Below are 144,179 nucleotides of genomic sequence, written 5' to 3' on the forward strand. Positions count from 1 at the left end.
ACTTAGAACTACTTAAACCTAACTAACCTAGGGACAGCACACAACACCCAGCCATCACGAGGCAGAGAAAATCCCTGACCCCGCCGGGAATCGAACCCGGGAACCCGGGCGTGGGAAGCGAGAACGCTACCGCACGACCACGAGATGCGGGCAACACCGCACGTAATTCCTTCCCAGTCAGATGATGTCTGATTACTTCCTGCTGAAGTATTATGTAGGTAGGTAGGTATCCAAAGTAGTTGGTTGTCGTATCAAGCAGCAGCCAACTGATGATTATGACTCATAATATTCTTCTCATACCTCTCTCACCACAGTTCGTCGTCTGGATCGCCAATGACACGGGTGAGATATGGACGTTGAAGCATACGCTATGCAAGTCAATGAACCTCCATCCACGCCCAGATCGCGTCCGGTGTCATGTAAGAAACAACAACAACAACAACCACAACCACCTGCAGTGTGCTGCTCACCGTTGGGTGTGTGGCGAATGCAGACATTTGGCAACTGTGTGTCAAGAAGGCGCATTCAGCCTCGCTTAACAACACACTGGAAACATTAGATCATGGGTATCAGAGGACCGAGCTGCCACAACTCACTAGTCAATGCTATTAATTAGCCCTGGCATAGAGTTGAAACATCATAGATGATATAACTATGTCTGTCACCCAACCTCAGAGAACTCAGTATGGCAGTCCTATGTACTAAATATCACTCCAGTTTGTTTATTTTCTATTTCCTGGTGTTAGAATTTTAATGGTCAGCTGTGCACTTCAGTGCCCCTTACACATGCAGTTCATCTGTAGGCTATACACGTTTGTAGTCAGAGTTAAATCTAGAAGCTGCCTTCTAGGTACACACTAAATTATGTCGTTGGGCAGTGTCTGTATTTTATCGTGTCTGTACAGTTCAATGCATGTCTGAAGGATCAGTCCTAGATGGGTGCTCAGACAGATAAGGCGATACATGTCGTCCAACAGTTTGCCTTTGGCAGTACAGTGGTGCGGACGTGCTGTCTATGTCATCACCGTGGAGTGAGCGCTCGTGATTGTTTACTGTTACTCGGCCGTTTCGTGTGCGCCGGCTTAAGCATAAATATCATTATGGCGAACCAATACAAAAACCCGGCGCTCAAATTTGTGTTCTAAAACGAATTTTCACGATCAAGAAGCACTAGATTCAGAATGATTTTTACGAGAAGAGGTCAAAATCCTAGCTACCAGCCTCATCAGCATACATTTATCTATTGTGTCTATTGTGAACAGTATAGTCTGTGTCAAGGTCATCAACGACGCAACACGTGAATGGATACTTCAGCTGACGAAACAGGGCCTTCACTTCTACCAGACTGATGGCAATGTGGGTATTGTGGACGTCGACTATGCTGGTTTGGGACTTAGCACAGTCAGGATGTTTGAACCTCCATTTGAACTCCCATTGGAATAAGTCGAGTCGGCACTTCATCCCTACAGCCACTAATAGCTCTGTACAAGATTATGGAAATATATCATACAGGTCCGCGCCAAACTATGTTTTAGGGAAGTTGTACAGACTACAACAAAGAACAATGAGAACATGTTTGCTGCAGTGTCATCACCGACGAATGCTCTCATTATAGAAGGAAAAGAAACACTATTCCCCATTCGACGACAGGTACTAGCATAGCAATTCTTACTGAAACGTTTCACATACTCCAGAAACGATACGATTAGGAAAATTCAGCTGTTATATCAGATCATGCAGCACAAAAATAAAAGCCATATTCATAGAATTCATAACAAGCTGCCATCAGCTCAGAACATTTCACTACCCAGACAATGGTGTACTGGAATATAGTTGTCCGTATGGGATAGCTTCATTAGTAATCAAGATATTTTATTCGTATTCGTTGACAAATCTACTCCGACAACTGCAGGACATCGGAAAGAAAAAGATATACTTCTCCCGCCCATTAACAAACACTGCGGGGAGGTATGCTATACCTGATGAAGAGGCCATTTAGACTGCTGAAATGTTCGCAGTTCGCAAAGCGTTTATCTAAAGAATCAGTAACGCATTTCCAAAGATATTAATTTTAACAGAATCTAGAAGTACTCTCCAGAGGATAGTAACGTCATGTCGGAAGGCGAACACCCCTGATTACATGCGACATATACTGAGTATGATTCGTACTGCAAGAAGAGTTGACAGTGACGTAAACTTCATCTGTATAAAAGGGAATTCCGGCATCAATTGGAAACGAAATAGTCGGCAAGTATGCTGAAGAGTTACTCGATGCGTATTCCAAGGAATTGAACTCCCATGTAGTGACGTTAATCGGAAAATAAGCCAAAGAGCACAGGTTGGTTGGTTGGTTGGTTGTTTGGGGAAGTAGACCAGACAGCGTGGTCATCGGTCTCATCGGATTAGGGAAGAATGGGGAAGGAAGTCGGCCGTGCCCTTTCAGAGGAACCATCCCGGCATTTGCCTGGAGTGATTTGGGGAAATCACGGAAAACCTAAATCAGGATGGCCGGACCCGGGATTGAACCGTCGTCCTCCCGAATGCGAGTCCAGTGTCTAACCACTGCGCCACCTCGCTCGGTAAGAGCACAGGAACAACTGGGAAGAGAGTGGACAGTAATCCAAAAAAACAAATGAAGTTTTTATGCAGTATCCAGTGGGAAATGTGGTTTAATAGGGTCAGAATGAGTAAACGGGATCAGACCCCTATAACAGGAATGCTTTTAAGACGTGGATGCTGCCTCACACACATCTATAAAGTTAGTGATGATTCCCCAGTGTGCAGTCATGACAGTGAATAAGAAGCCGATTTAAATCACTTAATATTAACGTGCACTACATACCAAACTCGGTAAATAAAATTATACTGCAAGTTGAACCAGCTGAGGGATCCATTGCCTACATGCGCAACTGTCCAAGGTGCGAATGATCTAAGAATAGATCACTCTGCAGGGATGTACCTGAAAGCCTCACACATCAATATTTAATTTCATTTTGTTTTGAATGTTTACATCTGTATATGATACAATGTGCACAGGGTGTTATAAATTATTTATACAAAGCTTTAAGCTTTAATTACGGTGGTGGTAAGTTCCTATGCCACCAAACTACAGAGGTCATCGGTTCCATAGGCTTTAACCTCCGACGGGGAACAGCCGCGCGAACCGTGGAAAGGCGCCTCATATCGCACGGCTACTCCTCGCGGCTGCTTTAATTGTGAGAAAGATATGTACTTAACAGAAAGGTTAGATACAACACCGAATGCAGTATATCTTCAAGATTTACAGATTTTCAGTGTGGCCATCTTTTGTAACATTACGGATGTCCCAACCGTAGTCCGTTTCCAGTCAAATCCTATGAAGCAAGTCTTGATGCATGAAGGCAACTACTGCGTTATCGGTTGTCGCAGTTAGTCGATGCTTCCCGGAAGCGGAGGAACAAACGATTTGCCTTCGATTTAACCTCCATACACAGGAGTCTATTGTTGTTAAATCTCATGATGGTGGCTAGAACACACATCAAAAAAAGTTTGCATCACCCTGGTTCCCAGAATTCCTGAAGAGACTGTGGATATTGTGTCACACAGACACAGTCCATTTGGCTGTTCAGAGATGTCACTAAACCCTCCCAAAGACGTAAACAACCATGCACGAACAGCGCCTATTAGACGAAGGGGATCCGACAGCCGATCAGTTCCAGTCATTCCACCAGGAAGGAGGTACACGGCTCGTGTTATCTGTAGTTGAACCATGCCTAGCCCATCAACACCGCGGTTCGACAACGTCCGCGTTGTTACTTTGTGCCAGGATGGGCTCTCAACAAGGGAAGTGTCCAATCGTCTCGGAGTGAACAAAAGAGGTGTTTTTCGGACATGGAGGAGATACAGAGAGACAAGAACTGTAAATGACATGCCTTGCTCAGGCCACCCAAGGGCTACTACTGCAGTGGATGACCGCTACATATGGATTATGGCTCGGAGGAACACTGACAGCAACGCCACCATATTGAATAATCCTTTTTGTGCAGCAACAGGATGTAGTATTATGACTCAAACTGCGCACAATAGACTGCATGACGCACAACTTCACTCCCGACGTCGAAGGCGAGGTTCATCTTTGCAACCACGACACCATGCAGCGCAGTACAGATGTGTCCAACAACATGCCGAATGGACCGGTCAGGATTAGCATCACTTTCTCTTCACTGATGTGTCGCATACGCCTTCAACCAGATGATCGTCGGAGACGTGTTTGGAAGCAACACAGTCAAGCTTTTGACACACCGTCCAGCGAGTGCAGCAAGGCGGAGGTTCCCTGCTGTTTTGGGGTGGCATTGTGAGGGGGTGACGTACGCCGGTGGTGGTCATGGAAGGCGCCGTAACGGCTGTACGATACGTGAATGCCACTCTCCGACCGGCAGTGCAACCATATCGGCAGGATACTGGCGAGGCATTCGTCTTCATGGACGACAATTCGCGCCTCCATCGTGCACATCTTGTGAATGATTTCCTTCAGGATAACGACATCGCTCGACTAGAGTGGCCAGCATGTTCTCCAACCTTGAACAATATCGAACATGCCTGGGATAGATTGAAAAGAGCTGTTTATGGACGACGTGACCCACCAACCGCTCTGAAGGATCTACGCCTAATCGTTGTTGAGGAGTGGGACAATGTGGACCAACAGTGTCTTGTGTATAGTACGCCACGACGAATACAGGCATGCATCAATGCAAGAGGACGTGCTACTGGGTATTAGAGGTACCGCTGTGTACAGCAATCTCGACCACAACCTCTGAAGGTCTCGCTGTATGGTGGTACAACATGCAATGTGTTGTTTTCTTGAGCAATAAAAAGGGCGGAAATGTTTATGTTGATCTCTATAGCAATTTTCTGTACTGGTTCCGAAACTCTCGGACCCGATGTGATGCAAAACTTTTTGATGTGTTGTAAGAGGTCCGAGCAGATGTAATTTTATGTAAGAGGACCGAGCAGATGTAATTTCGATGTATTGCTCATGCGCTGCCTGCGATATGCAAGGTATAAGAGAATCGCTGACCAGAGAGCAGTGTTGACTGCAGTAGGAACTGTGTAGCTGTAGCAGTAAGTTGTTGTTAGTCTGCCCTAGTCTGCAGTCTGCTCTGGTCTGGTATAGTGTATCGTGTTGGCTGGGCCGGTCGCGGTGCAGCGATGCCGGAGCCTGAGTATTATTGTATAAGGTAAAAAGCAGCCTCGCGCATATCTAGTAATGTTATCTGAACTCGCATGCAAATGTTTTTAAAAATGTCCTAATAATAATCTTTGTCATATAAAGTAATTTTTTTACAAGCATTCATTTCAATTTAAAGAATTTACTTATGTCTCCAATCCATGATCATTCCGATTGTTGCAAAAGAAAAATCAGTTGCTTCCTTTCATAAATGACAAATCTATCGGGCAGCATTGCACAGAGCTGTGCCGGAAAAATTTATTGTAAGAGCAGATATTTGGCGACTTTATTGAGGTAAGAATTTTTGCTTTTTTATTCAGAATGATCTTACAGGGCCATGACGCAGCACTGCTGTCGTCCAAAATTTACCAGGTTACTGAATTTATTTTTTATTACGAGGTTTAAGAATTTTTCTGTTTCGAGCTTACATTAAATGAGAAAAGAATTTTGTGGGTACATTAAATGTGAATGCATTTCTGTACGGAGATTATAAATGGGAACCAATTTTGTTCTGAGGTTACACTAAAATTAGAATCATATTCATATTATTATTTATACAATTTTGTGGGGAGGTTACAGTGTGTATACTGTTCCTCCACGTCCGACTTGGCACGTCCCTATGTAGATATGCGACAACTTCACAGTGATAATGGGGTAGTGTGCCATCTTGCTCGAAAATAAATTTTGTGCCCATATCCAGTCATAAGTCAGGCATTAGATAACGTTCAAGCATGTCCAGGTACGATAAGCCAATTACTGTTGACTACCTCAACTTGTCGACCCTGAGCCAGCGTCCTACTTCGGTGAAAGATTGTTCCAGTTACTAACAGTTTGTCATTGAGATGGTGGCTTGCGATATTTAGTCCTGACTTGACTTAGAAATGTAGAGGCGGATTTGGATTCATGAAACCATAAATAACACTGTATAGGCTCTCCACCATTATACAGCACCACGATGACGGTTGGCGCATACCATCTAGCGGGAAAGTCGGGAACGAACAGGCCGGCTGCTGTGGCTGAGCGGTTCTAGGCGCTTCAGTCCGGAACCGCGCTGCTGCTACGGTCGCAGGTTCTAGTCCTGCCTGGGGCATGGATGTGTATGATGTCCTTAGGTTAGTTAGGTTTAAGTAGTTCTAAGTCTAGGGGACTGACGACCTCAGATGTTAAGTCACATAGTGCTTAGAGCCATTTGAGCTAAACAGTATTGTTGTTGTTGTTGTTGTTGTTGTTGTTGTTGTTGTTGTGTTCTTCAGTCTTGAGACTGGTTTGATGCAGCTCTCCATGCCACTATACCCTGTGCAAGCTGCTTCATCTCCCAGTACCTACCGCAGCCTACATCCTTCTGAATCTGCTTAGTGTATTCATCTCTTGGTCTCCCTCTACGGTTTTTACTTCACGCTGCCCTCCAATACTAAATTGGTGATCCCTCGATGTCTCAGAATATGTCCTACGAACCGATCCCTTCTTCTAGTCAAGTTGTGCCATTTATTTCTGTTCTCCCCAATTCTATTCAATACCTCCTCATTAGATCTACCCATCTAATCTTCAGCATTCTTCTGTAGCACCACATTTCGAAAGCTTTTATTATCTTTTTGTCTAAACTATTTATTGTCCGCGTTTCACTTCCATACATGGCTACACTCCATACAAATACTTTCAGAAACGACTTCCTTGTCATTGCCAGTCGACATTTTATATCCTCTCTACTTCGACCATCATCAGTTATTTTGCTCCCCAAATAGCAAAACTCCCTTACTACTTTAAGTGTCTCATTTCCTAATCTAATTCCCTGAGCATCACCCTACTTAATTCGACTACATTCCATTATCCTCGTTTTGCTTTTGTTGATGTTCATCTTATATCCTCCTTTCAAGACACTGTCCATTCCGTTCAACTGCTCTTCCAAGTCCTTCGCTGTCTCTGACAGAATTACAATGCCATCGGCGAACCTCAAACTTTTTATTTCTTCTCCATGGATTTAATACCTACTCAGAACTTTTCTTTTGTTTCCTTTACTGCTTGCTCAATATGCAGATTGAATAGCATCGGGGAGAGGCTACAACCCTGTCTCACTTCCTTCCCAACCACTGCTTCCCTTTCCTGCCCCTCGACTCTTATAACTGCCATCTGGTTTCTGTACAAATTGTAAATAGCCTTTCGCTCCCTGTATTTTACCCCTGCCACCTTCTGAATTTGAAAGAGAGTATTCCAATCAAGATTGTCAAAAGCTTCCTCTAAGTCTACAAATGGTAGAAACGTAGGTTTGCCTTTCCTTAATCTTTCTTCTAAGATAAGTCGTAGGGTCAGTATTGCCTCACGTGTTCCAACATTTCTATGGAATCCAAACTGATCTTCCCCGAGGTCGGCTTCTACCAGTTTTTCCATTCGTCTGTAGAGAATACGTAAGGTCAGTATTAGGGGGGAATAAAACCTGAAGACATACAGAATTTGTGATGTATCAAACATTTCAGCCTAAGTTGTGTATCCTTTTCACAATTTAGGGGTACTTTTGTATAATTACTTATAAACACCCCATATATGTTTATCACGTCGTACAAATGCACTGAAAAGACTCAGACAAAAATACTAAATTTCCTCTTGTTTGAATGTTTATATTCGTATATGTAACCATGCATATGTTTAACACATCATAGGAATCCCTCTACAATGGAAATCAATATTGAATTTAATTTTTGGTTTGAATGTTTACATATGTATATATAACCATGTATGTATGTTACTGTAACTAGTAAGTTTTAATAGTGCATATTATGTAGGTGTATAAACAGCTAAAACCAAATAAATAAATACATAAGACTAGAGGCAGTGTTACCCGACGTAGCATGATTTCTGCTGGTGATGACTAATTCTCTGTCCGATTTTTTACCGGGTGAACGTTTGCTTATCTAAAGTCATGCAGAACTGTCCTTATCTCCCGCAGCAGTGTGTTCTTGGTGATGCCATGGTATTGTAGCCACACTCCTATGCCTTCTCGCTGTATATCGGCGGCGTTGTGAAAGTGGTCGGACATAAATGCGATTACTTGTAGCGGGACTACGTGGTACTGGCTTCATTGAGACTCTGCAGGCCGCCGTACTTGATGAAGAGTCGCGCGTTTGGATGCGCTGTAATCACAGAAACATGGAAAATGTTACTTAGAGAACTGCACAGCTTCACAAGAGCCGTTGGTGGTTCCTTTCCAAAGGTGCGACGACACGACCCTCTATGGGTTATGTATTTAATGAAGGACCATAATGGATATATGGATAAAATTCACAATGAATAAAGAATTATTTTCGGTGAAGAATCGTATTACATGTACCATTCTTCGCTCTGCGCACACTGAACGAACCTTACGCAAAAACTAAGTATTAACATTTAAATGATGTATTATTAACCTGTGCTCCATTTTGAAATGAATGTGTCGTCAATGACGCGCTGGCAGCATAAATACATGCGCTGAACTAACACAGTGGATATTCTTTGTTAAATATCCCTAACCAGATAGCTTGGAGAAAATATTTAGTTACGTTTCCATCTCAGTATTTCACGGAAAATTAAATGAGGCGACTAAGTAATCTTGTATACAGCACATTGGACTTAATTCCAGTTTGTCTGCAAATGTAGTCGTCTATTACTTACGAAATTAAGTAATGTCATACGTGACAGAAACGACTGTATACATAAGCTTATGTCATTCTTTGAATCTAACAACATCACAGAATTGCCACACAACCCTACCAAGAGATTTGTATCTAAAATAGAGAAACCCATTAAAAACTGTAACACCATTTTCACTGAACACGAAAAAAGGACATGCACGGTCATGAATCCTACTACACCAAAATTACGAGCCAACCAGACACATAAACCAACAGTTTCGGCTCGGCCCGTAATTAACTGCAAAAATAGCTCATTATACTTGATAAGCAAATATCTAAACACACTAATAACAAAATTTTATACTTTCAACAAAAAGTACACAATCGAAAATTCGTGTACTCTGGCAAGATATATAAAAGATATACAAATATCACATAATGGTAAATTTGATTCATTTGATGTCACACATCTATACACCAATATGCCAGTACAGGAAACAATCCAAATAATAAAATATAATCTGTTACAATATAGGAAAATATCCATGATTGGAACACTTGATACTACAAATCTTTTGGAAACAGCTTTAGCACAAAATTATTTTGAACTTAACAACAAAATTTATACCCAAGTAGATGGAGTAGCTGTGGGTAATAATGTAGCAGGCACATTAGCCGATAGTTTCCTAAATTCTCTGGAAGAGAAATCCTTTAACTCAGACTGGCCTACTCTCAACTGAATTGTATACTATTTTAGATATGTAGATGATACCCTAACGTTGGTGGATGGCAGCCACGCAGGTATCGAAAATAGCCACCAAAAACTCAACCAACTGAACCCTAAAATAAATTAATTATGGAAACTGGGAAAGACAATACCATTAACTATGTAGATCTCACAATTGGCAAAAATAATAATCACCATACATTTGATATCTATAGAAAGATTACCACTTCTGACAATATTATAAATACCAATTCCTGTCACACAATGGCTCATAAACTAGTATTTTTCCATTCAATGATTAATAGATTAAATAATCTCCCATTAGAAAAGCCAGCAAATCAAAAATACTTAACACACTTCGTTATATAGCCTATAAAAATGATTTTGACCCCAACATAATTACAAAATTACAGTATATTACAAATGCAGAACACCAAAGCAGAATACAATACTCGAGAAACATCACCGACACAGAAAATAAGATACGTGCCGGCAGTCTACCTTCGTAGAATCTCCAACACAATAAATGCACTTTTTAAAGCCACAAATATTGAAATAGCCTTTCGAACCCATAACAACCTTTAAATAAAATTACCTTCCGCCAACACGACAACTTCAAAATATGACGACACAGGCATATGTAAAATCACATGCGGCAACTGTAATAGCTTTTATATTGGCCAAACAGGAAGAAATTTTAACGCAAGGTATAACGAATACACTAGAGAGAGCGAATACAATCACTCCATCTTCTTTCTACACTTGGAAAATCAAAATCACACTTCTGATACGATCGAAAATGCACTACATATTCTGCACAGAAGACCAAAAGGTTTTGCAGTGAACATTCTCGAGTAATTATAAATTTATATGTACATGAGAAACTACCCACAAAAAGTATTAAAGGGACATACAGAATTTAGACACAAGTACTACCTTAAAAACTTTATTGAATTTTTAGAACACGAAACTGGATAAGGCGAAAGTAGCATACGCAACAACCAAATACAATCGTAACAAATTTTAATTAATAAAATAAGATCGCTGTTCAACGACGCAATCTTTGGAAACATACAGCGTCGTAAGAGTGGAACTGTCAAATTGCTTTCACATCGTAACTAACATTTAATTTCGACATCTTGACACCATTTTCGATCTTATTAATGCAGTGAACAGTTAGAAAACAGTCCACTAACGACGCAGTGTGGACGTCACATTAATCTAGACGTGCGTAAAAGACAACTACTTTAATATGAGTGGCATTGGCGTTCATACCAGTTCTCAGCAAAAATTGCGATTAAGCCGAAACGGCCTGCCGTAAATAAAGATTACTTACTATAAGCAGCTATTTGATGTATCTACTCTGTCATTTTTAGCTATTAACTCGTTAAGCGAGTGTTAGAAAACAGAACGAAGTATGATAATCTTAACGTGCAAGCTACGTCGGGTCTACACCAAGAGACTGTTATAGCACCGTAACTTTCGCAATAAACGGCCAAGTGGATCTCATCGGAAGCTCCATGAGTCTGTTAGCAGATTAGGCTGTTGTACATAAAGAAGTCGCATCGCCAAAGCATTGTAATGAAATCCAGACAGAACTACAGAAAATCGACGGTTGTTACAGGGCTTAGCAGTTGACTGTCAACGTAAACTAGTAAAACGCCTCACGCATAAATAGTCGCAAGGACTACATATCATTTGATTACATAACTGCTGAACAGCCGCTGGGAAGAGGTACACGACTAGCTTCCCGACACTCTATGTTAGGATTTCAGCAGTATGCTCTTATGACGGCCTGCCCCCTCACGAGTATAATCTTGGCACCACAACACGTGAGTCCAAAAAACACTAAAGATCACCTCGCCGTTTTTTCGGCACTGGTGAATCGACGTGTTTCTACTGCTTGCTTTGTTCCTTTGACGCAGGGTCGTAGTGACACACGGCACTCTTCCATTGTGATAGGTCTGCTAAGAAAGTCATCTGGATTTTTCTGACACAACTGTAACATCTCCACCGCTGCTTCGGGTCGGCGGGCTTTTTCAGTGTGTGTGGAGCTGTAGCCGAACTCAAAACGCTGCGACGTCTCCAACAGTCCGGCGCCTTGGGTTCAGTGTCATTGATCATCGTCCATATAGTCCAGACTTGGCCTCATCCGATTTTCATGTGTTTCCAAAACTTAAACAAAACCTTCGATGACTTCATGTTTATAGTGATGAAGCAGTGCAAAAAAAGAGGTGAGACTGTGTCTTCCTCAACAAAGTCGAACATTCTACAGAGACATAATCAACAAACTGGTCTCTTGCTGGGAGAAAAGCGTTCGTCGCCAGTGTGACAATGCTGAGAAAAAAATATGTAGACATGATTGGATAAAGATATGGAATGTTCATAAATTCTGCTTTATTTAAAAAGTCCTAAGCGTATTCGCATAAATATTCGGAGGCATTACTTTCCAGCACGCCCTCGTAATAATCAATAAATAATTAGAAAGCGTTTTCAAACAGAAACGGTATGTGTCGTGTATGATGGATAGTCATAATGATGATGATGATGTCCCATACTCCGTTGCAGAGCGTAGGGGAACGATGCAAGAGACCCACATCGCCGTACTAGGCAAGGTCCTAGTGGAGGTGGTTTGCCATTGTCTTCCTCCGACCGTAATGGGGATGAATGATGATGATGACGACACCACAACAACACCCAGTCATCTCGAGACAGGGGGAAATCTCTGAACCCGGGATCCCGTGCTTGGGAAGCGAGGACGCTACTGCGAGACCACGAGCTTTGGACGAATAGTCATAAGGTTTTAATTATAATCTCAGAAACGGAAATATGTATAACTATTTTTTACTTGGTATGCTGGTGCATGTCTGCAGTCCAGTCCCCACTCCGCTATAACGTAGCATCGTAGCCAAAACAAAATGGTGCAAACAACTGATAAACTGCGATCTGAAGTTTTCCCAGAGATGGAGGACCGACCCCGACGACGGCGGCAGCAGGGAGACTGCAGACCCCAGTTCAGACCCAGGTGCCGCTTCCCCCACCACCTCCAGTAGCCGTCGCGCCAGCAGTACCAAAGACACCAGGAGAGGAACGGTGGAGGTGGTAACTGCTAGTATATATAGAGCGCCGAGAGGAACAGTACAGCATTCGTCAGGAACCACCTGAAGATTGCAGCGTGTACGTTTGCCGAAATATTGTGGAGAAATTACCGGGTCGGATACCTGAGAACTGTTCAAATTGGAAAACTTCCGATCGCAAACCAGTCCCTTGCTGAATTATCAACACACGTGCAAACGCTAACAGTACAGTTCTCGCAGACCTCTCGCTGTGTTCTGCCCAAAAGTCACCCCTACTTTCTCCAGAGCCTTAAATTTTTTATAGTTATTGCCATTAAAAATTATTACAGCATCAGACACTGCTAACTTCAGAGTCTTGAACCACTAAAAACATTTTAGCCGCTTGGGACCACACAACATTACTAAAGGATTCATTCACATTCTAAGCATTCCCATGCAAACGTTTCTTTAGAGGATTTGGATTAACCAAATTTTTCAGTATAGGTTTTACTGCTACCATGACTGCGAAAGCTTACCAGAAAATGTCACTTGTCTGTACTTACACTTGTGCTAACCAGAAAATGGAGCTTCCTGTACTTACACCAAGCACTAAAGGTCGTGGCCACTTTAGACACATTATTCTCATTAATTACATCTCTTTCACGGTTTTCGCAAGTATTTTATACAACTACAGACGCAAATTTAGATCTTAAATGTCTGTTACCCTCAAATTTGCGTTTCTTAAACATAACGTTGCGCTTAGTCATTTTACATGCGTATAAAAGAGCAATATTTGCAAGTACGCTACAGAGACCTTTGGCTAGCACACCGTTTTCGTACAGACTACTGCCAGAAACAAAAGACTGATTTCTTTATATGTAATGCCAACTTCTGAGACGTAACAGGAGCATCAAAACAAGAAAATCACAGCATTCTAGAATGTATGGTTCCCAAGATATGGCTGTTCAACTCTGTCAGTGTATATGAGAAGCCGAAAATTGTTTGTCGCACTTTAATTAAAAATATTATTTGAATGTCTTAGAATTGTCTGTTTTTAGAGTATGATACACAAAAAATGTTGAGGTAACTACTTTGTGGAACAGAAAACAAAACGTCAGATTTCGATAATTTTAAAGTTTTACGTTTTAACATTATCAGGTGGACGGCGGAAAGTACTTGTGACTGGAGGAATCATCATACGACCAGAAAAAGACACCCAGGTGCAAGATAAGTATCTTATCTTTACCAAGTAACCTGAATTCGTAGATCCATGTAAAAAAATTCTGAAAAGTAGTCGAGAAGATAACATATTGTTGACCGATAAACAAATTACAATTATAGAAAGTATCTGAGACTGTTGGCCGATAATGATGGTAGGCGCACGAAAGGATCATTCGTGGATCTTCGTAAGCAGTATTAACGTGAAAAATTTTCCTGAGTGCTCTCTACAGTGATTTTCACTTTTTTTACTGAATGCCAGTTGTCTTTAAATGAGGGTATAGATAACGTAACCAACAGTGTGAGATAAAAGAAATTATTCAGGTAGTGAAGGGAGACGAAAATTTAATAGTCATGGGTGACTGGAATTCGAGAGTAAGAAAAGGGAGAGAAGGAAACATAGTAGGTGAATATGGACTGGGGCTAAGAAATGAAAGAGGAAGCCGCCTGGTAGAGTTTTGCACAGGGCATAACTTAATCATAGCTAACACTTGGTTCAAGAATCATGAAAGAAGGTTGTATACATGGAAGAATCCTGGAGATTCTAGAAGGTATCAGATAGATTTTGTAATGGTAAGACAGAGATTTAGGAACCAGGTTCTAAATTGTAAGACATTTCCAGGGGCTGATGTGGACTCTGACCACAATATATTGGTTATGAACTGTAGATTAAAACTGAAGAAACTGCAAAAAGGTGGGAATTTAAGGAGATGGGGTCTGGATAAACTGACTAAACCAGAGGTTGTACAGAGTTTCAGGGAGAGCATAAGGGAACAATTGACAGGAATGGGGGAAAGAAGTACAGTAGAAGAAGAATGGGTAGCTCTGAGGGATGAAGCAGTGAAGGCAGCAGAGGATAAAGTAGGTAAAAAGACGAGGGCTAGAAGAAATCCTTGGCTAACAGAAGAAATATTGAATTTAATTGATGAAAGAAGAAAATATAAAAGTGCAGTAAATGAAGCAGGCAAAAAGGAATACAATCGTCTCAAAAATGAGATCGACAGGAAGTGCAAAATGGCTAAGCAGGCATGGCTAGAGGACAAATGTAAGGATGTAGAGGCTTATCTCACTAGGGGTAAGATAGATACTACCTACAGGAAAATTAAATAGACCTTTGGAGAAAAGTGAACCACTTGTACTAATATCAAGAGCTCAGATGGAAACCCAGTTCTAAGCAAGGAAGGGAAAGCAGAAAGGTGGAAGGAGTATATAGAGGGTCTATACAAGGGCGATGTACTTGAGGACAATATTATGGAAATGGAAGAGGATGTAGATGAAGATAAAATGGGAGAAACGATACTGCGTGAAGAGTTTGACAGAGCACTGAAAGACCTGAATCGAAACAAGGCCCCGGGAGTAGACAACATTCCATTAGAACTACTGACGGCCTTGGGAGAGCCAGTCTTGACAAAACTCTACCATCTGGTGAGCAGGATGTATGAGACAGGTGAAATACCCTCAGACTTCAAGAAGAATATAATAATTCCAATCACAAAGAAAGCAGGTGTTGACAGTTGTGAAAATTACCGGACTATCAGTTTAATACGTCACAGCTGCAAAATACTAACACGAATTCTTTACAGACGAATGGAAAAACTAGTAGAAGCCGACCTTGGGGAAGATCAGTTTGGATTCCGTAGCAATATTGGAACACGTGAGGCAATACTGACCTTACGACTTATCTTAGAAGAAAGATTAAGAAAAGGCAAACCTACGTTTCTAGCATTTGTGGACTTAGAGAAAGCTTTTGACAATGTTGCCTGGAATACTCTCTTTCAAATTCTAAAGGTGGCAGGGGTAAAATACAGGGAGCGAAAGGCTATTTATAATTTGTGCAGAAACCAGATGGCAGTTATAAGAGTCGAGGGGCATGAAAGGGACGCAATGGTTGGGAACGGAGTGAGACAGGGTTGTACCCTCTCCCCTATGTTATTCAATCTGTATACTGAGCAAGCAGTAAAGGAAACAAAAGAAAAATTCGAAGTAGGTATTAAAATCCATGGAGAAGAAATAAAAACTTTGAGGTTCGCCGATGACATTGTAATTCTGTCAGAGACAGCAAAGGACTTGGAAGAGCAGTTGAACGGAATGGACAGTGTCTTGAAAGGAGGATATAAGATGAACATCAACGAAAGCAAAACGAGGATAATGGAATGTAGTCGAATTAAATCGGGTGATGCTGAGGGAATTAGATTATGAAATGAGACACTTAAAGTTGTAAAGGAGTTTAGCTATTTGGGGACCAAAATAACTGATGATGGTCGAAGTAGAGAAGATATAAAATGTAAACTGGCAATGGCAAGGAAAGCGTATCTGAAGAAGAGAAATTTGTTAATATCGAGTATAGGTTTAAGTGTCAGGAAGTCGTTTCTGAAAGTATTTGTATGGAGTGTAGCCATGTATGGAAGTGAAAATGGACGACAAATAGTTTGGACAAGAAGAGAATAGAAGCTTTCGAAATGAGTGCTGCAGAAGAATGCTGAAGATTAGATGCGTAGATCGCATAACTAATGATGAAGTATTAAATAGAATTGGGGAGAAGAGGAGTTTGTGGCACAACTTGACAAAAAGAAGGGACCGGTTGGTAGGACATGTTCTGAGGCATCAAGGGATCACAAATTTAGCATTGGAGGCCAGCGTGAGGGTAAAAATCGTAGACGGAGACCAAGAGATGAATACACTAAGCAGATTCATAAGGATATAGGTTGCAGTAAGTACTGGGAGATGAAGAAGCTTGCACAGGATAGGGTAGCATGGAGAGCTGCATCAAACCAGTCTCAGGACTGAACACCACAACAACAACAACCAACAGTGAGGAGAATCCCGATATTTACAGAATTAGCGGTGAACTATTGGAGCTTGTCGCTTCGCCTCAGTAGTTGGGGGTGCGCCTGTGAAACGGCTCAGACTCAGCAAATCTGTAGCAATGTAGAACACTTGGATTTATTTGCAGGGTCCTGAGAAAATACAGCGCATCTGTACATGATGCCGTGTACAAGTCGCTATTACAGTCAATTCAAGTGTACTGAAACGCTGTACCAGTGATTCTAGTACATACGACACTAAACTTCAACTGAAGTGAGAGAAAATTCGTAACGGGCTTTTACAGCTCTTACTAATGAGATTAGAAATTTTTTAAGTAACTTAAATGGGAATTTCTGTAAGGAATTTGAGACTTTCCTCGCGATTTTGAAAAGCAGTGCTTGAGGAAGACCGTGTTATAATTCTGTTGCGTGCATCATATATCTCGCCTAAAGAAAACGACAGTAATATAAAAGAGACAGGGGCCGTACTGAGTGACACAGACAATAAGTTGTCCCTCACTCCCCACGCTAATGGAAAGGGTGAGAAAAGAGCTAATATTAACGTAAAGTAATTTCCTCACTGCTCTCTAAAGTCATTTGAGGGGAATACTTACTAAAGCAAATGTAGAAAGCAAGAAAATGAAACGGGTGGACAGAAAAGAGGATAAAATGCCTTCTAAAAATTGTGTGCCCAAAGTGTACTTAATAGTAAGAAATAAAAATTAATGTCAGCAAGAAAGAAGTTTATAGAAGTTTTCTATCAGAATAATTGTGAAAGTGACGTGCTATGAGTAGTCACAACGCGAGAAGAACGAGAGGCCGTATGTAGTGAGTCTTCGGCGGCTGTGACACCATATGACACTTGGATAGTTCTCCTGTCTAATGGAGGAATACCGGAATGTCATCAATTCATTATTTCTGCTGGAGAGTTGGACAGGCAACATTGTCAAAAGCTTTCTCTAAGTCCACAAATGCTAGAAACGTGGAGCGAGGAAGTCCTGGTTAAGCAGTAGTTTTCTGAAGAAATGACAAATTCCTCTTGCTTCTAAGTCACCTACTGAACGGTCATTTACGCAAGGTAATCTTCTTTAAACCATCCATGCCAACTCAGTTACTTACCATAATAAGTCTCGTCCACTGTGCCGCGCTGTGCCGGCCGGAGTGGCCGAGCGGTTCTAGGCGCTTCAGTCCAGAACCGTGCTGCTGCTTAGTCGTCGTCTGCAGAAATAGAGCATGTAACACGAACGACGAGCGTTCCAGATAGCAAAACTATTCACTTGAGGATACTTTGAGGCTGGTAGATGCTGAAATGAGTGTGTAGCAGAAAACACGAAACCTGCTGCGGTCTCATTCAATGAAAATATTAGTGCAAACTATTTAGCTAATACTTTTAGACAACAGTCTACAGTAAGATTATATTTCAGAAAATGGATTTTAACTTTGCTGTATTGAATTTTACACTTTTATTCCGACCGGTTTCAGTTTTCAGCCATCAGCCTGGGACTACATCAAATAGACAGAAACGAACACTACATCTTACTAACAAAAAATACGCATCTCATAGTCGTTAAGTACTCAACACCATACACAGACGTAATAAAAAGTACTTCAAAACAAAACAAAAAAAATTACGACTTTTACCCTGAATATATATATATATATACTTATATATATATATATATATATATATATATATATATATATATATAATGCTACAAACAAATGCCATGCTACTGGGCATATTATGGTACACGTCGGTAGTTATCAGTAAAATAATGTGAACGTCAGTAGTTATCAGTGAAATAATGTGACTCATTCAATTTAAATACATGATGTTTTTGCATGTTTCCCCCTTGAGTATTCACAACATTTTATCCTTTCTATTATCCTTTCTATTATGACAATATGGGGTTTAGATTTGAACATATTAGAATACCAGAATAATTATACAGTTGATGGTATATTTATGTATGAATGTCTTTCATACGCCAAAAGTCTTTCGAAAGGTTTTGTAGTGGTGATTTACCCAAGCATCCCTGGTTTGTCTATCATGCACTGAAGTACACTTCTTGTTTCTATGTCACTTCATTTATGATGTAATAATTCTCCAACATATCCATATATAGATTTCATGTCGTATGTGATTTTTTTGTACCTTCCATTTTTCAGCAATTTAATTCAAATGACTTTCGAGGATTTCTTTGTTCACTAATTTTAGAATTGATGTACAAGAAAAACAATTTTAGCTTCATATCAAACTGATGTATTTTGTTCTTATGTGTATCTTTTAGTTTTGCACTCAATAAATGCCGACCCCCTCCCCCTGAATCATCGACCTTGCCTCAACGATACCATAGGTGCAACTACAACGGAAGAGTATCTGTTGAGAGGCTAGACAAACGTGTGGTTCCTGAAGAAGGGCAGCAGCCTTTTCAGATGAATGATTGACTGATCTGGCGTAACATCAACCAAAACGGCCTTGCTGTGCTGGGACTGCGAATGGCTGAAAGCAAGGGGAAACTACAGCCGTAATTTTTGCCGAAGGCATCCAGCTCTGCTGTATGGTTAAATGATGATGGCACCCTCTTGGGTAAAATATTTCGCAGGCATAATAGTTCCCCACTCGGATCTCCGGGAGGGGACTACTCAGGAGGATATCGTTATCAGGAGAAACAAAACGCGTTCTACGGATCGGAGCGTGGACTGTCAAATCCCTTAATCGGGCAGGTACGTTAGAAAATTTAAAAAGGGAAATCGATAGGTTAAAGCTAGTATAGTGGGAATTAGTGAATTTCGGTGGCAGGAGGAACAGGACATTTGGTCAGGTAAATGCGGGATTATAAATACAAAATCAAATAGGGGCAATTCAGGACTAGATTTAATAATGAATACATAATAGGAACATGGGTAAGCTACAAGACCAGCATAGAGAAAGCATTATTGTAGCCAAGTTGACACGAAACCCACACCCACCATAGCAGTACAAGTTTATATGCCAACTAGCTCCGCAGAAGACGAAGAGATTGATGAAATGTATGATGAGGTAAAAGAAATTATTCAGATAGTGAAGGGAGGCGAAAATTTAATAGTCATGGCTGACTGGATTCGATAGCAGGAGAAGGAAAAGTAGTAGGTGAATATGGAATGGGGGTAAGAAATGAAAAAGGAAGCCACCTGGTAGAATTTCGCACAGAGCATAACTTAATCATAGCTAACACTTGGTTCAAGAATCATGAAAGAAGATTGTATACATAGAAGAGGCCTGGAGATACAGGAAGATTTCAGGTGGATTATATAATGGTAAGACAGAGATTTCGGAACCAGGTTTTAAATTGTAAAACATTTCCAGGGGCTGATGTGGACACTGACCACAATTTATTAGCTATGAACTGGAGATTGAAAGTGAAGAAACTGCAAAAAGGCACAAATTTAAGGAGATGGGACCTGGACAAACTGAAAGAACCGGAGGTTGTAGAGGGGTTCAGAGGGAGCGTTAGGGAACGACTGACAAGAACAGGGGAAAGGAATACAGTAAAAGAAGAACTGGTAGCTTTGTGATATGAAACAGTGAATGCAGCAGAGGACCAAGTAAGTAAAAAGACGAGGGCTAGCTGAAATACTTGGGTGAAACAAGAGATATTGAATTTAATCGATGAAAAGAGAAAATATAAACATGTAATAATTGAAGTAGGTGAAAGGGAATACAAACGTTTAAAAATGAGATCGATTGAAAGTGCAAAACGGATAAGCTGGAATGGCTCGAGGACAAATGTAAGTATATAGACGGAGACGCATATATCACTAGTGTGGTACAACCTGACTAAAAGAAGGGATCGATTGGTAGGATATATACTGAGGGGTAAGAAGATGTTGCCTACAAGAAAATTGGAGAGACCTTTGGAGAAAAGAGAGCCATCTGTATGAATATTAAGGGCTCGGACGGCAAACCAGTCCTAAGCAAAGAAGGGGAAGCAGAAAGGAGGAAGGAGTATGTAGAGGGACTATGCAAGGGAGATGTACTTCAGGACAACATTAAGGAAATGGAAGAGGACGTAGATAAAGATGGGAAGGGAGATACGATACTGCGAGAAGAATTTGACAGAGCACTGAAAGACCTAAGTCGAAACAAGGCCCCACGAGTAGACAACATTTCGTTAGAGCAACTGATAGTCTTGGGAGGGCCAGCTATGGCAAAACTCTACCATCTGGTGAGCAAGATGTACGAGACAGGTGAAATACCCGCAGACTTGAAGAAGAATATAGTAATTCCAATTTCAAAGAAAGCAGGTGATGGCAGGTCTGAAAATTACCGAAATATCAGTTCATGTCACAGCTGCAAAATATTAGCACGAATCCTTCACTGAAGAACGGAAAAGCTGGCAGACCTCGGGAAAGATCAGTTTCGATTCCGGCGAAATGTAGGTACACACGAGGCAATATTGACCGTACGACAATTCATAGAAAATAGGTTATGGAAAGATAAATCTACGTTTATAGCATTTGTAGACTTAGAGCTGTTGACAATGTTGGCTGAAATCGATTCTAAAGGCGGTAGGAGTAAAATACACGGAGCGGAAGGCTATTTACAATTTGTACAGAAGCCAGATGGCAGTCATAAGAGTCGAGTGACACGAAAGGGAAGCAGTGGTCGAGAAGGGAGTGAGACACGCCTGTAGCCCATACCTGATGTTATACAATCTGCATATTGAGAAACCAGTAAATGAAACAAAAGAAATATTTGGAGTTGGGAGTAAAATCCAGGGAGAAGAAATAAAAACTTTGAGGTTTGCCAAAGACATTGTAATTTTGTCAGAGACTGCAAAGAACTTGGGAGAGCAGTTGAACGGAATCGATAGGATCTTGAAAGGATTATAAAAGATTAACATCAACAAAAGCAAAACGAAGATAATGGAATATAGTCGACTGAAAGTCTGGTGATGCTGAGGAAATCTGATTAGGAAATGAGACACTTAAAGTAGTAAATTTGCTATTTGGGGTAAAACCCGACTAAAATAAGGGGTCGGTTGGTAGGACACATTCTGAGACATCACCAATTTAGTACTGGAGGAAAGCGTGGAGGTTAAAAATCGCGTTTGGAGTCCAAGAGATGAAATCAGTAAGCACATTCAGAAGGATGTAGGTTGCAGTAGTTACTCGGAGATGATAAGTCCTGCACAGGATACGGTAGCATGGAGAGTTAACCAGTCTTTGGACTGAAGACCACAACAACAACAGCACTCAATAAATGAGATACTCTGTACGTATATGCGTAATTCCTAGGCCAGTAGGTGCTTATGTTTACTTGACGCTACTGCTATTGTTTGCCATACTGGTGATATGGAGATGTGAATCTGTGAATATATCCTTTTCGAAATGTTGTATTATCCATTGGATATTTTCGTTGGACTGTAATATCTTTGAAGGATACACTCTTTAGAGTGGCACCATATGTTTACTGTGATTCTAGAAGTATCCTTGACGTTCAGTCCCTGTATGTAAGTTGAACGAGTCACATTATTTTTCTAATAACTGTTGATGTGTATCATGATATGCCCTGTAGCATGGCATTCGTCTGTGGTATGTGTGAGATCTAAAAGTCGTATTGTTTTTTTGCTCTGTATGTACTTTCTTCGACTATCTTTATGTATGATATTCAGTACTTAACGACTATGGTATGCGTACTTTTCGTTAGTAACCTGTCTATTTGGTAGAGTGCCTGGATACTGGTTGAAAAGCGAAGCCGTTCGGAATCAACGTCTAAAATTCCGTACAGCAAAGTTAACACGCATTTTCCGAAACATTTAAACAAGTTTGCAGATTACTTTTATCTATAACAATATAACGATCTACCTTGAAATTAGTTAAGGACCAGTAAGAGATCTTTCTAGATATCTGAATAAATTATGATAAAAAATATGCAACAGTTTAGATTCAGAAACAACTTCACGTATCGACAGAGCAGCTACAACGCATGCGTAATTTCTTTCTTTTTTTGTTTCAAGAAAGAAACATGAAAATATTAAGCCCACAAAAGATGGCAGTGGCTACAGACTGGTGGCGTCCCATACCTGGAATGTAAGTTCCAAGTTGTATGCAATGAAATCCACGATTTCATGAATTTGTCAACAGAGGGATGCCACAGTCTGTTTGATTCAGATGCAAGTTTTCTAGACAAGAAAGTGAATTGTAAGTAGGCACATAATATAGAAGCAACTGTGAAATGCGGTCTGTTTTGCTAATTAGACGGACCTTTCAGCGTCTCCAACAAACAGTGATAACACCAGTACCATGGAGATTTGCTTGACTGACAATTCTGAGAGGTGTTACTGTCTAGCTTGCTGTTGTATTTACCTCTTAGAATGATTAATCACTTACAGCAGCAATGGGTGTTCTACAGAAAGTAACTTTGCTGAATTATTGAACACTACTGTGCATCAACTTTCGCGGTTGTTAGACATACATAAACCCTGTTTCGATGATGGGATCATTATTAACAATTGTATTGAGAGCATACGAAGAGTAAAATCCTAACATTTACAATGAATAACGATAATTTCTTTATAACCGTGGGGTAGAAATGTACTTATGGGACATATCCAAACTAGAGGCTGTTGTTATCGTATCTCACCCTACATATTTGAGGAACAGTAACTATTTCATACATAATTCTGATCTGTGTAATCATCTCTAGCAGCTATGTTTAACATGGGATTGAAGGGGAAGTAGCTGGAGAGGTGAAACATTCGCTGTTTTCTTCCTTTCGCAGAGTGATCTCATCTTAAAGCTGTGAGTTTTGTTTTCAAAACAAAAATACCTGTTCTCAAATGTGAAAGAATTAGCAAAGTTGCAGATGGTGCTGCTTCTGAAGTAGCACGACAAGCACTAGAGAAGCAAGAAAGAACAGTGCTGATTTAAAAAAAGGAAAAAAAAGAGCATAAAGCTCGAAATTAGAATCAGAAAACAAAAATCAAAACAAGTGATTTCAGAATAAAAATACGTTTATCATACATTTATTTATTTTATTTTCATTTAATTACATCAGAGAAAAAATAATTAACGAAACTCTCTCTTGTGCGTGTTGTCCTGTCTCACACACATTCTTTTAAAAACTCTGCTGGTTGTCGCCTTGTTAATATCAGTGAAGTCTCCAATGGAAAAAGAAACTCACCAGAGGCAAAATATCTTAGAGTCAGTAACACTGGTGGAACAGTCATATCTGAAATTAAGAAAAGAATGATATGACACAATCTGTGTGACAATTCAAAAGAAATTTAAAAACATAATTTGATACCCACTCCTTCCACTGTCACGATCATTTAGATTTAATATCTAAGGATTTCTGTTGGCAGAATGACAGATAAATATGTTCTTATAACATAGAGATAACATATCATTATGAGAAATATGGGTATCGTTATGTGGATAATACTAATAACTGAGAAGCAGCACAGCTATATCCCACAGCTTTCTTGGGAAAACTGGTTTTCCTGTAATCTTATTGCATTAAGCTTAGCTTGAGTAAGCACTAATAATTTACATGTTTATGGAAATAGCGCTAGGTGGTGGAAGCATTCACTAAAAGTTGCTATCTCAGTGGGAGATAAGAGTGAACAGTAGTGTCTGCTACATATGTGGTTGAATGAACTCAGAACCTTAGTGTACCATCAAACATTTTTTTTTTTTTTTACATTTAACAGTCATAATAAGGCATCAGTTTCAGAAAAAGCGGTATTTCACACAAGGACAATATAAGATATTTCAATCTGTGTTACCTTCAACTAGCTACAATTTGATACAAAGGAGAAGACTGAAAACAGCTCGATATTGAAGTAAAGTTAAAAATATGGTATTCCAGACACTCCTTCTACAAACTACAACGATTTAGAGTCAAGAAATGGGTATAACTATTATTTTCTGTTAGATATGGGGCTAATAATAATAATTGAGAAACACAAAAGCTGTGTTCTAAACCTGAGGAAGTATCACCTGTTTTAAAGAAAAAATATTAACTTTTCACTTAATTTTAGTGTGTTAAACTTATCCTGAGTAAGCACAAATAGTTCACAGGCTTCAGTAAATAAAGGTAGGGGAGAGACAATGTTATTGCTCTGGAACATTAACGGGCCTGTGATCCCATTATTTTCACTAAAAGGTGGAAAGTTGTTTTGACTCTGCTGTGATATTTACAAAAAGTGTCATTCCCAGTAGAAAACAGAGTGGGACAATACTTATTTCTATTTACGTAATGTGGCAGAGCGAAAGTTGGACACTACTGTTTTATCAAAACGTTCTGCAACATCAAAAAACATTATGTTGAATTCTAAGATTCAAAAAGATTCACGAGGCACTGAAATCAAATGCATATTACTACAAATAAACAGTAACCTATTTTAAAATAAATAGTCTCGCTTGTCCATTAAATGCTTGAATTTCTCATGTACAAGACTAAGAAGACGAAGTGTGGCTTCCTCGGATAAGTGAAATCTGGATATAAATTCGAAATCGTATTCTTGGAAATAATTGGCATGACGTCTCACTTTCTCCACCTTCCTCATTCTCAAGAACAGCATAAATCTCGTCATCGCTGTCTGAATATCACTATTCCTGCCATCCTGAAAACCCGTCCCCCCGTTAAGCTCGTTAAACGGCCAGAAAGCACCAATTGAGTTAACCCGAGTTTAGAGTTTGTTCTCCCGTTAGGCGTTATTTCGGGTTCGTACAACGCATTTCTCGCGCTATCCCGAGAGTAGAGCTTAACCGGCTACTAACCGGAGATAATACAACCGGCCTTGAATACCTCACTGAACTGTCGGTGCACTCGACACCTTACATCATTTAAAAAGAGCCAAAATTGTGTCTTGTCTCATCGTGCATCCAGGCGTGCGACAGGCGTCGCTGTGAAATGACCGTTTGTGAGGTATCCGGCTTCAAGTACCCATAGCATAAGGTTCCCTTAGCCGTTTTGCTTGGAAATGCCCCTGCATTCCTGACGGCAGTAATTCTTATTGAGTCTGAAACGGGTCTGGATTGGCAACACCTGACAGTCGCCTCCAGTCCCCATCGGTTAGCTTATCTTTACTACTACTGGTCGTAAGTCGTGTCACGTGGCTACACCTGTTACTCCACTCATTATAGACAGTCTGCATTGACACGTAGCACCAATCACGGAGTGGTGATGGACATGGCCGTCAAGATAGTTCCCCTCTGCAATTGTGTCACGTGTCACCCATCTTACTACGCTGAATCCATACAACGCTGTTTAAAGTTCTTATTTTTATTCTCTCTATTATTTAATGAGCATTTTATTAATGTGACTGAGTATTATTATTAATTAATTTTTATTTATGGTTTGGTTTAGCGATTCCTTTTTTCTGTTTGCTCCTTCTATCTTACTTGAGTCCTTTTAATTGTGTTTGCGATGGTTATGAAGTCTATATGGTTTACTGTTCTCCGTAAATTAAAGAATACGGTATTACCATATGCGTTTCGCAGCAGTAGATCTCGTTGAGTCTCCTTGCAGGAACTTCTCCACATAAATTCGGTAAAGATAATTTATCGACCTACGGAAATCGATCGGTACAGCCAAATAGTATGCTGTGTCATGTGTATGGAATCTGGCGTCCAACTTCAGTTCGTGAAATTATTTAGGTCTTCGGAGAAATATTCTCGAGGAATCCTAAAACCGTGTAAAACTGCAGGTTCGCACTATAAAAAAAAAATGGCTGTGAGCACTATGGGACTTAACTGCTAAGGTCATCAGTCCCCTAGAACTTAGAACTACTTAAACCTAACTAACCTAAGGACATCACACACATCCATGCCCGAGGCAGGATTCGAACCTGCGACGCGCCTAGAACCGCTCGGCTACTCCGTCCGGCCTCGCACCGTCAAACCAAACACTTCCGAACGACTTGCGTCTTTATAATCACTGAATGTTTCTTTTGAAATGATTAAGGGTTATGAACTCTACACACCTGATACTCCTTTTGTGCTTTTATATGTATTTATTTTCTTCAATACCATAAAACATAAATTACTGCCGTAATGGCGGCTTCCAACAATCTCCTCTCAAACCGACATAGAAATCTCTCTTTCAGTGTCCAACATGGAATAATTATCTCTTTTCTGTAGCTTAATGCAGCCTGTATATCTTTGTTATCGAATTCGGACGGAGATGCTTAAATTCCACAGTATGTATCTCTCGCGCAGGTATTTTACATTTATCCTCATTTTAATCGTTCGTCGCACTGCATGTTTGGAATATTGCATCACTAAACCGCTACACCTGATCTGTCACTGATGAACGATCATATGATAGGTTGATACTAGTTTTACATCACCTAAGCTACCGGCGCGCGACTTTAAATGAGTGACTGTATTTTGGCACGTGAACCTATGAATAGTGAACGCCTCGAGACACGTTCTTCACTGAAAATATACTATAAGACAAAAAGTCCTGGTTGTCGAGCGGTACGGCGGGCGTCAGTGATTGGTATCTCACCGCCGTTTGGGGCACATCCAGATTCATCTTCGCCGGTCATCAGAGATCAGTTAGAAGCGGGATTCATCACTGAAGACAATTCTACTCCAGTCAATGAGATTCCAGGCCGAAGGCGCCCCGGACAGTGCTGGGATACCAAACTTACTGTTGCCCGCCATACGACCTGACAACAAGGAGCGGTGGTCTAGGGTGCCATTTCCTTTCATAACAGAAGTTCTTCGGTTATCATCCGCGACACCGTTACAGGACAGCGGTACGTCGACGATATTCTACGCCCCATTTTGTTGCTGTTATAACCAGGAATAACACAATAATTATATCACCGTTCTACGGTTTATTGGCACAGCACAAACACAGGGTGAGTCAAAAAAATGTATACACACTTTGAAGCGTTATAGAAAATTCATTTCCCGTTGTACAATGTTAAATTTCTGGATATGGAAAGCTTAAAGTCCAATTGTAAAAATAAATGTACTTTGCAAATGTGATTGATGTTCAAACTGGTGGCCTTCAGCATCAATACATTTCTGAATACGAGTCACCACTGATTCCGTACATTGTAGCGAAGTATCCAATGAAATTTCGGCGCACACCGCCTGAATCTCATTCCAAAGTGTGCCCAGGTTACGTGGTTTACGTTTGTACACCTCATCTTTTACTGTGCCCCATAAGAAGAAATCCAGTGGCGTGAGGTCTGGAGAACGTGCAGGAAACTCGATTGGTCCCCTGCGTCCTCTGGCCTGTCACTTTGTGATCCAGGTATGCTCGTAAGTCGGTATGATAGTGTGGCGGGGCGCCATCTTGTTGGAAATAAAACTCATCATTACCGTATAATGCACGAATGGCAGGGAATATGGAATCAGCAAGCATAGTTAGGTACGTTTCTCCAGTAACAGTACCTTCAAAGCGGAAAGGCCCAATGAGTCCCCTTGCAGACAAACCACACCACTTATTTACACCAAGCAAATTCACAGCCTTTTCAACTGTAATGTGAGGGTTATCTTCAGCCCAGTACACACAATTGTGCCTATTGACAGTTCCATTGAGTTTGAATTCGGCTTCATCCGACCAAATTATGCTACCCATAAACCCCGGTTCACGTCTGACCATCTTCTGAACCCATTCACAAAATTCTACCCTTCGATCTGGATCATCGTCACTTAGCTGTTGCACCAGCCCTGGAATGTACACACGAAACTTGCCTTTCTTCAGAATACGTAGCACACTACTAGCACTTACATTACTCTCACGTGCCGCTCGCCTTGAAGATTTTTGAGACGAACGCTGAAACAGTTCCAAGACCGCAGTTGTGGTATCATCACTTGTAGCTGTACAAGGTCGCCCTGATCGACCTTTATGCACATCACACACTGTTCCATGAATTTCAGTTTTGTCCCGTAGACGTGCAATAGTTAACCTTGAATGTGGTTATGTACCGTACCCACTTCTGCACTGTCTTCGAACCGCAGCTACATTCTCAAACTTCCGCGCTTCAAAGCTCAAACGCACGTCCGCCATGTTGCAGTTACTTCGGTGCCACTGCTGCCACCTGTTGAAGAAACATAACATTACTTTCTCACAGATATTTAACCTTGTAGAACTGGAAATAAATTGTCTATGATAGTTCAAAGTGTGTATACATCTTTTTGACGCACCCTGTACAAATAATTCTGTTATCAAGCGACAAATTGTAGATGGAAACTTTATGGAAAATTATATAAATTGGTGGCAGGTATACCAATGTCCAGGAAGTGCAAGTGAAATGCAGAATTCCTGCGGAAATCACAAATCCGTTGACACACTAAGCCGAGTGTTCCAGTGTAGCATTCTGATTCTAAGTCCAGAGCGCAAGCAAATTAACATCGAACAGCTGGTCCACTCCAGCGTAGCACATAGTACGATGAGAACTGACTTGTAGACGACAGTAGCGGCGTTAAATAAGGCTCCATAGTTAATGCAGCCGGCGGCTGGGGTGACCAATCGCTGAGTGTTATGGGTGGCCAATCGCTACGGCCTGCGATGTTTTACGCTAGGCGGAATTTGAGACCGCGCAAATTGCGAGGCGACGTGAAGGTGACGCGACGCGGGCCTGCGCCAAGTCGCGCGACGTTGTGGTTTCAGCAAAGTTCCTCTGCGCGACAAGCGAGCACTGCGGGTGGAATGAGGCGGGCTACAGGAAAGCAGTCTTGCCATATGCTCCCTCAGACAAGCCACATATGGGCAGAGGTAGTGTCAGCCGTCCGAAAAATATTACCTTATTACTGAACTTTATTGTCATTGAGCAGCGTTTCGTTTTTCGCCATTTAAGTTCTCGGTCAAATGGGTCAAATGGCTCTGAGCACTATGGGACTTAACTTCTGTGGTCATCAGTCCTCTAGAACTTAGAACTATTTAAATCTAATTAACCTAAGGACATCACACATATCCATGCCCGAGGCAGGATTCGAACCTGCGACCGTAGCGGTCGCGCGGTTCCGGACTGAGCGCCTTAACCGCGAGGCCACCGCGGCCGGCAAGTTCTCGGTCTTTTATCATCAGTTCACTATACTTTTCAGTTATTTACGTCTATAAAGTTTTGATGTTTCATTTCGTTGTTTTTCTTTGTCAAGAAAAAAGCACCATTCAGTGAGTGGTGAGACATTAGCCACTGGGATTATATCTTCTGCCTCTAAAACATCTTCAAATTCCAAGTAGGGACAAACAATTCATCGCGAGGGTAATGAAATAGGAAGCAATGTTACAAAATCGTGCGATCAGGAAGCAGGGCCGGAAATTTTAAATATCATACAGTGAAAAAACGTTGACTACGTGCTGCCTATGCTGACATTTCTGTACGATCCGTTACAAAAATTCGAAAAGTGGGAATTTCAGTAGATGTATCCACTTTGTGCTCGAGCTGAAAAGCTTCCAAGATCTGCAGTATATGACTCTCACTGTGATTACTTGGCTAGGGATGTAATAAGAGACTTTCTACCACATACATGCATGCAGACATCACATTTTCACTATAAGGTAGACACAATCGAGAAACCTTCCTGAATGACAGTGTTTTAACTGGCGCATACCTTAGAGAAAACGTATTTGAATGTTTGCTTGCACGTTACCATCCTCGATAAACTAATTACATAACACGCTACATGAATGAAGAATGCAGTCGGGATTATTCCGAAAGTGCGAGTGTCCTGGTGATATGATATATTTAGTTTACTGAAATATATTGCTGAAAAGACAGGCCTACATTCTTGACAATGTTTTTTCGAGCGACGTGAACTCTTCCCCACACAAGGCACAACTGGCTAGCTTCCGCATTCCTGTCGCGCGCATTACTCTCAGCTGCTGAAAGTACACTGACCATCTTACTGTGCGATAGATCAATTGTTTACTTTTCTCAATAACAACTGTTCTATTCGCGAATCACACACTGTCAGTTTGGCAAGCCATAAGCGAGCAACAAGCTCCTGAAGGCTACGCTCACCATTATCTTAAAACTGCCCAGATGGAGAGCAGGAATAAAATCCTTTGGTAAGTTTCCATTCCAGCCGTTAAGTGTTAAAAATAAGATGAGTTCTGGGGAATAGACCAAACTTGCAACAGAACTGGTGATTATTTTTTACCTAAATTGTTAACCTCTTCTCATTCGAAGAAGCAGCACCATTTACGAGTAATGGCTACATTTCTCTTGTTGACAGGTTTAATTGTGCATCTTTTGCCAAAACACAATGTAATTTGCAGTACCTATTGTGACAGAATTATAATACAGAGTTGAGCCGTGCATTGGTCGCACTCGTGCCATCTCTTATTTTACATCCTGTTTTTTTCGTGTTGTCGCCTCGTTATGTTAGTATCAATTTCTGTTGTCACTGAGTCGCTGCTTTGTCTGCCCGTCAGCGGCAGCAGCAACGCCTCACGTGTTATCTTCGCTGCACTGCAATTACTTCCCGGTTGTCCTCTGTCATGGGTCTGTTGGAATGTGCCAGGAGGGCAGTTCGGACCTGCCAGTAGTGGAGTTGGAACGCGGCACTAGTTCAGTCGGGTTGGAGCAGCAGTGAGGCCTGGATGTCCATGGCTCGCCCGACCGTTGCCGCCACGCATCACTTGAGCCATGGACGGTCTTCGTGCATCGTCTGTCGATCGTCCTATTGGACGACGTGAATTGGCTCACCAATCGCTTATGGGTTGGCTGTGTGTGTGTGTATCGACTCACGATTTGTCTTCGTGTTTACACAGCCACTGCTGAGTGTCGTTCAAGTCTTTGTGCAAGTGTTTGTCAAACTGTGTGTGTAGTTGGTGTCATTTCCACTGACAAATTGTTTTAAGTGTTGTCGGCGTACTAGCAGGCAGACGGTCGGTTTGAGCGGATCATCAAGCAAGTCTACACGCAGCGCAGTTGGCCGGGCCCACTGACGGTCTGTATGCAGTGTCGGAGCATGCGAGGGCTGTTCCGAGTGCTACGAGGTTCGCGGCTCACCGACCCAGGACATGAAAGTTGAGTGGCGATTTAATTACCGAGGCCACGTATGTTCACGTTGTCCCCTTGGTTGGTGGTTCCTCCTGTTGGCGGTATTCCTGGGAGCAACGGCGAGTGTTCGAGTTGGTGAAGATTTAGACGCCGTGTGGTGGAATTAACTATATTGTCGGTTTGAAATTCAAGTGCACTAGTGGAATTTTCTGTCTTGTGGCCGTTATTGTTCCGGTTACCTGCCCTGGTCGCTGAAGTAAATTCAGGCAGTGTCGTTTCCTCACCTGTTGTCGCTGCCCAACATGGTATGTAGTTTTTGACAGCTTAATGTATTTTTGGTTGTGGGTAGCTATGTCTGTAACGTTTTGGCTTTGGAATTCTCGTATACTGGTCGGTGGTTAGCAAGTCGTCTTGTCAGTGGGTCCCTGACTGTCTCTTGGTTGTGTTGCCGGCGGATCGCGTATAGTTGGGCTGACTTCTTGTCTCCCCTAAGCAAACGTTAACATTTCAAGGGCAGACCGAGCCCCCTGGAAACTTCTGAGCGCCGTTGCCTATACTGACTTTCTTGTTGGCGTTTAATAGTGTGTTTTTAATGGCTCATATCCGATAGTTGGAATTTGTATGCTTGTAATTGTGTTTTGAAAATCAAAGGCCTTCAGCCGTTTTAAAAGTAAGTTTATCTAAATTTGGCAAGTCTTAAAAGTCTTACATTGTCTGTCGAAAAATTATTTTATTGTTTTTAATAGCATCGGCCTTCAGCCGCTTCAAGTTTTAAGGATCCTACTTATCAAGTATTACCTTTCGGAAGATAAAGCTTTGGGCCTCCTGCCTGTTGAAGATTTATCGTAGTTGTATTGTTCTTAAAATGATGGGCCTTCAGCCACTTCAAAATTTTGGATTCTTACTTATCAAGTCTTACATCACTGGGGCTTAAATACTATTTAACGTTAAAAGCTTTGGGCCTTGTGCCTTGGAAAATTGGTTGCAGTTGTTTTTTTTTTTTTTTAACAGAGGCTTTCGGTCATTTTGGAGTAAGGTTTCTTATTGGTCATAAACCTTAGGCCTTTTGCCTATTGACAGGTTTTTGTAGTTATGTTGTTTTAAATTTGTCGGCCTTCAGCCGCTTTTAAAAAACTTAATCTATCTGACTAATCAAGTGTTACATCGCTTGGCCTTTAATACTTTTAAGGTTAGATCCTAGGGCCTCCTGTCCCTCATATTATATATATATATATATATATATATATATATATATATATATATATTGCAGTTGTATTTAATTCATGGGCCTTTAGCCGTTTTAGAATTAAAGACGTTTTCTGTCGATAGTCAAGCTTAGAAGTTGCGCTGTAATGTTTGGACAACTGAGTAAAGTGTTATGTTTGGAGTGTAACTGACAGCCGCTCATTCTGGCCCCCTTCCACAATTCCTACTACTTGTCCTGTCTTGCGGGTTTTGCAGGGCGTCTCAAGAGTGTCTCTTTAAATAAGCATCTGGTGACCAGAGAGATCAGTAGCTTACAGAAAACCTCATTGTGTGGGTTTGCAGTAACACGAGAGGAGAAACTTTATATTTATTTTCATTCTAGGAGATTCTCGTTTCATTGGCTATCGATGACTCTTAAGAAATTACAGTCACTGGAGTGAAAAGAAATAAAGTAAAAACTGCAACATCTGAAATATCGCCACGGACAAGAATGTTCCGTGTGTTAATCATTTGGCAAAATGCTCTCTTCCTTGCATGCTATCATTCGCAAAAAACTTGTTTCGATGTCTCATACGGTTTAGGAGATATGAGCGATGTTATGAATATTTCATTCTCTGGGTCGTGCGACCGGGAGTGGAAGCACTACGTACGATCCTTTTTCTCGAGATCGGAGGCAGATTGAGACCTCCTCCCAAGGTTTAACGTGGTTTGTAGGGTTTCCATTCGCTTCGTGTCATTTGTAACTGAAAACTTACGTTAAGCGAAAATCGGCAATGTGTTTATAAGGGAGAGTTAACCTCTTCTCGCAGTGTTATCATTATATGTTGTCTTGGATCCATTACAGTGCTTTAAATAATTTTCTGATAGCGTCGTTTTAAGAGTGGTCATAGAAAATTTCGTGCTTTTATAGTTTTCATTCATTTCATGTCTGGTACTACCTACGTTCAACGAACTTCGTATTATTCTACGTCTGCCTGGCGCCAGGAGGTTAGCTACACAGCTAACCGAAAGATAAATTGTTCTGCTTAGTAATTTATTACAGTTTAAATGTGTTCTAATGGTTTTTTAGTTTACTGAAAGAGTAGCTTCATGTATGACAAATGTAGATGTTGCCGTAGATTAACTGGTATGGGGAAACTCGTGTCAGGACTGTGGGTTGGTGAGTCACTGGGGAGAATGCAGCAGGGCTTCCGTGGACTTGTAAATTATGTAGTCTAGACAAGAAAATCGTGGAACAGCGGAAAAAATTTGTGCCCTCCGGGCAGAATTAGAACTGGCATGTTCTGAATTAGACGGGTTGAAAGAGGAAAGAGACAATGGGAGCTGGGAAAAGGTGACAAGTAATGGGCAAAAGGAGAAAACCTCAGAAATCACTTTTCAAATTTCGGTTAGTGATCAGCAACTTGTTACATCACCCAGGCGAAGAGCCTCATCCAGGTGTTGAGCTCAATAGGGTACAGCAGACTTTAAGACTAAGCCGGTAGAAAATTCACGTGAAAGAAATGAATCTTGCTACTAGGAAGCATTCAAGGGAGAGGAGTAGGCTAATTGGTACAGGAAAAGATAGACGTAGAATACCACGTCACAATGATCGTAAAACCTAGTGCCAAGGTTATCAAGGTGACAGAGGAAACATGGTCCTTACGTAGAGATTTTGATGGCTAGGATGAGGAACTTTTTATAGGAGGAGCAGAAAACAGCCTGGCTAACAACTTATAATATAGCATTAAAGGAGACCTGGAAAAAAAGAACAGCAACAGCACACCCGCGTGTGGGGTTTGTCGAAATTTGGCAGCGACATGACCAGCCTTGGGTCAACACGGCTATTAGCTATCTGAATAAAGAACTGAGCGAGTTGCTTGTGACTAAACAATGTCTCGTATCTGCGCCGTTCCTGTTGCTGAGATTGGCAGATGGGACTACTGTTATCATGGCCTGCACCTAATTAGGAGGTGGAAGGAAAGATTAACTGAGCATCTTACAGAAACTGTAAGGGGTGGGGGACACAAACACACCTGACAAAATCCCTGTGATCACTGGAATCAAAGGGGTACATCTTTTAGATTAGTTTCAGGTTACTAACAGATAGCATTGAAAGGGAACAGAGCATTGCAAGGCCGTAATACGTGCAACAGTTTGCAGAAAAATTTGTTTCATGAGAACATTAGAGGGTTAAAAAACAAGCCAGATGAGCTTTTTGTACTCCTAGAAGATGTCGAAAATTCTGAAGGGATAGATGTTCTGTGTGTCCCTGAACACAATGTAACCACATGGGTGGAGACGTTAAATGTTAGGGATTACAGACTCGTGTTGAGTTAACGTGAAAAAAGGAGAAATTGCTGCATATGTAAAATTTGAACACAAAGTCAAAAGTATTGCACCATACAGTTTTGTGTTGGTCAGAACATAGAAGCATGTGCTTGTGTGTTGTTACTGTAGAATTTTTGTCTGATAATAGTAACAGTCTACAGATCCCCTCTAGGAAACTTTCAGCCATTTATAAGAAATCTCGATGATTTATTGAGCTACCGAACAGAAACGAATAAACAGTTAGTAGTTTGTGGAGATTTCAATGTAGATTTCTTAAAAGATATGGACAGGAAAAATGAACTAGAATTATTATTTAGGTGTTTCAATCTGATTTCAGTAGTCAATTTTCCAACTCGTGTTCAGTAAAATAGTAGGACTCTGACTGATAACATTTATATAGACAGCTCTCAGGCTGAAACTATTAATGTGTACCCAATTGCTAATGGGCTATCTGCTCATGATGCACAGTTAATGGAAATAAACAGTGTGGCGCCCTAGTACCCAAAGGCAGGTTCTTACAAAGCAATGAGACTTAGTAATGATAAGAAGATACAATGTTTTAAGAGTAAGCTAAACTGAGTGGTATGGGATGAGGTACACGCAGACAGAGATGCTAATATCTATTCAATTTATTCCTCAGTAAATTTGTCCCAATATTTGAAAGTTGCTTCCCTAAAATGTTATCCAAAAGATTTTTTAAAAAAAACTAGTAAGCCATGGAGAACTAAAGCAGCTAAAATGTAATGAAAGAGGAAGAGGGAAATTTATGTAAAGCCTAAAGTAAGTCAATATCTGACATTACTTGCACACTACAAAAAATGCTGTGGTATTTAAAGGAAAGTCATTAAAATGCTTTCTATCCTTACTGGGATATCCATTTTCAGTACTTCCGTTCCTTTAATTATGACTTTCCCTGCTAGCTCCCGTACATTCCATGTTCCCCAAATCACAGTCCTTTTCTTAACCAGTCGATCAGTCCGGCGTTTTTATTTTGTTTGGGAAACTTAGCAAAATCTATTTTTACCAGGCTGGAATCTGGACAAGAGGTAATTGGAGACTATATTCTGTTTTGGAGTGGAGTGGGAAAAACTGAAAGATCAAAGTCAGGAGTAGCGTTTCTTATAAAATGAAACTGGAAACAAGGAATAATCAATTCGAAAGTATTGAATGAATGGATAAAAAGTGTAACAATAAAAAAGCATGGTTCAAATGGCTCTGAGCACTATGGGACTCAACTGCTGAGGTCATTAGTCCCCTAGAACTTAGAACTAGTTAAACCTAACTAACCTAAGGACATCACAAACATCCATGCCCGAGGCAGGATTCGAACCTGCGACCGTAGCGGTCTTGCGGTTCCAGACTGCAGCGCCTTTAACCGCACGGCCACTTCGGCCGGCAAAAAAGCATGGAATAAGATTGGAATTAATTGGCATATTTGGCCCTAAAGAAGATGCGCCTGACCAGAAGAAGACGGATTTCTTCGATGACTTACAAAAAGTGGTTGACGAATATCCAGATGGACGTGAATTGTTAATAATGGTAGACGAACTGGAATAAGATTAAATGATGCGTTGTAGTACCATGGGGAGGGGATGTAGAACATGATAACGGAATGAAGTAGGGTTGAGAAGAGTGCTGCTATGAATGGCCAGTTCCAGCATAAAGAAAGACAGGTACAACCAGCTGCGACATAGTCGCGTATACAAACAGTGATCCAGTACTGTCATATGTTTTTTATTACAGCCTTGATCACAATATCAATTCTTTTGACGATGACCGGTTTCAGAAGAACTGATATTGTGATCAAAGACTGGAATGAAAAACATTTAAAGACAAATACGCCTGGACCACTCCGTCAAGAAACTTAAATCCATCACAGACTACGTAATAGTGCGACGACAGCGGGTAATTAAGATGCAGGATGTAAGGGTAAAAAGAGGTATAAAGTGTGGCTGCGATCATTTTACAGTGACTCCAAACACTGCTTTTTCAAGCAGGACCAAGATGAAACAGGAGGAGAAAGAGGGGGATGATAGAAGTAGAGCCATAGAGGACCCAAATCTACTATAAGAAGGAAGTTTGAAAAGTTTGTATTAGTAAAGATTAAATGTAAGATCGGACGCAGTGGAGAATGACAGTAGTATTAATGAGCTATACAGTTTCCTGAAACAATCAGTGAAGGAAGCAGCGGAAGAGCCTTCAGGAAGGGAAACGGAGAGAAGAGTAAGAACTGAATGGATAACCACGGAGTTGCTGGAGGTGGTTGAGAAAAAGAAGGAACTACAACATATATGTTAAGCGCTGGGAGGGAAGAGGAATATATAAAAAGAGAGCGAAGAAATTAACATCAAAGTGTAACGAAGAGGAATGGGAAAAGTGTGTGGGGAAACAGAGCATTCGCTTGGATGTAGGAGATCGGCAGAAGTATGGAGGATGATACAGAAGATAAAAATGACTAGCAATCCCGCATCGACAATACGGCCTGTAGTTCGCAGCTCGTGGTCTTGCGACAGCGTTCTCGCTTCCCGCGCACGGGTTCGATTCCCGGCGGGGTCAGGGATTTTCTCTACCTCGTGATGACTGGGTGTTGTGTGTTCTTCATCATCATTGACTCGACAGTCGCCGAAGTGGCGTCAACTAAAAAGGACTTGCAATACGGCGGCCGGACTTCCCCGCATGGGGCCTCCCGGTCAAAAATGCCATACGATCATTTCATTTAATTTCAATACGGCCACTTTGAAGAAGTCCTAGTAGAAAAAAGAAGAGACCATTTGATAGAAGTCTACAACAAAAGCAGTACATTAGGTAATATGGAACCTATTCTAGAGGAAAAGGTAAAAAATATGCTGAAAAAGAGAAATAGCAAGGTAAGTAGACTAGGAGCAGTTGTGATGGAATTGTGGAAATACGGCCCCCCTCAAATGGTGAGACTTATACGTAAATTGTTGTCAGATTGTGGAGGGAAAGTGTTATCATACATATCTGCTATCTACAAAAAAGGAATAAGTGGTATGGCTTCTATCGGCAGACGTTTTTGCGCTGTACTGAAAAGCAAGCTGGAGAATGGGATTCAGGAAAAGATGTGAGAGAAAGAGGCATGTTTTACAGTTGGAAGATCCTGGATGGATCATACTTTTAACCTTAGACAAATAAGTGAGAAGCTGTATTCTAAGGGTCAGGAAGTGCACCTAATATTTGTGGATTTAGAAAAAGCGCATGTTCTGTGCACGTCAACGGACTATGGGAAGCGAGGTAGTATATAGGTGTAGAAACACAAAAGATATCCCTAATTTAATGAATACACCACCAATCACACGCAGCAGTTAAAGTTGGGAGAAAGCTGACAGAGACAATCCAAACATCGAAATGACTTAGACAGGGCTGTAGCATGTCGCAGACCCTGTTTAAAATATACATGCAGTACATATTGGACCGCTGGAATCACCCTCATGTAGAGATATGGGATTTTCTTTCCAGCATGGTACTTCATCCCTTATATTCAGTTCTGTACAACAAATAGCCACACCAACAATTGATGTAGTACATCAGCAGGAGTCAATAACTAGGTTAGAATGCTCCAAATTTTTGGGTGTGTATATTGATAAAACCCTGAACTGGAAGGAGCATATTACTGAGTTTCCCAAACAATTAAGTTCATCCACATCTGTTTTTCGTATATTGTCTAACCCTGGAAAGAAATGTATCAATCTCCTGACATATTTTGCATGTTTCCACCCAATAAAGTCGTATGGAATAATTTTCTGGGGTACCTTATCACTTATAAAGTATAAACTGCACAGAAGCGAGCAGTAAGAATAACATGCGGTGTACAAAAAATGGTTCAATTGGCTCTAAGCGCTATGGGACTTAACCTCTGAGGTCATCAGTCCCCTAGTCCGCCACCGGCAGCTGAGTGGTCAGCTCGACACAATGTCAATTCTAAGGGCCCGGGTTAGATTCCCGGCTAGGTCGGAGATTTTTTCCACTCGGGGACTGGTTGTTGTGTTGTCCTGATCATCATCATTTCATCCCCATCGACGAGCAATTCGCCGAAGTGGCGTCAAATCAAAATACTTGTACCCGGCGACCGGTCTAGCCGACGGGAGGCCCTAGTCACACATTTACATTTTTTTATCAGTCCCGTAGACTTAGAACTACTTAAACCTAACTAACCTAAGGACATCACACACATCCATGCCTGAGGCAGGATTGGAACCTGCGACCGTAGCAGCAGCGCGGTTCCGGACGGAAGCGCCTAGAACGGCTCGGCCACAGCGGCCGTCTGTGGTGTACACCCATTGACTCCTCTTCAAGGAGCTAGGCATTGGAACTGCACGTCACAATATACACTTTCGCTAGTGAAATTCGTCATAAATAGTTCCTCACAGTTTGAGAAGAACAGTGATATAGCCTACATACCTGAAACTCTAGAGGGAAAAATGACCTTTATTACCCATTGTCAACGCTGTCAATGATTCAGAGAGGATTTAAGTATGCAACAATAAAAATCTTTGATCATTTGCCCAGTAACATAAAATGTCTGACAGGCAGTGAAGCAAGGTTCAAATCTAATTAAAAAGTTTGAAATCACTTCTCCTGGACAGCTCCTTCTATTCCATAGACGAATTTCTACTTTACACATGAACAGGAATGAAGTAAGGTCTTCATCAATGTTAACTCTAATGACCTATACATATCCTGTTAAATGACTCGTTCCACATCCTTTCGATAACGGAATTGTCTAAACGATATATAGAAAATGTAACAAACTAACTATCTCTTTAAAAGAACCTAACAGAAAAGTGGCGAATCAGCTACCTCAATCCTCATTCCACCTTCCCCACTATAATCTGGGAATGGGAACATATTCGCGATTTTTTAGCACAGAAACTTCTAAATTCTTTTACCCAGTCTCCCTTCATATACAACATCTCCTCACTGCCACTGTATATGTAGCTGTCCTCCCCCATATGTACCCCACTATCACTGTCTCCTCTTTCACCTACACTGTATCCTTTTGTCCACCTTATTTTTTCCTTATACCCACCTGTTTAAAATTTCTATCCAAAATTAGTCCTTTCCTGTACATATGTGGTTACAGTTCGCCGGTCTCGGAGGGTCCATACACTCCCCCCCCCCCCCCCCCTAAGCTCGTGAATGGTCCCCCCCCTCAACTGTATTTTTCATTTCCATTTTTTCCTCTCTCCTTTGATCCCACTGCTCCTATCTCCACCCATCTTTCTCTTTTACTGCCAATCTTCCCGACTGACCATCTACATCTGCTCTCTCTTCGGCCCCAACTATTGTTGTCTTTATCCATCTCTCTCTTTCACTACCATTTTGTTTCTGCCATCGTACTGTCTCCTCTCCCTTTCCCTTCCTCTGGCATTGTTTCTTGATGAGTTTCTAACGAATGTAGAGTTAAAATTCGAGCCAGTTGCTATGGTTAGTTGTTTAGATAACTGCGGCCCGCGGTGTGAAAGCAGCTCTGATCCGATATTTGCGGTTTTTTTGCATAAGTACTATAAACTTGAACCTCTGGATCTCGGTTACATATAATGACATCGAAAAAGTTTTCGAAGTTCCCCGGGAATATCATCTTAACAACATAATGATAAAAATATCGACCATCTGGTATGAATAAGAAAGTAGCCATTCCCATAATTGGCACTTTCCGTACACAGATCGAAGTTTTCTCAGGAACCGCCCATGTAACAAATTTTGGTTTTATAAGCCTTCTAATGTCCGCCGTAGGTCACACCTAACGCAAAAGAACAGCCGATTTGTGCAATCTTCCTGCGATACAGGATGTGAAAGTGTTTAAATTTTGATCCTGTACTATACAATAGCTACAGTATGTCCGTTCTTCCGATACGTATACAAATGGTCATTAGACCAAGAGTTATGACTCTATGAGAAACCGTATTTTCGCGAGCAGCTTTTTGGAGCGTACTGGCACCGCGCACTGTCGTGCATGGACCTATGTACTGTATATTAGCCCAGCGGTTCCCTGAAGTGGTGGTACGCAAGGACATTTCAGGCGGTACGTGTAAAAGTAAATAAAGCACGTACTGATAAAAGTAAAATTATTCTCTCATCTTACTTAAGTTTTAAAGTAAAATAATAGTGAGGAAATTGACCGATAAAAGTACTATCTGTATAATGTTAAAAATGGATTTAATGCAGAATTTTTGTTTCGGACTATAGGCAGAACACAGGAAGGTTGGACTATACTCTCCCCACCTTTTCTTCATTAGCGGTCGCTGCACTTGCCGAAAATGATTCATCTTGTTCTGACGTTAGCGATATTTTCATCTGGTTTGGTCTGTGGTTATTCAAAAGTTTACGTGTCGCTTTGCAGCTACTGCCAACTTTTGTGGTGTTCCAATGTGTGGCGCTGCAGCAGTATTTATGCAGCGAACGGTTTGTTGTCGTTATCACTTTTTTGGGCGTTGCATTACCCGGGATTGGGATACGAAGAAAGCTTGGTCTCTGGAACCGGAGTGTACGTATTACAACGCGCTAATTCTTGACTACTACAATTGTGAAGTGAAATTTGACTTGATTGTGTGACTTATACGTGACCATGTTTTAAGTTAATCATGAAGCCATTTGAAGCCAGGGACCTCATTTCATATCCAAGGATGCAGTTAAATAATTTAAACCGACACCAAACTGCAAGTGTGATGATAGCTACTTACTTGACTGTTTTCAGAATTGCAACGGATGGAAAATCTCACACCGCAGTTTATTGCTACTTACATGTGTGGAAGTGGGATTCTTACAGTTGTTGTACATTAAAAATAAGTACAGAAACAGACTTAGTTTTGAAGAAAACTTCAGGACTAAATTCAGTTAAGCCGAACTTGGAAGCTCTGATTAAAGATAATCAGCTACATGATTTCAACTGAAACATGTAGATCTTCTTTTATCAGGACCAAAATGTAAATTCCGAGTAATTGTTGATTTTGTAGTCTGATTTCCCGTCAGAGTTTGATTTGATTCTGAACTTTTTTTGTTGTTGGAACTCTAATTTACTATACTCTATTTTCAGATTATTACTCTCTTGCACAACTGATTTATACTAAATCAATTTTATCCCTAGTGGATGCTGCTGAACTCCGTGACTGTTCCTTTATAGGTTGTAGAAAAATTCCCGTTACCAGTCACAATAAAAAGTTATTTATTTGTCACATTTGTGTGACAAGTGATTTATACCATTTGTGATGTGCAATTTAATAAATATTTCAAACTCTCATTCCTCTCTTACTCACTGAATATTTGTATCAGAACCGGCTAAATTTAATTTCATTTTGTTTGCTACAAGTAAATACCACTCATGAACATGAACGATTTCATAAAAAAATGCTTCCATGAAACATTATTTGTGACTGTGTCACACTTACACCATACACAGTAGTTTGTCACCAAGACGCAAAAACCACATGTGTGTTGTCAGCGGTGAGCAAGACGACGAAAATTATTGCCCACGTATCGTTCCTAAGCCCCTGCGGCAGTCGTCGATCAACCTTCTGAACCCCCTTCCCCCTCCCACCCAATCACCACCCCAGCGACAGTGAAAAAGTAAACAGGCCATAGTGGTACGACAATATTTCTAAAAGTGTCAGGCGATGCGCAGTGACACCGAAAGTCTGGGAAACCCTGTACTAGCTTTTCCCCATGGCTCCACCAGCATATGCATTCAGCACTTGTATTGCACACATCTCCTCCTTCCTCCACTCCCTCTTCATGTCTTTCTCCCCTTGTCTCCACGTGCAGGAGATGTGAAGTGTTTATTTGTTTCCAATTGTAAATGAAAAAACGTAAACTGTCTTTCCAGTACCACATCGAGTAAATGTCATTCGCATATTTCGAGACCGCAGCATAGAAACTACACTACTGGCCATTAAAATTGCTACACCACGAAGATGACGTGCTACAAACGCGAAGTTTAACCGACAGGAGGAAGATGCTGTGATATGCAAATGATTAGCTTTTCACAGCATTCATACAAGGTTGGCGCTGGTGGCGACACCTACAACGTGCTGACATGAGGAAAGTTTCCAACCGCTTTCTTATACACAAACAGCAGTTGACCGGCGTTGCCTGGTGAAACGCTGTTGTGAAGCCTAGTTTAAGGAGGAGAAATGCGTACCATCACGTTTCCGACGTTGATAAAGGTCGGATTGTAGCCTATCGCGATTTCGGTTTATCGTATCGCGACACTGCTGTTCGTGTTGGTCGAGATCCAATGACTGTTAGCAGAATATGGAATCGGTGGGTTCAGGCGGGTAATACGGAACGCCGTGCTGGATCCCAACGGCCTCGTATCACTAGCAGTCGAGATGACAGGCATCTTATCCGCATGGCTGTAACGGATCGTGCAGCCACGTCTCGATCCCTGAGTCAACAGATGTGAACGTTTCCAAGACAACAACCATCTGCGCGAACAGCTCGACGACGTTTGCAGCAGCGTGGACTATCGGCTCGGACACCATGGCTGCGGTTACCCTTGACGCTGCATCACAGACAGGAGCGCCTGCGATGGTGTACTCAACGACGAACCTGGGTGCACGAATGGCAAAACGTCATTTTTTCGGATGAATCCAGGTTCTGTTTACAGCATCATGATGGTCGCATCCGTGTTTGGCGACACCGCGGTGAACGCACATTGGAAGCGTGTATTCGTCATCGCCATACTGGCGTATCACCCGGCGTGATGTTATGGGGTGCCATTGGTTACGCGTCTCGGTCACCTCTTGTTCGCACTGACGGCACTTTGAACAGTGGACGTTACATTTCAGATTTACGACCCGTGGCTCTACCCTTCATTCGATCCCTGCGAAACTCTACATTTCAGCAGGATAATGCACGACCGCATGTTGCAGGTCCTGTACGAGCGTTTCTGGAAACAGAAAATGTTCGACTGCTGCCCTGGCCAGCACATTCTCCAGATCTCTTACCAATTGAAAATGTCTGGTCAATGGTGGCCGAGCAACTGGCGTGTCACAATACGCCAGCCACTACTCTTGATAAACTGTGGTATCGTGTAGAAGCTGCATGGGCAGCTTTACCTGTACACGCCATTCAAGCTCTGTTTGACTCAATGCTCAGGTGTATCAAGGCCGTTATTACGGCCAGAGTTGGTTGTTCTGGGTACTGATTTCTCAGGATCTATGTACACAAGTTGCTTGTAAATGTAATCACATTTAAGTTCTAGTATAATGTATTTGTCCAACAAATACCCGTTTATCATCTGTATTTCTTCTTGGTGTAGCAATTTTAATGGCCAGTAGTGTACAACTATTCACAGAGAGAATTATACAAATGGAAAATCACCTCAAATCCAGGTACGTCCTCCACATTGCAAAAGCAGTACGCAATGTACACAATTGACTGTAAGATTTATTTAACTGAAGACCTGATTGTACACAATGTGTTTCGTTGCACCTCCAGGCGCTAGAGTGGATAAGTTGTGGGATGAGCCCACCCTCGAGCAGGCGACGTACACATGTCACCGGGGGAATCACGGAGATGAAAAAATAAAACACTCTGCAGTATGTAATACACTGCCCCTGTGGCTTATTTATCGTAATCAAAAATGCAAGTCGCATGGGAAATTGCAGTCTGCGGAAGGTGAAGGAGAAGTCTGTTCGAATAAGCCGTATTTGTGTGATGTACACTGTTCGTCCCTCTCCCTTTGCTGTTAAGACTGCAGCCACAATCGCATTAGCCAGCGTCTTCGCTTTGCACAACGTCTTCGTAACACACAGCCTTGTTCCGTTCCACTTCGCGTAAAAGGCGATGCGGCGGCAGAGAGGCGGGATCAAGCGACTTCAGGAACACCATTGGAAACTGTATGGCATCAGCATCTACCGCAGTATCAACAGACTTGTACTGAGTAACATAGCTAGAACTTTACTTTTTATTTTGTTAACGACGTCATTTCTAGGCGAAACCGGTGCTTAACGTGGAAGTTCTTCTAAATATCTGGGTATACTAAATCTATGAGCAATGGACGACACCAAAGTCCAAAAATCGGATGGCAACTGCATACTGCCAAATGAATCGGCGGGTACCCTACCTTCTCCATTTGTTCATAGTTATGCAGAAAACAGTCCTGGTGGGTCGTTTCTCAGAGGTACTCACATGCTTTGTTTCAACATCCTCCTCACTCTCTCTGTCTTCTCACAACTCCCGCTCCCTTTCTCTATGTCCATGTCCAAGTCCTTCTCCCACCTCTCTGTCTGTTCTCCTTCCCCTTTCTCTCAATCTCCTCCTCACCCCCCCCCCCCCCCCCCCCCTGTCCATCAGCTCGTGTAGCATGCCAATACTACCTGCTTAACACGCCTGTCCTTCAGGGAACGCAAATGTTAGGGACTGAAAGCCCTTTTAGCTGTATCTCTGCTTCTACTGCACCTACGAGGTTCTAACCCCCACAGTGCCAATTCCCAGTTAGTAAGTTGTTGTTGTTGTGGTTTTCAGTCCTGAGACTGATTTGATGCAGCTCTCCATGCTACTATATCCTGTGCAAGCTTCTTCATCTCCCAGTACCTACTGCAGCCTACATTCTTCTGAATCTGCTTAGTGTATTCATCTCTTGGTCTCTCTCTACGATTTTTACCCTCCATGATGCCCTCCAGTACTAAATTGGTGATCCCTTGATGCCTCAGCACATGTCCTACCAACCGATCCCTTCTTCTAGTCAAATTGTGCCACAAACTCCACTTCTCCTTAATTCTATTCAATACTTCCTCATTAGTTATGTGATCTACGCATCTAATCTTCAGCATTCTTCTGTAGCACCACATTTCGAAAGCTTCTATTCTCTTCTTGTCTAAACTATTTATCGTCCATGTTTCACTTCCATACATGGCTACACTCCATACAAATACTTTCAGAAACGACTTCCTTACACTTAAATCTATATATTTTGTAGTGTAACTTAAATCTATATATTTTGTAGAGTAACTTAAATCTATACTCGATGTTAACAAATTCCTCTTCTTCAGAAACGCTTTCCTTCCCATTGCCAGTCTACATTTTATATCATCTCTACTTCGACCATCATCAGTTATTTTGCTCCCCAAATAGCAAAACTCCTTTACTACTTTAAGTGTCTCATTTCCTAATCTAATTCCCTCAGCATCACCCAACTTAATTCGACTGCATTCCATTATCCTCGTTTTGCATTTGTTGACGTTCATCATATATCCTCCTTTCAAGACACTGTCCATTCCGTTCAACTGCTCTTCCAAGTCCATTGCTGTCTCTGACAGAATGACAATGTCATCAACGAACCTCAAACTTTTTATTTCTTCTCCATGGATTTTAATACCTATTCCGAACTTTTCTTTTGTTTCCTTTACTGTTTGCTCAATATACAGATTGAATAGCATCGGGGAGAGGCTACAACCCTGTCTCACTCCCTTCCCAACCACTGCTTCCCTTTCATGTCCCTCGACTCTTATAACTGCCATCTGCTTTCTGTACAAATTGTAAATAACCTTTCGCTACATCTACAAAATTTGCTGGAAATTGTGAAACTGTGCCATTTCCAGGTGTCACACGTCCACAGCAATTTGAAAGCCCACATGAAGAGAACTATGACTGTGCCAGCACTACAGCGCAAGGGCACTGCCATTAGCAGCGCCGATACCCCAAGGCCGTCTGGAGCCAACATGGGGAGCCAGCTGTGACGGAAGAACAGAACGTTCGGTACCACCGAGAAGGCAGACTGTTGTGGAACACTCAAACAGGAAGAAATGGAAGACAAGCTTGGGTAACTGTTGGCTGGTGAATAGCTGACAATATGAATGTGCAATCATTTGGATGCGCGTACGGCACATTCAGAGCAGTTTCAGAAAATCAGTATGTACTGTGAACTTATGCTGGTCTGTGAGCTGTGCATGTATGCATTTTGCATGCTGCTCTCTCCAGGCTCAGGCGTGCATTGTAAATCTGTGTTTCGTATGGACGGTATCTTATTTGCAGGAAGCAGATGGTAGTAGTCTGCTGTGTGTGTATATATGCAATGACTATGTTAATTCGCACTGCTCGCACATGATTTTGCATACAAGCTTAAGTTGAACTGCCAGTTGAAATGGAAGTGAGCATATGGCATCGTTTGCCGGGAGACCCCATCCGCAGAAGTTCGCCCACCAAGTGCAAGTCTTATTTCAGTCAACGCCACAATGGGTGAATTGCAAGCTGGTGATGAGGATGCAACTATGATGAAGACAACACAACACCCAGTCCCTGAGCGGAGAAAAATCTTCAACCCGGCCGGGAATCGAACCCGGGCCCACTTGCATTTCAAGCGAGCGAGCTAGCACCCATCTAAACAGGCGGAGAACTTCCAGTTTGTGTAATGGCCTTCAGTGATCGAATTGCGTTTTTCTAGCTGATGTGTGCGCATCTGCATCATATACTGTTCCACATATTCAGGCATTGTGGTAATTCCAGTTGCTTGGTGTGTGTAACCCAGCAGCATCATGGGCTCCATTTACTCAAGCTGTATAGGATATCTCGTATAGCGTATTTATATTTGGTAACTGCTCTCATCTGCATTGAGTGTAATAGTGTAAATTTATTCTCTGCTTTTAATATTTTTCAATATTATTGCTTTTGTCCCCTGGGGTTTGTTCTGTCGCAACGGGCTTTAATTATGTGCTAGTGACCCTTGCAGTTGGCTTCTATTGAGAAAACTTTATCTTGTTAATAAATCTTTTTTGTTATTTTGGATACCCAGGTGATGGATTTAAATTTATAGCCACCTTTAGTGAAGGTTTTTTAAAACTGGTATTTTATGTGGTTGTTAAATGTTGAAAGTCTATGTTCACTCACAATTCAACCTAGCTCTACCAGTCTTCCTACCATCTGTACACGCTGGTGGTAGATCTTGGTAGTGGGTATGAACAGCTGTGATTGATAGGTTGGGTACCTTATCTTCGCAAGTACTACCGTGTTTGGTGTTGAGTTTCACAATGGCCGGTAGGGAGGTGACGGAGTGAGACCTATGCAAAGACGAGTTGAAATATCAAATGGAAATTCGAAATGCACATACCACGGAATGTGTAGCTGAAATGGCGCAACGAATCTGAGTGTACTCGTCGGAATTCTGTTTCGGTGGGGCCCAGAAAATGGCCTTGGGGGAAGCTATAATTTTGTGGTTGTGTTGTAAGAAAAAGAGAAAACCCGCACATTGCGTTCATCCAGTTTTAACGGATAAATTCTCTACGAGTTTAGTTATTGTATCCGCAACGGAGAGACAGTGGATCTAAATTCTTTCATTACTTCAGAAAATCTATAGAATTATTTGACGCCTTGCTCTTTCTCATCAAAGGTCATATTACAGCAGACCAGAATGCCATCAGATATCGCATTTCAGAAAACAGCTCATAAGTATTTTAAGGCAAGTATATATAGTCATTGCTAACATTTTACAGCTTAACAACTTAATCTGGAAACAATTGGAGTTGTGTGCAACATCGCTGGAGAGAACTGAAGACGGCGTCCTTGTTGCTAAATCCCGCCAACTCGCTGTGTAGCCATAACCAGAAGAATGTTGCTGTATGTGCCAATTGTTTTCGGCTGAACAATCTGATGTTGATGTTGAGGGAGAGATGAAGTCACTGCTCTTGCTCTGATGCTGTGCTATTACATGGTATACGTATGCTTAGTTCTGAGGCAGCTATGTTCAGAGATTTTCTTTATTTCGTCCAGAAAAGACAAGAAAATAATTTATCTTCAACTGTAACATCATCTCCGTTCTCTGTTAACTAAGTGAACTTAGGATACCTAAGTTCTATACTCCTCTCTAAAACTGCAATTTGTCATCGCTATCATTGGGTCTCAATTTCTTCGTCGCCTGAGAAGGTGAAGGTACGAGTGGATCATTATTAGCCGTCGCACTATTTCTTCCTCGTGTCTCAACTTCATCTACGTCACCGTTCAAATTACTATGTCTTTCTTTAGCTTGTACGCAAGACTGTAAAAAGGATGTGACTGTTCTAGCACGCACCAAACACAGATTTTCCCTTCTTTGTCACTAATAAAATTATCAACCAAGTTTTTGTATTTTTCATGTATCAAAGCACCTGTAAAGAACAAAATAATGGTAATTTATATTATCCACTAGAGATATCCTGCAAGCAGATGTTCACTGGAGGAGCTACACCATTCATATAAATTAGCAAATCAAGTACATTTTCGAAAATTCGTTAATTATGCGAAGTTACCGATGAAATTAAAAGAAGTTGTGATGCCAACATCAGATGAAGAAAACTGGACTAAAATATCTCAAGGATTTGCGCAGCAATCCAAGTTTCCTCTATACGTCGGCAGCCTCCAGGGTACAAATATCGGAATAAAAAATTCCGGAACATTCAGGTTCCTTATATTGCACTAATAAACATTTTTACCCTCTGGTACTGTTGCCGCTATTAGGCTCTGAGAATGGATTTATCTTGCTGGACTTAAGCGCTTATAGAAAAGACAGCGACGCAGGTATTTCCAAAAATCCCTTTCTATATGCAAAACTCACTGAAAAATCTTTGGATATACCGAAACCAAGGTCTTTAGCAGAAAACCACGACATGACACTTCCCTGCGTGATTGTATGTGGTGAAGGATTTGTGCTGATGGAAAATTTAATGAAATCCTATGGCGTAAAACAGCTGAAACATGAAACAAAGTATTTAACTATCGCCTGACTTTAGCACGTATCTCTGTTCAGAGTACTATTGGTATAGTGTGTAATCATTGGTAAATACTACGTCGACCATTGGATGTCAGTGTTGATTGTGCAGAACGTAACAACTATGTTCGAATGAAAGCAGGATTTAAACACGAAAACACCTTATAATGAAATACCACAAGTGTAGACGCTACCCGTAGTAGACGACGCTCTCCGTCAGCGGGTCAAGTTCGGGTTAAATTTACCTGCTATTTTGTGAATGAAGATAAATTTGAAGATGCAGATCGCATGATATGAACGAAAGTAAAATTTCTCTTACCTATACTCTTTCTTTTTTTTTTCTCTTGAGTGTCATTCCCCTCACACAAGGTCAAAATGAATTCCTCCCAAGTTCGTCGAATCAAGATCAAAAATACAATTCCGACCCTTTATTCCAAGCTGATGGCCTTTTTTCAACTTCGTTAATTTGTAGCTCTGTGCTAACATTCTCGCTTTCGAAGTATTTTTCGCAACGTCCAACAAACAGAAGTTACAGAAACACACAGAAAATTCTTCTGATCACGACGGAAACGAGCGGATAGCTGACGAGCACATGTGAGCTATGTTTCTTTCCAAACGTGCCTTTTTCTGCGTCTAGAACAGTTGTCAATCTGCGGTTCTCAGCGACAATCGTATTTTATACTCGTAGATATGCATCTCTCAAGTGATATCCGAATCCGAAACCTCAATTAGAACCAAGAGCATCTTAAGAGTGCTTAGTAACAAATAAAGTACTTACAGAGACAGTTTTAAGATGTGTTTGATTTTAATTGACTTTGGTGAATGCGGCCATGCGGTATAAGTAGAGTTGGCCACTTACCTCAACGCCAGAGGGTTAAGTAGCGCGGCCACTGTGGTATTAGAGGATGTGACATAGGCAATGTTCCGTTGCTTGTCTTCCAGTACTGTCAACTGCCGGGCAAGTGTGCCTCGTATCGATCGACTACTGTGGTATAAAGTTCAAATGAAAATAACATAGATTCATGATTATTACGAATGATACCCAGCTACATTGGTCTCTAAATCATTTATATTTTATATCGTTCACGATCAACTATTTCGGCATATTGCCATCATCAGATGCTCTGTAAATACATAAGTAAGCGATGGTCTTAATATAATGGTCTATAACAGAAAAGCAACTAATCAAAAAACCATATACTATTACAGATACGTAGAGGGACCTTAATGCTTATAGAAAGTAACGTTACTGACATAGACGAAATACAAAAAGCACTGGATCAATTAATTCCCAAGCTGAAATTTACCATAGAACACGAAACTGACAAAATAATTAAGTTTGTTGACCTAGCTATTAAGAACACAAACAACAAACATTGCTTCGAAATATACGGAAAGCCTACCACCTTATACTGTGTTATCAGTGCACACTCATGTCATCCAAAAGGCCACAGACTCTTATTCTTCCACACAATGCTTCATAGATTAACAAATTTACCACTAAAAGACGAAGCAATTCAGAACAAAATCTTAGAATACATATCCCCAGCAAAACGACTATGACCCCAAAATTGCAAGACAATTATACTACAATAAAACACAACCAGAAAGGCACAATGTACATAAAGTAATAACATTAAACATACACACAACGAAAAATAAGAAAACAAAATACCTAACCACAACTTATCTAGAAAACATCTCGAACAAAATTAATAAATTATTCCATAAAACTGACAAATTGCATATTAAAACACACACAGCCGATAACACAAAGGCAGCTCGAAAATTCCCATACACAACAACACCGGCATTTGCAAAATTCGTGCAACACATGCCACAACTTCTGCATAGCACAAACCGGTAGAAACTTCAAAATTAGATATAAAGAGCACACCACAGAAAGTTAAAACAACCCATCCATATTTTTTCAACATCTACAAACAGAAAAACAAGATGTAAAACCATAAACGAAGCACTAGGAATCCCCCATATTACACAGAAGGAACATCTTGGGGAAACAGAGATATAATCACATGTATACAGCAACCCTAAAAATTTACTGAACGAGCAAGCAGACCTAAAGTACAAAAAATACCTAGGAAACTTTATTCACACTATAAATCAAGAAAACGGGTAAAGTAATAAATCAGAGACGCTAAATAACACATATCCATAGGTTGCTATAACAACATGAAGATTATAAAACAAAGACATAAACATAAATCATAGACAACAACAAATTTGTTATGAAAAATTTAAAAATGTAAAATAAAAATTTCAAATATAACTAAAACAAATTCCAGACAAAAACATAATTAGAACCAAACCTATAAAAATAATAAAAAAACAACTGAATTTCACACATCACTTATTTATAACGGTAGCTATGTAAACATGTAATATCGCTGATCGACTATCATCCAAGCTGTCAGAGGAGTAGCGTACGTGGAAATCGAAATCTCCAGTGTACACCTAGGAGAAAGTAACAATCCTAAAAACGGCACCTATCGATGTATTATAGCTTTTCTAGTCGTAGTTACATACCATTATATTAAGACCATCGCTTACTTCTGTATTTACAGAGCACTTGATGTGGCAATATGCCGAAATGATCTCATCGTGAATGACATAAAGCGAAAACAATGTACAAAGCAGTGTGGCTGGCTATTATTCTTAATAATCATGTCATTAAAAGAGATATTATGCACTGCCAGCCCAAAAGAAAATAGTATAACATAGACTGGTGAATGCACTTTTATGCGGTACATAACTGTAGCAAGGAATATCGAATTAGATCAAGGCTTTCGTAATACAGTGCATTTAGTACAAGAAGAGTGATACTCATAACATTTAGCAAACATTTTTCATCGTCTGTCATAGTTAAAAACATCATACTATATACAACTTCTGTTATTTATCAGTTAAACATCCGGTAATTCAGACAATACAACATTTCACATTGCGATTACAGACTAGGACTGTTGATAAAATATCGATATATCTATATATACACATATCTTTTCCAAACCGTATCGATATATATCAGCGGTATATTATTCCCAGATAGATCGATATATGGCTATCAATATGGCAATATCGAGTGCCGATATTTTTATTTTATATTATATTTTTTACGCAAGTTTCAGTAAATATCTGCATTTGTCCTTTAGAAATTGTAGTAGAACGTAACTTTACTTTCACTGTGTGACGGAGTCTCACTACTTTTAGAGTTTTCATCACGTCCAGTCTTTCTCTTTGTCTGTGAGAAGCAAGTATAGGTGGCACAAAGATCTCCGATTGCGCTGGGAGGTGGCTATGCGAATGGAATAAAAGATTTCCGATGTGAAGAAATAGCACGAGTCACGTAATTAAAATAAAGAAAAAAAAGATTCTAACTCAACTAGTGTTCTATTTCTTCACATCAGCCGAAAATGATGAACAAAAACCTAAATGACAAGATTGGGCTTTGCGGTGGGCAGAGACGTGTGAGGGGAAATACTGACGTAATCAGCGCTCGGCGCTCGGCACTACTGACAGAAACTGCAACGTTTAGCGTCACCATGCAATTTTGATACTACGACTGCTGGGTCGCTGGTGTTTATCGAAATGAAAAATAAATAAATACATAAATAAAAAACAGGGAAGTCGACACGAAATGCTCCGGACAAATTCGATACGTGACGAAACCGACGCATTTTTTGTGCCACTTACATGCAGTTACCATTGCTAGCAAAGTGGTTGTCGTCAAGCGTGACCGTGCGTTGTTTTCCTTCCAATTTTTGCTCTAAGGGGGATAAGCAGACTGCTAGCTTGTTAATGTGCAGATTATCTAATAATAAAGCAATGCTTAAATATACAGCTCTAAAACTGCCGATATTTTTACCGTACGATACGTCGATAAGATTTTCATCGATATATCGACACATCGATACACATTTTAAGTATATCGAGAGCCGATAATGATATTTTTTTAAACGTCGATTCGTCGGATTCTAGATATTTTTAAAAATATCAGCAGTCGTATTACAGACTACAGTTTTGGATTCGCCGAGGGCGGCAGCAAAATGAAACAGAGCACAGTCGACACGAAGTGTTCCGAATGATGCCGATTTTAAACGATAAGTTCATGGCGGCGATCAGTACTTGTGGACCGGCGGCCAGCTTATTGCTCCCTTACAATAGCTGGTTTACTGGGAGATCACAGCATACGAAACCTATTCGCAAAGTAAGGTACGATAGGCCGCAAAATGGAAACAACTGTGAAATCAAAAGTGTTTCATTTTCAACAGTTACCTATACTTCCAACTACATCTCTACATAGTCGCCGCTTCGATTTAGGCATTTGTCGTAGTGTTATACCACCTTTCCAGTACCCTCGTCATAGAAGCAAGCCGCCTGTGTTTCCTGCCAATTCTCTACGCTGGTCTGCAGCTCGTTGTCTGTTCCAGAACTTTGTCTTCATAACTAGCGGTTCATGTGAGCAGACATGAAACTCAGGGAGACTCAATTACCGGCTCTATTGTGGTTGATCTAACACTTCCCATCGTAAACGCTGCAGGAGCATCTTCATTGCCCCTTCAGAGTGCGACCGAGAATTGTCATGCAGAAGGAAACGTATGACACTTATGTTATGTGGGCTGCCTGACATCAGGTGAAATGTCACGCCAGGCCCTCGTACTTGGTGAGAAACACTATTTTATAGGCATCTTTTCGTGCTCAGAACTGAAAAGAGCGACGTGACGCGATCGACGGGCTTACTAGAGACATTGCCCAACATATCTGTGCAAAGCTTCATCGGATTTTCGCTGTGGTTTCCATTTCGCACCTCGCCAGACCTTACTTTCCGAATAGCCCTCATACTACTTTATGTATATTAGCAAATAATAATAAGATCGGTACACATGCTACCCGACGTGCCTCAGAGCAACGTCAGTATTGGCTCTTGAACAAATAAGTCTGGCGACCACTCGTCTAGAAATTTTTTTCCGAACTCTGCGTTAACGTGTGCTCATGTGATCGGTTGTAAGTTGAATGTTAATTTTCTAAACCCGCGATTCGAAAACGCCGTCAGATTTGCGTTATGTGGACATTGTCTTATGTTGCCATAGATGCCTTGGACTTTAATGTTAATAAAAATAAAATATATAAAATGTTTTCATGTAATAATAACTTGTTTACAACAATGCTTAGTACATCGCCTTAGCATAACTTCTAATAAATTACATTTCAGAGAGATACAACATGTGAAAAGCACTTGTTCGAAAATTTGAGAAGAACGTCAGTCATGCAATTGATTCAAGAAATATAATAGTAACACACTCACACGACTTTGACGTTATAATTTACGTCACATAAAATCAAAGAATTTAGTCGCCAATATAAGTATTGTACTTAGCACTACTATTGGGTAATTTGTGGAGGGGATGGAAGGGAGGAGGAAAACACTATTCCTTTCGGTCGTTTCCGCCTACGTTCTGGAAACAGTGATATCTTTTATCTTTTCTTACAATTAGCAGGCGGTCGTCCCCAATCTATTTCGCCATACGCAAATGCCTGTGTTTTGCCGGTTCTGCCTGTGGATTCACCACGTGCGTCCAATTTGTTGCTGGCAGCAGATATGGACAGTAAATGGGCGTCTATTTCTGGCTGGAACGTCTTCTGCAGCCAACACGAGGCCGCAAGAACTACCACGTGGGCCGGCAACAGAAAAGAATCCTACGTTAAACACGTCACAATAATTTCGCGTGTTTTTAGAGACTTTCAGTTTTCGTGTCTTTTTTTTTTTTTTTTAAATCGGTATATGTAGAAGTATAAACGCTCATTGTAATGTTTTCGTTCGGGAGAGGGGGGGAGGAGGGCCGGGGTTGGATGGAGATCATTGATTCGGCTGAAAATATTGTTTATTGTATTAAGTGATTCATTCGTCTCTTCTTGGAAGAATTATTTATTTATGATTATAAACAAAAAGCACAATATTTTAGATGTTCTATAGTATTAATTTTTTTCGTTAATCGGTTTTCGTCACACAAGGCTAACAACAGACTTCGACGGATAATCACTGTCGAACTGAATATAGGTCTAATATCCTCTCTGATGACGACAGTCGAAGTCTGAAGGCGGCCATTATAAATCAAAAACCGGTTAACTAAATAAATCAATTCCATACAACAACTACAGTACTGTGCTTTTAATTTTAATTCCTTCTAGTGTATAACGTAGATACAGTGTGAAGATATGAACTGTGGTATCGACGAGTACACAGTCGAAGTCTGAAGGCGGCCCTTATAAACCAAAAACCAGTTAACTAAATAAATAAATTCCATACAACAACTACAGTACTGTGCTTTTAATTTTAGTTCCTTATGGTGTATAACCTAGATACAGTGTGAAGATATGAACTGTGGTATGGCCGTGTACACAGTCGAAATCTGAAGGCGGCCCTTATAAACCAAAAACCAGTTAACTAAATAAATAAATTCCATACAACAACTACAGTACTGTGCTTTCAATTTTAATTCCTTATGGTGTATAACCTAGATACAGTGTGAAGATATTAACTGTGGTAGAGACGTGTACACAGTGTATGAAATGTTAAATTTAATATAAACGTTAATAGATAATTAACCATATTACTGATGAAGTTTTCGTGAGGGAACGTGTACAGAACTGGTGCTTTAATGGAAAACTTTTGTTTTCGCTCAACAGACGTCGTGGAGAGCTGAAAATTTTAATAGATAAACCTTAAGTCTTCAACCCTAAGTTGAAAGCTTTCCTTGCAGTATGCCGTTTCTGTTGTATACAGTTTCACACAGCATTTGACAACGTTTCTCTTTACTCTGATATTTAGTGGTATACTCCTATGCAATTCTTTTTTGTTTCATTTATTCTTCAGTTTCTTTTGTTTACAAATTCTCTAATTAGCATTCGAAAATGTTCGTGTCTCGTACCTTCACCAAGCAGCTTTGGCCCGCATAGGCCCACGGAACCAAATAAATAAGGAAATGAGAAGAAAACAATTCTAAATTGCTGCAGATTTCGTGCGACATTGTGAGCATACCGCAATATATTTCACTTACCGTTTCAGTAATATTATTGGTACGGGTGAAGGCGTAGGGCTAATGATTGTTCGATAGTTAGTTGACAACTGGAGCTCAAACTCTAGGATACAAGGTGCGTGAATTATCACACAGTGTGAAAATACATCTGGGGTATGCTGCGTCGCATAATGTATTAGGTGAAGACATTCGCAAGCAAAATAAGTGTCAAGTACGAAGCATCGTGAACAACTCACTTGCAGGTAAAGTAACTATTGCCACTCAAAGAGTAAAGTGATTATTATTTTTAGTAGAGTGAAAAGTGGAAACTGGACTGAAGGTAATAACATTTCAGCAATAACAAGTTTCATGAAAATGAAAGGACTGAGCAGGGAATGACGGCAGTAACTCGACAGACTTGTCGTGTGTAGCGTGAGACGATAAGATAAGGACAGGAGAAAGAACAACAGTTGTTCTAGTTCAAATATCCTGTCAACAATCTTCGTGGTGTATTTAAAGATAACGGAAACCTGGATGTGAAATTGGTTCAAGAAGAAAGTGAGCCTTTGTTTTGAAGTAAGCGAATACGATCACGGAAATTTTAGTCGAGGGGAACCTTGCTCCGATCAAAATGCGGTTTACTCATGTACAGTTTTCAATATGTTTCTATTTTATTCCAGGAGAACTTAATTAGATTTCCTCTGACGAGTCCATGACCCATTTCGTCGTTTTGCTTCTTAAGTATGATTGCACACAGAGTTTTAGACATTAACAAAAAAAAAATATTGTGTCCACAAAGACTCCTGATGACGATGTATGGGGCGGTGCGTTTTACTACTCGCCTTCCTGCAATAGCGTTTTTCCACGCCACAAAAAACCTGGAAATTATTAAATGTGCAATCCCGCTTGTCCACATTTCAGCTCGCCATGGCTAAAAAATATATTTCTGTTCACTACCTTGAGAAAGTGAGAGTGTAACAATGAAAAATTAAAATTTCACTCTTTACAATAACTGTAGATGTTTCAAAAATCTATAATTTTACGCACACAACTTGGTCATAAATCAGACAAATGTTAATAAACTCCTCAACCAATGCACAAAAATGCTACTCACACTTAAGTTCAACTCTTAACAGTTCCAATAAAATTCGATCCTAAAATGTCTCACTATTTCTCAAAACTTATCCGTTCTCAGCCATTATAGGTTTGCGTTCAAGGTTGGTTCCAACAGCAAAACGCTGTCTATCGTGGAACTCTGCAATTAGTTGCTGACCACAGCGACACACTGTTGACAAAAACCAATGAGCGAATGATTCCTCGAGGCATTCCGGCTCTGTCTCGGACCGCTTCTAAATTGCCACTGCAACTACCTCGGTGCTCTGAAAGTGCCCTCTTGGCACAGTAAATTACTAATAACTTTGCCAGTATGGACTGCATTGACTCTCTGATTTTCCGTATCATAGATCCGTGTTTAAGGAACATTTATTTTAAATTTCTTTTTTATGTGTTAATAAATATACTTCGTACTATTTTTAATGGAATTTTAAATGGTCTTTACCCTGTGAACTGTCCTTTTAGTCGTCGTTGTACCCTTTTTAAATTACATCACTGTTTTTGAAGCTTGGTACACCTGCATCATTGTCTAGACGGAATATGATGCTGTAACCTCTATATTCTACCTTATATCTATATGATGAATAACTGTTATGTTTTTCTGACTTCTAGTCCAGAATTTGCATTTATTTTAAAAACTCGAAAATTGTTGAAGGTAAATTTACAGAACATTTCTACGTCATATTTTTACACCAAATTACACAAAATTACTTAAAGACCTAAAATCATTTCCCTTTATCCAAAAGAGGGCCCAATTTTCAGGAACATTTTTTTTTCAATAAACTGCCAGCAACTTGGTTTCAGATAAAGCACAGTTTCAACAGAGTTTGAAAGATTTTTTGTTAGGCTACGCCTTCTACTCTGTAGATAAATATCTGAGTGGCGAAGGCTGTGTTTTACTCAGTTTCTGTGTGTACTTCTGAAAGTGCGGGAGGCCAGTTAGAACCCCCTTACGGAAGGTCACTGCTGCCTCCACTGCAATTTCTTGCGACATCACCTTCGTCTCGCACTGAGAAAAAAGCACCTACTGGCACAGCGTCCCACCGTCCTTCATGGCAATGCACGATGTCAGAGGGAGAACCCCGTGGAGGAGTCTCTACATACGTGGAGTGAGACATACTGGAACATCCACCGTGTTCACTCGATAAGAGTCCATGCGATTTTGACCTGTTGGCCAAAATGAAGTAATCTCTACGTGTCACGCGCTGCAACACAAGAGAAGACATCATCCGAGCCACAGGGCGGACCTTGCGAGACATCGCCATATGGACGTGCTGACGATCTGTGTGGGAGAAGGTGATAGAGATGCGGGGCGATTACATTGAGGCATGTGACACGGTGAACGTCTATCAGTAAAGTCTCGTATGAATTACAATGAAGCTGTCTTTACTTTTTATCCAACTCATGCATTATTTACATAATGAATTACCGCCAACATAATCATCTACACCAACATCTGTATCTGCACTCTGTATATCATTATGAAATTCAAAGTAGAGCGTAGTTATTGTTGTATTAATGTCTGTTTCCCGTTCCATCCACGGATGACGCATGGAAATAGTGACTACTTGCATGGTTGTGAGGAACTAGAATTAGAAGGAAGGTCAGCGTTGGCCGTAATATTGATGGATTATTGATTGCAAAATAAACAAAAGACAACAAATACACCTGAGTATAAACCAACTGTTGGAAAGAACATACCTGTGGTGTACAAATTAAACTCATAGGCACTGGTATCAAGTTATTATCAGTAACCAAAGCTAACAAACGATCACAATAACTGAAGCCGCTGTTTACATTCACCTATACAACAGACCTCGGTGTGGAAGGGTCTTCGAACGCCCTCTATGTGGCGTTTGTCACGTGAAGACTTAACAATACTTTATTTGGCAAGATATTACCACAATATACCAAAGTCCAATTGCAAATCATTAATTGAATATTTCAAATTTAAAATTGTACATTAAAAAACGCATAGCAAAAAAGATAGGGGGAAATGCACATCTTGCCAACATATGCTGGCGTGTTATTTCCAAACAACTTAAAAAAACGTGTAAGAGTAAAATTCAACAGGTAAAATTATGTGGTGCCAGATTACAGGACTAGTATAGAAGAAAAATACACCAATAACATGACATCAAGTATAACAGAATTTGTTACGGCACAGTCCTTAATTTAAGTAAAATTTTACATTGAAACCAAGAAGTCAAATACATAAATAGTGGTAATTATACAACATATGTCACGATATAACAGCTCAAAATGCCATGAAACACATTACGTGTTATAAAAAATTTTTAGGGTGCAGACTAACAATTTCTTATCGTATTTAACGACGTGATGATACACACATCTCATTCGTCCCATTGGGACATGTGAACACTTTATAAATATTTCTGAGGCTTAATTACAAAAATCATCGTAATTATGAAAGCAGAATGTTTTAAAAGCAAATTGTGGATGCAGAGATCGTTTAGCGCACTCGTGAGTGAAAACTGCTGTTACAAATTGCAAAGAATTAATTATATGTTGGCTAGAGACAAGTGTACGAAATCCGCTACCTTAGTAGATACCTCCACTATCACACCTATTATTTATAGAAAAATTTCTCATGACATAAACAGAACTTGGGTATAAGGAAACAGTGTGCTCGTCGTCCCAAAAAAATATATCGCACTCTAGTTATACACTTTTGCACAAAAACTGGGTCAGAACCCATCATACATTTAGAGTTGATACAACAGAAATGAAAACTGTCAAGGAAACGGTTTTGGATACACATACGAAGGAGATAATTTTATTACATGTCTTATAGCAGCAGTGGGACTCCTTATAACATAAAAGCTGATTTTGAAAATACTATATATCCAAAGTACACCATAACAATTAGTCTAAAATGTAAGTTGTGGATAAGTAGTAATATACATCTTACATCCAGAAAGAAACGTCGTAAGGTAGGAAAGGTAACAGTACTTCCCAAAATATGCATCGCACTGTAGGCAAATACTGAATTCAGTGTTCCGAAACTGTTTCACTGCGGAAAATCGTAACACAGTCCCTGACTTCAGCCGTCGCACGGACGCCAAAATGGAAAATATTGAAATAAACGATATCGGAATTGAAGAACAACTGCTATCACTTAGTAGCGGAAAAGCATCCGGACCAGACGAGATACCCTTAAGATTCTACAGTGATTGCGCTAAAGAACTTGCCCCCTTTCTATCAGCAATTTATCGTAGATCGCTGGAAGAACGTAAAGTACCTAGCGACTGGAAGAAAGCGCAGGTCGTTCCCATTTTCAAGAAGGGTCATAAATCAGATGCGAATAATTATAGGCCTATTTCGCTTACGTCAATCTGTTGTAGAATAATGGAACATGTTTTGTGTTCTCGTATTATGACGTTCTTAGATAATACAAATCTCCTTCATCATAACCAACATGGATTCCGCAAACAGAGATCATGTGAAACTTAGCTCGCCCTATTTGCCCAAGAAATTCACAGTGCCGTAGACACTGGCGAGCAGATTGATGCCGTATTCCTGGACTTCAGGAAGGCATTTGATACGGTTCCGCACTTACGTTTAGTGAAAAAAATACGTGCTTACGGAATATCGGACCAGGTTTGTGATTGGATTCAGGATTTCCTAGAAGAAAGAACACATGTCATTCTTAACGGTTCAAAATCTGCAGATGTAGAGGTAATTTCGGGAGTACCGCAGGGAAGCGTGATGGGACCTTTATTGTTTACAATATACATAAATGACTTAGTTGACAACATCGGTAGCTCCGTGAGGCTATTTGCAGATGACACGGTTGTCTACAAGAAAGTAGCAACATCAGAAGACTCGTACGTACTCCAGGAGGACCTGCAGAGGATTAATGCATGGTGCGACAGCTGGCAGCTTTCCCTAAACGTAGATAAATGTAATATAATGCGCTTACATAGGGGCAGAAATCCATTCCAGTACGATTATGCCATAGGTGGTAAATCATTGGAAGCGGTAACGACCGTAAAATACTTAGGAGTTACTATCCGGAGCGATCTGAAGTGGAATGATCACATAAAACAAATAGTGGGAAAAGCAGGCGCCAGGTTGAGATTCATAGGAAGAATTCTAAGAAAATGTGACTCATCGACGAAAGAAGTAGCTTACAAAACGCTTGTTCGTCCGATTCTTGAGTATTGCTCATCAGTATGGGACCCTTACCAGGTTGGATTAATAGAAGAGATAGACATGATCCAGCGAAAAGCAGCGCGATTCGTCATGGGGACATTTAGTCAGCGCGAGAGCGTTACGGAGATGCTGAACAAGCTCCAGTGGTGGACACTTCAAGAAAGGCGTTACGCAATACGGAGAGGTTTATTATCGAAATTACGAGAGAGCACATTCCGGGAAGAGATGGGCAACATATTACTACCGCCCACATATATCTCGCATAATGATCACAACGAAAAGATCCGAGAAATTAGAGCAAATACGGAGACTTACAAGCAGTCGTTCTTCCCACGCACAATTCGTGAATGGAACAGGGAAGGGGGGATCAGATAGTGGTACAATAAGTACCCTCCTCCACACGCCGTAAGGTGGCTCGCGGAGTATAGATGTAGATGTAGATTAGAGCCAGGAACTGTTGCCTAATTTTATCTAAAAAAAAAAATGGCTCTGAGCACTATGGGACTCAACTGCTGTGGTCATAAGTCCCCTAGAACTTAGAACTACTTAAACCCAACTAACCTAAGGACATCACACACATCCATGCCCGAGGCAGGATTCGAACCTGCGACCGTCGCGGTCGTGCGGTTCCAGACTGTAGCGCCTTTAACCGCTCGGCCACTTCGGCCGGCCTAATTTTATCTGTACGTTCTTTGTAGTATAGATATATAGGGGGCTGAAGAGATTTCGTAGTTTCTGTCCTGAGAGATCTCGAAGTATCTGTCATTTAAGATTGTTCAACCTTTTTGTCAAAGTCTCTTGGCAGTCAAACAAGGCTTCTGCTACTCGCAGCGCCCTTCTTCGTACACATTCGATGTCCGCCATTAATCAAACGAGTATGAGAGCCGCAGATCTGTTCTGCCTATCCATGCGGTGAGGAAGATTTCAAAACACATTGGTAGAGGTGTGCACTTGCCCCCTGTTCTTCCCTCACTTTCAGTATTGTGTGAATAGAAGGCCTCTGGTTGTCACTCCGCTGCACAGTACACTGACGTGACAAAAGTCATGGGATAGTGTTATGCTCATATACAAATGTCGGTAGTACACAAGGTGCAAAAGAGCACTACTTGGGCGGAGCTGTCATTTGCACTCAGGTGATTCATGCAATTGGTTCGCGACGTTATTATGGCAGCAAAACAGGAATTAATAGTTTCTGAATGCGGAGTGGTAATTGGAACTAAACACATGGTACTTTTCATCCCTGAAATCGTTATGGAATTCAATATTCCGAGTTCAACGGTGTCTAGAATGTGCCGAGAATACCAGTTTCAGGTGTTACCTCTCACCAAGGACAACGCAGTGGGCGACGACCTTCACTTAACGACCGACAGCAGCGGTATTTGAGTAGAGTTGTCAGTGCTAACCGACAAGCAACACTGCGTAAAGCAAGCGCAGAAATCAGTATGTTGTTGTTGTTGTGGTCTTCAGTCCTGAGACTGGTTTGATGCAGCTCTCCATGCTACTCTATCCTGTGCAAGCTTTTTCATCTTCCAGTACCTACTGCAGCCTACATCCTTCTGAATCTGCTTAGTGTATTCATCTCTTGGTCTCCCCCTACGATTTTTACCCTCCACGCTGCCCTCCAATACTAAATTGGTGATCCCTTGATGCCTCAGAACATGTCCTACCAACCGATCCCTTCTTCTGGTCAACTTGTGCCACAAACTTCTCTTTTCCCCAACCCTATTCAATACTTCCTCATTAGTTATGTGATCTACCCATCTAATCTTCAGCATTCTTCTGTAGCACCACATTTCGAAAGCTTCTATTCTCTTCTTGTCCAAACTATTTATCGTCCATGTTTCACTTCCATACACGGCTACACTCCATACGAATACTTTCAGAAATGACTTCCTGACACTTAAATCCATACTCGATGTTAACAAATTTCTCTTCTTCAGAAACGCTTTCCTTGCCATTGCCAGCCTACATTTTATATCCTCTCTACTTCGACCATCATCAGTTATTTTGCTCCCCAAATAGCAAATCTCCTTTACTACTTTAAGTGCCTCATTTCCTAATCTAATTCCCTCAGCATCACCCGACTTAATTAGACTACATTCCATTATCCTTGTTTTGCTTTTTCTGATGTTCATCTTATATCCTCCTTTCAAGACACTGTCCATTCCATTCAACTGCTCTTCCAAGTCCTTTGCTGTCTCTGAAAGAATTACAAGGTCATCGGCGAACCTCAAAGTTTTTATTTCTTCTCCATGAATTTTAATACCTACTCCGAATTTTTCTTTTGTTTCCTTTACTGCTTGCTCAATATACAGATTGAACAACATCGGGGAGAGGCTACAACCCTGTCTTACTCCCTTCCCAACCACTGCTTCCCTTTCATGTCCCTCGACTCTTATAACTGCCATCCGGTTTCTGTACAAATTGTAAATAGCCTTTCGCTCCCTGTATTTTACCCCTGCCACCTTTAGAATTTGAAAGAGAGTATTCCAGTCAACATTGTCAAACGCTTTCTCTAAGTCTACAAATGCTAGAAACGTAGGTTTGCCTTTCCTTAATCTTTCTTCTAAGATAAGTCGTAAGGTCAGTATTGCCTCACGTGTTCCAGTGTTTCTACGGAATCCAAACTGATCTTCCTCGAGGTTGGCTTCTACTAGTTTTTCCATTCGTCTGTAAAGAATTCGTGTTAGTATTTTGCAGCTGTGACTTATTAAGCTGATAGTTCGGTAATTTTCACATCTGTCAACACCTGCTTTCTTTGGGATTGGAATTATTATATTCTTCTTGAAGTCTGAGGGTATTTCGCCTGTTTCATACATCTTGCTCACCAGATGGTAGAATTTTGTCAGGACTGGCTCTCCCACGGCCGTCAGTAGTTCCAATGGAATGTTGTCTACTCCCGGGGCCTTGTTTCGACTCAGGTCTTTCAGTGCTCTGTCAAACTCTTCACGCAGTATCGTATCTCCCATTTCATCTTCATCTACATCCTCTTCCATTTCCATAATATTGTCCTCAAGTACATCGCCCTTGTATAGACCCTCTATATACTCATTCCACCTTTCTGCTTTCCCTTCTTTGCTTAGAACTGGGTTTCCATCTGAGCTCTTGATATTCATACAAGTCGTTCTCTTATCTCCAAAGGTCTCTTTAATTTTCCTGTAGGCGGTATCTATCTTACCCCTAGTGAGATAGGCCTCTACATCCTTACATTTGTCCTCTAGCCATCCCTGCTTAGCCATTTTGCACTTCCTGTCGATCTCATTTTTGAGACGTTTGTATTCCTTTTTGCCTGTTTCACGTACTGCATTTTTATATTTTCTCCTTTCATCAATTAAATTCAATATTTCGTCTGTTACCCAAGGATTTCTACTAGCCCTAATCAGTATGTAACGTATCTGTTAGGATAGTTCGGTGAAATTTGGCGTTAATGGGCTATGGCAGCAGACGACCGACTAGAGTGCCTTTGCTAACAGCACGAAATCACCTGAAGCGCCTCTCCTGGGCTCGTGACAATGTCGGTTGGAGCCTAGACGACTGGAAAACCGTGACCTGGTCAGATGAGTCCCGATTTCAGAGGGTAAGAGTTGATGGTAAGGTCTGAGCGTGGCGCAGACCCCACGAAGCCATGGACCCCACGAAGCCATGGCACTTTGATAGCTGGTGGTGGTTCCATAATGGTGTGAGATGCGTTTACGGGGAATGGCCTGGGTTCTCTGGTCCAACCGATTATTAACTGGAAACGGCGATGTTCAGCTACTTGGCAACAGTTTCCCGACATTCATGGACTTCATGTTCCCAAACAACTATGTCATGTCAATTGGCCACCGTTGTCGAGGATTGGTATGAAGAACATTTTGGACAATTCGAACGAACGATTTGGTCACCCAGATTGTCCTATATGAATCCCGTCGAACATTTATCGGACGTAATCGAGAAGTCAGTTCGTGCACAACATCCTGCAACGGCAACACTTTCGCAATTATGGGCGGCTATAGAAGCAGCATGGCTCAATATTTTTGCAGGGGACTGCCGACATCTTGTTGAGTCCTTGCCACATCCATTTGCTGCACTATGCCTAGCATAAAGAGGTCCGACACGATGTTACGATCATTTCCATGACTTTTGTCGCTTCAGCGTAGTCTGCGCTTGGCATCAGTCGGCGCACTCGGGCGTGGCGAGTGCCGAAGTGTAAAAGCTGTATTTTCGGAAGATCATAGCTGCGTGCTATGAGAATAAAGACAAATATTTTCGCGCGAGATGGATTGACGGAACTGATATCTTACAGGGCTGCCTCTTCCTGCTTAAAATATGAGGTCGAGTTCGTGATGTTTTCTAGTTAGGTACTCCGAGGAGAATGCAACCCAAGTGAGTGCTTCGTTTTCGGAGGCTGCTGTGCGGGCTGTGTCGACCAAGAAATTTACACAATTGTCTTCACACGGTCAGTGGGGCTGCTAAATGTCTATTACAGCAGTTAGCAAGCACCCATTTCTATCACTTTAAAGGTGACACGTTATTTTCACTAACGAGTTCAGGGCTGGAGTAATGAATTACGGTCGTTATACACTCAAGCGCCAAAGAAACTGATACAGGCATGCGTATTCACATACAGAGATATGAAAACGTGCAGAATACGGCGCTGCAGTCGACAACACCTGTATAAGACAACAATTGACTAGCGCAGTTGCTAGATCTGTCACTGCCGCTAAAATGGCAATTTATCAAGATTTAAGTAAGTCTGAACGTGCTGTTTTAGTCGGCGCACGAGCGATGGAACACAGCATCTACGAGGTAGCGATGAAGTAGGGATTTTCCAGTACGACCATTTGACGACTGTACCTTGAATATCAGGGATCCGGTAAAACATCAAACCTCCGACATCGCTGCGGCCGGGAAAGGATCCTGCAAGAACGGGACTAACGACGAATGCAGACAATCATTCAATGGGCCAGAAGTGCAACCCTTCCGCAGATTGCTGCACATTTCAGTTCTGGGCCATAAATGACAGCGTGCGAACCATTCAACGACACATCATCGATGTGGGCTTTCGGAGCCGGAGACCAACTCGTGTACCCTTGATGACTGCACTACACAAAGCTTTACGCCTCGCCTGGGTGCGTCAACACCGATATTGGACTGTTGATGACTGGAAACATGTTGCTTGTTCGGACGAGTCTCGTTTCAAATTGTATTGAGCAAATGGACGTGTACGCGTATGGAAACAACCTCATGAAACCATGGACTGTTCCAGTTGGTGGAGGCTCTGTAATGGTATGGGGCGCGTCCAGTTGGATTGGTACGGAAACCCTGACAGAAGACACGTACGTAAGCTTCCTGTCTGATCACCTGTATACATTGTCCGCCCCTACAGCTGAATGTTCAGCGTGACGGACTGCCGTCGTAAGGGGCCCGGATTCGATTCCCGACTGGGTCGGGAATTTTCTCCGCTCAGGGACTGGGTGTTGTATTGTTGTCTTCATCATCATTTCACTCCCATCTACCGCGCAGGTCCCCCAATGTGGCGTCGAATGTAATGAGACCTGCCCACTCATTTCCATTTACCTGCATCCACTCATGTCCATTGTGCATTCCAACGGACTTGGGCAATTACAGCAGGTGAGTGCGACACCCCACACGCCCAGAATTGCTACAGAGTGGGACCAGGAACACTCTTCTGAGTTTGAACGCTTCCGCTGGCCACCTAACTCCCCAGACATGAACATTATTGAACATTTCTGGGATGCCTTTGAACATGCTGCTCGGAAGAGATCTCCAGCCCCTAGTACTCTTACGGATTTATGGGTAGCCCTGCAGCATTCATTGTGTCAGTTCCCTCCAGCACTATTCAGACATTAGTCGAGTACATGCCCGTCGTGTTGCAGCACTTCTGCGTGCTCGCGGGGGCCTATTCGATATTAGGCAGGTATACTTGTTTCTTTGGCTCTTCGGTGTAGAAGAATGTGGAGGCCGCCAGGTACCAACGCACGTCCGAGGCATGTAGTCCCACCGAGTTTGCCAGGAGGTGGTTGCCACGTTTTTGGACCAGTATTATGTATGGATGTCGTACATTAAAACGTCTCACACCTCCCCCAGTTATGACAAAGCACAATCCGCTGAGTTTTACTGGTTGAATATACAGTTTGCTTTATTACTCTTTCGTGCTTCTTTTGATATCGATTAGGCTTTCACTTTCCGAAATACACTGACTGAGAAGGAGAGAAGGAAACCAAAAGAATCTTCAGGGTTGAGAGGGCATGTGATGTGATTTCAGCCACTGCAGAATCAAATCAAACTTACAAAGACTTGGTGATTTGAACCCATGTATCCGTATGACGTTGCATCTCCTACGGCCTGGATGTATGAGCTGACTCGATTGGGAAGAGCGTCATAGAGCCGTAGGGTATTCTCCTGAGATGAACTGGACCGAACTGATGCAACTGGTCTTTCATGTACTGGCACAGGGACAGTGCTGAGGTTGGAGCTGATCCCACATGTTTTATCGGGGACTGGTCTGGGGGACCTTACTGGCCACAGGATTACCTCAGGACCACGCAAACATTTCAAAGAGACACGTGCAATGTTTGTACAAGCTTTGTCCTGTTGGGAAATAGCATCACTACACTGTGCGTTAGAAGTAATACTTGAGAACGCAGGGTGTAAGTGACGTATCTGTGCCGTCAGGATTCCCTCAATCAGTACCAGCCACGATCTGATGTCATACCCTGTGGCTCCTCACACCATGAGTCTGGGGATACACCGTTTTATCTGTTCAAAGCATTGGAGGAATGTGATCTCTCCCCAGAACACCGCAGTGTTCGCCATAGAAGGTCATCTGGGGTAACGTTGAACCGCGATTCATTGCTGAAAGCAAAGCGACGCCATTCATCAGTAGTCACAGCATCATTCAAAACCCAGCCATTTTGCGATGTAGTGTTAAATGCAGCCTACGCATGTGACGCTAATTCCCTAGTCCGGCTGTGCGAGTCTTCAGCCAATGCTGCGAGATGACGCAGAGTGTTGCAGGGAGTCAATTACCTGATCTCAAGGCGACAGGCGCAGATGTGAAGCGCTTCGATGTGCTTCGTGCGCAATACGGGTATCTTCTCTTGTGGTGGCCAGAAGTTTTTGATCGGAGCCTTGGTGACGAATATGGCTGCTCTCACTCTCCGATGCAGTCCAACATCGGGCCACTGGCACATCTAATTGAAACAGAAATCTGGATATTGCGCGATTCGAGCAGTCGGCCAAATGGAAACCCACACTACATAGTACTGTCAGGTACTGACATAGCTGATATAGCTCACACGAGAACTCTTCAACCCTGTTAATTCAGAGTTATCACTCAACATCTGGCGCTGTTCATGCCTCTTATATAACCCACCAGGCTAGCAACAACACTGTGCATTGTGGTGGCCGTTCTACCTGCCATAGAGAACTGCAACTGAAATCATTCACATATTCTTTCTTCTGGGTGCTTCACTTTTTTTTCAGGCTGTGTATATATCTGCTGACGACTTTTTTCGTTTACCGCCTACGGAAGGAGGAAGACGAAAAAAGTTATTCAGCGTTATTCTAATTTCAGTGACGTTCAAAGCTGTACACTACCGAACACATTGTTTTCAGTTTGTTGTTGTTTCATTCTTCAGTTGTGTGACCATATTGTCAGTAATTGTTTTACAATTCTTGGCTGTATTTTCGTTCTGTTACAACTTCAAAAAAGGCGTGTTTTTTCCACTAGACGCGTTTCGCATTATCGAGGTAAAACATCATCAGTGATCTGTAACTATTTACATCTTGATTTGCTTTAAAATTGAAAAACAGTTCGTTAGCAATATGTTGATTTTTACTTTCGGTGACTTACGCTTTATTTTTCGCCCACATCGAGAAATGCCGTTTGCTAGCACATCGTTGATCTTTTTCTTCCTTAGACATTGACAGTTGTAGTTGTTGTTTCATTTTTATTCCATACTTTTTTTCGCAGGACTTATTGTTTCATTCAATACTCCCCTTCAATCTGCTCCATACACTTTCGCAGATGTTCAGGTGGGACAAAACGTCTTGTGAGCAACTGATATATGTCTGTGCGTTCACTATTTCAGTCGCAGCGAGGATTCGTCCAATAAGATTCTAAGATATTTCAGGACTAACATACGCCACATTATTCATAGCACTCCAAAGGAAATAGTTAAGACGTGTAAGACCTGGTGGCGATGGTCGGAACGTAACAGGTCAACGTCCACCAATCAGCTGATTGGCTGTGTAACGTCGAAATGACATGGAGCATCAACGTTATCTGAAGCACCTGTATCGGTAGTTCATTCGATACAGTAGGAAGAGCATATCTGAAAGAAAGGTAGCTCAGCCCTTTTAGTCTGTTTAGCGTCAGATATAACCCAATGATCTGATCGTAAGTTATTCAGATCTTTTCATAATTGTGGTTGGAGGGTGCAGTGCTGTAAATACCACTTCAAAAAACTATGCTAGTCGTAGGGAGTCTTCTGTTAGTGCTGCAAGGAGATGGCATGGATGTACCTCTTATTCAGATAAATCCTTAAATGTCAGATGTACCCAATGCTTGCGCCCCTTGGTGCGTGCTGTTGAACTGTTCCTCTTTGAAGAATTCCAAAACACCGTCCTCCGTTACTGAAACCTGATACTAAACAGAAGTGTAAAATCATTTATACAGCAGCGAAACTCCACGTGTGTGTAAGTAAAGTTAACTGTATCAAAACTAATCGTGCTGCAGACACACCCTTAATACCGAATGCCGGAATAAGTGTACTCAACGGAATGCTTAACGCTATGAAAGACCGTAGCCCTAATAGTGAATCATAAGGTGATGAATAGGCATTTTGTCACTGAAAAACATTAAATATGACCAGGGAGACACTATATACTTGAATTAAAAACAAGATTTAAGTTAACTCTTTAGTTTATTACACAAAAGCAGCAGAAAGAAAAAGCATCTTAATAGGCCATGAAATCGTGAAAACTGCAAACGTATAATATTAACTGCTAGATAAGTGAACTATCGGTTGGAAATGTGGTGGGGTGGGAATTAGCTCATCATCATATACCTGTGTTTGTGAAATTTAATCTTACCTGCCCGCGTACCAGTTACGGTGAGTGTTCTTCTGACTGGAGAAACCAAGAAGTTCATGGAACTGAGATGTAATGACGATAATGGGAAACTGAATCCTAACACGATCCTTAATTTCTAGTTCGCGATGATCTTAACATACCGAAGCCGAAAGTTATGCTCACCATTATCGTTGGTGCCACGTTTCTGGATGCCATCAAGTACATCGCTCTTCTGAGAATTTGAACATTGCACCCCACTCTGCTAATGAAGTCTGCTGGTCCAGCAGAGTTCGGAGCCTGCGAAGTACCAATACGTTCAGAGATGAAATCCTTTATTTCTATTCAGTAAAGAATTAACTGCTCACTTACTGTCACCAAGAATCTCGGCAACTAATCTTCTTTAAGTTATACCGGTCCACCAATTGTTTCTTTGCAACAAAATCTCCTGCCAGAAGATGCTGGAGATTTTTTTTTAATAGCCGAGAGATGTTTATCAGCTGAGTGTGCTTTCCTTAGCACAGTCTGGATGCCCACCTTCTGCTCGTTCATCCAAAGTGGACACATGCCTGTACACTGCATAATAGGCTGGTGCCAGTATGATCTATCCAGCAAGACGACTTTCCCCAAGACAACATGAGGGAGCTTCTACCTGTCGATCCCCCCTCACTCCTTCCCCCCCCCCCTTGCATTTTGTGCAGGACGCAGTCTCTTGACCCTCAACGTCCCGATTTTGGGGTGCCACTCTTTAGACTCCCCTGTCCCGTATCTGCAGCACTAAAGCTCACCCAGAAAAGCAACTAAAATTGCCAGCATCAGGTTAAATATATAAGTATTAAAAAGAGAAGATTAAATCAGCACATGCAACCACTGTAATAACATTAACCCATATCAAAATTTACATTATCTAACTCGACTCAAGTAGGGTCTAATCGAATACATTTACTTTTCACAGCAGTCAGAAGGCCTACCATACATGCAGTAAATTTTTCACTGGTTTAGTTTCCTGAACATACAGAAAGATGTAACAAGCACAGAAAATACACTTTGATGTATGCACATTCTACGGTTTCAACAGTACGCAAGTGGAAAATATTGTAGTCTTTACTCACTTACTGTGAACACCAAATGACGTGTAGTATTTCTGTCAGGAAATCATTCCACATACAACACTGGAACAGCTCTTCTGATCCCAACAACTTAGCAGTATACAACCAGCATATTGGACATTTCGATACTTGTGTACTGGTGCATACTGTAATACTGTCACCATCGTTACTGCACTAACACACAACATAAATACTCAATTATGAGAACCTTTGGAAGATGAAGCACATGTACAAGTCTGTTATTAAGCGCAACCTGTGAATTAAACTTACACTGGTGGTTAATAGGTTCTACTACTAATTAGGTTACCAAATACAATCTTATGCATTGATGACAGCATTCTCGAAATTCCGCAGTGCCAAATACGAGGGTTATTCGGAAAGTAAGGAACGATCGGTCGCGAAATGGAAAATACAGCGAAAATCTGATGAAGCTTTAAACAGATGCGTTAGGCCCGTCGATCGCACCAAGTCGCTCTTTTCAGTTCTGAGCTCACAGTGAGAACGTAAAGATGGCTAGAAATTAACGTCTCCCGCCAAGTATGAGCGCCTGACGAAAGGTTTCGCCTGAAGCAATGCAATCCACATAACATAAGTGTCATGCAGTTCTCTCTGCACGACAATTCTCGGCTGCACTCTGCAGGGGCTATGAAGATGCTCCTGCAGCGTTTTCGATGGAAAGTGTTTGATCACCCACAATACAGCCCGTAATTGGTTATCCCTGAGGTTCATCTCTGCTCAAATGAACCGCTGGCTATGGAGACAATATTCTGACACAGACGAGCTGTAGTCAGGAGTAGAAAATTGTCGAAAAGCACTGGCGGCTGTCTTCTGTAACGAGGGAATTGAAAATCTGGTATAACACTGTGACAGATGTCTAAGTCTGAGCGGCGACTGTGTAGGGAAGTAGCTGGAAGGTGTAGCTAACCGTAGCAAATGAAACAGTTTTGATTTTCACTGTGGTTTCCATTTCGCGACCTATCGTTCCTTACTTTCCGAATAGCCATCATATATGCATTTCTGGGCAGGGGTTCCCCATTGTACCATGACCAGTTTCTTTTCCAACACAATGCACTAAATATGTCAGTGTTTTCTTTTAATATACATCCAGTATAGAAAAGTTTCTCTCAAGACACAATAAAGAAGCTTTTCTATCACACATTCTTTAGCTTTTGATACTGTTTGACAATACATTTCTAAAAAAACAACAATTGCAAACGAAAAACATGGATAAAATTTCTCATTTAACTTGCTGTCTCAAATTCGGATGAAATCCCAAGCTTTGGATGACTGCCTCCTTCCTTGTCGTCAGTGACAAAGTCTGGCTGTCGTGGAACTGGCGAGGCTCCCAGTTTTATACCCAGAGTACGGAATCTCATTGTATAGCTTACGTCATGGGCAGGCATTCTAAAGCGGCGTTCTCTGCATCCGTAGGTTACTGATGCAGTCGTTGTCCAGCGTCAGTTTCAGCAACAGCTCCTACAGCAGGCGACAAACTACGAGAAGTCTTCCTCTGTGTTCTTATATTTATCAGCTGCAAGCTTGCATGCATTGCAAAGTCAAGAGCCAGTGTCGTTGTTGAAGTTGTTATCAAATAGTTTGACATCGATGTCACCTTGAATACGGGAATTTTGAAAAGTCAGCAGTGACTTTTTTCTTTATTGTTGTTTCACTCCCTCGCCAAATATGTGGGTGGGGGACCAGTAGTACAGTCAAGCCAACCTCCAGTCATGCTTTATGTAACGAAGACGAAACCAATAAATTAAAAGCTGAGTTATTTACAAATGATTTTAAAATTTGAAAGGATGAATTTAGTGTAAGTTTTATGTCAGAAACTTGATTTACTTCGGTAATTTAAATTAAAACAGGGAAACTGGAAGGAAGAACTAAAATAATAATAATACATTTAAATCATTCAATTTACGATGTGATAACCGTAATTGTAAGCTGAAGCATTGCACAGTCACTAAAAGTTGAAAAACGTGTCCTGGCCTAAATTGTCTGTTGTTGGTGGGGAAAATACTGTCTGTTTAGTAGGTATGCGGCGTGGGCATATGTGTGGACGACAGATGGGTGGTATGGAAGGAGACGGAATGAGTATTGGGCAAATGGGAAGGGAGGTGTATTTGGGGGTGTCGCTAAGGCCTCAATATGAAGGGCAAAATGGGGAATGATGAGGAAGAAAAAGGAAAATGAATAAGGAAAACAGGTAGAGAAAGTAATGGGAACCCTCATGAGGTGAGATGAGTGGGATGGAATCGTAATTGGTAGGAGGGTAAATGTTGGGACGGATTTCATTTTCTGGGACAGAGAGACGGTTGGAATTTCGCCGAAAGAGGATGTGGCACGTGCACATGTAGAGTTTGTGGAATGTGTCAGCATGGGTGTGGCAGCACTCCAAGAATGAAAACTAGATAGGAGACAATAAGATTACTGGCGCTAAATTTGCGGATAGTATAAGATACACAGAAGATTGGGTGTTACTGAGGAGAGATAGGAAGTTGATGAGACGTAAAGGATCCATGTGAGGGAAGTGGAACGAAAGGTGGAGTGAATGATGTTCAAAGATCTGGAGGGACTGGTAGAACTTAGGCAGAAAGTCTATTGATGCAACAAATGCATAGGAGAGAAGGGGTCAGTTCAAGGGCTTGTTGATGTTGAAGGTAGTGCAGAGGTGTAATTCACAAGTTCGCCCAGTTAGTAGTTTTAGTCTGTACTGAACTTTCTGTAGAATGGTTAGCAGGTGAGTTTTCCATGTTAGTTTCCTGTCTAAGGTTAGTCCGAGACATTTTAGTGTATTGGTTGAATGGATAGGATGGTTGCATATGATTACACAGAAGTCACGGATGTGGAAGATGCAGGTGGTTCTTCCTATAAGTATTGTCTAGATTTTGAGGGGGTTGGTCTTGAGGAAATACACTGATTGTGTTGCATTTGTAGGGAGCGTTGGGAGGGCTAGGAAGGCGATGTCATCACCATACTGAAGAAGATGGACTGGTGGAGATGGTTTGGGCATCTTGTCGGTGTGGAGGAGATAAATGAGAGGAGAGAAGAGAGAACCTTGGGATACAACTGCACTCGGATGGAAGATATGGGAAGTGATATTGTTAATAACGACAAAGGATGGGCGATTAGACAGGAATGATGCAAGAAGGCAGACATAGTTAACTGGCAGTACCAAGGTCTGGGATTTGAAAAACAGACCAGAATGTCATACTTGATCATAGGTTTTCTCCAGGTCAAAGGATACAACAACAGTGTTTTGAGGTGGTGGGAGAGAAGATGAGTGAGGTACAGGAGTTAGTCAACAAAGGAGAAGTTGGGATGGAAGTGGCACTGGTGAACAGGAAGAAGATGGTGTCAGTTCAGGTGTTGTCAGATGCTCCAGAAGAAGACGTCGCCAAACAATGAGATGATGCTGAGATGCTGGTTTGAGGAAGTGTCAGTAGTGTGGTTATACAGCTTCAGGAATAATTAGATTTTGGAGGTTTTCCACGATCCTCTGATCGTATTATAAAGGGTGGCAGGTATGACTAAAAATGAGGGGGGGAGGGGGGGAGACGTTCTTTTAGGTGACGATACGTAACGTGGATATGACAGGGAAAGCGTTGTGTTTTTTTTTTTTTTTTAAGTATTTGTCTTACATTTAGTGCTGTGATTGGTGATTTTTTTTTTTTTTTTGTGTGTTGCCCAAGTTGTGGAACCTGAGTGCTTGTGGTGGGACGAAGTATTTGGGCATTCCGGCCACGACTGAATCATGCAACGTATTGAGGTCATTGCACAGGTGCCGTTCGTAGTCATACACAATAGCATAATCTGCAGGCTTGGCTACCATCTGCATTTATGTTCACACGCATTTCCATACTTTTGTCGATCCCCAGTGGGTCAATTTGCACTGCAGATATTTAAAGCCAGTTTCGTAGGTCGTACTTAAAAGAACTCTACAAAGATACATAGAGTAACAGATATAACGTATTTTTACAAGTTTCGTGTCCTCAGGAATCGTGAAGATGTAGGAAAGGTGAAATGCAAAGAGACAGACCTTTTTAGATTGATAGGTAACGGATGGTTGTTTTGAAGGAACCTATAGTTTGTGATGGAATTTCTCTCGATGTATAGATGGAATACTTTCCAATACTTGGAAAAGTTAAAGGCGTGTGTAGCACTTAGTTTGGTTCAGGTCTGGCAGCAATTCCGCCGTTTTTGTCATTTAACAAGTTCGTAATGTGTCTGTGTATTTGCCAGTGGCGTGTGAATGTTTCTCAGTCACGAGTCCAAAAGAAGGACCGATATTAGCGACGGAATCCCCGGAGGAGGTGTAGTGTTTGTATGGCGACGGTGGTGCGATGAGGATATAATATTTTCTTGGTAGGAATATGCGTGGATTTAGCAGCTAACAGTCTGATGCAAGGACATGACACAGGGGTTATCATCAGGTTACTTGGAGAATAGAGTACAGCTTTCATCCTGGGTATCTATGGATTTGAGGCATCCATTCCAGTTGGTGCAGGTGTAGTCTTTGATAATTTTTTGATGGATGTTTGGGTGGGATGCATGGGGATGAGCCAGTTTTTAGGGAATGGTGAGCAAATCAGGTAGATGGTCTCTTCCCTTTCATCGATGACTGCTGCAGTGAGACGTCCAAGGAGGGTGGCGGCTGCTAAGACGACTTCTGGTGTGATGCTATTTTCAAGACGAATGTGCTGTGATATGGGGACAATGCTATGTTGGGAGGAGTTTGTCAACTCACTCCACCGCTGGTGTTCTGCAAGGGATCTGCTGTGGAGGTTAAGATTAGCTCCAATAATATAGGTGAAAAAGTACAGTCTATGTGGGTGTCATAGAAGACGGTGTGATTAGGCCAAATGTATATGGTGGCACAGACAACTGTTAATGTTTTGAAGAAGAAGATAAGGATTCGGTCTTCAGTGGGAGTACTGAACAAGGGTTTTTGATGAAAAAAGGTTTTTTTGGTGGATAATAGCAACCTCTCCTCTGCGCAGGGAAAGGAGATTATCTATGACGTAGGTTTGCATGGGGTAATAGGCTTGGAGGAAGGCCTCATTTAAAATGACAGGGGACAGGTATGCATAAATAGCGGTTTACTCATTGGGAGGGCTCTTATATTATGGAACAGGATATTGTGCTGTCGTGCCATGATAAGGGTTTGTGTGTGTGTGAGGACTAGAGGCAGTTGAGGGCCAGTTAGATATGGTGGTTGGAGTAGGTAGCTTGGGTTTTTAGACAGAATACTAAACAGGCAGCGAAGGAGATTTACTGGAGGGTGTATGTTCGTTGAATTTGATGGATGTTCTAGAGAACATTCGCCATGAATTTTATAATTCCTTCAGCAGTGGGAGATGAGCGGATGAAATTGTTGGGACGAATAGGATTTTCGATAGGGCAGATGGGCACAGTTAATTCAGGCTTGCCAGGTTGTTGCTTGGCTTTGCATTTCGCAGAATAGGAGCAGTGAGAGTCGCTGCAGGTGTTGCAGGTAGGAGTGGAAAACTGGTTAAGGCACTGTTTAAGAAAATGAAAAACATTACAGTATGGACAGATTGGTGGGTTTTTGCAGTCGGCTGTGAGGAGGTCGTTTTAGATTCGACACTTTTCGCACTGGTCGGACTGAAGATGGTATTTTGAAAGTTCAAGTTTGCGACGGCAGTAAGGTGGTATATCTGGGCTCCCTATTTAAGGAGAAGATCCATTGTGAGAGCAAATTCTGTAAGAATACGAAAAAGGTAAGTGGAGATAAGGTCTTTAATAATGCAGAGAGCTTTACGTATTTAAAAATCGGGGCTGGAGTTCAATTAAGATTCCATTTTCGCATTTTTGAGCTTTTTGTCGACTTTGGTGATCACAGCATTGAGGGTGGAAGGACTTCAGGGAGGCTGAGGTTCTTTGGCGTGGAGGGTGGTAGTGAGAGATGCTAGGGTGACTTTAGGACCAAAGGTATTACGGGGGAGTTTGCAGAGAAAGTCGTTATAGAAGTTGGGATTCAGGGACTTTATTGGAAGTCAGTCTTTGCTTGTGGAAAGACTTTATCAGAACTCACTCTTTCCTTTTGGATTTGCTCCTACACTGCCACTTAAGCTTAGCACATTTTGTGGTTTTCACGTCGAATCTTGCTCCTATATGGAGAGGAAACCAATCGGGACCAGATCTACAAGACTACTTTAGAAGACGCGAGATAAGCAAAGCAAAGTCAGTGCTGCTAGGAATCTGAAGAAACAGACTCTCACGAACTATTGCCTTGACAGAAACTGGCATTTCTGCAAAATAGAAAAGGCATTTTATGGAACCCACCGTCGCGCTTGGAAATTGTGTTGTATAGGGCTAAAAAATGGTTCAAATGGCTCTAAGCACTAGGGGACTTAACATCTGAGGTCAGCAGTCCCCTAGACGTAGAACTACTTAAACCTAACTAACCTAAGGACATCACACATAACCATGCCTGAGGCAGGATTCGAACCTGCGAAAGCAGCAGCAGCGCGGTTCAAGACTGAAGCGCCCGGAACCGCTCGGTCACAGTGGCCGGCTATAGGGCTAAAACTTGAGAGTAAAAAACATGAAAAATATAAGGGTCTGTTCAGTAATACACAAAGGATATGAAGTTAGGTGTTGGGGCGGATAGTGGGGAGAAGAAGACGATGAGGAGTCTGGTGGATGGGTAGGGCTATGGGAGAGAGGAGGAGAAGGTATAGGGTGAATATGGGAGGAACGAGACTAGTAGCTCATGCATCTGAGTCTGTGATTGGTAATAACAAGATCACAGAGGAAGATTTCTCACAGTTTACCGCCTAATGCAAATGGTGACGTTGAAATCGATGTTGGATAGCGACTGCAAACGTAATCTATGGACGCAAAGGGCGCTCCTCGGAATGCGCCATCTTCATGACGTAATCTAGGCAATCAGATATCGTCGTCTGGGCGTAGAAGTGGGAAACCCGATGGTCTTACGACGGTAAGGCTTAGGCCATGACGACGACAATGGTAACATCATCGAAAGCTTGGGATCCGGATCTGACGTGGCAAGTAAACATAGAACTCTCTAGAATGAGATTTTCACTCTGCAGCGGAGTGTGCGCTGATATGAAACTTCCTGGCAGATTAAAATTGTGTGAGGGATCGAGACTCGAACTCGGAACCTTTGCCTTTCGCGGGCAAGTGCTCTACCATCTGAGCTACCCAAGCACGACTCACGCCCCGTCCCCACAGTTTCACTTCTGCCACTACCTCGCCTCCTACGTTCCAAACTTTACAGAAGCTCTCCTGCGAACCTTGCTGAACTGGCACTCCTGAAAGTAGGGATATTGCGGAGCCATGGCTTAGCCACAGCCTGGGGGATGTTTCCAGAATGAGATTTTCACTCTGCGGCGGAGTGTGCGCTGATATGAAACTTCCTGGCAGATTGCAAGCAAGGTTCGCAGGAGAGCTTCTGTAAAGTTTGGAAGTTAGGAGACGAGGTACTGGCAGAAGTGAAACTGTGGGGACGGGGCGTGAGTCGTGCTTGGGTAGCTCAGATGGTAGAGCACTTGCCCGCGAAAGGCAAAGGTCCCGAGTTCGAGTCTCGGTCCCTCACACAGTTTTAATCTGCCAGGAAGTTTCAGAGTACTTTCTATTCAACAACTGTATCGCGAAATATTTAGTAGCCAAAAAAATTAAGGTGACCAATAAAGAAATGGTACATTAAGATTCAGTTTCCAAGTTCTCCAGTCACACGATATTCTAAAGCCTTTCTGCGAGTATGGCGAAAGTCGATAAGAGTAAGTCCTGTATGATTTGGGTCACCACTAAGCCACCTCGCTACAGTCACGTCACGGAAAATCTCGCCATCCCCCGTTCTGAATAGCAGCAACTCTTCCTGTTCCGTATCTTATGCGGTTGAGTTTGCGACAGGTGCCTGAAAAATGTGGAAACACGTAGTTTGACACTCAGTTTGTGCTTTGGGAAAAAGCCTCGCTGCCGAGAAGACGACTGCTCAGTTTTCCAGGCTTCCCCTGTACTTAGCGCGCTGGTTGACAGGCCCCTGATGGTTTTCGAAGCTGGCTGGGGAGATTTCAGTCGGATTATAGAACAATGCTCTATTTTGTCGTGTGTATGGAGAGATCGGTTTTTCCAGATTCCTGCTAGTAATTAAGCGAGAGCTTTCAGTCATATTGTGTGAGATGGCTCGACATAGCTTAGAACTTGGTGCTACTAAACAGGCTTAGGCAGAAGTGTACATCATACAACGCGCATATCTTGTCAAGTGAAACATCCACAAGGTATGTTTAAACTGTTGATCCAAGGTGTCACTATTACCAATTTTTCGTTGGCGTCCCACGAACTTCCAGGTAGTCTGCAAAAAAAAATTGGGGTTTTTCACATTTGCAGTCGCTGGTGATGGTAGATAAGTGACGTATCGAAAACAAACCCCAGATATAAGGCGTTACGGAAACGTGTCTTTCATAATTGGCTTTCTGAAGATGGCAAAAAAATGTTTACCGTTATTTCTTGACGTAACTATCTCCAACAATAACGGTAAACTTTTTTGCCATCTTTAGAAAGCCAACTATGGCATATGCAGTTATTAATGCAAAATCTTGCCACCTCTTTTTCTCTTTCTATGATTAACAGATTGCTAAAACCACCACTTACATCTGACCATCAACATAAAGAAATTGAAATGCTGAAGCAAGTTGCTTAAGTGAGGAACTATGACCCCAAAATCGTACATTCCCTTTTTCAGAAAGTAAAATCAAAAACCTATAAATCACCATCGAAACAAATGCTCTCTAAAATGATATATATGGGGAAAGTTTCCGGTAGAATAAAGAGACTTTTCTAGAATACCAACCTCCCTATTGCCTTCTTACTCGCAAACACTCCTTTAAATAAATTAAGACACTCTATTCGAAATGCCAATGAACATTTTTGTGGCTATGGTGTATATAAGCTGACCTGCGAAAATTGCGAAAAAATACGTATACAATGGATAGAGCGGACGTAATTTTAAAAACCGTTTTAAGGAACATACCTAAGGAGTCTCACGAAATAAATCACTGTTTGGACAACACCTTATAAATGAGGAACATACAGAAGGTGAAAGCAGAAGCTGCCTCGAAATATTACACACTTGAAGATCTTGAAATTTTTATTCACCGAAAAAATGACTCTTCTATTCTTTTAAATGAACAATTTGATTTTCACGAAACGACCTTTTCTAATTTATAAGCTTATATGACTTTTTAAAAATATTTCAACGAACCTATCAGATTTCACGTATTTCGTTTTTACCAACTTACTCCGTCATTCTTTTATATTTAATTCCTAAATCTTTTACGAATACTGATACTACATGTTACGAGAAAAACCCTTTAAATACCATTTATCTTATTTTACCACTGACGTATCTAGATAGCTTTTATTAGAAATTTCAATAATTTGTCTAACAATTTTTTTGCCCTCTTGCTACACTGATTTACTCACATATTATAATTATCGAAAATGTCTGATTCACCCAATCTTTTATAAATTCTCTGAGCACAACGTTGAAAATTTCGAGAGAAACGCCAATTCAGTCAAAGTAACGGCAACCTGGACAACGTCTCCATGGGAACAGCGTAATGTACAAACATCTTTGGACGCCAATAGGCACTTAACAACGTTGCCTAGGCAACAGCGTCCTACAGCATCGGTTTTGACAAACAACGGCCAACACATCGCCATTTCCATGGAAACGGCGTCGCCTTGAAGAACCAAAAGGCAACACCAGGTGGCATTCAACGACCCACAACCCTTTGTATTGGTGCACTAGCATTTAAAGTTTATTTAAAGTTAAGCAATTTTATTAATGAGCTCCAGTATTTATTTAAACAGCAGCACTTGCATAATTATATACAAGTAACTCGACTGTTAGTTTTATACTTCGTTTGCACGTCATAAATATTTTTACGTAAAGGAAGAGCCCACTGGCTGCTGCTGACGTAAAGCGCAACAAATTGGCGCGCTATCAAGAACATTTCATGCGTGACAGTACAGCCACTAGCAGCAATTATCGTCTTGACAACGCGCAGCTGTTCAGCACGTCACCAGTTCCAGCAAATGGGTAAAATATCACGCCTTTTTAGTTTAACCTTTGTCCGTTTTATGCAGAACTGATCGCCCTAATTACCATGCTCTTTTATAATCTTTACAGTGCTGCCAAAATGAAGATAGACTACTGAATTTGCCGAAACTGGTCATCTTAAATATATTTTACGACCGTGACTGTTTTCTTCATCAGTAATTATCTAGAATGGTGGGCTTCATGTGGTTCCCAAGTCGTGCAGCGACCGTAAACCATAAAATTACCAAATATGCAGTAACCAGTCGTAAAATCATGATTTATTTATTCACTTTTGCAAATCGATTTCAACTGATTAAAAGCCATCATCGGTGCTTTCAACCAATATGTGCCCTGAGTAGTAATCACTCAGGGCACATATTGGTTGAAAGCACCGATGATTGCTGTTAATCAGTTGAAATCGATTTGCAAAAGTGAATAAATAAAACATGATTTTTGCGACTGGTTGCTGAATATTTGGTAAAATTATCTGTAAGTCATTCCGCAGTTGTGAAGGAGGAGCTTGCTGCTGCTCTCGGCTTAGCTGACAGAACAAGGAATGCATTGAGCAGGTCGATAGCAGGCGTGTTGTCATCTGAAGGAGAATTTGAAGCGGTTAACAGACACCACACTTGGGGCGCTTTTTCCGTTTCGCGAACAGACAACACCTCCGTGTGTCGAGGAAGCAGAATGAATTGCGTCAGGGAAAAGATGCTGGATTTCGGTCTTTACAATCTACGTGATCACTTTTTTTTTTATTCTGGGAGAGTCCAAACTGAACTTCCTGAAGCTGAACAGGAGAATTTGCAATTTCGTTACGAGGAATCTGTGTTTCTCTCATAGAAGCGAATGTACGTTACATGCGCGTCTTGCGTGTAGAGAAATATTTCTACTGACTCATGGTAAGTGGTGTAGTCAACACATAGAAATGCCCTCTGCCTAAGACTTCCGTTGTGTACTGCTCAGCCCTTTCTCAGCTTTTGTTTTCTGACCTTGTTCTTTTATGTAAGCAACGGTACATCAAGCATGGTAGGAAATACGTAATACGTGCCACTTATACCGAGCGAGGTGGCGCAGTGGTTAGCACAATGGCCTAAATTCGGGAGGACTACGGTTCAAATCCGCGTCCGGCCATCCTGATTTAGGTTTTCCGTGATTTCCCTAAATCGCTTCAGGCAAATGCCGGGATGGCTCCTCTGAAGGGCAAGGCCGACTTCCTTCGCCATCCTTCCGTAATCCGATGAGACCAATGAATTCGCTGTTTGGTCTCCTCCACCAAATCAACCAACCAACCAACCACGCACAACTTACACCAATCTCCAGGGACTGATTTGGTGAGAAAGTCTGTTGTCTGTCACCTTTAAATGTATCCTGAATTGGTGGTCAACTTTTCAATAGCTTCTATAAGGTAACATTGTTACAGTGAAACACACAGTACTTCCCAGCAACAAGATTGCTGCGTTCCTCTCTGCTTCACAAGTTTGTGTTCTCTAATCTTGTACATAAAAGTGTCGTGTTGTTGCCAGAATTCAGCCTGGTTGTTTTAAGTATAATGTGCGAATGGTTTAGCGGTGAGGGGGCGGGGAGAGGTGAGCGAGGGCGGGATGTTTGGAGAGAAGAAAGAACAAGAAAAAGAACATTTGAGGGCGTTGGTAAAAGTGAGCAATAAGGGTCATCTACATCTATATCTGCATGGATACTCTGCAAATCACATCTAAGTCGCTGGCAGAGGCTTCATCAAACCACCTTCACATTTCTCTATTATTCCAATCTCGTATTGCGCGCGGGGAGAACGAACACCTATATCTTTCCTACGAGCTCCGATTTCCCTTATTTTATCGTGGTGATCGTTTCTCCCTAAGTAGGTCTGTGTCAACAAAATATTTTCGCATTCGGAGGAGAAAGTTGGTGATTGGAAATTCGTGAGATGATGCTGTCGCAGCGAAAAACGCCTTTGTTTAAATGATGTCCAGCCCAAATCTTGTATCATTTCAGTGACACTCTCTCCCATATTTCGCGATAATACAAAAAGTGCTGCCCTTCTTTGAACTTTTTCGATGTGCTCCGTCAATCTTATATCCCACGCCGCGTAGCAGTATTCCAAAAGAGGACGGACAAGCGTAATGCAGGCAGTCTCCTTAGTACATCTGTTACATTTTCTAAGTGTCCTGCCAATAAAACGCTGTCTGTGGTTAGCCTTCCCCACAACATTTTCTATGCGTTCCATCCAATTTAAGTTGTTCGTAATTGTAATTCCTAGGTATTTAGCTGAATTTACGTTCTTTAGATTTGACTGTTTTATCATGCAACCGAAGTTTATCGGGTTCCTTTTAGCACTCATGTGAATGACCTCAAAGTTTTCGTTATTTAGTGTCAACTGCCAAATTTCGCACCATTCAGATATCTTTTCTAAATCGTTTTACGATTTGTTTTGATCTTCTGATGACTTTATTAGTCGATAATCGACAGCGTCATCTGCAAAAAACCCAAGAAGCCTGCTCAGATTGTCTCCAAAATCGTTAATATATATAAAGAACAGCAAAGGGACTGTATGTAACACTACATAGGGGAACGGCAGAAATCACTTCCGTTTTACTCGATGACTTTCCGTCAATTACTAAGAGCGGTGACCTCTCTGACAGGAAATCACAAATCCAGTCACATAACTGAGACGATATTCCATAAGCACGCAATTTCACTACAAGCCACTTGTGTGGTACAGTGTCAAAAGCCTTCCGGAAATCCAGAAATACGGAATCAATCTGAAACCCCTTGTCAATAGCACTCAACACTTCATGCGGATAAAGAGCTAGTTGTGTTTCACAAGAATAATGTTTCCTAAACCCATGTTGACTGTGGGTCAACAGACCGTTTTCTCCGAGGCAATTCATACTGATGAATTCTTCTCGGGTTATCAGCCGAGTGGTGGCGTCGTATTGTCGCAAAGTTACGATCAGTTTCGTACCCATCATCTTCTGGCGAAGATGCACCAAAACATAATGGGTACGAAACTCATCGAAACGTGGCGACAAGACGACGCCACCACTCGGCTGATAACCCGAGAAGAATTCATCACTGGAATACGGCGAGAAAATCTGCAATCGCATATGTAATTCACACTGTTCGTATACAATTTATGTTCCAAAATCCTGCTGCATATGGACGTTAATGATACGGGCCTGTAATTTAGTGGATTATTCCTATTACCTTTTTTGAATATTGGTGTGACGTGTGCAACTTTCCAGTCTTTGGGTACGGATCTTTCGTCAAGCGAACGGTTGTATACGATTGTTAAGGAACCTGGTTGGTATACAGTCTAGACCAGAAGACTTGCTTTTATTAAGTGATTTAAGTTGCTTCACTACTTATACGTTGCTCATGTTGGCCGCTGTTCTCAGTTCCAATTCTGGAATATTTACTTCGTCTTCTTTTGTGAAGGCATTTCGAAAGGCTGTGTTTAGTAACTCTGTTTGGCAGAACTGTCTTCGATAGTATCTCCATTGCTATAGCACAGAGAAGGCATTGATTGTTTCTTGCGGCTAACATACTTCACATACAACCAGAATTTCTTTCTATTTTCTGCCAGGTTTCTATACAAAGTTTCGTTTTTGAAACTATTATAAGCATCTCGCATTGAAGTCCGCGTTAAATTTCGAGCTTCTTTAAAAGATCGTCCGTCTTGGGGATTTTTCCTCTGTTTAGATTTGGTATGCTTGTTTCGTTGTTTCTGTAGCAGTGTTCTGCTCCGTTTTGCGTATCAAGGAGGATCAGCTCCGTCGTTTGTTAATTTATTTTGTATACATCTCTCAATTGCTACCGCTACTATTTCTTTGAATTCAAGCCACATCCAGTCTACACTTATTAATTTGGAAGGGGTAGAGATTATCTCTCAGAAAGCCGTCAAGTGAATTTTTATCTGCTTTTTTGAATAGGTATATTTTTCGTTTACTTTTGCAGGAGTTGGGGGCTACAATATTCAGTCTCGCTACGACAACTCTGTGTTCACTAATCCCTGTATCCGTTTTTATGCTCATTATTAACTCCGGATTATTTATCGCTAAGAGGTCAAGTGTGTTTTCACAACCGTTTACTACTCACGTGGGCTTATGGTCTATGTTTTTGTTGTTGTTGTTGTGGTCTTCGGTCCTGAGACTGGTTTGATGCAGCTCTCCATGCTACTCTGTCCTGTGCAAGCTTCTTCACCTCCCAGTACTTACTGCAACCTACATCCTTCTGAATCTGCTTAGTGTATTCATCTCTTGGTCTCCCTCTACGATTTTTACCCTCCACGCTGCCCTCCAATACCAAATTGGTGATCCCTTGATGCCTCAGAACATGTCCTACCAACCGATCCATTCTTCTGGTCAAGTTGTGCCACAAACTTCTCTTCTCCCCAATCCTATTCAATACTTCCTCATTAGTTATGTGATCTACCCATCTAATCTTCAGCATTCTTCTGTAGCACCACATTTCTAAAGCTTCTATTCTCTTCTTGTCCAAACTATTTATCGTCCATGTTTCACTTCCATACATGGCTACACTCCATACGAATACTTTCAGAAATGACTTCCTGCCACTTAAATCAATACTGGATGTTAACAAATTTCTCTTCTTCAGAAACGATTTCCTTGCCATTGCCAGCCTACATTTTATATCCTCTCTACTTCGACCATCATCAGTTATTTTGCTCCCCAAATAGCAAATCTCCTTTACTACTTTAAGTGCCTCATTTCCTAATCTAATTCCCTCAGCATCACCCGACTTAATTAGACTACATTCCATTATCCTTGTTTTGCTTTTTTTGATGTTCATCTTATATCCTCCTTTCAAGACACTGTCCATTCCATTCAACTGCTCTTCCAAGTCCTTTGCTGTCTCTGACAGAATTACAATGTCATCGGCGAACCTCAAAGTTTTTATTTCTTCTCCATGAATTTTAATACCTACTCCGAATTTTTCTTTTGTTTCCTTTACTGCTTGCTCAATATACAGATTGAACAACATCGGGGAGAGGCGACAACCCTGTCTTACTCCCTTCCCAACCACTGCTTCCCTTTCATGTCCCTCGACTCTTATAACTGCCATCTGGTTTCTGTACAAATTGTAATTAGCCCTTCGCTCCCTGTATTTTACCCCTGCCACCTTTAGAATTTGAAAGAGAGTATTCCAGTCAACATTGTCAAAAGCTTTCTCTAAGTCTACAAATGCTAGAAACGTAGGTTTGCCTTTCCTTAATCTTTCTTCTAAGATAAGTCGTAAGGTCAGTATTGCCTCACGTGTTCCAGTGTTTCTACGGAATCCAAACTGATCTTCCCCGAGGTGGGCTTCTACTAGTTTTTCCATTCGTCTGTAAAGAATTCGTGTTAGTATTTTGCCGCTGTGACTTATTAAACTGATAGTTCGGTAATTTTCACATCTGTCAACACCTGCTTTCTTTGGGATTGGAATTATTATATTCTTCTTGAAGTCTGAGGGTATTTCGCCTGTTTCATACATCTTGCTCACCAGATGGTAGAGTTTTGTCAGGACTGGCTCTCCCACGGCCGTCAGTAGTTCCAATGGAATATTGTCTACTCTGGGGGCCTTGTTTCGACTCAGGTCTTTCAGTGCTCTGTCAAACTCTTCACGCAGTATCGTATTTCCCATTTCATCTTCATCTACATCCTCTTCCATTTCCATAATATTGTCCTCAAGTACATCGCCCTTGTATAGACCCTCTATATACTCCTTCCACCTTTCTGCTTTCCCTTCTTTGCTTAGAACTAGGTTTCCATCTGAGCTCTTGATATTCATACAAGTCGTTCTCTTATCTCCAAAGGTCTCTTTAATTTTCCTGTAGGCGGTATCTATCTTACCCCTAGTGAGATAGGCCTCTACATCCTCACATTTGTCCTCTAGCCATCCCTGCTTAGCCATTTTGCACTTCCTGTCGATCTCATTTTTGAGACGTTTGTATTCCTTTTTGCCTGTTTCACTTACTGCATTTTTATATTTTCTCCTTTCATCAATTAAATTCAATATTTCTTCTGTTACCCAAGGATTTCTACTAGCCCTAATCAGTATGTAACGTATCTGTTAGGATAGTTCGGTGAAATTTGGCGTTAATGGGCTATGGCAGCAGACGACCGACCCGAGTGCCTTTGCTAACAGCACGAAATCACCTGAAGCGCCTCTCCTGGGCTCGTGACCATGTCGGTTGGACTCTAGAAGACTGGAAAACCGTGGCCTGATCAGATGAGTCCCGATTTCAGAGGGTAAGAGTTGATGGTAAGGTCTGAGTGTGGCGCAGACCCCACGAAGCCATGGACCCCACGAAGCCATGGCACTTTGAAAGCTGGTGGTGGTTCCATAATGGTGTGAGATGCGTTTACGGGGAATGGCCTGGGTTCTCTGGTCTAACCGATTATTAACTGGAAACGGCGATGTTCAGCTACTTGGCAACAGTTTCCCGACATTCATGGACTTCATGTTCCCAAACAACTATGTCATGTCAATTGGCCACCGTTGTCGAGGATTGGTATGAAGAACATTTTGGACAATTCGAGCGAACGATTTGGTCACCCAGATTGCCCTATATGAATCTCATCGAACATTTATCGGACGTAATCGAGAAGTCAGTTCGTGCACAACATCCTGCAACGGCAACACTTTCGCAATTATGGGCGGCTATAGAAGCAGCATGGCTCAATATTTTTGCAGGGGACTGCCGACATCTTGTTGAGTCCTTGCCACATCGATTTGCTGCACTATGCCTGGCATAAAGAGGTCCGACACGATGTTAGGATCATTTCCATGACTTTTGTCGCTTCAGCGTAGTCTGCGCTTGGCATCAGGCGGCGCACTCGGGCGTGGCGAGTGCCGAAGTGTAAAAGCTGTATTTTCAGAAGATCATAGCTGCGTGCTATGAGAATAAAGACAAATATTTTCGCGCGAGATGGATTGACGGAACTGATATCTTACAGGGCTGCCTCTTCCTGCTTAAAATATGAGGTCGAGTTCGTGATGTTTTCTAGTTAGATACTCCGAGGAGAATGCAACCCAAGTGAGTGCTTTGTTTTCGGAGGCTGCTGTGAGGGCTGTGTCGACCAAGAAATTTACACAATTGTCTTCACACGGTCAGTGGGGCTGCTAAATGTCTATTACAGCAGTTAGCAAGCACCCACTTCTATCACTTTAAAGGTGACAGGTTATTTTCACCAACGACTTCAGGGCTGGAGTAATGAATTACGGTCGTTATACACTCAAGCGCCAAAGAAACTGATACAGGCATGCGTATTCACATACAGAGATATGAAAACATGCAGAATACGGCGCTGCAGTCGACAACACCTGTATAAGACAACAATTGATTGGCGCAGTTGCTAGATCGGTCACTGCCGTTAAAATGACAATTTATCAAGATTTAAGTAAGTCTGAACGTGCTGTTTTAGTCGGCGCACGAGCGATGGAACACAGCATCTACGACGTAGCGATGAAGTAGGGATTTTCCCGAACGACCATTTGACGACTGTACCGTGAATATCAGGAATCTGGTAAAACATCAAACCTCCGACATCGCTGCGGCCGGGAAAGGATCCTGCAAGAACGGAACTAACGGCGAATGCAGACAATCGTTCAATGGGCCAGAGGTGCAACCCTTCCGCAGATTGCTGCAGATTTCCGTTCTGGGCCATAAATGACAGCGTGCGAACCATTCAACGACACGTCATCGATGTGGGCTTTCGGAGCCGGAGACCAACTCGTGTACCCTTGATGACTGCGCAACACAAAGCTTTACGCCTCGCCTGGGTGCGTCAACACCGATATTGGACTGTTGATGACTGGAAACATGTTGCTTGTTCGGACGAGTCTCGTTTCAAATTGTATCGAGCGAATGGACGTGTACGGGTATGGAAACAACCTCATGAAACCATGGACTGTTCCAGTTGGTGGAGGCTCTGTAATGGTATGGGGCGCGTCCAGTTGGAGTGATATGGAAACCCTGATACGTCTAGAGACGCCTCTGACGGATGACACGTCCATAAGCTTCCTGTCTGATCACAGGTATACATTGTCCGCCCCGACAGCTGAATGTTCAGCGTGACGGCCTGCCGTCGTATGGGGCCCGGGTTCGATTCCCGACTGGGTCGGGAATTTTCTCCGCTCAGGTACTGGGTGTTGTATTGTTGTCTTCATTCCCATCTGTCACGCAGGTCGCCCAATGTGGCGTCGAATGTAATAATACCTGCCTACTCATTTCCATTTACCTGCATCCACTCATGTCCATTGTGCATTCCAACGGATTTGGGCAAATCCAGCACATGAGTGCGACACCCAACACGTCCAGAATTGCTACAGAGTGGGACCAGGAACACTCTTCTGAGTTTGAACACTTCCGCTGGCCACCTAACTCCCCAGACATGAACATTATTGAACATTTCTGGGATGCCTTTGAACATGCTGCTTGGAAGAGATCTCCAGCCCCTAGTACTCTTACGGATTTATGGGTAGCCCTGCAGCATTCATTGTGTCAGTTCCCTCCAGCACTATTCAGACATTAGTCGAGTACATGCCTCGTCGTGTTGCTCGCGGGGGCCTATTCGATATTAGGCAGGTATACTTGTTTCTTATGATTAAATGATGATGGCGTCCTCTTGGGTAAAATATTCCGGAGGTAAAATAGTCCCCCATTCGGATCTCCGGGCGGGGACTACTCAAGAGGACGTCGTTATCAGGAGAAAGAAAACTGGCATTCTACGGATCGGAGCGTGGAATGTCAGATCCCTTAATCGGGCAGGTCGGTTAGAAAATTTAAAAAGGGAAATGGATAGGTTAAAGTTAGATATAGTGGGAATTAGTGAAGTTCGGTGGCAGGAGGAACAAGACTTTTGGTCAGGTGATTACAGGGTTATAAATACAAAATCAAATAGGGGTAATGCAGGAGTAGGTTTAATAATGAATAAAAAAATAGGAGTGCGGGTTAGCTACTACAAACAGCATAGTGAACGCATTATTGTGGCCAAGATAGACACAAAGCCCATGCCTACTACAGTAGTACAAGTTTATATGCCAACTAGCTCTGCAGATGATGAAGAAATTGATGAAATGTATGACGAGATAAAAGAAATTATTCAGGTAGTGAAGGGAGACGAAAATTTAATAGTCATGGGTGACTGGAATTCGTCAGTAGGAAAAGGGAGAGAAGGAAACATAGTAGGTGAATATGGATTGGGGGGAAGAAATGAAAGAGGAAGCCGCCTTGTAGAATTTTGCACAGAGCATAACTTAATCATAGCTAACACTTGGTTCAAGAATCATAAAAGAAGGTTGTATACCTGGAAGAATCCTGGAGATACTAATAGGTATCAGATAGATTATATAATGGTAAGACAGAGATTTAGGAACCAGGTTTTAAATTGTAAGACATTTCCAGGGGCAGATGTGGATTCTGATCACAATCTATTGGTTATGAACTGCAGATTGAAACTGAAGAAACTGCAAAAAGGTGGGAATTTAAGGAGATGGGACCTGGATAAACTGAAAGAACCAGAGGTTGTAGAGAGTTTCAGGGAGAGCATAAGGGAACAATTGACAGGAATGGGGGAAAGAAATACAGTAGAAGAAGAATGGGTAGCTCTGAGGGATGAAGTAGTGAAGGCAGCAGAGGATCAAGTAGGTAAAAAGACGAGGGCTAATAGAAATCCTTGGTTAACAGAAGAAATATTTAATTTAATTGATGAAAGGAGAAAATATAAAAATGCAGTAAATGAAGCAGGCAAAAGGGAATACAAACGTCTCAAAAATGAGATCGACAGAAAGTGCAAAATGGCTAAGCAGGGATGGCTAGAGGACAAATGTAAGGATGTAGAGGCTTGTCTTACTAGGGGTAAGATAGATATTGCCTACAGGAAAATTAAAGAGACCTTTGGAGAGAAGAGAACCACTTGTATGAATATCAAGAGCTCAGATGGCAACCCAGTTCTAAGCAAAGAAGGGAAGGCAGAAAGGTGGAAGGAGTATATAGAGGGTTTATACAAGGGCGATGTACTTGAGGACAATATTATGGAAATGGAAGAGGATGTAGATGAAGATGAAATGGGAGATACGATACTGCGTGAAGAGTTTGACAGAGCACTGAAAGACCTGAGTCGAAACAAGGCCCCGGGAGTAGACAACATTCCATTAGAACTACTGATGGCCTTGGGAGAGCCAGTCATGACAAAACTCTACCATCTGGTGAGCAAGATGTATGAGACAGGCGAAATACCCACAGACTTCAAGAAGAATATAATAATTCCAATACCAAAGAATGCAGGTGTTGACAGATGTGAAAATTACCGAACTATCAGTTTAATAAGTCACAGCTGCAAAATACTAACGCGAATTCTTTATAGACGAATGGAAAAACTGGTAGAAGCGGACCTCGGGGAAGATCAGTTTGGATTCCGTAGAAATGTTGGAACACGTTAGGCAATACTAACCTTACGACTTATCTTAGAAGAAAGATTAAGAAAAGGCAAACCTACGTTTCTAGCATTTGTAGACTTAGAGAAAGCTTTTGACAACGTTAACTGGAATACTCTCTTTCAAATTCTGAAGGTGACAGGGGTAAAATACAGGGAGCGAAAGGCTATTTACAATTTGTACAGAAACCAGATGGCAGTTATAAGAGTCGAGGGGCATGAAAGGGAAGCAGTGGTTGGGAAAGGAGTGAGACAGGGTTGTAGCCTCTCCCCGATGTTATTCAAATTGTATATTGAGCAAGCAGTAAAGGAAACAAAAGAAAAATTCGGAGTAGGTATTAAAATTCATGGAGAAGAAGTAAAAACTTTGAGGTTCGCCGATGACATTGTAATTCTGTCAGAGACAGCAAAGGACTTGGAAGAGCAGTTGAATGGAATGGACAGTGTCTTGAAAGGAGGATATAAGATGAACATCAACAAAAGCAAAACGAGGATAATGGAATGTAGTCAAATTAAATCGGGTGATGCTGAGGGGATTAGATTAGGAAATGAGACACTGAAAGTAGTAAAGGAGTTTTGCTATTTAGGGAGTAAAATAACTGATGATGGTCGAAGTAGAGAGGATATAAAATGTAGACTGGCAATGGCAAGGAAATCGTTTCTGAAGAAGAGAAATTTGTTAACATCGAGTATAGATTTAAGTGTCAGGAAGTCGTTTCTGAAAGTATTTGTATGGAGTGTAGCCATGTATGGAAGTGAAACATGGACGATAACCAGTTTGGACAAGAAGAAAATAGAAGCTTTCGAAATGTGGTGCTACAGAAGAATGCTGAAGATAAGGTGGGTAGATCACGTAACTAATGAGGAGGTATTGAATAGGATTGGGGAGAAGAGAAGTTTGTGGCACAACTTGACTAGAGGAAGGGATCGGTTGGTAGGACATGTTTTGAGGCATCAAGGGATCACAAATTTAGCATTGGAGGGCAGCGTGGAGGGTAAAAATCGTAGAGGGAGACCAAGAGATCAACACACTAAGCAGATTCAGAAGGATGTAGGTTGCAGTAGGTACTGGGAGATGAAAAAGCTTGCACAGGATAGAGTAGCATGGAGAGCTGCATCAAACCAGTCTCAGGACTGAAGACCACAACAACAACAACAACTTGTTTCTTTGGCTCTTCGGTGGAGAAGAATGTGGAGGCCGCCAGGTACCAACGCACGTCCGAGGCATGTAGTCCCACCGAGTTTGCCAGGAGGTGGTTGCCACGTTTTTGGACCAGTATTATGTATGGATGTCGTACATTAAAACGTCTCACACCTCCCCCAGTTATGACAAAGCACAATCCGCTGAGTTTTACTGGTTCAATATACAGTTTGCTTTATTACTCTTTCGTGCTTCTTTTGATATCGATTAGGCTTTCACTTTCCGAAATACACTGACTGAGAAGGAGAGGAGGAAACCTAAAGAATCTTCAGGGTTGAGAGGGCATGTGATGTGATTTCAGCCACTGCAGAATCAAATCAAACTTACAAAGACTTGGTGATTTGAACCCATGTATCCGTATGACGTTGCATCTCCTACGGCCTGGATGTATGAGCTGACTCGATTGGGAAGAGCGTCATAGAGCCGTAGGGTATTCTCCTGAGATGAACTGGACCGAACTGATGCAACTGGTCTTTCATATACTGGCACAGGGACAGTGCTGAGGTTGGAGCTGATCCCACATGTTTTATCGGGGACTGGTCTGGGGGACCTTACTGGCCACAGGATTACCTCAGGACCACGCAAACATTTCAAAGAGACACGTGCAATGTTTGTACAAGCTTTGTCCTGTTGGGAAATAGCATCACTACACTGTGCGTTAGAAGTAATACTTGAGAACGCAGGGTGTAAGTGACGTATCTGTGCCGTCAGGATTCCCTCAATCAGTACCAGCCACGATCTGATGTCATACCCTATGGCTCCTCACACCATGAGTCTGGGGATACACCGTTTTATCTGTTCAAAGCATTGGAGGAATGTGATCTCTCCCCAGAACACCGCAGTGTTCACCATAGAAGGTCATCTGGGGTAACGTTGAACCGCGATTCATTGCTGAAAGCAAAGCGACGCCATTCATCAGTAGTCACAGCATCATTCAAAACCCAGCCATTTTGCGATGTAGTGTTAAATGCAGCCTACGCATGTGACGCTAATTCCCTAGTCCGGCTGTGCGAGTCTTCAGCCAATGCTGCGAGATGACGCAGAGTGTTGCAGGGAGTCAATTACCTGATCTCAAGGCGACAGGCGCAGATGTGAAGCGCTTCGATGTGCTTCGTGCGCAATACGGGTATCTTCTCTTGTGGTGGCCAGAAGTTTTTGATCGGAGCCTTGGTGACGAATATGGCTGCTCTCACTCTCCGATGCAGTCCAACATCGGGCCACTGGCACATCTAATTGAAACAGAAATCTGGATATTGCGCGATTCGAGCAGTCGGCCAAATGGAAACCCACACTACATAGTACTGTCAGGTACTGACATAGCTGATATAGCTCACACGAGAACTCTTCAACCCTGTTAATTCAGAGTTATCACTCAACATCTGGCGCTGTTCATGCCTCTTATATAACCCACCAGGCTAGCAACAACACTGTGCATTGTGGTGGCCGTTCTACCTGCCATAGAGAACTGCAACTGAAATCATTCACATATTCTTTCTTCTGGGTGCTTCACTTTTTTTTCAGGCTGTGTATATATCTGCTGACGATTTTTTTCGTTTACCGCCTACGGAAGGAGGAAGACGAAAAAAGTTATTCAGCGTTATTCTAATTTCAGTGACGTTCAAAGCTGTACACTACCAAACACATTGTTTTCAGTTTGTTGTTGTTTCATTCTTCAGTTGTGTGACCATATTGTCAGTAACTGTTTTACAATTCTTGGCTGTATTTTCGTTCTGTTACAACTTCAAAAAAGGCATGTTTTTTCCACTAGACGCGTTTCGCATTATCGAGGTAAAACATCATCAGTGATCTGTAACTATTTACATCTTGATTTGCTTTAAAATTGAAAAACAGTTCGTTAGCAATATGTTGATTTTTACTTTCGGTGACTTACGCTTTATTTTTCGCCCACATCGAGAAATGCCGTTTGCTAGCACATCGTTGATCTTTTTCTTCCTTAGACATTGACAGTTGTAGCTGTTGTTTCATTTTTATTCCATACTTTTTTTCGCAGGACTTATTGTTTCATTCAATACTCCCCTTCAATCTGCTCCATACACTTTCGCAGATGTTCAGGTGGGACAAAACGTCTTGTGAGCAACTGATATATGTCTGTGCGTTCACTATTTCAGTCACAGCGAGGATTCGTCCAATAAGATTCTAAGATATTTCAGGACTAACATACGCCACATTATTCATAGCACTCCAAAGGAAATAGTTAAGACGTGTAAGACCTGGTGGCGATGGTCGGAACGTAACAGGTCAACGTCCACCAATCAGCTGATTGGCTGTGTAACGTCGAAATGACATGGAGCATCAACGTTATCTGAAGCACCTGTATCGGTAGTTCATTCGATACAGTAGGAAGAGCATATCTGAAAGAAAGGTAGCTCAGCCCTTTTAGTCTGTTTAGCGTCAGATATAACCCAATGATCTGATCGTAAGTTATTCAGACCTTTTCATAATTGTGGTTGGAGGATGCAGTGCTGTAAATACCACTTCAAAAAATTATGCTAGTCGTAGGGAGTCTTCTGTTAGTGCTGCAAGGAGATGGCATGGATGTACCTCTTATTCAGATAAATCCTTAAATGTCAGATGTACCCAATGCTTGCGCCCCTTGGTGCGTGCTGTTGAACTGTTCCTCTTTGAAGAATTCCAAAACACCGTCCTCCGTTACTGAAACCTGATACTAAACAGAAGTGTAAAATCATTTATACAGCAGCGAAACTCCACGTGTGTGTAAGTAAAGTTAACTGTATCAAAACTAATCGTGCTGCAGACACACCCTTAATACCGAATGCCGGAATAAGTGTACTCAACGGAATGCTTAACGCTATGAAAGACCGTAGCCCTAATAGTGAATCATAAGGTGATGAATAGGCATTTTGTCACTGAAAAACATTAAATATGACCAGGGAGACACTATATACTTGAATTAAAAACAAGATTTAAGTTAACTCTTTAGTTTATTACACAAAAGCAGCAGAAAGAAAAAGCATCTTAATAGGCCATGAAATCGTGAAAACTGCAAACGTATAATATTAACTGCTAGATAAGTGAACTATCGGTTGGAAATGTGGTGGGGTGGGAATTAGCTCATCATCATATACCTGTGTTTGTGAAATTTAATCTTACCTGCCCGCGTACCAGTTACGATGAGTGTTCTTCTGACTGGAGAAACCAAGAAGTTCATGGAACTGAGATGTAATGACGATAATGGGAAACTGAATCCTAACACGATCCTTAATTTCTAGTTCGCGATGATCTTAACATACCGAAGCTGAAAGTTATGCTCACCATTATCGTTGGTGCCACGTTTCTGGATGCCATCAAGTACATCGCTCTTCTGAGAATTTGAACATTGCACCCCACTCTGCTAATGAAGTCTGCTGGTCCAGCAGAGTTCGGAGCCTGCGAAGTACCAATGCGTTCAGACATGAAATCCTTTATTTCTATTCAGTAAAGAACTAACTGCTCACTTACTGTCACCAAGAATCTCGGCAACTAATCTTCTTTAAGTTATACCGGTCCACCAATTGTTTCTTTGCAACAAAATCTCCTGCCAGAAGATGCTGGAGATTTTTTTTTAGTAGCCGAGAGATGTTTATCAGCTGAGTGTGCTTTCCTTAGCACAGTCTGGATGCCCACCTTCTGCTCGTTCATCCAAAGTGGACACATGCCTGTACACTGCATAATAGGCTGGTGCCAGTATGATCTATCCAGCAAGACGACTTTCCCCAAGACAACATGAGGGAGCTTCTACCTGTCGATCCCCCTTCCCTCCTTCCCCCCCCCCCCCTCGCATTTTGTGAAGGACGCAGTCTCTTGACCCTCAACGTCCCGATTTTGGGGTGCCACTCTTTAGACTCTCCTGTCCCGTATCTGCAGCACTAAAGCTCACCCAGAAAAGCAACTAAAATTGCCAGCATCAGGTTAAATATATAAGTATTAAAAAGAGAAGATTAAATCAGCACATGCAACCACTGTAATAACATTAACCCATATCAAAATTTACATTATCTAACTCGACTCAAGTAGGGTCTAATCGAATACATTTACTTTTCACAGCAGTCAGAAGGCCTACCATACATGCACTAAATTTTTCAATGGTTTAGTTTTCTGAACATACAGAAAGATGTAACAAGCACAGAAAATACACTTTGATGTATGCACATTCTACGGTTTCAACAGTACGCAAGTGGAAAATATTGTAGTCTTTACTCACTTACTGTGAACACCAAATGACGTGTAGTATTTCTGTCAGGAAATCATTCCACATACAACACTGGAACAGCTCTTCTGATCCCAACAACTTAGCAGTGTACAACCAGCATATTGGACATTTCGATACTTGTGTACTGGTGCATACTGTAATACTGTCACCATCGTTACTGCACTAACACACAACATAAATACTCAATTATGAGAACCTTTGGAAGATGAAGCACATGTACAAGTCTGTTATTAAGCGCAACCTGTGAATTAAACTTACACTGGTGGTTAATAGGTTCTACTACTAATTAGGTTACCAAATACAATCTTAACATGCATTGATGACAGCATTCTCGAAGTTCCGCAGTGCCAAATACGAGGGTTATTCGGAAAGTAAGGAACGATCGGTCGCGAAATGGAAAATACAGCGAAAATCTGATGAAGCTTTAAACAGATGCGTTAGGCCCGTCGATCGCACCATGTCGCTCTTTTCAGTTCTGAGCTCACAGTGAGAACGTAAAGATGGCTAGAAATTAGCGTCTCCCGCCAAGTATGAGCGCCTGACGAAAGGTTTCGCCTGAAGCAATGCAATCCACATAACATAACTGTCATGCAGTTCTCTCTGCACGACAATTCTCGGCCGCACTCTGCAGGGGCTATGAAGATGCTCCTGCAGCGTTTTCGATGGAAAGTGTTTGATCACCCACAATACAGCCCGTAATTGGTTATCCCTGAGGTTCATCTCTGCTCAAATGAACCGCTGGCTATGGAGACAATATTCTGACACAGACGAGCTGTAGTCAAGAGTAGAAAATTGTCTAAAAGCACTGGCGGCTGTCTTCTGTAACGAGGGAATTGAAAAGCTGGTACAACACTGTGACAGATGTCTAAGTCTGAGCGGCGACTGTGTAGGGAAGTAGCTGGAAGGTGTAGCTAACCGTTGCAAATGAAACAGTTTTGATTTTCACTGTGGTTTCCATTTCGCGACCTGTCGTTCCTTACTTTCCGAATAGCCATCGTATATGCATTTCTGGGCAGGGGTTCCCCATTGTACCATGACCAGTTTCTTTTCCAACACAATGCACTAAATATGTCAGTGTTTTCTTTTAATATACATCCAGTATAGAAAAGTTTCTCTCAAGACACAATAAAGAAGCTTTTCTATCACACATTCTTTAGCTTTTGATACTGTTTGACAATACATTTCTAAAAAAACAACAATTGCAAACGAAAAACATGGATAAAATTTCTCATTTAACTTGCTGTCTCAAATTCGGATGAAATCCCAAGCTTTGGATGACTGCCTCCTTCCTTGTCGTCAGTGACAAAGTCTGGCTGTCGTGGAACTGGCGAGGTTCTCAGTTTTATACCCAGAGTACGGAATCTCATTGTATAGCTTACGTCATGGGCAGGCATTCTAAAGCGGCGTTCTCTGCATCCGTAGGTTACTGATGCAGTCGTTGTCCAGCGTTAGTTTCAGCAACAGCTCCTACAGTAGGCGGCAAACTACGAGAAGTCTTCCTCTGTGTTCTTATATTTATCAGCTGCAAGCTTGCATGCATTGCAAAGTCAAGAGCCAGTGTCGTTGTTGAAGTTGTTATCAAATAGTTTGACATCGATGTCACCTTGAATACGGGAATTTTGAAAAGTCATCAGTGACTTTTTTCTTTATTGTTGTTTCACTCCCTCGCCAAACATGGGGGTGGGGGACCAGTAGTACAGTCAAGCCAACCTCCAGTCATGCTTTATGTAACATAAACGAAGACGAAACCAATAAATTAAAAGCTGAGTTATTTACAAATGATTTTAAAATTTGAAAGGATGAATTTAATGTAAGTTTTATGTCAGAAACTTGATTTACTTCGGTAATTTAAATTAAAACAGGTAAACTGGAAGGAAGAACTAAAATAATAATAATACATTTAAATCATTCAATCTACGATGTGATAACCGTAATTGTAAGCTGAAGCATTGCACAGTCACTAAAAGTTGAAAAACGTGTCCTGGCCTAAATTGTCTGTTGTTGGTGGGGAAAATACTGTCTGTTTAGTAGTTATGCGGCGTGGGTATATGTGTGGATGACAGATGGGTGGTATGGAAGGAGACGGAATGAGTATTGGGCAAATGGGAAGGGAGGTGTATTTGGGGGTGTCGCTAAGGCCTCAATATGAAGGGCAAAATGGGGAATGATGAGGAAGAAAAAGGAAAATGAATAAGGAAAACAGGTAGAGAAAGTAATGGGAACCCTCATGAGGTGAGATGAGTGGGATGGAATCGTAATTGGTAGGAGAGTAAATGTTGGGACGGATTTCATTTTCTGGGACAGAGAGACGGTTGGAATTTTACCGAAAGAGGATGTGGCACGTGCACATGTAGAGTTTGTGGAATGTGTCAGCATGGGTGTGGCAGCACTCCAAGAATGAAAACTAGATAGGAGACAATAAGATTACTGGCGCTAAGTTTGCGGATAGTATAAGATACACAGAAGATTGGGTGTTACTGAGGAGAGATAGGAAGTTGATGAGACGTAAAGGATCCATGTGAGGGAAGTGGAACGAAAGGTGGAGTGAATGATGTTCAAAGATCTGGAGGGACTGGTAGAACTTAGGCAGAAAGTCTATTGATGCAACAATTGCATAGGAGAGAAGGGGTCAGTTCAAGGGCTTGTTGATGTTGAAGGTAGTGCAGAGGTGTAATTCACAAGTTCGCCCAGTTAGTAGTTTTAGTCTGTACTGAACTTTCTGTAGAATGGTTAGCAGGTGAGTTTTCCATGTTAGTTTCCTGTCTAAGGTTAGTCCGAGACATTTTAGTGTATTGGTTGAATGGATAGGATGGTTGCAAATGATTACACAGAAGTCACGGATGTGGAAGATGCAGGTGGTTCTTCCTATAAGTATTATCTAGGTTTTGAGGGGGTTGGTCTTGAGGAAATACACTGATTGTGTTGCATTTGTAGGGAGCGTTGGGAGGGCTAGGAAGGCGATGTCATCACCATACTGAAGAAGATGGACTGGTGGAGATGGTTTGGGCATCTTGTCGGTGTGGAGGAGATAAATGAGAGGAGAGAAGAGAGAACCTTGGGATACAACTGCACTCGGATGGAAGATATGGGAAGTGATATTGTTAATAACGACAAAGGATGGGCGATTAGACAGGAATGATGCAAGAAGGCAGACATAGTTAACTGGCAGTACCAATGTCTGGGATTTGAAAAACAGACCAGAATGTCATACTTGATCATAGGTTTTCTCCAGGTCAAAGGATATAACAACAGTGTTTTGAGGTGGTGGGAGAGAAGATGAGTGAGGTACAGGAGTTAGTCAACAAAGGAGAAGTTGGGATGGAAGTGGCACTGGTGAACAGGAAGAAGATGGTGTCAGTTCAGGTGTTGTCAGATGCTCCAGAAGAAGACGTCGCCAAACAATGAGATGAGGCTGAGATGCTGGTTTGAGGAAGTGTCAGTAGTGTGGTTATACAGCTTCAGGAATAATTAGATTTTGGAGGTTTTCCACGATCCTCTGATCGTGTTATAAAGGGTGGCAGGTATGACTAAAAATGAGGGGGGGGGGGGGGAGACGTTCTTTTAGGTGACGATATGTAACGTGTATATGACAGGGAAAGCGTTGTGTTTTTTTTTTTTTTTTTTTTTTGAAGTATTTGTTTTACATTTAGTGCTGTGATTGGTGATTTTTTTTTTTTTTTTTTTTTTTGTGTGTTGCCCAAGTAGTGGAACCTGAGTGCTTGTGGTGGGACGAAGTATTTGGGCATTCCGGCCACGACTTAATCATGCAACGTATTGAGGTCATTGCACAGGTGCCGTTCGTAGTCATACACAATAGCATAATCTGCAGGCTTGGCTACCATCTGCATTTATGTTCACACGCATTTCCATACTTTTGTCGATCCCCAGTGGGTCAATTTGCACTGCAGTTTCGTAGGTCGTACTTAAAAGAACTCTACAAAGATACATAGAATAACAGATATAACGTATTTTTACAAGTTTCATGTCCTCAGGAATCGTGAAGATGTAGGAAAGGTGAAATGCAAAGAGACAGGCCTTTTTAGATTGATAGGTAACGGATGGTTGTTTTGAAGGAACCTATAGTTTGTGATGGAATTTCTCTCGATGTATAGATGGAATACTTTCCAATACTTGGAAAAGTTAAAGGCGTGTGTAGCACTTAGTTTGGTTCAGGTCTGGCAGCAATTCCGCCGTTTTTGTCATTTAACAAGTTCGTAATGTGTCTGTGTATTTGCCAGTGGCGTGTGAATGTTTCTCAGTAACGAGTCCATAGGAAGGACCGATATTAGCGACGGAATCCCCGGAGGAGGTGTAGTGTTTGTATGGCGACGGTGGTGCGATGAGGATATAATATTTTCTTGGTAGGAATATGCGTGGATTTAGCACCTAACAGTCTGATGCAAGGACATGACACAGGGGTTATCATCAGGTTACTTGGAGAATGGAGTACAGCTTTCATCCTGGGTATCTATGAATTTGAGGCATCCATTCCAGTTGGTGCAGGTGTAGTCTTTGATAATTTTTTGATGGATGTTTGGGTGGGATGCATGGGGATGAGCCAGTTTTTAGGGAATGGTGAGCAAATCAGGTAGATGGTCTCTTCCCTTTCATCGATGACTGCTGCAGTGAGACGTCCAAGGAGGGTGGCGGCTGCTAAGACGACTTCTGGTGTGATGCTATTTTCAAGACGAATGTGCTGTGATATGGGGACAATGCTATGTTGGGAGGAGTTTGTCAACTCACTCCACCGCTGGTGTTCTGCAAGGGATCTGCTGTGGAGGTTAAGATTAGCTCCAATAATATAGGTGAAAAGTACAGTCTATGGGGGTGTCATAGAAGACGGTGTGATTAGGCCAAATGTATGTGGTGGCACAGGCAACTGTTAATGTTTTGAAGAAGAAGGATAAGGATTCAGTCTTCAGTGGGAGTACTGAACAAGGGTTTTTGATGAAAAAAGGTTTCTTTTGATGGATAATAGCAACCCCTCCTCTGCGCAGGGAAAGGAGATTGTCTATGACGTAGGTTTGCATGGGGTAATAGGCTTGGAGGAAGGCCTCATTTAAAATGACAGAGGGCAGGTATGCATAAATAGCGGTTTACTCATTGGAAGGGCTCATATATTATGGAACAGAATATTGTGCTGTCGTGCCATGATAAGGGTTTGTGTGTGTGTGAGGACTAGAGGCAGTTGAGGGCCAGTTAGATATGGTGGTTGGAGTAGGTAGCTTGGGTTTTTAGACAGAATACTAAACAGGCAGCGAAGGAGATTTACTGGAGGGTGTATGTTCGTTGAATTTGATGGATGTCCTAGAGAACATTCGCCATGAATTTTATAATTCCTTCAGCAGTGGTAGATGAGCGGATGAAATTGTTGGGACGAATAGTATTTTCGATAGGACAGATGGGCACAGTTAATTCAGGCTTGGCAGGTTGTTGCTTGGCTTTGCATTTCGCAGAATAGGAGCAGTGAGAGTCGCTGCAGGTGTTGCAGGTAGGAGTGGAAAAATGGTTAAGGCACTGTTTAAGAAAATGAAAAACATTACAGTATGGACAGATTGGTGGGTTTTTGCAGTCGGCTGTGAGGAGGTCGTTTTAGATTCGACACTTTTCGCACTGGTCGGACTGAAGATGGTATATTGAAAGTTCAAGTTTGCGACGGCAGTAAGGTGGTATATCTGGGCTCCCTATTTAAGGAGAAGATCCATTGTGAGAGCAAATTCTGTAAGAATACGAAAAAGGTAAGTGGAGATAAGGTCTTTAATAATGCAGAGAGCTTTTCGTATTTAAAAATCGGGGCTGGAGTTCAATTAAGATTCCATTTTCGCATTTTTGAGCTTTTTGTCGACTTTGGTGATCACAGCATTGAGGGTGGAAGGACTTCAGGGAGGCTGAGGTTCTTTGGCGTGGAGGGTGGTAGTGAGAGATGCTAGGGTGACTTTAGGACCAAAGGTATTACGGGGGAGTTTGCAGAGAAAGTCATTATAGAAGTTGGGATTCAGGGACTTTATTAGAAGTCAGTCTTTGCTTGTGGAAAGACTTTATCAGAACTCAGTTCAAAAATGGTTCAAATGGCTCTGAGCACTATGGGACTTAACATCAATGGTCATCAGTCCCCTAGAACTTAGAACTACTTAAACCTAACTAACCTAAGGACAGCACACAACACCCAGCCATCACGAGGCAGAGAAAATCCCTGACCCCGCCGGGAATCGAACCCGGGAACCCGGGCGTGGGAAGCGAGAACGCTACCGCACGACCACGAGATGCGGGCTCAGAACTCAGTCTTTCCTTTTGGATTTGCTCCTACACTGCCACTTAAGCTTAGCACATTTTGTGGTTTTCACGTCGAATCTTGCTCCTATATGGAGAGGAAACCAATCGGGACCAGATCTACAAGACTACTTTAGAAGACGCGAGATAAGCAAAGCAAACTCAGTGCTGCTAGGAATCTGAAGAAACAGACTCTCACGAACTATTGCCTTGACAGAAACTGGCATTTCTGCAAAATAGAAAAGGCATTTTATGGAACCCACCGTCGCGCTTGGAAATTGTGTTGTATAGGGCTAAAAAATGGTTCAAATGGCTCTAAGCACTAGGGAACTTAACATCTGAGGTCAGCAGTCCCCTAGACTTAGAACTACTTAAACCTAACTAACCTAAGGACATCACACATAACCATGCCTGAGGCAGGATTCGAACCTGCGAAAGCAGCAGCAGCGCGGTTCAAGACTGAAGCGCCCGGAACCGCTCGGTCACAGTGGCCGGCTATAGGGCTAAAACTTGAGAGTAAAAAACATGAAAAATATAAGGGTCTGTTCAGTAATACACAAAGGATATGAAGTTAGGTGTTGGGGCGGATAGTGGGGAGAAGAAGACGATGAGGAGTCTGGTGGATGGGTAGGGCTATGGGAGAGAGGAGGAGAAGGTATAAGGAGAATATGGGAGGAACGAGACCAGTAGCTCATGCATCTGAGTCTGTGATTGGTAATAACAAGATCACAGAGGAAGATTTCTCACAGTTTACCGCCTAATGCAAATGGTGACGTTGAAATCGATGTTGGATAGCGACTGCAAACGTAATCTATGGACGCAAAGGGCGCTCCTCGGAATGCGCCATCTTCATGACGTAATCTAGGCAATCAGATATCGTCGTCTGGGCGTAGAAGTGGGAAACCCGATGGTCTTACGACGGTAAGGCTTAGGCCATGACGACGACAATGGTAACATCATCGAAAGCTTGGGAGCCGGATCTGACGTGGCAAGTAAACGTAGAACTCTCTAGAATGAGATTTTCACTCTGCAGCGGAGTGTGCGCTGATATGAAACTTCCTGGCAGATTAAAACTGTGTGAGGGATCGAGACTCGAACTCGGAACCTTTGCCTTTCGCGGGCAAGTGCTCTACCATCTGAGCTACCCAAGCACGACTCACGCCCCGTCCCCACAGTTTCACTTCTGCCACTACCTCGCCTCCTACGTTCCAAACTTTACAGAAGCTCTCCTGCGAACCTTGCTGAACTGGCACTCCTGAAAGTAGGGATATTGCGGAGCCATGGCTTAGCCACAGCCTGGGGGATGTTTCCAGAATGAGATTTTCACTCTGCGGCGGAGTGTGCGCTGATATGAAACTTCCTGGCAGATTACAAGCAAGGTTCGCAGGAGAGCTTCTGTAAAGTTTGGAAGTTAGGAGACGAGGTACTGGCAGAAGTGAAACTGTGGGGACGGGGCGTGAGTCGTGCTTGGGTAGCTCAGATGGTAGAGCACTTGCCCGCGAAAGGCAAAGGTCCCGAGTTCGAGTCTCGGTCCCTCACACAGTTTTAATCTGCCAGGAAGTTTCAGAGTACTTTCTATTCAACAACTGTATCGCGAAATATTTAGTAGCCAAAAAAATTAAGGTGACCAATAAAGAAATGGTACATTAAGATTCAGTTTCCAAGTTCTCCAGTCACACGATATTCTAAAGCCCTTCTGCGAGTATGGCGAAAGTCGATAAGAGTAAGTCCTGTATGATTTGGGTCACCACTAAGCCACCTCGCTACAGTCACGTCACGGAAAATCTCGCCATCCCCCGTTCTGAATAGCAGCAACTCTTCCTGTTCCGTATCTTATGCGGTTGAGTTTGCGACAGGTGCCTGAAAAATGTGGAAACACGTAGTTTGACACTCAGTTTGTGCTTTGGGAAAAAGCCTCGCTGCCGAGAAGACGACTGCTCAGTTTTCCAGGCTTCCCCTGAACTGAGCGCGCTGGTTGACAGGCTCCTGATGGTTTTCGAAGCTGGCTGGGGAGATTTCAGTCGGATTATAGAACAATGCTCTATTTTGTCGTGTGTATGGAGAGATCGGTTTTTCCAGATTCCTGCCAGTAATTAAGCGAGAGCTTTCAGTCATATTGTGTGAGATGGCTCGACATAACTTAGAACTTGGTGCTACTAAAAAGGCTTAGGCAGAAGTGTACATCATACAACGCGCATATCTTGTCAAGTGAAACATCCACAAGGTATATTTAAACCGTTGATCCAAGGTGTCGCTATTACCAATTTTTCGTTGGCGTCCCACGAACTTCCAGGTAGTCTGCAAAAAAAAATTGGGGTTTTTCACATTTGCAGTCGTGGTGATGGTAGATAAGTGACGTATCGAAAATAAACCCCAGATATATGGCGTTACGGAAACGTGTCTTTCATAATTGGCTTTCTGAAGATGGCAAAAAAATGTTTACCATTATTTCTTGACGTAACTATCTCCAATAATAACGGTAAACTTTTTTGCCATCTTTAGAAAGCCAACTATGGCATATGCAGTTATTAATGCAAAATCTTGCCACCTCTTTTTCTCTTTCTATGATTAACAGATTGCTAAAACCACCACTTACATCTGACCATCGACATAAAGAAATTGAAATGCTGAAGCAAGTTGCTTATGTGAGGAACTATGAACCCCCAAAATCGTACATTCCCTTTTTCAGAAAGTAAAATCAAAAACCGATAAATCACCATCAAAATAAATGCTCTCTAAAATGATATATATGGGGAAAGTTTCCGGTAGAATAAAGAGAGTTTTCTAGAATACCAACCTCCCTATTGCCTTCTTACTCGTAAACACTCCTTTAAATAAATTAAGACACTCTATTCGAAATGCCAATGAACATTTTTGTGGCTATGGTGTATATAAGCTGACCTGCGAAAATTGCGAAAAAATAGTACACAATGGACAGAGTGGACGTAATTTAAAAACCGTTTTAAGGAACATACCTAAGGAGTCTCACGAAATAAATCACTGTTTGGACAACACTTTATAAATGAGGAACATACAGAAGGTGAAACCAGAAGCTGCCTCGAAATATTACACACTTGAAGATCTTGAAATTTTTATTCACCGAAAAAATGACTCTTCTATTCTTTTAAATGAACAATTAGATTTTCACGAAACGACCTTTTCTAATTTATAAGCTTATATGACTTTTTAAAAATATTTCAACGAACCTATCAGATTTCACGTATTTCGTTTTTACCAACTTACTCCGTCATTCTTTTATATTTAATTCCTAAATCTTTTACGAATACTGATACTACATGTTACGAGAAAAACCCTTTAAATACCATTTATCTTATTTTGCCACTGACGTATCTAGATAGCTCTTATTAGAAATTTCAATAATTTATCTAACAATTTTTTTGCCCTCTTGCTACACTGATTTACTCACATATTATAATTATCGAAAATGTCTGATTCACCCAATCTTTTATAAATTCTCTAAGCACAACGTTGAAAATTTCGAGAGAAACGCCAATTCAGTCAAAGTAACGGCAACCTGGACAACGTCTCCATGGGAACAGCGTAATGTACAAACATCTTTGGACGCCAATAGGCACTTAACAACGTTGCCTAGGCAACAGCGTCCTACAGCATCGGTTTTGACAAACAACGGCCAACACATCGCCATTTCCATGGAAACGGCGTCGCCTTGAAGAGCCAAAAGGCAACACCAGGTTGCATTCAACGACCCACAACCCTTTGTATTGGTGCACTACCATTTAAAGTTTATTTAAAGTTAAGCAATTTTATTAATGAGCTCCAGTATTTATTTAAACAGCAGCACTTGCATAATCATATACAAGTAACTCGACTGTTAGTTTTATACTTCGTTTGCACGTCATAAATATTTTTACGTAAAGGAAGAGCCCACTGGCTGCTGCTGACGTAAAGCGCAACAAATTGGCGCGCTATCAAGAACATTTCATGCGTGACAGTACAGCCACTAGCAGCAATTATCGTCTTGACAACGCGCAGCTGTTCAGCACGTCACCAGTTCCAACAAATGGGTAAAATATCACGCCTTTTTAGTTTAACCTTTGTCCGTTTTATGCAGAACTGACCGCCCTAATTACCATGCACTTTTATAATCTTTACAGTGCTGCCAAAATGAAGATAGACTACTGAATTTGCCGAAACTGGTCATTTTAAATATATTTTACGACCGTGACTGTTTTCTTCATCAGTAATTATCTAGAATGGTGGGCTCCATGTGGTTCCCAAGTCGTGCAGCGACCGTAAACCATAAAATTACCAAATATGCAGTAACCAGTCGTAAAATCATGTTTTATTTGTTCACTTTTGCAAATCGACTTCAACTGATTAACAGCCATCATCGGTGCTTTCAACCAATATGTGTCCTGAGTAGTAATCACTCAGGGCACATATTGGTTGAAAGCACCGATGATTGCTGTTAATCAGTTGAAATCGATTTGCAAAAGTGAATAAATAAAACCTGATTTTTGCGACTGGTTGCTGAATATTTGGTAAAATTATCTAGAAGTCATTCCGCAGTTGTGAAGGAGGAGCTTGCTGCTGCTCTCGGCTTAGCTTACAGAACAAGGAATGCATTGAGCAGGTCGATAGCAGGCGTGTTGCCATCTGAAGGAGAATCTGAAGCGATTAACAGACACCACACTTGAGCGCTTTTTCCGTTTCGCGAACAGACAACACCTCCGTGTGTGGAGGAAGCAGAATGAATTGCGTCAGGGAAAAGATGCTGGATTTCGGTCTTTGCAATCTACGTGATCACTTTTTTTTTTACTCTGGTAGAGTCCAAACTGAACTTCCTGAAGCTGAACAGGAGAATTTGCAATTTCGTTACGAGGAATCTGTGTTTCTCTCATAGAAGCGAATGTATGTTACATGCGCGTCTTGCGTGTAGAGAAATATTTCTACTGACTCATGGTAAGTGGTGTAGTCAACACATAGAAATGCCCTCTGCCTAAGACTTCCGTTGTGTACTTCTCAGCCCTTTCTCCAGCTTTTGTTTTCTGACCTTGTTCTTTTATGTAAGCAACGGTACATCAAGCATGGTAGGAAATACGTGATACGTGCCACTTATACCGAGCGAGGTGGCGCAGTGGTTAGCACAATGGCCTGCATTCGGGAGGACTACGGTTCAAATCCGCGTCCGGCCATCCTGATTTAGGTTTTCCGTGATTTCCCTAAATCGCTTCAGGCAAATGTCGGGATGGCTCCTCTGAAGGGCAAGGCCGACTTCCTTCGCCATCCTTCCGTAATCCGATGAGACCAATGAATTCGCTGTTTGGTCTCCTCCACCAAATCAACCAACCAACCAACCACGCACAACTTACACCAATCTCCAGGGACTGATTTGGTGAGAAAGTCCGTTGTCTGTCACCTTTAAATGTATCCTGAATTGGTGGTCAACTTTTCAATAGCTTCTATAAGGTAACATTGTTACAGTGAAACACACAGTACTTCCCAGCAACAAGATTGCTGCGTTCCTCTCTGCTTCACAAGTTTGTGTTCTCTAATCTTGTACATAAATGTGTCGTGTTGTTGCCAGAATTCAGCCTGGTTGTTTTAAGTATAATGTGCGAATGGTTTAGCGGTGAGGGGGCGGGGAGAGGTGAGCGAGGGCGGGATGTTTGGAGAGAAGAAAGAACAAGAAAAAGAACATTTGAGGGCGTTGGTAAAAGTGAGCAATAAGGGTCATCTACATCTATATCTGCATGGATACTCTGCAAATCACATCTAAGTCGCTGGCAGAGGCTTCATCAAACCACCTTCACATTTCTCTATTATTCCAATCTCGTATTACGCGCGGGGAGAACGAACACCTATATCTTTCCTACGAGCTCCGATTTCCCTTATTTTATCGTGGTGATCGTTTCTCCCTAAGTAGGTCGGTGTCAACAAAATATTTTCGCATTCGGAGGAGAAAGTTGGTGATTGGAAATTCGTGAGATGATGCTGTCGCAGCGAAAAACGCCTTTGTTTAAATGATGTCCAGCCCAAATCTTGTATCATTTCAGTGACACTCTCTCCCATATTTCGCGATAATACAAAAAGTGCTGCCCTTCTTTGAACTTTTTCGATGTGCTCCGTCAATCTTATATCCCACGCCGCGTAGCAGTATTCCAAAAGAGGACGGACAAGCGTAATGCAGGCAGTCTCCTTAGTACATCTGTTACATTTTCTAAGTGTCCTGCCAATAAAACGCTGTCTGTGGTTAGCCTTCCCCACAACATTTTCTATGCGTTCCATCCAATTTAAGTTGTTCGTAATTGTAATTCCTAGGTATTTAGCTGAATTTACGTTCTTTAGATTTGACTGTTTTATCATGTAACCGAAGTTTATCGGGTTCCTTTTAGCACTCATGTGAATGACCTCAAAGTTGTCGTTATTTAGTGTCAACTGCCAAATTTCGCACCATTCAGATATCTTTTCTAAATCGTTTTACGATTTGTTTTGATCTTCTGATGACTTTATTAGTCGATAATCGACAGCGTCATCTGCAAAAAACCCAAGAAGCCTGCTCAGATTGTCTCCAAAATCGTTAATATATATAAAGAACAGCAAAGGGACTGTATGTAACACTACATAGGGGAACGGCAGAAATCACTTCCGTTTTACTCGATGACTTTCCGTCAATTACTAAGAGCGGTGACCTCTCTGACAGGAAATCACAAATCCAGTCACATAACTGAGACGATATTCCATAAGCACGCAATTTCACTACAAGCCACTTGTGTGGTACGGTGTCAAAAGCCTTCCGGAAATCCAGAAATACGGAATCAATCTGAAACCCCTTGTCAATAGCACTCAACACTTCATGCGGATAAAGAGCTAGTTGTGTTTCACAAGAATAATGTTTCCTAAACCCATGTTGACTGTGGGTCAACAGACCGTTTTCTCCGAGGCAATTCATACTGATGAATTCTTCTCGGGTTATCAGCCGAGTGGTGGCGTCGTATTGTCGCAAAGTTACGATGAGTTTCGTACCCATCATCTTCTGGCGAAGATGCACCAAAACATAATGGGTACGAAACTCATCGAAACGTGGCGACAAGACGACGCCACCACTCGGCTGATAACCCGAGAAGAATTCATCACTGGAATACGGCGAGAAAATCTGCAATCGCATATGTAATTCACACTGTTCGTACACAATTTATGTTCCAAAATCCTGCTGCATATGGACGTTAATGATACGGGCCTGTAATTTAGTGGATTATTCCTATTACCTTTTTTGAATATTGGTGTGACGTGTTCTGGTATGATTTTTTTTTTCTAGTAATTTAATTGAAAGCTTTGTTGCTTTGATAAAAATAAAATTGGTTCTTTTTGTCGTGACAGAATAAATTACTATTAATCACACCAGATTTGTCGGAGAACCGCAGCAACATGTGTAATTGATCCAGCTTTAAGAAATTCTATTACCTTTTAGCGGAAAATTCGTGCGGTACTCTCCGACGTTAGAAAAGTCGTGATGTTCCGTTCGGAGCAGGAGGCGGCTGTCTTTTCTCATTCGCGATATCGAAAATTACTAAAAAAAAATGAACAGAAATTTTTTTTCGGAGGAAAATCGCGCGGAGAAAACAGACGGAAGTTACATGAAAGAAACCTAAGGGACCAACTAATTGGATTTGTACGAACATATAAACGGAACTGAAAGAACTTGGAATAAATACTATAACGCTGTCGTCACGACAGCCTCCTGTTCCGACAGAACACACGCTGGATCATAAGCTGCATAAATCTTTTAAACAGAAAAGATTATCACAAGTATAATTAATGAAAATAAGGTTGAGAGATTTTCTTTGAAATTAAATAAACTTCAAGGCTTCAAGTATTATATTATGAAACGGAAACTTACATTAACATGGCCACCCATTGTGGCGATGGAGCGAATTTTCACGATACACATTCTCGCTTGTTTGTGGCTACATATATTTTTAATCACTTAAACTCTTAAATTTACAATACAATGATTATATCAGTATGGAGCACAATACTTTTGCGTCCGACTCGCAACAAATTCACAGAACAGCTAGACAGCGGTGCGGCTCCCTGCAGAAGTAAAAACTGGCAATTGTTATTTTGAAAAACATAGGTGCATCGTTTTTTTTTACTGATCGATAGCAGCGTATAACAGTTTATAGCTATCGTAATATTCTGCGCTTTTCAGGAGCGCGGCAAAGATATCTGGTTACAACATTCATTGTTATATGTTAGAAGTTCGCACATACTGACGCAAATACAGAAAAAAAAACTTTTACATATTAAAAATCGCAGTGATAAAGGCTGTAATGTCACAATGCCTCCCATGTGAGGCATGATGATTCCGGAAGGATCATCAGGACTCACATGTAGTTTCAAGACATTACTGTGTTTTATCATCTGTTTACTTTAGTTCTAACATAAAATTGGAATGAGTTTGTCATCTAGTTATTTTATGCTTCCAGTACAGTTATGAAAACAAATGTCTTTCAGTGTCTTTTGTGCACTTTGGCACTTCTCTCAGTTCATTGTAAGGTGTCCTTGCACTGTCATCTTAATTGCTGTTACTGTGAAACAAAATATGACAAAAAACAATCTTAAGTCTAACACACACAAAGATAAATGAATAATACTCTATATAGGAAACAAAACATGTCAGTAGACAAACATACACAGATACATTGAAATAATTATTTAAACAGTCCTCTAAAATTGTCTGTGACCTGTTTGGTCTCGGAATGTTTTTTTTATCCGTTTCATTAGATTCTTTTAGAATGTCGTTGTTAATCAGGACGTTTCACTTGACACTACACTGTACACTTTTATTTGTCACACGCTCACTTAACCGGAGTCTGCAACGTCTATTCTCGTTCGGTGAGCGGCGTCGTCCGAGAGGTCACGACCCTGGGTAGCGTTTTTTTGTGTTCGCTCGTGCTGCCTCTCTAGTGTCTCGCATCAAGCGTCATGTCGTTTACATGCAAATAAACAGAAAGAAACCTGTGTTAGGTTCGTGCTATAATGTAGACTTACAGGTAAAGGTTTTATAGGATTCTGGACAGGATTGATAACCTTCCCCTCCAGTTAACGTTTCAGTGCTCAGTAATGCCTTGTCTTTATTTAACTATCTATCGCAAAATATCCGACGTGACTGATTAAATGGAAATTAATTTGAAGCTAAGACTTCTCTTTTTACAGAATAAATAAAGTTCATAATTAAGTTTCACTGTGATAGCTTTAGCAATGTCTCTTGCGTAGTTGTGAGACGGAAAACATTCTAAGGTCAATGACACGCCTCCACAGCGCGCGCGTCGGTTGTGTTTCAATTGTTAATTGTTGAGTTCAACTGCAAGCAGCTCCGAGCTGTTGCCGGTTACTAGTCCAGTGCAACACGCGCTCGTGTATGCTCGTATGAAGTTTAACGTGTGTCACTCGCGCTCTGCTAAAATGAGAACACGCGGAAAACACACGTCTAGTGTCCTTTCTCCATCGTCGATCGGCGTATCGAAAACTTGGGTAGAAAATACCACCGTCTGTTTCGAGGATTTCACACGACAGTCCCTGCGACCTGCCATGCTGCTTACACACAGGTCAGTGAAGCCAACGTTTTACATATAGTTTGCAAAATGTTTTGCTGTGATCGCTGTCACTACCTGCACTTGCGTGTACACATGTCACTGCACACGTATTTTGTACACTTTATCACTCGCATTTTGTTTAGAACGTCTTAGAGTGTCTGCAAATTCACATCTCCCATCTCACATTGTGATTTCAAAGTTCACGGTTCAAGTTACTCACAGGTAAATACATTAAAAGATTAAACAATGTCCATAAATTACATACATACATACATACATTTCTTAAGTTTGCTTACAGTCACAAAATTCTGTTAACCTTTTCAGTCACGCCACGCCGGATTAGCGTATTGAATACCACTACTTGTGCATCAAGGCACGATTATTTCGGTTATTCTCTCTCCCTTTTACAAAGGTAAAAAAAATTTTTTTTTAAACAAATCTTTTAAGCAGCTTGTTATTTCGTTTCTCTTCAAAATTTAGTGTCACTGTTTATGTAGAGCACAGATTGAACAAATTCTGTCTCTACTGGTCGAGCACATACTCATGCATTTCTCTCCGGAAGATTCATGCTTCATAAAGCTACTGGCTGCAAGTACTACTCGCGGAATGTATTATAATCTCTCAACATTGCTACTCGCGATACGCGATTAGAACAAAACTTTCGCTAACGGATCTCTCCCACAAATTTCGTTTCCACTTCAACCGTCTAAAGAGCACTCAGATGAGCCTGTCAAATTCTAATCCTCACTTTTTTTTTAATGGGATAGGATGGGGAAGTGGAAGAGGAGAGGATCAAATATGAACATAAATACACTATATACATATACAAATTCTAGCACAACTACACTAGGATATTTTTGTGACCTTAGATGCATGACATGCGTCACGTGTGCCTTCAAGTGGTTATTCTTTAATCTAATATCAGATCTTAGTTTTATTATTATAATGTGAGTCATATCTGGTGACAGCTTTCTAGTTTATCATGCTTCCTTCTGGGCGCTTGTCGGGCTTGGCTGTGAAATAACTAATTACTTTAGTGCACCTTACATGTTTAAAGAAGAAACGTTTACCATCAGGAATACTTCAGGCTTGTCAGTACGACGTATATGTTTCGATGTAGTGGCACTCTCGACTACATGACCTAACAGCTGTTGTAAAACACAATAAAGGAAATGCTTTGTTGCTTAGCTATTAAATCTTTATGAGGCTTACTGTTCGTAGATGATACTTTGAATCTGAGATTGAATCTCCTGAAAACTATCAAATACTACGTGATACTCTCTCTGTTATTTACTGCTTTTGACAGTTCAAACACTTGGCTACACAAATCTGTTTAATTCTAAAGATCGCGCTAACAAAAGGTATAGTTCATGGCGGTGTTACAATAACGCACAGTTTACACGCAATAGGCTGTACTCTGTACACTTAAGGACTAACATTCCATTGAGGGCTGAAAAAGAAATTGCTTAACCTAATATTTCACATACATATATATTCATTGGAGTTGGAAGGTGGCAATCTGCTACTTCCTTCCGTATCTCCTTTCACTAATAACGGCATTCCTCAATGCCAACAGCCAACTTGGACTGCTTACACCTATGACTAACTTAAAACTAACTGAGAATCTATCCTCTCAAATGGAATGTGCTTCCTTTTTCGTACGCCATAATAAATCAAATCTTCAATTACCTCCATAGTTTTTTTCGCCAAAGTGTGAGTACTCGTATTGGTGTGTTTGAATACCGAGGTGTTTCACAGGTTAAACCTTAGGCTAATGTTCCTTTGCTCGTTACTTTGCCTCGTTATACTTCTTGAGATCCTGGTGGTGATACAATCCTTTAATTCTGCCAGATGCTGGATCCGCTATTAGATAACATCCTGTATGTGGTTTTCTAAGTACTACAAATGGTCCGTCGTACAGTAGCCTCCATTTCCGATTTCTTTTCAACAACTTCGATGGCTTAAAATGTGTCCGTAAAAGCACCTTTTCATTAATATCATATGTAAGAGCCTTAGATACTTTCTTGTCATAAGACTTCTTGCGTAGATTCGCTTGTACAGCTAAGGATACCAATGCTTGCCTAAGTTTTGCATCTAAATCTAATTCTGGTTCTACAATTTTATGTATGGGATCTAACCATTCATTTCTTTCCCGATGACTCGTCATTAATCCGCAGCATCCCCACGGAGGCGAAAAGGTGCTGCCTTTAGTTTTCCGCTTTCTTGTGATGCGACTGATTTGATTCTTCTGTCACATCACTTGAACACTCTCGCTGGTTTTTTACCCATTGTGTTTGTTGATTTGTATCAAACCCTTGTTGGTAATGCACTTGATTACCAGGCTGAAAAATCGGTACATTACTTGCCTGCGTAAAATATACCGGTGGATTGTATTGTTTTCTTGGTTTATTGTTATTGTATCTAAAGTCCCGTTGTGGTGGCGTGTACTGTTGTTGTTGCATGAATGGTTGTTGCTGAGGCGTGTATTGCTGTTGTTGCTGGTGTTGTGGCTGCCCATAGGGTTGTGGTGGAGGTAGCTGACCTCCGCAATTTTGATTGTTGCAACGTTTACCCTTGTATTTGTTCCCATTCTCGTAGAAGTTACTACCGTTATTGTTTGATTGGTATGGGGCATTCCCGTAATACTGTTGTTGCGTGTTGTATATTGGATTGTACCGTTGGTTGCCGTAATGCTTGTTTTTGTGTTTACCATTACGGTAACCATTGTTTCGGCCTCTATTGCGATTATTGTACTGTTTGTTTCCGTATTGTGTTTCGTGTGAACCATTTCCATTACTACCGTTTCCATTCGAATACGTGCCTGCGTTGTGGTTCTTACGGTTAGCATTCGCACGCGCGTCTTCGTGTATAAGATCGAGCGAATCAAGGACGGATAAAAATGCGTCCTGATCTTCCTCTGACACGTTCACTAATTTTTCGCGTATGGAAATGGGTAGTTTTGACTTAAGAATCATAATAACATCTTTTGTTGTTATGGGAGTGTCCCAATATTGTATCTTTCTCAAGTACTTTTCAAAGTACCGGCAAAGTCCGCCACTGTTCGAATGGAAAGGTTCGGCGTTATAGACCTCTTTGCGTAGACGTTGCTGAACACCTGCGCTCCAAAATTTGCTTAAAAAGTTCTTCTCAAACTCGCTAAATGTTTTGCACTTATCAACCATCTCGGTTCCCCATATAGCACTTTCTCCTTGTATGTATCCGGTAATGAATTGTATTCTCTGTTGGTCATTCCAGGCAGCTGGAAAGACTCCTGAAAAGTTTTTTAGGAAAACGACTGGATGAATATTTCGCTTTTCCGGTTGGAATGGTTGAAAAACTCTGTGTTTCAATACACTCTCCTCTTTCATGAGGGTTGTGAGTGTCAATTGTTCAGTGTTGTTGTTGTGTGAATCGTTAAATTCATTTTTCAGTCGCGGAATGTACTGTGGTGTGTTGTGTTGTTGTGTTGTCTGGTATTGATGTTCATCTGGCTCAGGAGGTAGTGAGTGTTTCCCGTCGCTCTGGTTATCATACTGTAGTGTTTGAATTTGCTGTTTCAGGTCGGATATCTCATCTGTTACTTGCTTCCGCCATTCCGGCAAATCCCGGGTAAACACTCGTCTAATTTGGCCTAGTTCAGTACAAAAAGTGTCTCCTGAACTGCCGGGTGCAGATAATATGTCTAAGGTTGCGGATTTAACAACATCTTTCAAGTCACGTGTAACCTTCTCCTCAACTAGCTTCTCTTGTACATCAATCCATTCTTTGTAATGTGCGGTAAGTGCTTTAGTGTGCGAAGCAACACTACTGTTAACTCTTTCGTCAATAGTTCGGTCCGAAATGTCATTCGCCATTGCACTTACTTTTGATTCTACAGTGGCTACCGCTGTCGCTAACTCGTCTACCTGTCGTGCAACTGTTTTATACGCAAGTTTTACCGAATCGGTTTCTTTGCGACACGCTTCGATTTGAGTTGTGAGATTCTGACCAATGTTATCAATTTTGTTATTCAGAGTGCTTATCTGGGTTGTCAAAGTGGTTACTTGCTCCGTGACGTCACCCTTAACCGAATCTATCTGTGCCGTGACGTCACCCTTAACCGAATCTATCTGTGCCGTGACGTCACCCTTAACCGAATCTATCTGTGCCGTGACGTCACCCTTAACCGAATCTATCTGTGCTGTGAGAGAGCCTACTTGCGTAGCGAGGGTACCTACTTTCGCATCAATGATGGTATTTACGTCATTCCTAACTGAGTCAATCTGTGTTGTCATATCCGTTTTCAGCTCTGATAAAAACTTGTCTCTGTCTTTCTCACGTTGTTCGCGATCACGTTCGCGCTGTTCCCTCTCCTGTCTGTCTAGTATCAATTCCTGTAACATTTTGACAATGTCAACTGATACCGTTATCGGGGAGGTGGGTGTTTCCTGCTGAGTGTCGTCCATGTTAGCTACCTCTTGTCTGTCGTCTGTCCTGGCCGTCGTTCCGCGTGAGCGGAGTCGGTAATGTTTGTTAACAGTGCCGTCGCTTTCGTCTGCAGAGTTCGCGCTCGATTGTCCGTCCGCCATAATGAAATTCAACTATTACCAACTTAAAATGGGTACTGCCAACTGAAATTCTGATTGTCAATTATTCTTGCCGCGCAAGTTAAAGTCGCGGCGCGTTCGTCAAATGTCTAATGTTACGTGGGTAATAACTGACACACGTCTGTAGCAAAAAGACAAGATGGAGTCAACGCCGTTGAAACAATTGATTACCAACGCTGTTACACAGAAAAGACTGAAATGGCATCCATCTTGAACTTACACGAAAATACTAACTACAGTATAAAACAAATAGGCCAAGCAAAAGGTTACAGAAAATGTTCAAATATTTACGTAGAAAAAAAATGGTTTTTTACGTTAAGCTACAGAAAGGATAGAGTGAGGTCGAATTTGAAGGTCAATGAGCTACTCTTTAGACAGAACTATGGCAAACGAAAATTTGGTACTCACTCGGCGTTGTCTTCAAAACTGCAAATCTGCGTCTTATTAAATCCCAAGATATTTGTGTAAATACCGCGTCCTTCAAGATTGCGTATATTTATTGCTCATCCGTAATTTTATGCAGAATTGGGTTCCAAAGAGCGATACATGAAATAAGACAATCATATATTAGTACCATGACACTTTCAATATTTTAGTCAAGTCCCTGTTCGGGCGCCAGATCTGGTATGATTTCTAGTAATTTAATTGAAAGCTTTGTTGCTTTGGTAAAAATAAAATTGGTTCTTTTTGTCGTGACAGAATAAATTACTATTAATCACACCAGATTTGTCGGAGAACAGCAGCAACATGTGTAATTGACCCAGCTTTAAGAAATTCTATTACCTTTTAGCGGAAAATTCGTGCGGTACTCTCCGACGTTAGAAAAGTCGTGGTGTTCCGTTCGGAGCAGGAGGCGGCTGTCTTTTCTCCTTCGCGATATCGAAAATTACTAAAAAAAATGAACAGAAATTTTTTTTCGGAGGAAGATCGCGCGGAGAAAACAGACGGAAGTTACATGAAAGAAACCTAAGGGACCAACTAATTGGATTTGTACGAACATATAAACGGAACTGAAAGAACTTGGAATAAATACTATAACGCTGTCGTCACGACAGCCTCCTGTTCCGACAGAACACACGCTGGATCATAAGCTGCATAAATCTTTTAAACAGAAAAGATTATCACAAGTATAATTAATGAAAATAAGGTTGAGAGATTTTCTTTGAAATTAAATAAACTTCAAGGCTTCAAGTATTATATTATGAAACGGAAACTTACATTAACATGGCCACCCATTGTGGCGATGGAGCGAATTTTCACGATACACATTCTCGCTTGTTTGTGGCTACATATATTTTTAATCACTTAAACTCTTAAATTTACAATACAATGATTATATCAGTATGGAGCACAATACTTTTGCGTCCGACTCGCAACAAATTCACAGAACAGCTAGACAGCGGTGCGGCTCCCTGCAGAAGTAAAAACTGGCAATTGTTATTTTGAAAAACATAGGTGCATCGTTTTTTTTTACTGATCGATAGCAGCGTATAACAGTTTATAGCTATCGTAATATTCTGCGCTTTTCAGGAGCGCGGCAAAGATATCTGGTTACAACATTCATTGTTATATGTTAGAAGTTCGCACATACTGACGCAAATACAGAAAAAAAAACTTTTACATATTAAAAATCGCAGTGATAAAGGCTGTAATGTCACAGTGTGCAACTTTCCAGTCTTTGGGTACGGATCTTTCGTCAAGCGAACGGTTGTATACGATTGTTAAGGAACCTGGTTGGTATACATTCTAGACCAGAAGACTTGCTTTTATTAAGTGATTTAAGTTGCTTCACTACTTATACGTTGCTCATGTTGGCCGCTGTTCTCAGTTCCAATTCTGGAATATTTACTTCGTCTTCTTTTGTGAAGGCATTTCGAAAGGCTGTGTTTAGTAACTCTGTTTGGCAGAACTGTCTTCGATAGTATCTCCATTGCTATCGCACAGAGAAGGCATTGATTGTTTCTTGCGGCTAACATACTTCACATACAACCAGAATTTCTTTCTATTTTCTGCCAGGTTTCTATACAAAGTTTCGTTTTTGAAACTATTATAAGCATCTCGCATTGAAGTCCGCGTTAAATTTCGAGCTTCTTTAAAAGATCGTCCGTCTTGGGGATTTTGCCTCTGTTTAGATTTGGTATGCTTGTTTCGTTGTTTCTGTAGCAGTGTTCTGCTCCGTTTTGCGTATCAAGGAGGATCAGCTCCGTCGTTTGTTTATTTTGTATACATCTCTCAATTGCTACCGCTACTATTTCTTTGAATTCAAGCCACATCCAGTCTACACTTTTTAATTTGGAAGGGGTAGAGATTGTCTCTCAGAAAGCCGTCAAGTGAATTTTTATCTGCTTTTTTGAATAGGTATATTTTTCGTTTACTTTTGCAGGAGTTGGGGGCTACAATATTCAGTCTCGCTACGACAACTCTGTGTTCACTAATCCCTGTATCCGTTTTTATGCTCATTATTAACTCCGGATTATTTATGGCTAAGAGGTCAAGTGTGTTTTCACAACCGTTTACTACTCACGTGGGCTTATGGTCTATGTTTTTGTTGTTGTTGTTGTGGTCTTCGGTCCTGAGACTGGTTTGATGCAGCTCTCCATGCTACTCTGTCCTGTGCAAGCTTCTTCACCTCCCAGTACTTACTGCAACCTACATCCTTCTGAATCTGCTTAGTGTATTCATCTCTTGGTCTCCCTCTACGATTTTTACCCTCCACGCTGCCCTCCAATGCTAAATTTGTGATTTCTTGATGCCTCAGAACATGTCCTACCAACCGGTCCCTTCTTCTTGTCAAGTTGTGCCACAAACTCCTCTTCTCCGGAATTCTATTCAATACCTTCTCATTAGTTATGTGATCTACCCATCTAATCTTCAGCATTCTTCTGTAGCACCACATTTCGATAGCTTCTATTCTCTTCTTGTCCAAACCATTTATCGTCCATGTTTCACTCCATACAAATACTTTCAGAAACGACTTCCTGACTCTTAAATCTACGCTCGATGTTAACACATTTCTCTTTTTCAGAAACGCTTTCCTGGCCTTTGCCAGTCTACATTTTATATCCTCTCTACTTCGACCATCATCAGTTATTTTGCTCCCCAAATAGCAAAACTCCTTTACTACTGTAAGTGTCTCATTTCCTAATTTAATTCCCTCAGCATCACCCGATTTAATTCGACTACATTCCCTTATCCTCGTTTTGCTTTTGTTGATGTTCATCTTATATCATCCTTTCAAGACACTGTCCATTCCGTTCAACTGCTCTTCCAAGTCTTTTGCTGTCTCTGACTGAATTACAATTTCATTGGCGAACCTCAAAGTTTTTATTTCTTCTCCATTTTTCTTTTGTTTCCTTTACTGCTTGCTCAATATACAGATTGAATAACATTGGGGAGAGGCTACAACCCTGTCTCACTCCCTTCCCAACCACTGCTTCCCCTTCATGGTCTAACTGCTCGAAATAATTTTCAGAAAATGCATTTAGCACAAATTCCGATGATGTTTTAAGAATTCCTCCGGAATTAAAGATGTATTTTTGCGAACATATCGAGGGTAAATTAAAGTCACCTTCACCTATAATCGTATGAGTCGGGTACGTGTTTGACATCAAACTCAAGTTTTCTTTGAACCTTTCAGCAACTGTATCATCTGAATTGGGAGGTCGGTAAAACGGTCCAATTATTATTTTATTCCGGTTGCCAACAATGACTTCTGCCCATACTAGCTCACAGGAACTATCTACTTCAATTTCACGACAAGAAACTACTTTTAACAGCAACAAACACGCCACCGCCAACCGTGTTTAGCCTATCCTTTCGAAACACCAGTAGGTTCTTCGCAAAAATTTCGGCTGAGCTTATCTCTGGGTTTAGCCAGCTTTCAGTGTCTATGGCGATATGAGCATCAGTGCTTTCTATTAGGGCTTGGAGCCCTGGTACTTTCCCAATACAGCTACGAAAATTTACAACTGTTATACCGATGGTTCCAGTACCTACGTTCTTCCTGTGTTCGGCCTGTACCCTTTTGTGACTGAAGTCCTTCTTGTGTTTTCCCGAGACCCTCTAACCTAAAATACCCCCCAGTCCAAGCCAAACAGCCTCTGCTACTAGTGTAGCCGCCTTCTACGTGTAGTGGACACCTGACCTATTCAGCAGAACCCGAAACCCAACCACCTTTTGGCTCAAGTCGAGGAATCTACAGCCTACACGGTCGCAGAACCGTCTGAGTCTCTGATTCAGACCCTCCACTCGGCTCTGTACCAGAGGTTCGCAATCGGTCCTGTCGACTACGCTGCAAATGGTCAGCTCTGCATTCATCTTGCAAGCTAGACTGGCAGCCTTTACCATTTCTGTTAGCCGCTCGAAACCATAGAGAGAATCTCTTCTGATCCAAAGTGACACACATGATTGGTACCGACGTGAGCAACCACCTGAAGTTGGCTGTACACTGTGCTCTTCATGGCATCCGGGAGGACCTGTTCCACGTCTGGAATGACTCGACCCGGTATGCACACGGAATGCACATTGGTTTTCTTTCCCTTCTTGGCAGCCATGTCCCTACGGGGCCCCATAACGCCACTAACGTTGGAACTCCCAACTATCAATAACCCCACCCTCTGTGATTGTCCGCGTCTTGCACGCTGAGAGGTTTCCTCTGAAACAGAACAGCCGACGGCATCTGGCTCAGTGACAGTGTCAGCCACAGACACCACCTGGAACCTGCTTGTCAGACAAACCAGGGAGGCCTCAAGTGCGGCCGCCTGGGAACTATTTCGCAGCCTGCTACGCCCCAGGGCGACTTCCCACTCGACCACAAGTGAGGGGTCAACCTCAGTGCGAGCAGTAACTGGGTTGGCCACCGGTGAGGACCGATCGGAGGATTCGGACGTGCTGGACGTCCGTTGAGTCCCCACGGCCGGCCCACAACAGTGGCGCCCATCCACTGCAGCCTCCAGCTGTGTAACCGAGGGCGTCACAGCCTGGAGCTGAGAGCGAAGTGTCACCAACTCGGCTCGCATCCGCACACAAAAATCGCAGTCCCTGTCCATACTAAAAACTGTGGAAAAATAAAATACACAGCTAAACAAACTATCGGCATGTGCTGCGAAACTCTACTGTAGACACTGATGAAAACGGAGGAACTGTGTCTAATAAATTAAATTAACACCCAGAGATTCAAAAATCTAACTACCGAAGCACTCAGGTGAAACTAAGTAATTCGCCCCTCATTAGGAACTTGTAATATGTCACAAAATCGGTTTACTTTCCGCGGCAATCGAAAACGCGAGAACTGTGGTTATTAGATATTAAATTAACACACAGAAACTCAAGAGACTAAACCATTAAAGCACACAACGGAAACACAACGTACTGTGTAATACATGCATATCAGTCGTATAGTCATAGTGGTGACTGAGGTAACACCCAGTTAGCACTTAACATGCCACAAGAGATGCTTTCATTATGGCAGAACAATGAGCAAACATCTGAGATCAGCGTCTGTAAATTTTTCGGTACAGTACGGAATCGGGCTATGTTTCTGAGCTATACTGTATTAGAAGGAACTGAAAATATTTTCCAGAGGAGGGTAAACAATAAAATACAAACTGCTGGAGGAGGCGACACGTGGAGCTGATAGTGGCTTCACTAACTGAAATACTCTTCATTCTTAATAAGAAAATTCGTAGTCGAGAACTGTCTCAGATCTTGGTTCTATGAACTTCAATCCCACCAACCAGTCATTATCAGAATAAATGCACGTAAGTAGGGGGACAAGGGGCGCGACAGGCGACGCTGCATTGTTGCCAAATTTATTCAAGATGGCGTAGATGACGTCATCCAAGATGGTGGCATGTAGACTTGGCAACATCGCATGACGTCATCCAAGATGGCGACTTTTGGCGGGAGAATAGGTCAATTGTGCTACATCCACTAACCTAACCTCAAGAAAAAAATGGCGCGAATTTTGAATTTTGGCAGGAAAATAGTCCAATTGTGCTACGTCCACTAACCTAAGCCTCCAGAAGAAAAAATGGCGGGAAGTTTCAATTCCAACAGGATAATGCATGCAAAGACCGTACTTCTCTTTTTATTATTATTGATTATCATTTATTAACATTCATTATCACTTATTAGTATTTATTATTATTGATCTGCATCCACTAGAAAATTCCCTCCAAATTCAAATTCCTACACGATAATGGCTGCAAAACCTTACTTTTGTTTATTATTATTCATTATCATTTATTAACATTCATTATCATTCATTGTCATGCATTATCATTTACTATCATTCATTATCATTTATTATTATTGACCTGCCTCCACTATAAAATTCCCTCCAAATTCAAATTCCAACATGATAATGGCTGCAAAACCTTACATTTGTTTGTTATTCATTATCGTTCATTATCATTTAATAACATTCATTATCATTCATTGTCATTTATTGTCATTCATCATCATTCATTATCATTTATTAACATTCATTATATTTCATTGTCATTTATTATCATTTATTATCATTCATTATCATTTATTATTATAGGCCTACTTCTACTAGAAAATTGCGCCAAATTCAAATTCCAACACGATATTCTCTCGAAAACTGTACTTCTATGTATTATTTATTATTATTTTATTTATTTATTTTATTTATTTTATTTTATTTATTTTATTTATTTATTATTTATTATTTATTCAAGATGTCCGATTTTCTCGGTGAGAAACCCGTTCTCCTTACATCCACAACAAAAATCTATCACAACTTCAAATCTCCAACACCGTAATTGATCACATGTACAAGCTTTCTCCGTCACTTACCTTTTTTTTCACTGATAGCCTATCATAATCGCGTCAAATAATAAACTCCACTTATAGTAACGTAATTCACGTCCTTTGATTTTGCAGGGGGGGAGGAATGATCACTTTATTTCAAGCAGTACGGTCATCACTTGTTCTCCAACACAGTCAGCACACACATCTTTGATATCGCAGTGCAGTCACCACGACGTCCACACTCCAACTGAATTAGTTCAAATCCTCGCCACCCCCTGGCCAGCGCACGGAGACACTGCCTACGCCTGTCATGTGAGGCAGCCGGCGACTGGTGCGGGGGCGAGCCCAACGATCGCTCCCACATCGAAAACATGTTTCCGCTGGACACGCTGGAACTTGTCGAATTTCATGTCACAGTGGCACCTTGTTCGTTCACCACGTGCATTCGTCGCCTCCACGCGTTTCCCGCCAAAATTGTCTCCCTCAGAGCTGAATCACACAACGGTCGGCCGTTTCCCTGCAACACTTCCGGCTCCACGTTCAAACTTGTCGATGCTGACCTCCCACAGCCGTTCACCACGTGTCCCTGTGCGAGCGAGAACGCAGTGTTACACTTTTGGCGGCAAAGTTTGCTCGACAGTGGAATCCGCCATGACTATATAACAGCATGTTTGGACCGCACTAGAATACCCGCTAATTGACTCGCTCTCGCGCGTGTGTAATAACTGTACAATCGCTGCCCCGCCGCCCCGCTTACGTCACACACCCTCCATAAAAGCGACAGACATAGCCTTCTGTAAATACCTGGAAAATGACTCTTTATTTCAAACATTACGGTCATTCGGGTGTGTTCCAACTGACTTCTCCATGCTCACACAGCGAAACTCCGGAGCGCAGCTGACGTATGCGCGGCCGGCTGAGCCTGCTGCCTGGCCCGCTGACGTCAAGCACACCCCCACAGCCAGCGCGGCAGGTAGGCGGTGGCGAGCGGCACCTGAGGGTCTCGCCACAAACGGTCGAGCACGCCCGTGAGCTCGTAACGCCGGACACGATGGAACCTGTCGACTGCGTGCCATACAAAGGATACGTTTGGTGCCAGAGTTTCACCGACAGTGGAATCCACCATGACCGTATAACAGCGCGTTTCCTCGTCGCGAGAACGCTCGCTAATTCACTCTCACCACCCCGCTATAATTCAATTTACAATTTCATATACGTATGCACACGTGTTCAACTCCCTAATTTCAACTACTTTTCGAGGACCAGACCGCCACCTCCTCCTCCTAGGAACCAGCCCCAAGTTTCAAATCTGCCAGTAAACAAAGCTCACTTGCGCTTCTGCCACCAACCTAAGAAAATTGTTTCAAACTAAGCCACCAGCACTCAATCTCTCCCTACACGTTTCTGGTGAAACGGACTCACCCTGCAGTAAGTCCATGGATGGAGGAACCTGCAAAACACTCCTACATAACTCATTTATAATGTTCTACACACACGCTTGCTGCTTTCAAACAGTTAAAAATAACTCATAGCACAGCCTACAGACATGCGAACCGCTCGTAAATAATGCAAAACATTTACCTCCAAATAGCCAAACAACTGCTAATTTTCGGAAATAATATCAGTTCATAGGTTGATGGAAGGAGGAATGAGTGTACTTTATTTATTTGCAACATATCTTTTTGAAAGTTTTACTTCTCGTAAGGTTCGATATGTAAGGATAACATAAGGCGGTTTCTGAACTCCAGTCGTGCACTACACTTGGGAACACAAGAACACCCATCAAGATATTCATTCCAATCCGGACCTGTAACTCCTCTACAGATAAATTTGTCCAGCTATTTGTCTACTCACTCACATTCTGACCAGACTGAAGTTACTGCACAATAACAGCTCAGACTGCGCCGTGCTGCTCGGGTGGGTAAGGAAGGGCTGCACTCTGTTTATGTGGAGCACTTTTATTTAGTCGTGGAGTACATTTGTCACAAAACACCCGCACTGATCCCACTGTGGTCATCTGACACAGGGCACAAACACGTAAACAACTCCTAATTTCACCTCACAATAGCAAACAGCTCTTACATAATGCAGTACACAATAGCAGCAGACGAGCTCTGTAACCTTAACTCTCCAAATAAAACACCGCACAGTGCACAGACATTCTCGCAAAATAGTGCAACAGACGCGCCCAAACACCACCAGCTGCCAAACCGACCAAAAGTCTGTGCTCGGCCTCCCCTAAACATGACCTCAACAGAGTAGCATTTCCACCTATCACCGGAGAAATTGATACCGCCTATGCGCCTTAGATTACTCTCCAAGGCAGGCATCGCGCGCGTGCGGTCGGCGGGGAAGGGGATTCCAGAGTCTCCAGCCAAGTTCAGCTTCCGAGCGCTCGTGACAGCCGACACATGTGAAAGCTGCATTGTTCTTCTCATGTATACCGCCGGCGTCTCCGGTCTGGATCTGCCTTCACATCTATTCTCAGAATAGCTCATAGTTCTTTGACACGCTCGATTAACGCGCCCGGGAAAACATTTACTACTCGCATGCAACCGAGATGGTGACGGAAAATCCAATCACTCTGATCTACGCTGCAGGCGCGTGGAATCATTGAGAACACTCTATTTTTTTTTGAACAACTTATTTAACCATACAGTGTATCTATCACGCTATCACAAAACACCAATCTCAGATGTGCCCTAGGCAATGTTGCACAGCCCACAGACACGCACCCAATCATAATTTCAGTACACACAATAGCAAACTGCTACTAAATAATACATCACACAGATGTGTAGATACACTCAGTACTCGTAAACTATCCTAATAACGCATAGCAGAGCCTGCAGATCCGCTCGCAAAATAACTCAGCAGGCATGCGCAGGTACCCCCCACTCTGCACCCTGCCCACAGGATCGTGAAGTCACCCATCCGTCTGATTTCAGACCTCACACAGCCCCTGCACGGCTTCCGCAAGTGAGCTGACGCGGTCAATGCGCTCGTCAGCCGTCAAAGCACACACATACGTCTGTCCAGGACCGGGATCCCGAGCCGCGACCACCGAATGCGGGTGAAAGTAAATTTTATATCAGCGTACCATAATTCCAAAGCGCAGCCTCCATACACTAGACGCATCATAGCAGCACATGTCTTTACCTCCTATGACACTGTTGCACACTGCACATTGCTCCTCACACGTCATTACACGGCCCTTAAACTATGCATAACTACACATCCCTGCTCTCGCCTCGTCCCGTGACCAGCCATCTAAAATACTTCTCAATATTATTCTTACTTTACAATTTTTTTTTTAAATAAGATCTAATTTATACCTCCCACCGCACCTAACCTCACACCCGTCCCACCATCAACATACGCAAACGTCCTCAACCCTATCTTGACACTCATATATCACCCCACAAAGCATGCCTATCAATCAATTTACCATTCTCATCCCCTCTTTTCGAATTACAAACGTAGCCTCTATCGAAACACTAATCAACTCATCTTTCTTGCACTTTCAACAGTAAAATTAATTTTAAACACACCCAGAAATACCAAACGCAATTAAAGAGTCAAAATTTTTCGCTATATCAGCTGTGATGGATGATATTACAGTAGATCGGTGGTGTCTTATCCATCGCATCTGTCATTGGGTACGACATAATGATTGACTGATAATGCTTCCTTGAGTTGGGGGAGAAATTTTGGTTGATGGACCGCAACTTCCAGGGTTGCTAGTACCGAAAACGGTGATCCTGTACTTGTGTGCAAAAATCACCAATCACTAGAAATTGAATGCAGAGTTATAAACTATTCGGTCACTGCGACATTTGAGTTTAAATGTAGAGGTGGTCAATCACTTTCGAGGGAAGTGGCTACAACGCCAGCAGGCTCTTCTATTATCCTTGTGATGTGGGTGTCCTTTATTTAAAATCATTCAATGTTATGCTATCGACTGTAAGAATATGATTTATAAGGTGTATGGCATAGTTTCCTGTGAGAGACCATGCATCAGTCCATGTTAATGTCTGTTTGGAATCAGACGGCGCCTTCGAAGTCGCGGCAGAGAGACGAAATGCTCGGCAGTGTGCGAAAGCGTGTTAGAGAACACTGTTTGAACAAGGGCCAGAGGCAGCTTCTCATTCGCTTAGAGTATGGGCGATCAAACTTTAAAGGGCTCTCTGCAGCGTGTGTGTATATTTATTATGATCTTGTTCATATGGGCATTTGTAGTTTGAGGTGTTGGATTTGGTGAGCTGTTAGGAATTCTTTGATGGTTGCACTCTGAGTTATTCGGGGGGAATATTGTGAATTCTGTTTGTCGACGCTGGTGGTGGATCGCATTGGTGCCTTCGTGACTTTTTCACTGTTTGATGGTAGACGATAAAGATGATAGGGTGTTGAGGATCTGTTGTACTTGTACCTAGTTTGAGGCGTACAACATTGCGCGCATTCCGGCGAATGGTCAAAACAAGGTCCTGTTGTAGTAACTGAGATCGTTCTGTTTATAGAAAGGTTGCAGAAGGTAATAGATATGTCTTTCTCTGACTTAAATTGCAGAGATCAGATGGGTGAAGATAAATGCATACTCATTTATGCTTAGAAAGCGAGAATGCTTTTTTATTATTAAGTGAGTTTTGGCAGGAGTGAATATGGTTTTATATATGCGAGTGGAAATTGTGAGCGAAGGGTGAATGACGATGGGTTCGCTGGCTGGGGGAGACACTGTTTACATGTCCTGTTGGAGATGCAAGGGGGAGATAGAGATCTGCGCTATTCAGGAATCCATTTGTGCACTGTATGTCGTTAGACAATAGCTGGAGAGCAGGTATATGGGGAGAGCCCACTTCAGCATTCTGGCCCTGGGGCTGAGTGGACAGCTGTTTAGATGGACAGCTATGTGGCTTTGACATGCCGCCGCCAGCGCTTGGACACTCGCTTTGTAAGGCACTATGGGATTAGTTTGATCATTTAGTACTTGATTGGGTGTTTATTGGATTAAGAACTGTAATACTGAAGGTCATGTCCTCAGCGGGGACACTGTGTAATTGAGTAAGTGTGTTTACGTATTTGAAGATATGTTTAGTGAATGGTGATGTTAAGTTGATGGCTCAGTTTAGCTACCACTGTAAAAAAAAAAAAAAATAGCTGTCTGCTGCTGAAAGAAAGAAATGAAAGAAAGAAAGGGATGACCTTGCCCCCAGACCTGATGGATGAGTTATTAGGTAAGGGCAAGTTATAGTTAAAGGATGCTATGTGTTCGGATATAGGAGTCTCTAAACGGCGGGGCGAGATTTTTTAAATGTGGAAATTTATGCAATCTATAGATTGTGGTATTCGACCGCTAGTGACAACAGTTAAGAGCGGAAAAATAGGTACAAATCGAGCGCTGACAGAATGTTGGGGCAATGGTAATAATATTTAATTGAAGGTGGAGGTGGTAAATATGGATCAGGCTTTGAATATTGTCGTATGTGATTGATGCTCTGTATACAAGTTTGAATCTTTAATTGCGTTTGGTATTTCTGGGTGTGTTTAAAATTAATTTTACTGTTGAAAGTGCGAGAAAGATGAGTTGATTAGTGTTTAGATAGAGGCTACGTTTGTAATTCGAAAAGAGGGGATGAGAATGGTAAATCGATTGATAGGCATGCTTTGTGGGGTGATATATGAGTGTCAAGATAGGGTTGAGGACGTTTGCGTATGTTGATGGTGGGATGGGTGTGAGGTTAGCTGCGGTGGGACGTATAAATTAGATATTATTTTTAAAAAAAATTTTGTAAAGTAAGAATAATATTGAGAAGTATTTTAGATGGCTGGTCACGAGACGAGGCGAGAGCAGGGATGTGTAGTTATGTTTAGTTTAAGGGCTGTGTAATGTCGTGTGAGGAGCAATGTGCAGTGTGCAACAGTGTCATAGGAGGTAAAGACATGTGCTGCTATGATGTGTCTAGTGTATGGAGGCTGCGCTTTGGAATTATGCTACGCTCATATAAAATTTACTTTCACCCGCATTCGGTGGTCGCGGCTCGGGATCTCGGTCCTGGACAGACGTATGTGTGTGCTTTGACGGCTGACGAGCGCATTGACCGCGTCAACTCACACTTACGGAAGCCATGCAGGGGCTGAGTGAGGTCTGAAATCAGACGGATGGGTGACTTCACGATCCTGTGGGCAGGGTGCAGAGTGGGGGGTACCTGCGCATGTCTGCTGAGTTATTTTGCGAGCGGATCTGCAGACTCTGCTATGCGTTATTAGGATATTTTACGAGTACTGGGTATATCTACACATCTGTGTGATGTATTATTTAGTAGCAGTTTGCTATAGTGTGTACTGAAATTATGATTGGGTGCGTGTCTGTGGGCTGTGCAACATTGCCCAGGGCACATCTGGGACTGGTGTTTTGTGATAGCGTGATAGATACAATGTCTGGTTAAATAAGTTGTTCAAAAAAAAATAAATAGAGTGTTCTCAATGATTACACGCGCCTGCAGCGCAGATCAGAGTGATTGAATTTTCCGTCACCATCTGGGTTGCATGCGAGTAGTAAATGTTTCCCCGGCCGCGTTAATCGAGCGTGTCAAAGAACTATGAGCTATTCTGAGAATAGATGCGAAGGCAGATCCAGACCGGAGACGCCGGCGGTATACATGAGAAGAACAATGCAGCTTTCACATGTGTCGGCTGTCACGAGCGCTCGGAAGCTGAACTTGGCTGGAGACACTGGAATCCCCTTCCCCGCCGACCGCACGCGCGCGATGTCTGCCTTGGAGCGTAATCTAAGGCGCATGGGCGATTTCAATTTCTCCGGTGATAGGTGCAAATGCGACTCTGGTGGGGTCATGTTTGCGGGAGGCCGAGCACAGACTTTTGGTCGGTTTGGCAGCTGGTGCACTATTTTGAAAGCATGTCTGTGCACTGTGTGGTGTTTTATTTGGAGAGTTAAGGGTACAGAGCTCGTCTGCTGCTATTGTGTACTACATTATTTAAGAGCCGTTTGGTATTGTGTGGTGAAATTAGGAGTTGTTTACGTGTTTGTGACCAGTGTCAAATGACCACAGTGGGATCAGTGCGGGTGTTTTGTGACAAATTTACTCCACGACTAAATAAAAGTGCTCCAAATAAATAGAGTGCAGCCCTTCCTTACTTCCCCGAGCAGCACAGCGCAGTCTGAGCTGTTTTTGCTCAGTAAACGCAATCTGGTCAGAATGTGAGTGAGTAGACAAATAACTGGACAAATTTATCTGTAGAGGAGTTACAGGTCCGGATTGGAATGAATATCTTGATGGGTGTTCTTGTGTTCCCAAGTGTAGTGCACTACTGGAGTTCAGAAACTGCCTTATGTTATCCTTACATATCGAACCATATGAGAAGTTAAACTTTCAAAAAGATATGTTGCAAATAAATAAAGTACACTCATTCCTCCTTCTATCAGCCTATGAACTGATATTATTTCCGAAAGTTAGCAGTTGTTTGGCTATTTGGAGGTAAATGTTTTGCATTACTTACGAGCGGTTCGCATGTCTGTAGGCTGTGCTATGAGTTATTTTTAACTGTTTACAAGTAGCAAGCGTGTGTGTAGAACATTATAAATGAGTTATGTAGGAGTGTTTTGCAGGTATGTATGATGTGGACATGTCGGTGTGATAGATATACTCCATTCCTAAGTAAAGTAAATTGGTTCCTCCATCCATGGACTTACTGCAGGGTGAGTCCGTTTCACCAGAAACGTGTAGGGAGAGGTTGAGTGCTGGTGGCTTAGTTTGAAACAATTTTCTTAGGTTGGTGGCAGAAGCGCAAGTGAGCTTTGTTTACTGGCAGATTTGAAACTTGGCGCTGGTTCCTAGGAGGAGGAGGAGGTGGCGGTCTGGACCTCGTAAAGTAGTTGAAATTAGGGAGTTGAACACGTGTGCATACGTATATGAAATTGTAAATTGAATTATTTAATATAGAGGGGTGGTGAGAGTGAATTAGCGAGCGTTCTCGCGACGAGGAAACGCGCTGTTATACGGTTATGGTGGATTCCACTGTCGGTGAAACTCTGACACCAAACGTATCCTTTGTACGGCAAGCAGTCGACAGGTTCCATCGTGTCCGGCGTTAAGAGCTCACGGGCGTGCTCGGCCGTTTGTGGCGAGACCCTCAGGTGCCGCTCGCCACCGCCTACCTGTCGCGCTGGCTGTGGGGGTGTGCTTGACGTCAGCGGGCCAGTGAGCGGTATAAGCCGGACGCGCGTATGTCAGGTGAACTCTGGAGTTTCGCTGTGTGAGCATGGAGAAGTCAGTTGGAACACACCTGCATGACTGTAATGTCAAAAATAAAGAGTCATTTTCCAGGTATTTACAGAAGGCTATGTCCGTCGCTGGTATGAAGGGTGTGTGACGTAAGCAGGGCGACGGCGCAACGAGTGAACAGTTATTACATGCGCGCAAGAGTGAGTCAATTAGCGGGCATTCTAGTGTGGTCCAAACATGCTGTTATATAGTCATGGCGGGTTCCACTGCCGAGCAAACTTTGCCGCCAAAAGTGTAGCACTGCGTTCTCGCTTGTACAAGGACACGTGGCGAACGGCTGTGTGAGGTCGGCATCGACAGGTTTGAACGAGGAGCCGGAAGTGTTGCAGGGAAACGGCCGACCGCTGTGTGCGATTCAGCTCCGAGCGAGACGATTTTGGCGGGAAACGTGTGGAGGTGACGAATGCACGTGGAGAGCGGACGAGGTGCCGCTGTGACATGAAACTCGACAAGTTCCAGCGTGTCCAGCGGAAACATGTTTACAACGTGGGAGTGATCGCTGGGCTCGCCACCCGCGCTAGTGGCCGGCCGCCTCACGTGACTGGTGTAGGCAGTGTCTCCGCCCGCTGGCCAGGGGGTGGCGAGTATTTGAACTAATTCAGTTGGAACGCGGACGTCGTGGTGACTGCACTGCGATATCAAAGATGTGTGTGCTGACTGTGTTGAAGAACAAGTGATGACTGTACTGCTTGAAATAAAGTGTTCAGTCCCTTCCCCCTTGCAAAATCAAAGGACGTGAATTACGTTACTATAAGTGCAGTTTATTATTTGACGCGATTATGATAGGCTATCAGTGAAAAAAAAGGTAAGTGACGGAGAAAGCTTGTACATGTGATCAATTATGGTGTTGGAGATTTGAACTTGTGATAGATCTTTGTTGTGGATGTAAGGAGAACGGCTTTCTCACCGAGAAAATCGGACATCTTGAACAAATAATAAATGATAATAATACATAAAAGTACAGTTTTCGAGAGAATATCGTGTTGGAATTTGAATATGGTGCAATTTTCTAGTGGAAGTAGGCCTATAATAATAAATGATAATGAATGATAATAAATGACAATGAATGATAATGAATGTTTATAAATGATAATGAATGATAATGAATGATAGTAAATGACAATGAATGTTAATGAATGCTAATAAATGATAATGAATGATAATGAATAATAAATAAAAGTAAGGTTTTGCAGTCATTATCATGTTGGAATTTGAATTTGGAGGGAATTTTATAGTGGAGGTAGGTCAATAATAATAAATGGTAATGAATGATAATAAATGATAATAAATGACAATGAATGATAATGAATGTTAATAAATGATAATGAATGATAATAAATGACATTGAATGATAATGACTGTTAATAAATGATAATGAATGATAATGAATAATAAACAAAAGTAAGGTTTTGCAGTCATTATCATGTTGGAATTTGAATTTGGAGGGAATTTTATAGTGGAGGCAGGTCAATAATAATAAATGATAATGAATGATAATAAATGATAATGAATGACAATGAATGATAATGAATGTTAATAAATGATAATGAATAATAATAAACAAAAGTAAGGTTTTGCAACCATTATCGTGTAGGAATTTGAATTTGGAGGGAATGATCAAGTGGATGCAGGTTAATAATAATAAATGATAACAAATAATAATAAATGATAATGAATGATAATGAATGATAATAAATGATAATGAATGACAATGAATGATAATGAATGTTAATAAATGATAATGAATAATAATAAACAAAAGTAAGGTTTTGCAGCCATTATCGTGTAGGAATTTGAATTTGGAGTGAATTTTCTGGTGGATGCAGGTGAATAATAATAAATGATAATGAATGGTAATAAGTGATAATAAATGACAATGAATGATAATGAATGTTAATAAATGATAATGAATGATAATGAATAATAAAGAAAAGTAAGGTTTTGCAGCCATTATCATTTTGGAATTTGAATTTGGAGTGAATTTTCTAGTGGAGGCAGGTCAATAATAATAAATAATAATAAATGATAATAAATAATAATAAATGATAATAAATAATAATAAATGCTAATGAATGTTAATAAATGATAATCGATAATAGTAATAAAAATACAAGTACGGTCTTTGCATGCATTATCCTGTTGGAATTGAAACTTCCCGCCATTTTTCTTCTGGAGCCTTAGGTTAGTGAATGTAGCACAATTGGACTATTTTCCCGCCAAAATTCAAAATTCGCGCCATTTTTTCTTGAGGTTAGGTTAGTGGATGTAGCACAATTGACGTATTTTCCCGCCAAAAGCCGCCATCTTGGATGACGTCATGCGATGTTACCAAGTCTACATGCCGCCATCTTGGATGACGTCATCGCCGCCATCTTGAATAAATTTGGCACGATGCAGCGTGGCCTGGCGCGCCCCTGGTCCCCCTACTCATGTATGCACAAGTGCGATAATTTTGCACACTAATAAAAGAACTGCAGAAACAGAAAGGGTGGTTTCAAGTAAACTTTCGCTGTCTGCACCAGTGTAGACGGAAAAGTATTTCCAGTACAGGTACAAAGTTTTGTAGAAATGATTTCAGACTGTGCCCCACAGGATTTGGGTTGACAGTACTGTCAGGTTCGTGACTTGCCATTAGGTGTCGGTACTGGAACTGCGAACTAGGGTTGAAACAGAAGCATTGGTGTGCATTACAGTTGCAGACAAGGCTGCAATTTTTATTTACGTTTTTCAAGGCCGCTTTTAGACAGCCGGCGCTTGCTATCACTTTTGTGTGAGCCATAGTGCTCCACCCAGTCCGCTTAGCCGGTACCCACTGCCCCCATCGCGCAACGAAATTTCACTGTGCAGCCGAGGCCACAGACACCGTTGCTCATGCAGCACCACGTGGCGCTGGGGCTGCGTGGAGGTATTTTTTTCCTTTTCCGATTAAGATACAGTTGTAATATTTCTTGAAATTGTAAAAAAATGAAATTAGAAAATAAAAATTACAAAATTTAATTTTAAAGAACAGAAAAAGAAGAATGGTGAACGTGGGTGTGGGCAAGGTGAGCAGGGCTTTACTCGTAAAGCTGTTTGATCAAAACGGTGCTGCTACTCTTCGCGAGTATCGACGCAGTACGGGGAGGACTTCTTTCCGTACAGGGGTTGAAGTTGCTGCTGCTGTGGCTGAGAATGCTGGACGCAATGAGTGATTTTCAAGCAGTGCACGAGCTGTGTCACGACGGCTGAACATTCCATGGCCCACCGTTGTTTGGGACAGTACTAGAGCAATCTGTAGTGGGGTCCATGTCGTGGATGTAGATGGTCGTCACATTGAGGAACGTGTGTAACTGGAACATCAACATGGCACGCAATTAACTGATGTTACCCTCTCCTGTGGAAGTTAAAATGTATTTCTTTCAATGGTTAACTTGTTACTTCTCTTCCGCAAATCCTTAAAAATCTTTCCACAATTTAACATTGTCCTATGGTCACTCGTTTGTCATGGGAACCCTCTCAAGTTTAATTATAACCACCGTATACATTACTATTTCATAATGATTGACCCCTGATTTTGAGCTCACACTCTGGCTACACCATAGGACGAACATCGATATCTTGTACCTTGCCGGAATCGTGGAATTGTCTACTTTTATTTGGTGCGTGAAAAATACTTTTTAGTTAAAATGGGGGCGACACTAGCGGTAATATTTAAGAGAAAGCGTGCCTTTCCGAGTATATTTTGGCGCTTGTCAACTTTGAGGAGTCATAGAAAAAAATGACAGATGCAATCTTTCTCCATTTTCAGACGAATTTTCGTTGCTTATACAATCTTTTTCTATTTTCAGACGAATTTTCGTTGCTTAACGATAGGTAGTTTTTTTTTCCTAATTATGCTGTATGTGAATTGCCACACTTTGCCTAGTGGTGATATGTTTTAGCAAAACAAAAAGCGTAAATGCAAGCTCTATTGTTGTCTTTCACAATTGTTTTGCTTTTATGTACATAAGTCTACATAAAACACTAATATCAATTTTTTTATTTATTCGCTTTTGCGTCTTCCCGCGTCGCATGCTCGCGTATGCTATGTAGCCGGACCTCCGAACAGTATTTCGACTTCATTGCTGCATAGTTTACATCGGGGCTTTTATTCAGACAGGAAACAATCTGTGCTTCCATTCGTGGTTGTGTACTCGCAAGACAGTCCTCCTAATATAACTAGTTGCTTTGTAGGTGCGTGAAAACATGCTTGCCGGCCGCTGTGGCCAAGCGGTTCTAGGCGCTTCAGTCCGGAACCACGATGCTGCTACGGTCGCAGGTTCGAATCCGGCCACGGGCATGGATGTGTGTGATGTCCTTAGCTTAGTTAGGTTTAAGTAGTTCTAAGTTCTAGGGGACTGATGACCTCAGATGTTAAGTCCCATAGTGTTTGGAGCCATTTTTGAAACCATGCTTCATTTACGGAGTTGTGAAAAGTCTCTCGTGATAAGTGCGCTTGCTTACTTTGAGGTAGAAGAAGACCTAGGCACGAGCAGTTCCGTATCAAAGCCAGTAAAGAGAACGTCTGTTCAAATGGTTCAAATAGCTCTGAGCACTATGGGACTTGACTTCTGTGGTCATCAGTCCCCTAGAACTTAGAACTACTTAAACCTAACTAACCTAAGGACATCACACACATCCATGCTCAAGGCAGGATTCGAACCTGCGACCGTAGCAGTCGCGCGGTTCCGGACTGAAGCGTCTAGAACCGCTTGGCCACAACGGCTGGCGAACGTCTGGATGTCTCGGTCTTAGTAAAAGTACAGTGAAGCGATTTTCGATAGAACACAGATAAATTTAGTGTCTTCTATAGCCAGAAAAGAGTTCTGTCAGGTGATAGAAGTTTGCTTTGGACGAGTTTACACAGGGAGTCAGCAGAAGGAAAATACATGATTTCTATGTGGAAAAATAGTTTCCAACAGTAGCAGCCGTACTGGAAAAGTTGAAGACTGAAGTGGAAGACTTCACTGATACGAGTGAAACAAACCTTTGGCGAGCTGTTCGGAAATTGGGCCTGAGTGGTAAAAAGTTCAACAAAACATTCTGTGCTGTTGGGAAATAACGAAGTAGCAGAGAAAAGAGAAGAGTTCTTGCTGAAAATAAGTCACCTGCGGAACACTGGAGGGACCTTTTATTACACTGGCGAGAGTTGGTGTGCTGCACATCATTCTAGACAGTTTGGATGACAGGAGAAAATATGCCTTATGCATCAGAAAACGTATACGATTATGCAGTGAACACATGGTGTGTCGTGAGGCGATCACTCTGTTTTTAAAATAATTGAAAGGTCACGATCGCTTCAATATCGTTTACTAGATAAGCGGTTTCAGCACTCTGAAGGCGCCATCATCGGATCTGAAACGTGGATTAACATTTATAAAACCTTATGAACATCATGGCACATGAGGCAGACCATCTGATAAAAATCATTGTCACAACCAATAAAAAATAATACAAAACTGCTCTCATGGTCGTTCTTTATACTTTGTATTTTTATATTTTATGGAAAGAACGACCATGAGAGCAGTTCTGTATTATTTTTTATTGGTTGTGACAATGATTTTTATCAGATGGTCTGCCTCATGTGCCATGATGTCCATATGGTTTTATAAATGTTAATCCATGTTTCAGATCCGATGATGGCACCTTCAAAGTGCTGAAACCGCTCATCTAGTACACGATATTGAAGCGATCGTGGCCTTTCAATTATTTTAAGTATACGATTACCACAGAAGAAGTGTTCAAGAGCGGATTGGCTGCAAAGGAGGAATTCAGACGCCGTCCAATCCTGGAAAAAGGGCTGTGAGGTGGCACAATGGGAACGGAGATTACTTCGTGCAGATTGCTAGTTTGTGTTTTCTTGGACAAAAAGGAGATGCAGATTCTCATTCTGAGATGAGTGCTAGATACTACGGAGAGTGGTTCGCGACCGTTCTCAAAAAATTATCAAACAAATCTGCTACTGTTTTAGACCAAACTCCATAACACACAGTGATAAATCCAGTGTCGAAATCAACCCATGAAAAGGAGAAAGTATTCTATTACTGAACGGTTGGAAAGAAAAGATGTACAGCTTCCATCTAATGCCACATCATACGAGGAATTTACTGAAGTTGACCTATTGGAACATGCGCGACTGGCCGGCCGCGGTGGTCTAGCGGTTCTAGGCGCTCAGTCCGGAACTGCGCGACTGCTACGGTCGTAGGTTCAAATCCTGCCTCGGGCATGGATGTGTGTGATGTCCTTAGGTTAGTTAGGTTTAAGTAGTTCTAAGTTCTAGGGGACTGATGACCACAGATGTTAAGTCCCATAGTGCTCAGAGCCATTTGAACCATGCGCGACTGCTCTTCGGGTCTCATGAAAAGCTTTTTGAAAGTGCATTCCGCTCAGTGGACAAGGCAATCAAACTTGTGCGGTTGTCTGTGAGGCATTGCGAGTTCAGCGCCGTCGAAATTATTTGGACATTTGCCAGGTACAAGGTAGCGAAAGAGAACAAGAACTGTAAGAGTAACTATACTTCACAGTTGTGTCGCTCCACTCTGGAAAATGTTACCCAGAATGTCTGCGGGAATTCAGTGAGTCACGTACAGAAACTTGAAGACACTTATGCCCGGGGTCCCCACCGTCTTGACATAGCAATAGAACAGCTGCTGATACAAGTAGACCATTGTAGTAGCTGCAGCGACACCTCAGCCAGCAGCGAAAGCGATAAGGTAGGTTTTGTCGGATTCATCACTCTTTCCTGCAAAATTTATTTGACATAATCGATTTCATTTCCTTTGGAACTGTAAAATACACTTCACTGTTCATTTATTAGGAGCTCTTTGTATATTGGCGTTCACTTGTAATTTCCCATGTTTCATTACTTGAAACGACAACTGAAGGCGGTAATACTGTATTGGAATGCGACTGCGAAGTTGCCGTTCTTAACTAGTGAATTGACAATTAGCGCGAATTACAACAGTGGCTGCGCGCAGGTACGACAACTAAGCTTCACCATAGCCTCGCATACTCTGTAGCTACTAAAGTAGTTACTTTACTGACTGAAGAGTAATCATTAGTAATGACATACGATATAACCAACAGAAGTTCAAGCTTTATATCTGTGCTTTCTCCGCTGTGATAGCTACAACAGCGCTTGCGTTCGAAATTACAGCGATGAAACAACTAATCAGAAAATAACTACAATCCGCCTGCAAACTGGGAAAGGTTGTATCTTTAAACTGTGGGAAGACAATTTTTCTCTTACGGTCTGACTTCTGTGCCTCTTGAAAGTCGACACGCGCCAAAAAATTCTCGAAACAGCACGCTTTCTCTTAAATACAGCACCGTATGTCGCTCCCATTTCAACTAAAACGTGATATTCATACAATAAATAAAAGCATACGTTTCCACGATTCCGGCAAGGCACAATACATCGACGTTCCTCATGCGATGTAACCGAATACGAGCTCAGTCAGGAGTTAGTCATTATGAAACGGATAGTTGAACGAGAACTGGACCAGAAAAACAAATTAATAAGATTCTTGATACCTACTGCGAGAATTTTCTGGAAGCGTCGATAGATGCTGACAAATGACTGGAGTGTATGAAACTTCCTCACAGATTAAAACTGTATGCCTGACCGAGATTCGAACTCCGGATCTTTACCTTTCGCAGGCAAGTGCCCTACCAACTGAGCACGACTCAAGATTCGTCCTCACAGCTTCACTTCGGCCAGTATCTCATCTCCTACCTTCCAAACTTCGCATAAGCCGTATCTCCGCAATATCCTTTTTTCCAGGGGTGCTAGTCTTGCAAGGTTCCCAAAAGATCTTCTGTGAAGTTTGGAAGGTAGGAGATGAGGTACTGGCGGAAGTGAAGCTGTGATGAGGAGTCGTGAGTCCTGCTTTGGGAGCTCTGTTAGTAGAGCACTTGCCCGCGAAAGGCAAAGGTCTTGAGTTCGAGTCTTGGTCTGGCACACAGTTTTAATCTGTCAAGAAGTTTCATATCAGCGCACACTCGGTTGCAGAGTGAAAATTCATTCTGGAGCTGGTGTGAAGCTGATACTAGACTTGTATAGAATAATCTGCTCGTCTTATAGCAAATATAGTAGGTTACGACCCGCTGTAGTGAGGGTCACACACCAAGAAAGAATGATTTCTCGTCCTGTAGCGAATTTTGAGAACAAAATGTATCTGTTAGAGCCACTGAATGTTTATCCATCTGACACATGTACGAATACCCTACGATTTGGGCCACACACTGTGAGGGGCTCCGCAGTTGCAACGGCCAGTTTTGGTGCAAATGGCTCTCAGCACTATGGGACTTAACATCTGTGGTCATCAGTCCCCTAGAACTTAGAGCTACTTAAACCTAACTAACCTAAGGACATCACACACATCCATGCCCAGACTGTAGCTCCTAGAACCGCTCGGCCACCCGGTGCCGGCACGGCCAGTTTTCTTAGGTGGTGTGATTGACCACTCACAGTTTTGAACTGGAAGTAATAATACCGTTTAGCATTGACTACGTATGACTGTACAATAACGGAAATACATATTTGATCAAAAGTACATCTGTTAGTTGTCATTAATATGGGGGTGTCCACATTTTTACGTCAACTTGAACTCTTGTGGGGACAGTTTTGGTGGGGTGTCTGAATGCCTGTGAAGGAATGGCAGTTTATTGTTCCTCAAGAATCGAAACCAGAGAAAGGAGTGATGCTAGACGCAGGAGTCTGGAGCGAAGTCGACACTCTGCCTCATCTTAAGTGTTCCATTGGGTTCAGGTCGCAGCTCAGTGCAAGCAGTGCACTCCAGGAACGTTACCGTCCACAAACCATTGTTTCACAGATACTGCTTTACAACAGGGCGCGTTGTCATGCTGACAATCGTCTCCAAACTTCCTCTACTGTAAGCAGTACACAGTGCTGAGAAATTGTGTGTGTGTGTGTGTGTGTGTGTGTGTGTGTGTGTGGTGTGCGAGAGCGCTCTCTATGGATCTGAACTGGCGTCCATTGCCTTAATTACGGTTTCGTTTTTGGCGTGAAGTGCTGGGACCAATGTGTCACCTAAGCCTCACAAATTGATGCACAGTCAGTGGATATCTTTTGAAAACGTTGACACATTGCCGATAAACTCGTCTTTGCATCAGCATCCAACATATCCAGCACCTATTTTGAAGAAACTTTTCTCATAATTAATCCTCACAATAGAATTTACAGTAGCCCTTCTTCTAATAAGTTTGTAACCTCCCCCTTAGTAATCGACCTGTCCTGCTTCCGATTTAAAATATGACCGTGGGTCGCGTGTATACCTAATGGAATTTTTCTAATTGGATGAGGCCATCTTTCCCGAAGAAGTAATACCGATAAGTAGGGCGAAAGTGTACAACCGATCTTTCTGATAGAAAAGTCTACTAAAAATAAAAAAGTAATTAAACTGAACAGGGCTACAATTTGGAAAAATGTAAGTTACTTTGTGCATTCACTCACGAACAACACTGGACAGAAAATGGGTACCACTGATCATGAATCCAAAAGTTAAACTAATGAACGAAAAGGAAATAATTACGGTCGCCAGCCCACTAGGGTGATTTACATCCAAAATCCTGTACAAGATGATGGGAAAGAAAAACATTTATTATTAAACACTGACGTGGCAACTAAAGGTTGTCACGTTTTTTGACACTAATTTTAATTGAGAATGTAATGATAAAGAAACCTGAGAAGACACTTTTACGTTAAGTTTGTCATTAAATTTTGAAAAAGGCAATCGAGTAGTGATTTGAAAATATCCACTTAAACTCTATGTGAGTATTCAACTTTGTTACGTGAACAATGACTTTCAGAGACCTCAACATAACGTCATCAAATAAATTTAGAGAAAGGCAAGCACTTTTTACTTTGCAGTTACTTAATTTTCAAATTGGATTTCATATTATTGTCTCAACAACTGAACCATTTTTAACTGACTTGAACAGAATTAAATACTAGAATACGTACCAAACCAAACAGCCATGTGCTCCAGGCTACATGTAAAATAAATAAAATTTCCGCACTCTTAATTTGTGCATTTTCTTTAGATATGGAAATTTTCCAGTGATAGATTCTCAAACTTCGGTTAGCATATAAGGAAAAAAGGGAACAAGGACCCTGCTTGGTAACAATGTCTGCGGGCAATGAGGACACAATCGCCCTGAATTTAACTGATTATTATTTAAATAAAGTTCATTAATCAAATCACGTTCAGTTGTGCTGCTGGGTTAGCCGTTAATACTTTCTACCAATGAACAGTCTTGCTTAAGTGCTGTGCGTGCGACGAAACTCGTAGCCGACGACGAATTTGTGTTTCTGGAACTGCTGCTGTTGTTGAAAACGGTAGCATCTTGCAGGGCCACGGCTAATTA

This window comes from Schistocerca piceifrons, chromosome 2, assembly GCF_021461385.2.
Source record: "Schistocerca piceifrons isolate TAMUIC-IGC-003096 chromosome 2, iqSchPice1.1, whole genome shotgun sequence".
NCBI lineage: Eukaryota > Metazoa > Arthropoda > Insecta > Orthoptera > Acrididae > Schistocerca > Schistocerca piceifrons.